General features: G+C 40.5%; 4 protein-coding genes and 2 long non-coding RNA genes across 7 annotated transcripts; 3 read left to right on the top strand and 3 right to left on the bottom strand.

Annotated features, from left to right (window-relative positions):
• Nucleotides 1-27,023: 27,023 nt before the first annotated feature.
• On the top strand, nucleotides 27,024-84,152 carry LOC133655535 (uncharacterized). Its single transcript, XM_062055779.1, is given in 53 exon segments — nucleotides 27,024-27,109; nucleotides 30,773-30,793; nucleotides 34,511-34,673; nucleotides 41,693-41,961; nucleotides 42,037-42,182; nucleotides 42,266-42,557; nucleotides 44,183-44,345; nucleotides 44,427-44,695; nucleotides 44,771-44,916; nucleotides 44,992-45,283; nucleotides 46,973-47,135; nucleotides 47,212-47,480; nucleotides 47,556-47,754; nucleotides 47,756-48,066; nucleotides 49,761-49,923; nucleotides 50,000-50,268; nucleotides 50,344-50,489; nucleotides 50,579-50,870; nucleotides 53,014-53,176; nucleotides 53,253-53,521; nucleotides 53,597-54,109; nucleotides 56,085-56,247; nucleotides 56,324-56,592; nucleotides 56,668-56,813; nucleotides 56,915-57,206; nucleotides 59,348-59,510; nucleotides 59,587-59,855; nucleotides 59,931-60,076; nucleotides 60,152-60,443; nucleotides 62,313-62,475; nucleotides 62,552-62,820; nucleotides 62,896-63,041; nucleotides 63,146-63,437; nucleotides 65,552-65,714; nucleotides 65,791-66,059; nucleotides 66,135-66,280; nucleotides 66,356-66,647; nucleotides 68,625-68,787; nucleotides 68,864-69,132; nucleotides 69,208-69,353; nucleotides 69,443-69,734; nucleotides 71,607-71,769; nucleotides 71,846-72,114; nucleotides 72,190-72,335; nucleotides 72,446-72,737; nucleotides 78,821-78,983; nucleotides 79,061-79,329; nucleotides 79,405-79,550; nucleotides 79,628-80,177; nucleotides 80,287-80,458; nucleotides 82,740-83,005; nucleotides 83,085-83,191; nucleotides 83,268-84,152. Coding segments are annotated over 53 exon segments (11,733 nt in total). The 5' UTR covers nucleotides 27,024-27,054; the 3' UTR covers nucleotides 83,535-84,152.
• LOC133655544 (uncharacterized) lies at nucleotides 43,634-47,747 on the bottom strand. 2 transcript variants are annotated; one of them, XR_009827009.1, is made up of 5 exons: nucleotides 47,221-47,747; nucleotides 46,963-47,144; nucleotides 44,986-45,122; nucleotides 44,436-44,469; nucleotides 43,634-44,354 (listed from the first exon to the last, which is right to left on the bottom strand). It is a non-coding gene; the product is annotated as an uncharacterized LOC133655544 (long non-coding RNA). The 2 variants fall into 2 exon arrangements; XR_009827008.1 differs by lacking the exons at nucleotides 43,634-44,354; nucleotides 44,436-44,469 and having other exon boundaries at nucleotides 44,618-45,122.
• On the bottom strand, nucleotides 60,766-70,474 carry LOC133655543 (uncharacterized). Its single transcript, XR_009827007.1, has 3 exons — nucleotides 68,873-70,474; nucleotides 62,561-68,796; nucleotides 60,766-62,484 (listed from the first exon to the last, which is right to left on the bottom strand). It is a non-coding gene; the product is annotated as an uncharacterized LOC133655543 (long non-coding RNA).
• Nucleotides 84,153-95,503: 11,351 nt separating the features above from the next.
• Nucleotides 95,504-97,250, top strand: LOC133655540 (uncharacterized). Its single transcript, XM_062055786.1, has 3 exons — nucleotides 95,504-95,952; nucleotides 96,337-96,555; nucleotides 96,860-97,250. The coding sequence occupies exons 1-3, from the start codon at nucleotides 95,687-95,689 to the stop codon at nucleotides 97,011-97,013; spliced, it is 639 nt and encodes a 212-aa protein (XP_061911770.1). The 5' UTR covers nucleotides 95,504-95,686; the 3' UTR covers nucleotides 97,014-97,250.
• LOC133655537 (uncharacterized) lies at nucleotides 96,600-99,417 on the bottom strand. The gene is made up of 7 exons (XM_062055782.1): nucleotides 99,234-99,417; nucleotides 98,870-99,118; nucleotides 98,580-98,704; nucleotides 98,165-98,211; nucleotides 97,932-98,080; nucleotides 97,643-97,804; nucleotides 96,600-97,468 (listed from the first exon to the last, which is right to left on the bottom strand). Exons 1-7 carry the CDS (start codon nucleotides 99,391-99,393, stop codon nucleotides 97,368-97,370), a joined length of 993 nt encoding a protein of 330 aa, XP_061911766.1. The 5' UTR covers nucleotides 99,394-99,417; the 3' UTR covers nucleotides 96,600-97,367.
• Nucleotides 99,418-122,441: 23,024 nt separating this feature from the next.
• Nucleotides 122,442-140,303, top strand: LOC133655542 (transmembrane protease serine 9-like). Its single transcript, XM_062055788.1, is given in 18 exon segments — nucleotides 122,442-122,477; nucleotides 131,064-131,084; nucleotides 131,391-131,553; nucleotides 131,630-131,898; nucleotides 131,973-132,118; nucleotides 132,202-132,472; nucleotides 133,074-133,236; nucleotides 133,313-133,611; nucleotides 133,656-133,801; nucleotides 133,885-134,155; nucleotides 135,893-136,055; nucleotides 136,132-136,400; nucleotides 136,475-136,620; nucleotides 136,704-136,974; nucleotides 138,636-138,798; nucleotides 138,875-139,143; nucleotides 139,218-139,363; nucleotides 139,447-140,303. Coding segments are annotated over 18 exon segments (3,507 nt in total). The 5' UTR covers nucleotides 122,442-122,458; the 3' UTR covers nucleotides 139,759-140,303.
• Nucleotides 140,304-144,179: the final 3,876 nt, after the last annotated feature.

The raw sequence follows: 144,179 nt of genomic DNA, 5'->3' as shown, positions 1-144,179 counted from the left end.
GTGATAACAATGTCACCCACTTTAATAGTGAAGTCTCTGACTTTTTTTTTAGATTGATTTGGGACCCAAATAGGATGGATTCCGTTTTACCTAAGTGTATGGATAGTCTATTGTCAGCGAGCCAGGTGCAAATACTAAGGAGTTCAGCACTGAGGATTTTTTCCACCTGTGACTTGTCCTTGCTGGATACCAGCAGGGCCGAGTCATCCACAAACAGGAACAATTCACAGTCGCATGCTGATGACATGTAATTTACGTATATTAGGATCAGTAAAGGCCCTAATATACTGCCTTGGGGGACTCCACAGCTTACTGAGAGGGGGGGGCACGGTGCCGTTCACCTTTACCACCTGTTTCCTCCCCTCCAAGTAAGATTGCATCCAGCTCGATGAGGTTTTATCAAATCCGATTGCTCTGAGCTTATCCAACAGTATAGCGTGGTTAACGGTGTCAAAGGCCTTCTGAAGGTCCAGCATGACCATGCCGCAGTATTTGCCCGCGTCCACCTCATGTTGATGTGGTCGGTCAGATAGAGGAGGCATGTGTCAGTGGAGTGGTTAGTTCTGAAGCCGGATTGAAATTTGTACATTAGTTTTTTACTAGCAAGGTAACTATCGACCTGTTCATAAACTATTGTTTCCATTACTTTCGAAATGGAACTGAGAATAGAAACAGGTCGGTAGTTACCAGGTTTTAATTTGCTTCCTTTTTTAAAAAGGGGGGTTACTCTTGCTATCTTTAAGTCTTTGGGTACTTGACCTTGTTTAATTGAGAGGTTAATTATGTGTGTGATTATAGGGGCAATGGTGGTGGCAGAGTCCCTGAGTTATCTGGAGGGAATATTGTCAAGGCCGGTGGCCTTGTTTAGGTGGAGCGCGCTCAATTTATTAAGCACCTCGTTAGCTGAGACCATTTGTAATTTGAAATTGTTGTTGATTACTCCTAGCTTTCTGTAGAAGGCTTTAATGTGTTCTACACCAAAACGACCAGAGTGATGGGACAGCTTGTTAACCAGAGTTGTGGCTATGCTGGTGAAAAAGGTGTAGAGTCTGCTTGCTACCTCCATTTTTTCTGTAATGAGGGAGTCACCCTCCTTGATGTTGATGTTGGTGAGTCTGGTTTTAAGTTTCTGGCTGCATCCAGGAAGCTGGTTGTTGAGAATTTTTCCAGAGCTCACATGGCTTATTTGTGTTTTCCTCTATTTTGTCGTTAATGTACATTTTTTTTAAGGATTTAGTCAGGTTGTTATTTCTTAATTTATTGCATTGCTTTTTGAGTGTTGAAAGGAGTGATTTGAGGTTATTATTATTGGGTTGTTTATCTACTTCGGTTTTACACTTTTGGTATTTGAAGTATTTTCTGTCTCTGTCTTTTATGGCAGCTAATAGGTCTGGATTCATCCATGGTTCAGAGCGGGCTTTGATCCTGACTGTTCTCACGGAAGCCATGTCATTTAGTATTGCTAGGAACGCTGTTTTGAAGCGATCCCAGGCATCTTTGACCAGGTTGCTCGTGAGCACAGGGGTCCAGTCCCACTCACCTAATTTAAGGTTGAAATTATCACTGGAGTATATATTAAGGGATCTGGATTGAGCTGTTATGTGGCCATTGGCTTTGGGTTTAGTTATTTTGTGGGTGCAGAAGGTAGATAGTGGTCGCTAAGACCACAGATCATGACCCCACTATTTTTTATTTTATGCCGGTCAGATGTGATAATGAGATCTATGGTTGATTGGGTGGAATCACACACCCTTGTGGGTAGTGTTATTAGCTGGGAGAGGCCGTGCAGATTACAAAGCTTGCTGTAAGATTTGAAGACAGGCGCATCTCTGCGTTGAATATCTGTGTTCAGATCTCCAGTTATAATTTTCTCCACATTGTCTACACCAGCTAAGCACTCCTCGAGAGCACCATAGAAATCACTCTGATGAGGGGGTCTGTATACAGTCTCTATCAGTACCGGCTTAGCGTTTGTGAATTTTATTTCTGCCCACACAGATTCAAGGTTATTGTGGTTAAGATCAGTGCGAGTTATGTATTTTATATCCTGGTGAATATACATACAAACACCCCCTCCATGTTTATTCCTGTCCTTTCTGATAACCGAGAAGTTATCTATCTCTATCTCTGAGTCTGAAACACTTTGATCTAATTTAGTTTCAGAGAAACACAAGATTTTTACCCTATTGTTGTTGAACATTTCTCTGATTTGGTCGAGTTTAGTTCCAGAGAGGCTGTTCACATGACGGCTAAAGATTCAAGGTTCTTTTTTGCCATACCAGCTCACATGAGACACCTGAGATGCCACAAAATGTAGTAATCGAGAGAGAGTTTATACTGCATTTCATTTGTACCGGCAAATTACTAGTTCAGACTGGTTTCAACTGGAGCACCTCCCAAGGTCAGATTTCCTACTCAGAAGGTTGGAAAGTCCTCACCTGGCTTTCAAAGATGGCTTCTCTGAGTGTAAACAACCATACAAGCTCCAGGATTTTTTTTCTCCTCTGGACTTGATCGATTCATCGGAGGGGGCTGAGAAAATAATCGATATCCATGATTTGAGTTCTCCTTTTTCCAAATAAAATCAGTTATGATACACAGCACAAGCATCCATCCATCCATCCATTCATCCATTTTCTACTGCTTATTCTCTTCGGGGTCGCGGGGGGCGCTGGAGCCTATCTCAGCTACAATCGGGTGGAAGGCGGTGTACACCTTGGACAAGTCGCCACCTCATCACAGGGCCAACACAGATAGACAGACAACATTCACACTCACATTCACACACTAGGGCCAATTTAGTGTTGCCAATCAACCTATCCCCAGGTGCATGTCTTTGGAAGTGGGAGGAAGCCGGAGTCATATTTGCCAACCTTGAGACCTTTGAATTCGGGAGATTTGGGGGGGGGTTTGGTGGTAGCGGGGGTGTGCAGGTATATTGTAGCCCGGAAGAGTTAGGGCTCCAAGGGATTCTGGGTATTTGTTCTGTTCTGTTTATGTTGTGTTACGGTGCGGATGTTCTCCCGAAATGTGTTTGTCTTTCTTGTTTGGTGTGGGTTCATAGTGTGGCGCATATTTGTAACAGTGTTAAAGTTGTTTATACGTCCACCCTCAGTGTGACCTGTATGGCTATTGATCAAGTATGTCTTGCAGTCACTTTCGTGTGTATGCAGAAGCCGCATACAACATGTGACTGTTGTATGGTGAAAAAGCGGACGCGTCGACAGGTTATAGAGGACGCTAAAGACAGTGCCATCACGGCACGCCCTTAATATTGTTGTTCGTGTGAAAATCGGGAGAAATTCGGGAGAATGGTTGCCCCGGGAGATTTTCGGGAGGGGCACTGAAATTCGGGAGTCTCCCGGAAAAATCGGGAGGGTTGACAAGTATGGCCGGAGTACCTGGAGGGAACCCACACAGTCACGGGGAGGACATGCAAACTCCACACAGAAAGATCCCGAGCGCTGGATCTAAAGCATGTTTTATGTAAAAGCAGCTTTAAATTAATTTGACCAAAGAATATTCAACAAAATAGTTAAACCTAACACATGCAACTTGAGTTTCACGTGCAAAGGGGAATGATGCAGCAACCGACAGCGCTCATGCGCCTGCTAAAAACTTTCACGTGGGGGTTGCATCTTTATGTGGGGTCGTTCTACCGGGATGCAGACGGACAACTCCGGACAAAGCATGAAAGTAGGAGATTATTTATTCTCCATAAATCATACACAGTCAATACAAACAGGAAACAAACAAAAGAAACGGGTGCCGATCGCACGAGAGGCTAAGGGAAAAAACTTAGCACAGGAATAAGCCAGGAAAAAAGACATGAACTTATGTGAATGTTGCATATAGCAAACAACGAAGCCAGACAGAGTGTGGCGAGCAACGTGAATAAACAGCTCTCTGATTAGTGCCCAGCAGCAGGTGAACGTGCTGAACACTAACCAGAGGCAGGTGAAACCAATCAGTACCCATGGTGACCAAAACAAACCCAGGAGTGCACAAAACAGGAACTGAGAGAGTCCAAAATTAACAGAACACGACTAAACAAAACATTATCCGGATCATGACAAAAACCAGACAATACATCCAAAATGCAACAGGTCACTTTATCTATATCCATAATTAATGAAAATAGACAACTATGTAAGTTGGGGAACAATCATCCATATCAGATGGGGAAGAAATGGTGGGGAGAGAGGGAGGAAGAAAGACGAAGAGAGCAGGATTGGAATCCCAGACACAGCCGAGTCATAATTAACATATTTTTCTTTTTGTTTTGTTTTTTCTTTTCCTGCAACCACTGTGGTGTGTTACAGTTGTTACATAGACTGTGGCTAGTTTAATCTGTTCTTACTGCTAATAATATAGTTTCAACTGGTAAAATATAGTATACGAATATACTGTATGTATACTGTATATCATTGAATACCATTTTATACTGTATGAGGACATATTTACCGGTTTTTATTTGATTTTCTATAACCAAACTCAAAAATATATATCAGCCCTCAAACTATGTACTACAAAGATTTTTTTATTTTTTTTTAAACTAGTGAAGTTGCATGTTCAATTACACATTCAACAAATAACACAAACACTACCTCTATACATTCATTTACAACATCCAGTAAGATATGTACAGTAAATATACAGTAGATATATACAGAGAGCAAGTTACATTATACACTATTTACACTGTATATAAACACAGAGCCAGCTAATTGGGCAAAGATGGAATACAGTGGGCTAAAGGGAAGTGACTTCTTCCCGGAAGTGGTCAACCAAGCTAAGATGGCTGTTGTACAGCAAGCAACGCGCAAACTATTCGAGTACAAAAGAGGCTTAAATCTTCCTGCAAAAAGCAGATACGAGCAAAAAATCAAACTATGCAATGGAATAGATCCCTATACTTTATCAAAAAAAGTCGCGTTCACAGACATATCTAATGATTGGGCTCCAGACATTATCCTACACTACAAAACAGATGAAAACTTGAAAACGCATGGAGGTCTACAACTTCTTTGTGTGTGACTGGGTCAAGGAAATTGGTAACAAGACTCTCCCGGATAAATATGCATAGTTTTTGCTGGGGTAAAGTTGCATTTCATGATTTAACTTCGTGTCTACTGGCATGTTGTTGCTGTTGGTGCCTTTGGTAAGAGCTTAACTCTTTCAGGTTTTGCTCAAATTTGCTTTCTTTTATTTAGACACGCCGATGAGGTGGCGACTTGTCCATGGTGTACCCCGCTTACCGCCTGAATGCAGCTAAGATAGGCTCTAGCACCCCCCGTGACCCCGAAAGGGACTGGCAGTACAAAATGGATGGATGAATGAAGTTGGTGCTTTTCGAAACACTTGTAGCAATAATAAGATGCTGAAACTGAAAAATGAATATAATTCTCTTCTTCACGGGGAAGTATCTAAACTCTTACTGAAAAATAAACAAAAACATTTTGAAATATCTGATAAACCACAAACACTTCTGTCTAGACAGCTCAAAGGGGATCAAGCTAAAGCTGCTATCCACAAAATATGCTCAAAAACAGGTGAAACATGTACAGATTTACAGGATATCAACAATGTCTTTAAAGACTTTTATTCAGAATTATATCAATCTAGTTCAGCTATATCGGTTAATGATTTAAATGATTTTTTTACTCCATTAAACCTACCTCAACTGAGTCCAAATCATCAGAATTCTTTAAACAATACTATTTCAACTGAAGAACTGCTAAAAGCACTGAAATCTTTCTCCGTGAATAAAAGCCCTGGTCCAGATGGATTTGGTGTGGAGTTTTATCAAGCTTTTAGTGAAATACTGTCCCCTATAATACTAAGAATGTTAAATGACTCTTTCGTAAACGATAAACTTCCAAGCTCCTTGTATGAAGCTCATATATGTATAATACCAAAAGAGGGAAAAAATCCACTCGATCCAGCCAATTATAGACCTATCTCCCTGCTCAATCTAGACCATAAGATTCTAACTAAGGTACTCGCAACAAGGTTAAGCAACCACATAACAGAAATTATCCATCCGGATCAGGTCGGTTTCATCCCCGACAGACCTTCTTTTGGCAACGTACAGAGATTATTGAACTTGTTGTACTCGGACTGCATAGGAAACAAAAAGGCAGCCGTCCTGACTCTGGATGCTCATAAAGCTTTTGATTCAATTGAGTGGGCTTATCTATTTCATGTTCTCAAGTTATTTGGGTTGGGAGAAAATTTTATAAAATGGGTTAAAATAATTTATTTTGCACCAAAATCATATGTCATAACTAATAATGTAATATCGGATTGTTTTGAATTGCATTGCGGCGTGAGACAGGGCGATTGCCTTTCACCCTTACTTTTCAATTTGGCCCTAGAACCACTGGCTATTGGTTTAAGAATGAACTCTAATATTAAAGGATTTTCAGTGGGCACAAAAGAGATTCTCATCTCACTTTATGCAGATGATGTACTTGTTACACTTATTGAGCCAAAAAATTGCATTACCACTTCTTTTAGAATATGTAGACTCTTTTGGTAGGATATCTGGTTATAAAATAAACTGGTCCAAAAGCGAGCTTATGTTCCTAGGAGATAATTTTAAGATCAGTCAAAACCCGGTTAAAGTTGCAGAAAACTATATATCCTATCTCGGCTTAAAAATATCTAAAAATTATGAATCATTACTAAAATTGAACTTTACTGAAGCTTTTGAGAAACTGAAAGTGTGTATAGAGTATTGGAAGACCCTACCTCTCTCTATGTTAGGTAGAGTGAATGCTATCAAAATGATTACCCTGCCAAAATGTACCTATCTTTTTCAAAATTTACCAATTCTAATTCCTGCAGATTTTTTCCAAAAACTTGAATCTTTAGTTCTAGATTTTGTGTGGGGATATAAAAAACGCAGAATATCTAAAAAGCACTTATTCAGATCTACAAAGGAAGGGGGACTGGGTCTTCCAATTTTCAAAAATTATTATTGGGCATCAAATCTGAACGCATTGACCTATTGGAAGATGGGGTTCCCAAAGAATGAATCACTTAATTCTGCTCCCTTGTGGCTGAAATTGGAACTGCAGTCATTAGTTAAACCTTACACATCATTGCTATCTCTACTTTTTACTAAACCAGTCTCTTCTGTTAAATCAACAAGCCATAGTGTAGTAGTAAGAAATTCTATCAAAATTATTTCTCAAATTAAAAAACAATTGAATATTTCCAATGTAACTATGTATTCACCGATGTGTCACAATTATGCATTTATTCCATCGATAACAGACATACATTTTTTTAACTGGTACTTAAATGGAATTAAATGCATAAAAGACATGTATGTCGAGGACAGTCTTGCCTCATTTGAGCAATTGCAAATCAAATTCAATTTGTCCCAATTCAGTTGGTTTTGCTATTTGCAGGCAAACAATTTTATTAAAGAAAACATTTTAAAGTCTCAGTTGGTAAATGAAAAACACCCTCTCTTAGAATTACTAAATTTATCACCCACAAGTAAAAAGCTTATCGCCAAATTTGCCAGCTGTTTCATTATGCCCATGACATCAGCAGACGGTGTTAAAAGAGCATGGGAACAGGAACTAAGAACAACAATACCCAAACAGCAATGGGAACGGACACTCTCTCAAATTCACAATTGCTCAATTAACAGCAGACTTAGGCTCATACAGTTTAAAGTGATTCAACGTTTTTACTACTCCAAAGTCTTATTACACAAATTTTATCCTGATACATCTCCACTTTGTGATAAATGTCAATCTGCTGAAGGATCATTGTCTCATTCGTTTTGGGAATGTCCAATTATTCAATCATTTTGGTCCAGCATTTTCTTTTTTTACTCGGGGGTATATCAGAGAAAACTTGTCCCTGACAGGGATATAATCCTGTTTGGGTGGTCTTCAGAAACACAAAAACTTCCAAAATATATTACAGCTGTGTTGCTGCTCGGGACGGTTTTGGCCAAAAGACTCATTCTCAAAGACTGGTAAAGCCCATCTGCACCCAACTTCAGGAACTGGCTAAATGAACTTGTGAATGTAATGACTCTTGAAAAAATAAGATTTATAAACTCTGCAAATATGAACAAATGGAAACTAACCTGGAAACCTTTACTGACATATATTGAATCATAACTTATAGACATTTAAGGAAAAAAGAAAAAAACAAGAAAAAAAAACGGGGAAAAAAACTGCCATCTTTTTTTAGTTGTATTCCTTTTTTATTATCTTTATTATTTTCTGTACTGATCCTACACTTTTTTTTTTTTTTTTTTTTTGATACTTCTGATATGGCTTTGCCACGGTTTACTTTGCTTTTTTTTTTTTTTTTTTTTTTTGTGACTTTTTATTTTGTATTGTTTTGCATCTGATCAACTTCTGTGACTTTTCTTTTTTAAGTGTGAACGGTGGAGAGGTCCTCGGGAGGTGATCTTGGGATCACTTCCTGAGGATCCTTGATGCTGAGGAATGTTCATCCATCTTGCTATGGTCTGGATAGCCTGCTGATCCTGAGCCAGAGCGGGATGGATGGATATATGTACAATATCTGGGTATTTTTTTTCTAATAATGTTTATACTGTAAACCTTGAGTTGTTAAAGTTTAAGTGCACCTCCCTCCTCAAGTGTGCATGTGAGTGTGTATGAGTGGATGTGTGATTGTATGAAGGCTTTGCGTGAGCAAAGTATGACTGTTAAATGTGATTTTAACTGTAAAATTCAATACCAATATTTGCAAAAAAAAGAAACACTTGTAGCAAACATGTTTAAGAAATACAAATGATATCAAGATAATATTTAAATGGGAATTAATAACCGTTAAAAGTATATGTTTTAATTTTCCTGAGGGAACTCTCCTTAAGGAATCAATAAAGTACTATCTATCTATCTATCTATCTATCTATCTATCTATCTATCTATCTATCTATCTATCTATCTATCTATCTATCTATCTATCTATCTATCTATCTATCTATCTATCTATCTATCTATCTATCTATCTATCTATCTATCTATCTATCCATCCATCCATCCATCCATCCATCCATCCATCCATCTATCTATCTATCTATCTATCTATCTATCTATCTATCTATCTATCTATCTATCTATCTATCTATCTATCTATCTATCTATCTATCTATCTATCTATCTATCTATATCAAACAAACCTTAAACAAAGTGATCACTGAAAACTCGTGCATTCTTCGACTCCGCTCCCTTGGACTGGAGTCTGAGCTGCTTTTCTTGTCGTTGTTTCCACAAATCTTGCACTTTTCCGCCGTTTTTGATTACCTCTCGAGGAACTCTGAAGAAACGTTTATTCTTTCCGCGATTTGAACGGTTCGTACAGCCGAAAAACAACACAAGCATAGGGCATGTTTTCTTCAAGAAAGGCTAAATGACGCCTAGTACTCATTGAGAACAGAGCTAGCTTGACCACCATCCATATTTATTCTGCGGGACGTGAGCCGGATATGACATCAGTAACATCCCAGCAATGGCAAGCCTGTGCTGTACTCATATGTTTGTGTAACTCTACATAAACAGCAGTATGTGATTCATTATTTGTATTGACATTCTACTAGCTATTTTTGATTAATTTGGTAATACCTGACAAACAACGTTCCCTCTAAGGTGCGCACCTGCGCAATTGCGCACTGCTCAAGCGTCCTCTGCGCACAGCAAATATATGCCGCGCACCAAATCAAATCCCATCTGAATTCTAAACAAAATAAACACATTTATTCTGTGTAATTTTGCAATGCAACTGTGAGTGACAGTGACAACAAGCGGCCCTATTGGTGTACGTCAACACCGTTCAATTGAACACCGTTCAATTATTGTAACGCCTATCGATGTCATATCTGTGTGATCATGTTTTGTTTTAGTCATGTTCGGTTTGTTTTTGGACTTTTTGTGCACTTTTGTTTGTCACCATAGCAACCATTAGTTTCACCTGGTTCACATCGTCATGTCACGCACCTGTTTCACGTTTTGAGTCAAGCACCTGTTTTCACTAATCATGTCACTATTATTTAAACCGATTGTTGCCAGGAAGTCTCCCTGGCGACATCACACTCCTGCCACTCTGTTTCATGCTCAGTTCACGCTGCTTGTTTCATAGCTTCCATGCCAATTAAGTTTTTGTTTATTAATGCCACAGTTAGTGTTTTTGTTTCATTGTTCATAGTTTCTGCAAGTTTTGTGTTTATAGCTAAGTTTTGTTCTGCCTTTGTGCGTGCCTTTTGTTTTCATAGTCAAGTGTTTACCTCCGCTGTGAGCGCCTTTTGTTTATACCCTTTTGAGCCTTTTGAGTTAAAATATTAAACATGTCCTCACCTGCACGCCATGTCCGGTCCAATTCATTTGCACCATGGGAGCACAAACCACTTCATAGTCCACGCCTTGACAGATGTCGCCAGCAAAAAAGTTCTCCCGCAAGATTGGACGAAGGATTGTTGGAGGTCCTGCGCCCCATGGAAGCTGAGACACTTCGCTATTCCCCCATGGAGCGCAAGGATCTCATGTGGGGTCCGACCGGCAAACTGGTGCCGATCAGCTCCTTTTGGCCCGGGGACATTGGCGCGTCATCCCTGTCCCGGAAGCGCCGCTCCAGACCGAGGACGTCAGGGAAGGTGAGCACACAGCACGCGGCGCTGCTGCAAGCTCCTCCCCCTCCGGGCGGAAATGGGCCACAGCCTGCCCGGCTTCCCCAGGATGAAATCACTGACCAGGATTTTTTTTTTCAACTCTTTTACTTTTGATCACCTGCCTCCAACCAAAGACTCTAAAACCATGATTGAACATAACCAAAACATGTTCTTGAAAAATAGGTCTTATCAATCCAAGCCACCCAAATTCCATGCCCCGCCCCCCAGGACTCAAGCCACGCCCAAGTTACAAAAAAATTTTTCACCCACAAAAGCCCAGGTGGGGGGGAAAGAAAGACTTTTTGGACAATTTAGAGGAGAGGATTTTGCCCCCCTCCTGACCTCCCTCCACCCACCCCAAAAAACAGTTCCAGACAGCGGGGAGCGCGTCTGGTATCCGCTCCTTGAGGGGGGGGCTAGGGCTGGGAACTGTTCAGGTGGGGTCGCTCATCGTCATGCCATGCCACAGCCTCTAGCACGACCGCCACCACCAGTTCTTCGGCCTGCCAAGCCACAGCCTCCAGCACGGCCACCACCACCAGTCTTTCGGCCTGCTAAGTCGCAGCTCCACGACGCCAAGTGCCGCCAGTCGCAGCTCCACAACGCCAAGCACCGCCAAGCCAAGCACCGCCAAACCAGGCACTGCCAAACCAGGCACCGCCATGCCAAGACCAAGACCCGCCATGCCAAGACCAAGACCCGCCATGCCAGGACGCGCCTCGCCAAGCTTCGCCGCCCAACGCGCCACGCTAGGCTTCGCCGCCTGCTTCGTCTGCTGCACCTGCACCTTTGTCTGCTGCTGCGTCCACGCCTGCCACGTCTGCTGCTGCGTCCAAGCCTGCCATGACACGCCGACGCGCCCACCTCCCCGTCGACCACGGATGTGGCCGCTCCCTGGTCGTCCGCCTCGCCAAGTGCGCCCACCTCCCAGTCGGCCACGAATGTGGCCCTTCCCGGGTCGCCCACCTCGCCTGCTGCAGCAGCGTTCCACTCGCCGCCGCCACATGACTATGCCTCGGTGGATTCGGGGCCACTTGGTCTGGCGACCCACCGCCATGTCCCCCTCCCCCCCTCCCATGGCTCTTGTTAATTTTTTTGTTTTGGACATCTAGGATCTGTCTGTAAGGGGGGGGGGCTCTGTCATGTCTGTGTGATCATGTTTTGTTTTAGTCATGTTCGGTTTGTTTTTGGACTTTTTGTGCACTTTTGTTTGTCACCATAGCAACCATTAGTTTCACCTGGTTCACATCGTCATGTCACGCACCTGTTTCACGTTTTGAGTCACGCACCTGTTTCACTAATCATGTCACTATTATTTTAACCGATTGTTGCCAGGAAGTCTCCCTGGCGACATCACACTCCTGCCACTCTGTTTCATGCTCAGTTCACGCTGCTTGTTTCATAGCTTCCATGCCAAGTAAGTTTTTGTTTATTAATGCCACAGTTAGTGTTTTTGTTTCTTTGTTCATAGTTTCTGCCTTTGTGCAAGTTTTGTGTTTATAGCCAAGTTTTGTACTTCCGCCTTTGTGCGCGCCTTTTGTTTTCATAGTCAAGTTTTTACCTGCGCTGTGAGCGCCTTTTGTTTATACCCTTTTGAGCCTTTTGAGTTAAAATATTAAACATGTCCTCACCTGCACGCCATGTCCGGTCAAATTCATTTGCACCACGGGGGAACAAACCACTTCATAGTCCACGCCTTGACAATCGAGATGCTTCGAGGACAGGAATTATATCGATCAATGTATTGAGCAAAACTGTTTATATTCGGCCATAACCACACCAAAAACATGAGGAAAAAACTTCTATCTCGAAAAACTAGTCATTTTCTGCCGTACAAACCAAGCCAAAACCAACTTGTCATCTGTCACCAACACGCATACCACTAAGCCACTGGTGCGTTAATGGCCACAGAAAAAGTCGGACAACTCAAACACCACACAAAGTTACACTATGACTCCTTAGTCATACGTGTGCTTATTCTACTGTCATTTATTATTAATGTTAATTTATTTATATTAATCATGGAAAGCTGTTACTAGAGAACGTTACAGGAATGCACACGTCATCCTTTGCTAACATTTTCCATTGTGCAACATGAGGATGTTTAAGAGGAACTAAATGCAGTGGCGTGCAGTCACTAGAGGCAGGGGAGGCGGGGCCTCACCTGCCATCATGGAAAGAAAAAAAATGTAAAAAGAAAAAAATAATAATTAAATTGTTATATGTATCCAGTGATTATACTAAAGTTATTTTCCGTTTAACTTCACCAGTTTTAGATTATTTTTAATTTTATTTTCACATTTGCCGTTCAAATACTGAGAAGAGACGGTGTGGTGATCAGCAGCCAGTTGAGGCACGTCACTGATTTGTGCCTCAACATGGATTGTGCACAATGACTCGGCTAACTGTTGAGCTGCTGTGCAGTGAGACTGTATTGCTATATGAATTATATCAGCTAAGTAAACTATGGCATAGTTTAGTTAGCTGAGGTATATAATGTACAGTGTATTTTGTCAACAACTGTATGTGTGTAACGTATTTCTTGTGCTGAGCATTCATAAAACTGCTGCAAAAAACGTACTGTCTGAGGCTCGCAGTAATCCGGCCTCCTGGTGGTAGAGGGCGATAGTGATCCCAGAGATCATTCCTCGCCGCAGAAGAAAAAAAAAGAAAAAAAAAAAAGTTTGCAAGTCAATTACCGGTAGTGCAGCGATTGTTTATTTCCTCTCGCCTGGACTTTTATTAAAAACATGGAGGATTACATATGTAAAATAAAACCGTTTTCTAAACTGGACTTTCAATCGAAGCAGGAGGTAATATTTAAAGGTAGACCAACGCCGGAGCTAAAAGGTTTGCTTTTGACTTCGGGACAGAAGACCCGTTCTTTTCAAACGGCGTGGTACACACGCAAAGGCTGGCTGGCTGTGTGGATGTCCAGCAAGAAAAGTAAGACCATAATAATGTTTTTTTTATTAAATGTGCTTTTTTGTGTGCTACAGTTGTGTAAAGAATGCTGGTATGAGCTTTTAAACATAACCCGTTAACTGCTGCCAATCACATGGTGTATAAGATACTATTTAGGGTTCATATGTTTGTAAATCTGACTGTGATGATGCAGTGCCTCACCAGACATTAACCTCACCGCACGCCACTGACTAAATGTGATCTGTGAAAGGGGTACAAATGATTGACCCCCACCCAGACATAGTGTACAATACTAATCCATAGCTTATGAAAAACAAGATTTCTTTTATTTTCATTACAAGTTGGCCAAATCACTAATATTACTAAATAATCTCATGAAAATGACTCCTCTCATTTGAGTGTTATTATAAAAGATTGGTTTGAGACAGGTGTGCTGCTGGTATTGCCACGTGTGATGTTGCTCACATGTGCTCCACTGAATGCTCAGGGAGTTTTTGTGTTTGCTCAGACACACAATTAGAGGGAACATTGCTGACAAAGTACTGTACAATATGTCTCTTATCAACTCAATGGGGAAGGATGGGGAGAGGTGTCCTTCAAACCTAGTGACGCTTTTGCTTCTTGCAATAGGGAAGAGCCTTATTCACTCAATTTTGATAGTTTTTGCCTTGTATAAATTTTCACCTAATTATGATCATTTTTGCCCCGCGATGACCCTTTATCACTACAATGGCCAAAGCTGTTCATTTGATTAATTTTTAAAAGCAGTATTTTGCCTCGTTATGCATCCTTCACAGCACTAGAGAGAGCTACAGTAAGTTAAGTTTATTTTGTTTGTAAATTAGATATGAAAGAGAAGCGAATACTTTGTTGACAATAAAAAAAATCATAATTTTATTTCCCAAATTGTCAATTATAGGACTTTATCTTGTAGAGATACCTATCTTTAGAGAGTGTCACGATGCTGCAGAGGTTCTCGTACACTGCAGAAACGCATACTTTTTTGCAAAATATGACAATGTTTGTGCACACGACACATCTTAGAGAGCAGTGTCATTGTTGAGCAACTACACTCAATAACAAATATGTTCAGTCTCTCTTTGGATTGTCGCTGTTGAAAAATGATTGAGGTCGTGGTCTGTATTGTAAGAGTGTGTGCATAAGTGGCTGTAAGCTAGCGTTATCCAATCGGATAATAGACGTTTTGAAATTCGACTTACCTATAAAAGGTAAGTCAAAGTTACACCGAACAAAAATGTAAAGGCAATACTTGTCTTTTTGCTCCCATTTTTCATGAAAGATCTAAAACTTTTACTATATACATGTAACGGAGTTAAAATACCCCTTTGTTTTTTATTATATTTTGTTTGTGAATTTTATCTTCAAATAGTTCTCTTTTCTGCTCGCCTGTGAGAGGGCGGTTTGATATCTTTGTGTCCCTCCTGAACTCCTGTAGTCCTCCAGAGTTGTGTAGCCCCTACATCAGGGGTGGGCAATTAATTTTTACCGGGGGCCGCATGAGCTACCCGAGCACTGCTGGAGGGCCACATCGACAATATTTCAATTAAATTTTGCTCAATATTATTTTTGATATATACCGTAAGATAACTAATAATAATAATAATAATAATAGTAATACTTCAACATAGTGTGTGTAACAGCATTCCATGACTAATATATATAAATTAACATGAATAATAAATGACAGTAAAATAAGCACACGTATGACTGAGGAGTGTTAGTGTAACTTTGTGTGGTGTTTGAGTTGTCCGACTTTTTGTGTGGCCTTAAACGCACCAGTGGTTTAGTGCTATGCGTGTTGGTGACAGATGACAAGTTGGTTTTGGCCTGGTTTGTACGGCAGAAAATGACTAGTTTTTCGAGATAGAATTGTTTTACTCATGTTTTTGGTGTGGTTATGTCCGAATATAAACAGTTTTGCTCAATAAAGTGATCGATATAATTCCTGTCCTCGAAGCATCTCGATAGACGTTACAATAATTGAACGGTGTTCAATTGAACGGTGTTGACGAACACCATTAGGGCCGCTTGTTGTCACTGTCACTCAAAGTTGCATTGCAAAATTCCATAGAATAAATATGTTTATTTTGTTTATAATTCAGATGGGATTTGATTTGGTGCGCGGCATATACTTGCTGCGCGCAGCGGACGCTTGAGCAGTGCGCAATTGCGCAGGCACGCACCTTAGAGGGGACGTTGCTTTGCAGTTCATGTCTTGTTGAAAACACGCCATTCCTCATCAACTTTTCTCTTTTTGGCGTCTCGGGTGTAAACCGTGCATCACTTGTCGCTGCATGTGCACCTTCACTCGCAGGTTACACACGGACACACGCCCATAAATAATACTTTTCAAAATCAAAGCAGCACAGTTGTATTGCGCGCAGGACATAGATGTTTTTTCAACTTTATTTTGTAATTGCAGTTGTTCACATTCACTCACAATCACGCACACGTCCACACGGAAGTAATACAAATAACGATTTTCAAAACAAAAGCAGCACCGTTGTATTGCACACTCGACATAGATACTTTTTAAAATGTATTTTGTAATTTATAATTGGCCTCACGCGGGCCGGACAGGGACGCACAAAGGGCCGGATGCGGCCCGCGGGCCGCAGAATGCCCAGGTCTGCCCTACATTCTTCCCCTCACAGAAAAGTTTTACATGGCTGAGGGTGAGTCTCGGTCGGACGATCCCACCGACATTTTGTTTGTTTTTCGGTAGAAATGAGGTCTTTAATTAATGAATGTGTGTACCAAGAATGTGAATATGTTTACCTGGGTTGTCCTCTAGTTTTATGTTCAGATTCCAGGTAATATTACATCGCTAACATTGGCGCCAACCGGCCGCTCTTTGTTGTATGAGACTTGTTCAGTGTGTGCGTGTGTGCGTGCGTGTGCGTGTGTGTGTGCTTACGTGCGTAGGTAACGAGTGTTATTCTGTGTGTTTAGGCGTAAGCCAGGGGTGTCCAAACTTTTTCCATAAAGGGCCGCACACTGACGAGTCAAAGCATGCGGGGGCCGTTTTGATATTTTATTTTGTAAAAAAACAAAAACAACTATCTAAAACAGACATAAATTTACAGACAAAACAATGTGTCTGCTTCGTATGAATTATTAGTATTAAAATTAGCTACCATATTTGCTTATTATCTCCCTCTCCCTCTCCATGCGAGACAGGCCCATTCTTTGGCTTTTTTTAAGACCCTTCTTAAAACCCATTTTTATTCACTGGCTTTTAACCCAGCATGAGACTTTAAACAGTTTTTCACTTTTAACTTTTTTAATGGTTTTTAACTTTTTAACTGCTTTTTATCTAACAAATTGTTCTTAGGGTAATTTGTATTTGCTTTTTAAATGTGTATTTTACTTCTGTTTTAAATGTTATTTTTTAGTCTGTCCTATGCCTCTATTTCTTTGTGGTGTACAGGCCTTTGTTCTTCAACTGTGGTTGTTTTTAAAGGGATTTATAAATAAAGTTGGTATGGTATGGTATTATGCTTACATTTTTACTGTTGTTTTTTTGTCTTATTTCATTTAAACAATATGCCGCGGGCCAAAAAACTTGAGTTGCGGGCCGCAAATGGCCCCCGGGCCACACTTTGGACACCCCTGGCGTAAGCCAAAGAAAGACGGGATACCGACATTGTCTGATTGTCGCCCGCAGGTTTGTGGTTTTATTTTATTTTCTAAGGTGTTAACTATAGCAAATGTTGCATGTTTTGTTCTGCCACGGAATGGCGCTTAGAATGTACATTTCAACATTTTACAGACTGTTTGTATCTGTCTTTTTCATTGTAAATTGTTAAAGATGTATATGTACACAGAAAAGTTTTACATGGCTGAGGGCGTAAGCCAAAGAAAGACGGGATACCGACATTGTCTGATTGTCGCCCGCAGGTTGGAAGGAAAAGAAATAAAGCTCAGAACAGTGGAAAAAGTTTCATCATTGTGCCGACCCAAATCAGTTACATACACAAAAGACCTATTCCTCTCAAATTGCTCAGACGTGTCCAAAACATCCACTGGTCCGAGCATGCTACCTTTGAGCACATATATTATGCCACTATCTTAGAAGGTGGCTAAGCAGAGGCTCTTGTTGGCTGGGCACTGCTATCGTGCCACTGGGGAAAACATTCAGCCGCTACTGCTATGGAAACCCAGCGGCCCTGTCTACTAAAGAGGCCTCGCCTTCCCAGATTTACTATCAAGGAATGCAGGGCCCGAGAAACAGGACCTCCCCATTGCCATGGCGAACCGCGAAGTGTGGCGGCGTGTAATCGAGTGCGCCCCGGCCTCCAGGGTCGCCCGATGATGATTCCTCTCTAATATTGTTCACAAATCTGTCTAAATCTGTGTTAGTGAGCATTTTTTCTTTGCCAAGATAATCCATCCCACCTCACAGGTGTGGCATATCAAGATGCTGATTAAACAGCATGATTATTGCACAGGTGTGCCTTAGGCTGGCCGCAAAAAAAGCCCTCTTTGAAATGTGCAGTTTTATCACACAGCACAATGCCACAGATGTTGCACGTTTTGAGGGAGCGTGCAGTTAGCATGCTCGTGAATTGAAGGTTCATTTCTCTACCATAAGCCAAAGGCATTTCAGAGCGTTTGGCAGTACATCCAACCGGCCTTAAAACCGCAGACCACGTGTAACAACACCAGCCTAGGACCTCCACATCCAGCAGGTGCACCTCCTTGATCGTCTGAGACCAGCCACCCGGACAGCTACTGCTATTGCATAACCAAATAATTTCTGCACAAACTGTGAGAAACCGTTTCAGGGAAGCTCATCTGCATGCTCGTCATCCTCATCGGAGTCTCGACCTGACTGCAGTTCGACGTCGTAACCGACTTGAGTGGGCAAATGCTCACAGCCGGTGGCGTCTGAGGGGTGTTCTCATCACGGATTAATCCCTGTTTTCACTGTTCATTTTGAACGCACGGAGATACAGTGACGAGATCCTGAAGCCCATTGTTGTGCCATTCACCCGAGACCATCGCCTCATGTTGCAGCATGACAATGCGCGGCCCTTTGTTGCAAGGATCTGTGCACAATTCCTGGAAACTGAAAACATCCCAGTTCTTGCACGGCCAGCATACTCACCAGACATGTCACCCATTGAGCATGTTTGGAATGCTGTGGATCGGTGTATACGACAGCGTGTTCCAGTTCCTGACAATATCCAGCCATTTTGTACAGCCATTGAAGAGGAGTGGACCAACATTCCACAGGCCACAATCAACAACCGGATCAACTCTATGCGAAGGAGATGTGTTGCCCTGTGTGAGGCAAACGCTGGCCACTGACTGCTTTATCTGACCCACCAGAACCCCAATAAAGGCAAAACTGCACATTTCAGTGTGGGCAGCTTAAGCCACACCTGTGCAATAATCATGCTATTTAGAAAGAAGAAATGCACAATAGGGTCTCGCATAATACTTTGTAAGAATATAAACACCCTCCGATGACAATCTGACATTCTAAACCAGCGTCTCCATTAAACATTTTTCTCCTAAAGGGCCTCTAATTCCGAGTAAAATAAGAAGCAGCCTTTCTGCATTTTTGCTCCAGTCATGTTTTCTTTTCTCACAAAACCAGTTGTTCCCATAGTAGGCCTACTAATTATTGAGAGGCTGCAGATGCTTTGTTTGCCGTGTTTTGGTTTATTCTGTCCGATCTCGACTCAACAAAGTGGATGATCAAGCATTACCTTTTGGTGCACAGAGATCCATACACTATCGGTATTGTAAATAATGTAAATAATCCAATGTGATTATCTTGTGTGATGACTGTATTATGATGACAGTATATATCTGATAGTATATATCTGTATCATGAATCAATTTAAGTGGACCCCGACTTAAACAAGTTGAAAAACTTATCCGGGTGTTACCATTTAGTGGTCAATTGTACGGAATATGTACTTCACTGTGCAACCTACTAATAAAAGTCTCAATCAATCAATCACTTGCTGTACAATCAGGTTCGTCACGCAAAGACGTCAGTGTGCAACTTAAACGATTTCCTAGTTCCTATTGTTACTCTCGAGAGAAAAGACACTTACAGTAAAACAAAAAAGTGCCCCCCTCCTCAAGGTAAATGCCGAACAGTATTACAACATTACTTCATAAAACTCCTGTACTTGTTTGTAGTATATGCTATTGTAATCTTTTTCACACCATATTTCATATCTAAGAGTTCAATTTTCTTTTTTTAAAGGCATGTTACATGTTAAGATTGTGGTGCTCTGGGAGGGCCAATCACTTCAATAAAGGTAAAAAAAAATGGTCATTTATACATTCCATTCATCATTAATATGTATTTCTCCATTGTTGATAAAATGTGTTTTTGTGTAAATATTGTTTTGGAATGGAACAACTTTTCTGCACGATTCGATTTTGGTCTGATCTTTTAGAATAGATTACTAAGAAATTAATAATTATTAATTGGAATTATAACAAAAACTAAGGTACCACTGTAGTTAAATACAAACAAATCTTTTTTTTTGAGGAGGAGTTGCCTGACCTTTCTGTAAAGAGGAAATGGAAAAAAACATGAATGACAATGGCATGTGTAAACACTTCTGGAAAGTACAGTAGTATGGGCGCATTCCATATGAGTTAAACAGCAACAGCATTAAATATTTCGTTACGTACCCGAAAAGACACACACAAGACTGCAGTACAGCGTTCCAAGTGATGATATGGAACACTCGGACTCAGGTGCCGTGAAGTGTTTCTGATGGGGGCAGATGCAGCTCATGGTTGAGCACCATTGATCCAAATCTGCTAGAATTAAAGTTTTATTCCGTTTTTGCAACAAAGTTTGCAAAATGGGCAAACATTTTTTAACCCTTTAAAGCCCAAACTTTTTCCACTGAGGACCACAGGCTTCAAAATCAAAGGATGCTGGGATCATTTTGGTATTTTTCACTTTCAAAACCATTAGACATTTTTTTGAAGAACTAGGAAATGTAATTTCAGCAGAAATTGAGTGTGAAGGCTGAAAAGCCAAAGCAGATCAGAAATGCTAACAATTAGCACACTGGCCAGATAGTGTCAGGTAACAAAAATATCAGACTCGCGCAAAGCTTATTCAGTAAACCCAGGGCTCGAATTTGACCGCAACCGATAGTGGTAGAGTGGCCGTGAGGGTTCCAGGTTCGATCCCCGCTTCCGCCATCCTAGTCACTGCCATTGTGTCCTTGGGCAAGACACTTTACCCACCAGCTCCCAGTGCCACCCACACTGGTTCAAATGTAACTTAAATATTGGGTTTCACTATGTAAAAGCGCTTTGAGTCACTAGAGAAAAGCGCTATATAAATATAATTCACTTCACTTTACTTCACTTGTCATACTAAAAATTGACCAACATTTAAAGCAACAACATGCCGTGATCGCCCTTGACTTTTTACTTGTTAATAGAGTAGGGATGTAACAATAAACGGTATAATGACAGACAGCGGTAAAATTCCAGACGGTTAGTAACGCCGTTTAAAGGCCTACTGAAATTAATTTTTTAAATTTAAACGGGGATAGCAGATCCATTCTATGTGTCATACTTGATCATTTCGCGATAGTGCCATATTTTTGCTGAAAGGATTTAGTAGAGAACATCGACGATAAAGTTTGCAACTTTTGGTCGCTGATAAAAAAAAGCCTTGCCTGTACCGGAAGTAGCGTGACGTCAAAGCTTGAAAGGCTCCTCACATTTCTCCATTGTTTACACCAGCAGCGAGAGCGATTCGGACCGAGAAAGCGACGATTACCCCATTAATTTGAGCCAGGATGAAAGATTTGTGGATGAGGAACGTCAGAGTGAAGGACTAGAGTGCAGTGCAGGACGCATCTTTTTTCGCTCTGACCGTAACTTAGGTACAAGTTGGCTCATTGGATTCCACACTCTCTCCTTTTTCTATTGTGGATCACGGATTTGTATTTTAAACCACCTCGGATACTATATCCTCTTGAAAATGAGAGTCGAGAACGCGAAATGGACATTCACAGTGACTTGTATCTCCACGACAATACATCGGCGAAGCACTTTAGCTACGAAGCTAACGTGATAGCATCGGGCTTAACTACAGATGGAAACAAAATAAATAAACCCCTGACTGGAAGGAAAGACAGAAAATCAACAATACTATTAAACCATGGACATGTAACTACACGGTTAATGCTTTCCAGCCTGGCGAAGCTTAACAATGCTGTTGCTAATGACGCCATTGAAGCTAACTTAGCAACGGGACCTCACAGAGCAATGCTAAAAACACTAGCTATCCACCTACGCCAGCCAGCCCTCATCTGCTCATCAACACCCGTGCTCACCTGCGTCCCAGCGATCGACGGAGCGACGGAGGACTTCACCCGATCATAGATGCGGTCGGCGGCTAGCGTCGGATAGCAGTCTGCTATCCAAGTCAAAGTCCTCCTGGTTGTGTTGCTGTAGTCCGCCGCTAATACACCGATCTCCGAGCTAATGGAGCCGATCGCTTCGTTTCAATCACTTCTACTTCTGTGGAGTCTCGGTGTGCGATTAAGAGCGCAAGGAGGAGAACAATATTTGATGTTGCAGTTCAATTTTGAACGTGCAGCTGGCATCCTTCGGTCAGCTGCTGGGACTGGGAGTTACCATGCTGCAGGCGATGTGTCGGGAACGTTGTCACAACTTGTTTATACAGTTTGTAGTGTTTACTGGGATGTTCACTCGTCCTTTATTTAACTGCTAACTTTGTTAGTGTTCCAATAACATCAATACTAGCTAAAACGTTTAGTCATCTCATCAAATTGAACGCTGGCTGAGTTGTCCGGGAGACACACAGATTGTGTGTTAGATTTGAGGTATCACTCCTCTTTATTTTTGTTGGCCAAACTGTTGCAGTATGTGGTTGTTGTTGAAGAACAAAGCTTGTTTATTTGACTTTATGTCATGTCTGTTGATCATGTTTTTGTTTTGGCCATGTGTTGTTTGTTTTTTGGACTCTTTTTAGTTCCTGGTTGCACTTCCTGGTTTGTTTGTTTCCATAGCAACTCATTAGTTTTCACCTGTCCTGTCACGCACCTGTTTCACGTTTTGAGTCACGCACCTGTTTTCACTGATCATGTCACTATTGAAATCTGTCTGTTTCTGTTGTTCGTCCTGGCGACCTCACACTTGTTCATCACTCTGCTTCATGTCATGTTCACAGTTCCTTGTCAAGTAAGTTTTGTTTATTAATGCCACAGTTAGTGTTTTTGTTTCATTGTTCATAGTAGTGATGGGTTGATGAGGCCTCATGAAGCGTTTCGACACATTGCAAAACTGTATTGATACTGTGTCGATACTGTGTCACTAAATACTGACATCTGCTGGACATTAAAAATCCCTACAGGCAACCTATGGACCGACTCAACTGACACTGATTTTATGACCTAGTACAGGGGTCGGCAACCTTTACCACTCAAAGAGCCATTTTGGCAAGTTTCACAAATTAAAGAAAGTAATGGGAGCCACAAAAAAAAATTTAAAATGAAAAACACTGCATACAAAGCTTAAATGCTTTGTGCTATGTTAACCAGGGGTCTCCGACACACGCACCGGCACGCACTTTAATGTGGAAATTTGATGTTAGTGCAGCCCGCGAGTTTTGAACTAATGGCGCTTGATAGCGTCATACTTGCCAACCCTCTCACTTTTCCCGGGAGACTCCCGAATATCAGAGCGTGATGACACTGCATTTGGCGCCCTCTACAGTCTACCCTAACAGTGTACCTGCTCGACCACACGTAGAATGCAATTTCAGCTTGCTCACATAAGTGACAGCAAGGCGTACTAACTCAGCAGCCACACATCTTACACTGACGGTACCAATACCCAGAATCCCATGCAGCCCTAACTCTTCCGCTCAACCAACGCACGGAGAGGGGGGGGGGGGTTGATGTGTGGGGGGATTTGGTGGTAGCGGGGGTGTATAATGTAGACCGGAAGAGTTAGGGCTGCATGGGATTCTGGGTAATGGTTGTGTTGTGTTTATGTTGTGTTACGGTGGGATGTTCTCCAGAAATGTGTTTTTCATTCTTTTTTGGTGTGGGTTCACAGTGTGGCGCATATTTGTAACGTAACAATGTTAAAGTTGTTTGATACGGCTACCGTCAGTGTAAGCTGTGTGGCTGATGAGTAAGTATGCTTTGCTGTCTCCTGTGTGTGCAAGTAATAACAACATGCAACATGTGGCTGGACTGGCACACTGTATGTAAATGCTATAGAGGACAATTACTGCAGTGCAATTAGGGCACGCCCTTTATTTAGTAATTAGAGTGTAAATAGGATTATTTTTACCCTGGGAGTAATTTATGAGAGACACTGACATCCATAAATCTCCTGGGAAAATCGGGGGGGTCGGCATGTATGTAGCTGAGCCGCATCAGAGTGGTCAAGGAGCCGCATGCGGCTCCGGAGCCGCGGGTTGCCGACCCCTGACCTAGTATATACAATAATATAAACCAAGTCATTGTATTTCATTTAGGATTATTTCATATCTTCATTTAAATAAAAATATATTTTTATCTTTTTTAGATACAGTCAAATAATGTGAACATGTATCGTGACTAGGATGGTAGAAGGTAGGGATTGAACCCCAGTAACCAGCAACCCTCCGATTGCTGGCACGGCCACTCTACCAACTTCGCCACGCCGTCATTCCTGTACCTTCTCTAGTAACAGTAGTGATGGGTCCGGCAACACAGATGCATCGGCGCATGCGTCGAGCTCATAGAGCGAAACCCTGTGTCGGTGCACGTACCCCTTTTAGAAAGTCACGTGACCGATTGTGAGCTGCTTTGGTCACGTGACCGATACTCGAACTGTATCGCACTGACGCCTCCTCTGTGCCCTGTGAGCAACGTTCCCTCTAGATGCGCGCCTGCGCAATTGCGCAGTGCTCAAGCGTCCTCCGCGCACAGCCAATATATGCCGCGCACCAAATCAAACCCATCTGAATTCTAAACAAAATAAACACATTTATTCTGTGTAATTTTGAAATGCAACTTTGAGTGACAGTGACAACAAGCGGCCCTAACGGTGTTTGTCAACAACACGCATTGCGCCGCTTCCTAATAAACACAGTTTGGCGCGCAGGCGTCAGTGCGATACAGTTGATGAGCGGTCACGTGACCAGAACAGCTCATGAGCGGTCACGTGACTTTCTAAAAGCGATACGCGCACCGACACAGGGTATCGCTCTATGAGCTCGACGCATGCGCCGATGCATCGGTGTTGCCGGACCCATCACTAGTTCATAGTTTCTGCCTTTGTGCAAGTTTTGTTTTCATAGTCAAGTTTTTACCTCCGCTGGGAGCGCCTTTTGTTTATACCCTTTTGAGTGTTAAAATTAAATAATGTATTTAAATTCACGTCTCGCACGCGCCAATTTTCCGTTGCCTTCCGGAGAAACGAAACCCCAGGACCAAGTCTTGACACTTTAAACTTCATTAGCCAAACTGCTTTGTGTTTTATATTGATATCAAAAAGTAAACACCGTGTTTTTTTTTTTTTACATTACTTGGTTTTTTTCCATTGCACAAAGTAATTACTTTAAAAACCATTCATGTGACATAGCAATTTCTTAATGTTTTATGGTGTACAGTCAATTCCTATATGAAATATTTCTACTCAAACTCTCAATAGAGCTGTCCCGATACAGCATGTACATGTACACACATTAGTACATGTAAATGTACATCATTTAAACAATACCTCTCTCTATGAAAATGTAAAACTAGAGATAAACCAAACATAGTGAATAATCATGATTAATAATCGTGATTTCAATATTGATAAAAGTAAACTTAATTGTTATTTTGTCCATAATCGTGCAGTCCTAGGTATAAGACTTGACCTCATATATTAACACTATTTTTATCTATATGGACAAAAAGTGCAGTTACGTCTTGTATCCATAAGATGCCATCTTGCGAATTTTTCACTTTTATTTTTATTTATTTATAGTATTTTGTTTCTGCCATGTTACTCTGTTTATATTGCTTGTGTTGCTTTCATATGCACATTCAGCTTTCTACTTGAGGTACATATATACATTTTGAATGTGTGTGTTTTACAAAAATTTTTTAATTTGGTTAAAGGATTTCAGTATATATGTAGTTTTTGAACATTTTGAGCACATTGAACGCATAATACCGTGATAATAATAACCGTGAAAAAAAATAAAAATAAAATTAAAAAAAATAACCGTGATAATTTTGGTCACAATAAATGTCACACCGTGACATCTATAAAGTTAAAATTAAAGGTCTGTAAACCTCTACCATATATGGAGATAATTGCTAACGTAACTATGGGAAAAAATGTCAATAAAGTCTCAAATTCCAAACGGCTTGTTTGGAGCAAGTTTCGAAGAAAGATAGATTGTTTTATAAATATTGCTGCAATGCCTCCATTGTTTGAGTTCAGATTTTGCATAACCAAGAAATGTTGGTTTTGCATATTGGGACCCCTTTAAGTATGCATGTTTTGTTTCTGACTACCTGAGTTTGGAATTTCAGTAGCTGTCCACACCCTGTTTAATTTCAGTACACTTAAAACCCAGGAAGTAGGAAGATACCTGATTCGTCCGATTATCTTTTGCTAGTTGTCTTTTTTTCCGATGTTTCGTTTTTGTAATGTTTTTCTTTTTCCTTTTTACTCAACTGTCAAATGTATTTAAAAAAGGAGAAGCTTAGAAGCAGTAGTAGAAGTACAAGTAGTAAGTACAGAGCTAATGGAGGTGGAGAAATGGAGAAGGTTTTGGCAGAAATTAAAAAAAAAAAGCAGCCATGACAGAAAAATAATTGAGAAGCATTGGGTTAGGTTATGTCAGGTTTGCTGTGTACTGTATGTCCCCTCCATTAGTAAACTAATCCCTAGGCCCTTGTCTAAGGGCGTTATGTAAAAGTAGTGGCGCCATAGAGCGTTTTTAGTTTCATCTATTTTGAGTGTCAAAACAAGAAGGAACCACGGCAAGAATTTGTTCCTCGTAAGCCAGGCCCAAGAGTATTATGCACCGCTCTCAAGTAAATGACTGGTGGTGCATAATTGCACTTGACAACTTTTGTCATAACTATAAAAAGACCGTTTTTCAACCATGGGATATATCAAGTATTTGGCATTTTTTCAGTTTGGCCAAGCAGAAAAAAGCTGACATGCAACCGTTAATACCGTTTCAATTCATCCATACTAATTACCGGTACAAGTAATCTGTCTTTCTGACCTTTTTCCAATGATAAAAGCTTTAAGGAAGTGATGTACCTTCTTTGCAAATATTGGAAGTTGTGAGAGGTGGTAAGGACACACCTCTAAGCACATTGGAAGGTGTGATGGGTGACAGGGACACACCTCTAAGAATGGTGAGATGATCATACAAGCTTAATAGATGGAGAGAGTCAGACTTGTGCATTCACACAATGGCTGGAAGGGAATACCTCAACAAACTGACTCTGCTCAGTATTTTAACTGCAAGTAAGTTGGACTTTTAAAACCTGTTTATGCTGTGTGTTACTTGAGACAAAATACCTGCACAATGGCTATGTTCATATTCTGGCTAATGTTGTGGGAATATTTGCCACCTTAAAAGCAGAGTGTAATGAACAGGGAGTCTCACTGCTTGTTTCCTTTGTTCTGTACAAGGACAAAACGCTAAAGGTTTGCTTGTACTAAAACGTGTGCAAACTTTATACCGAATGCAAAGCGGATCTACAACACTTGTGCGCTCTTACGTGAGAAGAATAAAGGCACTAGTGTGTCTGTACATACACTGCAAAAAAAAGAGCAGACGGAATATAAAATAAAAAGACTAGCATTTAGGCAAAAAAATTATAAAAACTAGTGAACATACACTACCGTTCAAAAGTTTGGGGTCACATTGAAATGTCCTTATTTTTTAAGTAAAAGCACTGTACTTTTCAATGAAGATAACTTTAAACTAGTCTTAACTTTAAAGAAATACACTCTATACATTGCTAATGTGGTAAATGACTATTCTAGCTGCAAATGTCTGGTTTTTGGTGCAATATCTACATAGGTGTATAGAGGCCCATTTCCAGCAACTATCACTCCAGTGTTCTAATGGTACAATGTGTTTGCTCATTGGCTCAGAAGGCTAATTGATGATTAGAAAACCCTTGTGCAATCATGTTCACACATCTGAAAACAGTTTAGCTCGTTACAGAAGCTACAAAACTGACCTTCCTTTGAGCAGATTGAGTTTCTGGAGCATCACATTTGTGAGGTCAATTAAACGCTCAAAATGGCCAGAAAAAGAGAACTTTCATCTGAAACTCGACAGTCTATTCTTGTTCTTAGAAATGAAGGCTATTCCACAAAATGTTTTGGGTGACCCCAAACTTTTGAACGGTAGTGTATCTGTCAATGCAGCAAATTAATTTTACTTGATCAGACATCCTAAAGTAATATTTGTGTATCTGGAAATTAGCAGGACATTTAGCTGGAAATAAGTATTTTGTTCTGAAAAAAAACAGTATTGAACTTGCGATTCCTATATTAAGCATCCTCGAGAATCTTTAAACAAGTATATCAAAAATATCGTATTTGAATTGTTATTTTCTCAGTTTTAACATTTTAAACTACAATAGACAAAATATAATTATTCAGGCTAAAATTAAGATTATGATGTAAAGTTAATGAATAAACGTAAGTAAATAGCTCTTAAAACTAGGGACATTTCTAGAAATAAATGGGCTGTTTGCAACATTTACACAGATGCCGAGAGGGCGCCAAACTTCCAATGTCTTTTACACAGTATATCATACCTAATGACATAATTATGTACATATGTAACACATGCATGCTCATTAGCTTTGGTTGTTGTTAGCTAAAAGTAGAAAATTATTTAGCGAGCGTTAGCTGTCATTGAATGTGTATTCTATCATATCAACAACATGACTGCAACTTGTTTGTTGCTTCTTTTGGACTGCTTTTGTATGTGTGAGTGTATGTTACGACATGATAGGGGGAGTGACTGCCGTAAACAATAATCATTTTATTCGGGCCAGTAAAAAAAAAAAAAAATTACATAAACTTTGTAATTGTGAAAAATATAAACAATTGTTAAACAAATGTGTTCTGTTAAACCACTAATAGTAACATAAGCTAGTTATAGTTATAGTTTTGAAAAATGTTACTGAGGAACATTTAAATCTTGGCAAGTGGCAAATAATTTGCAGCGCATGAATATGCAGAATATACGATGATCAACAGAACACCCACAATACTGGGAGGTGAAGATGCAAATATAATCATTCAGTGTGATTTATCAAAGCTGATCACTGTTCTGCGAGCGCTATTTTGTGTCTTTCTTTAACACGGTGCAAACTGCTGCGAAGGGAGACGATGGACAGAGAATCCTCCACCCTACGTGTGTGTCAATACGGAGCCCCTAAAGGGACATGGATACTTTTGCGAGATCTCGCAAAATGTTTTTTTCCTATGTCAGTGAACCGGAAGTACAACAGACACAGCGATGGCGAACCGGAAGTGAAACAGACACAGCGATGGTGAACCGGAAGTGAAACAGACACAGCGATGGAGGAGCGGGAACATGCGGGAGCCTATCCATCATCTGTGCTCTGTTGTGGGACCATAATACGATTTGATGTCTTTATATGTTAGGCCAATACTAAAATAGAAATCAATAAACTTCTCCCACGGATGATGGGTAGGCTCCTCCATCGCTTTGTCTGTTTCACTTCCGGTTCACCATCGCTGTGTCTGTTTCACTTCCGGTTCACCATCGCTGTGTCTGTTTTACTTCCGGTTCACTGACATAGGAAAAAAACCTTTTGCGAAATCTCGCAAAGAGTATTGCAAGATCTCGCAAAACATTTTTTTCCCTCCATGTCCTTTTAGGGGCTCCGTATGTCAACATACTGTATTTGGACTGTCAGGAATAAAAATATTAGACATATCTATTTCTCCTATCTTCTATATGTTGTATATCAGAGAAGGGAAGGAGGCGACAACCAGGGCAGGACTGCGGTTTACAAGGTTTATTGGAAACCTTAGATGAATACGTGGCGTGTGTATGCTACTCAAAGTGAGTGAGTGTTGACTATGTGTAAAATTAATAATGTAAAGGTTACCAAGGGTTGTTGTCTGTAAATGTTGGTTGTATCTTTCGTCGTATTCAAGGGGCAAAGGCGAAAAGGCAGTTCGTGGACAGGCAAGTGGTCGTGGGCAAGAGCAGGGAGATCGTGGATCGAGGTGGGCAGTTAGGAATCCGGATGGGTGTCGAGTGACAAGGCACGATCACGGAGGTCAGGGGAGTCACTGTGGAAATACAAAAGGTCATGAACCAGGGGGAAACACGGAGAGATAGAGCAAAACAAGGACGAGGAAATCACTGGGAAAAGGAATGCCAGACGTGATGCTTACTGGAAGGTTAGCGACGTTCTGGCAAATGTTCCTCGGGTCCGCTGGTCTTTATGCCGCTCCCCCTCGTCAAGTCCAGGTGTGCTGATCAGTGATTGCTTGCAGACTTGTTGCTGTGTGGGTATGTTGTGCTCAGTGTGAGCAGAGGTGTGTTTGAGCGTGCTGCCAGCAGAGGGGTTAGCAGAGGAAACCTGGGATCGACTCCGCGTCATGACACTATATCTTCTAATAGCTGTTGGATGACTTAAGTTGGGTCGTACTATGATTTTCTTCAACGTTTAAAACACTTCTTTGTGGCCTACATAACATGTAATGGTTGTTCTTTGGTCAAAACTTTGCATAGATTATGTTTTACAGACCGCCATTAAGCCACTCTGCGACCATCTCTTAAAGGGCAACTGCACTTTTTTCGGATCGGAAAAAAAATCAGTGGTATTGCGCATCACTTTTCTTAACAGGCTTGTTTTCAACAAGGAATGGAAATAATGACGATTTACTCTGTGGAAGTTAATTAGTGGTTAGTTGATATTTTCATTGTTACCAGTGTGCTTGTACACTGGAAAATAACTCAGAAAAATAACAGTTGAGATACAGTCCATTCATTGAATGAACAGCCTTAGCAAAGGTATGCACACTGTAGATTTTTTTTTATTAAACAAGATGAACCTCTGAGTTGGACTCTGTATTGTTGGTCTTTATTCCTGATTGACTCACTTGTGTATTGTTTTTCCACAGCTTCACATGCTCAGCTGGATGGTAAGTACCACTGGTGTACACAGACTCTATCTTTTGATACTCATGAACACCACAAATATTTACATATGTAGTAGTTCTAAGTGGGTGTGGGTACTAAAAGGAGCTAGAACTATAATACAGCTAAAACTGATAGCGAGAACAACATGGAGGGGGTTGAACTTTACTAAGGTACATTTATTTCACATAGAATACACAAGGCACTTAGTAGTTAAACAGCAATAATTTAACAGTAGCCCTGAATTAAAACCAGTACTATTATAAAAGACTTAAATTTAGTTCAACACAAATGTTCCCACACTAAAACACACAGACTGCAAATATAAGGGAATACACCAAAATAAAACCAAGCTTTAAAATAACAGCACCGGCCGGATACTAGGGCTGGACAATTTGGACAAAAAAGTATATCTCCGTCAGTCTACCCCAGGGCAGCTGTGGCTACGAAAGTAGCTTACCACCACCAGGTGTGAATGAATGATGGGTTTTTAACATGTAAAGCGACTTTGGGTACTTAGAAAAGCGCTATATAAATCCCAGGTATTATTATTATTATTATTATATCTCGATATATTTTTGCTTATACTCGATATTCGATATATATTTCGATATATTTTTCGGGGAAAGTATACATATAAAGATATTCATTTTTGAGCGATATTCACTGAAATTGTAGCGTGAAAGCAAGACAACTTCAAGTATCGTTTGACACACAAAGACGTGTGCGTCGTTTATACATCAAAGACGAGCATGAATGACTGCGTACATCCAGCGACTCAAAATGGCGGTCACAACAAACCCCCACCTTTGGGAAAATCACCTGACGGTCACTTGAAGGGGCTGCTCCGAATTACTCACTCTTAACTGCATATATGAATGCTAAACAACAACAACATTGTTATGTGCACAATCGAACAATGACAGTGAATAATAATGAGAAAGTCAAGTAAACAGGTGTGGTGAATTATGTCCTTAAAGCAACCGCTACACAGTGGCACTTTTATTAACCCAGTTAGTCAGGATGGGTATTACCAGCACAGAAAATAAATTGTTTAAGTAGCACAGAATTACATACAATAAATAAAATAGATACATCTTATATCTACATGAAATAAATAACATAGCTGTTCAAATAATACAATATGTATCAAACTCCGATAAAAAATTATTTGCAGGCAGACACTTTTTAATTCCCAGTCAACGATGTAATGGACTGTCACACACTTACGCTTCTGTGGTCCTACTAGAAGTGGTCAGCACAAAGTAAGTGACTTTACTTAATTGTGCACCTATGATCTTCCTCACTTCGGCGTACATTTCGCTTGAATGTTCTCTTTTCTCTTCTACGACTCTCTCGTTGTCATTTGGGATGTGCGCGTCTGTTGTGATTTGTCTTCCTGGTTCGATGACCCGCCCTATCTTGCCTCTGGTTGGCCTGTCCATAATGTTTTGCCCTAATCTCAACCAGTCGTGACTCATCATTTTAAACCAACCAACCAATCATGGATGTTCTTATACGTAATCCAACCATTCATCATTGATGTTTCCCGTACATTTTGTCCCCTGCCCGTGGAGTTGCACTAGTCCAGTTCTCTTTCTCTTCTTCCTCTCTCTTCTTTGGTAGCATGTAGTTTAGCTAACCGCTACATGGGTCTAAAAATAGCTAAGCTACGGAAATCGCTACTTGTTTAAAAAGTAGCGAAGCTAGTTAAGTTAAGTTAAAGTACCAATGATTGTCACACACATTAGGTGTGGTGAAATTTGTCCTCTGCATTTGACCGGGTAAGCAGCAAACTTTTTATCTCCATACATTGTGTGGAATAACTATTTGAAGTAGAGATAAATGCTTTAAAATGTAATATGGGAAATTATCGGTATCGTTTTTTTTATTATCGGTATGGTTTTTTTAATTTAATTTTATTTATTAAATCAACATAAAAAACACAAGATACACTTACAATTAGTGCACCAACCCAAAAAACCTCCCTTCCCCCATTTACACTCATTCACACTCATTCACACAAAAGGGTTGTTTCTTTCTGTTATTAATATTTCTGGTTCCTACATTATATATCAATATATATCAATACAGTCTGCAAGGGATACAGTCCGTAAGCACATGATTGTGCGTGCTGCTGGTCCACTAATAGTACTAACCTTTAACAGTTAATTTTACTCATTTTCATTAATTACTACTTTCTATGTAACTGTTTTTATATTGTTTTACTTTATTTTTTATTCAAGAAAATGTCTTTAATTTATTTATCTTATTTTATACTTTTTTAAAAAAAAGGACCTTATCTTCACCATACCTGGTTGTCCAAATTAGGCATAATAATGTGTTAATTCCACGACTGTATATATCGGTATCGGTTGATATCGGTATCAGTAATTAAGAGTTGGACAATATCGGAATATCGGATATCGGCAAAAAGCCATTATCGGACATCCCTAATTCTAAGTCAATTATCCTCCATTGTGGCAACTAACAAGTAACATTATCACTGGGGAACAAAGCTAAAGATGCTAGACACAAAGTAAGAGCAGGGAGGAGCAGGCAAGGTAATCGCCAGGCTAACCGCCAAGCTACCCAGTAAACTACTTGGTACTTTGTAAACTTTAAGAAGTGTATATGGAACCACGTTACAGCAGAAAGCAGGCAGCTACTAACCGGAAATGAATAAGTAGGTTTTAAGTTATAGTCACTTTCTTTCCTGTTTTTACCCAACCTCTTTTCTTATTGTCTGTTATGTTTTATATACAGTATGACATTGTTTGTATTTTAGTGCTGTCTGCCACCTGTGTTGGTGAGCCAAAGACAATTTTTCACCTCGGTGGACAATAAAGATTTATTCTATTCTATTCTTATTACTGTAAGAGTCTATAGTCTATAGCGAGGACAATATCACAACTGTTGGTCTCCTCTTTTGCTGTTTAGCAGCCACTACCAGGCATACACACAAAGTAAAAGATGGATTGATTGATACAGTAATTTGGTAGTGTTGATTTTAGAGTAGTCTCAGTATATGATAGATACTAGAGTGACCAGATTGTTATTATTTTCTTTATATTTTTTGCTGAAGTCATGTTTGTTAATGTTTGCAAATTCAGGAAATAAAGCCGCTGGACACAGGAGGACTTGGAACGTAAAAAGCAAAGGATTTAAATGAGCAATAGATATTAGTTTTTGTTTTGTTTAGCTATTGTGTACTATTGACTTTTGCTCAGACAAATGTATATACAAAAAAAAAGAAACTTATTAAAATTGGTTTTGATATTGTTTTTGTGGTTTTTCAAAAACAAAGCAAAAGTGTACTCCCGTGGAAAAATAACTTCATAACATAAATATTTAGGTTCAAAGGATTAACTTTTTGATCCAGCCTCTTAAATGAATAGTAATCAAGATTCCTTGACAACCAAAATCGAAACCAAGAGCCGGAATTGAAATTGGAATTGTCCAAATTCAAACTATGCCCAACCCTAAGTTGCAGTGTTCTAGCTCCAACCTTTTGGCTTGGTAACACTTTACCTCCTCTCCCAAGGATAATTTGCCAAGAAAATTGGTGCATGAGTGTTAGTTATTTCAGCATCCTTCACAACTCTTGACCTTGGGAACTCTGACAGTATGTATTCAGCAAAAATAAGACATTTGCGTAATTGTCCTTCTACGGCTATTATGTACCAGTTTCCTTGGATTCTAATAAGATTGCATGTTTGCAGTGTGTGGCATCCCACCAAAGAACACAAGGATAGTTGGAGGTGAAGACGCTCAAGAAGGAAATTGGCCGTGGCAGGCCAGTCTGCAGTTTTTTGACAGTCATGTTTGTGGTGGTTCTCTCATAAACAAAGACTGGGTGATGTCTGCTGCCCACTGCTTCTCCAGGTGGGTCACCTGAACATGATTTCATATATACAAACCCCGTTTCCATATGAGTTGGGAAATTGTGTTAGATGTAAATATAAACGGAATACAATGATTTGCAAATCCTTTTCAACCCATATTCAGTTGAATATGCTACAAAGACAACATATTTGATGTTCAAACTGATAAACTTTTTTTTTACTGATAAAGTTGAGGAATGCTCATCAAACACTTATTTGGAACATCCCACAGGTGAACCGGCAAATTGGGAACAAGTGGGTGCCATGATTGGGTATAAAAGTAAATTCCATGAAATGCTCAGTCATTCACAAACAAGGATGGGGCGAGGGTCACCACTTTGTCAACAAATGCGTGAGCAAATTGTTGAACAGTTTAAGAAAAACATTTCTCAACCAGCTATTGTTAGGAATTCAGGGATTTCACCATCTACGGTCCGTAATATCATCAAAGGGTTCTGAGAATCTGGAGAAATCACTGCACGTAAGCAGCTAAGCCCTTGACCTTCGATCCCTCAGGCTGTACTGCATCAACAAGCGACATCAGTGTGTAAAGGATATCACCAAATGGGCTCAGGAACACTTCAGAAACCCACTGTCAGTAACTACAGTTGGTCGCTACATCTGTAAGTGCAAGTTAAAACTCTCCTATGCAAGGCGAAAACCGTTTATCAACAACACCCAGAAACGCCGTCGGCTTCACTGGGCCTGAGCTCATCTAAGATGGACTGATACAAAGTGGAAAAGTGTTCTGTGGTCTGACGAGTCCACATTTCCAAATTGTTTTTGGAAACTGTGGACGTCGTGTCCTCCGGACCAAAGAGGAAAAGAACCATCCGGATTGTTATAGGCGCAAAGTTGAAAAGCCAGTATCTGTGATGGTATGGGGGTGTATTAGTGCCCAAGACATGGGTAACTTACACATCTGTGAAGGCGCCATTAATGCTGAAAGGTACATACAGGTTTTGGAGCAACATACGTTGCCATTCCAGCAACGTTACCATGGACGCACGCCCCTGCTTATTTCAGCAAGACAATGCCAAGCCACGTGGCTTCATAGTAAAAGAGTGCGGGTACTAGACTGGCCTGCCTGTAGTCCAGACCTGTCTCCCATTGAAAATGTGTGGCGCATTATGAAGCCTAAAATACCACAACGGAGACTGTTGAACAACTTAAGCTGTACATCAAGCAAGAATGGGAAATAATTCCACCTGAGAAGCTTAAAAAAATGTGTCTTCTCAGTTCCCAAACGTTTACTGAGTGTTGTTAAAAGGAAAGGCCATGTAACACAGTGGTGAACATGCCCTTTCCCAACTACTTTGGCACGTGTTGCAGTCACAAAATTCTAAGATAATTATTATTTGCAAAAAAATCAATCAATCAATCAATCAATGTTTATTTGTATAGCCCTAAATCACAAGTGTCTCAAAGGGCTGCACAAGCCACAACGACATCCTCGGTACAGAGCCCACATACGGCCAAAGAAAAACTCACCCCAGTGGGACGTCGGTGAATGACTATGAGAAACCTTGGAGAGGACCGCATATGTGGGTAACCCCCCCCCCCCCCCCCCCCCCCCTCTAGGGGAGACCGAAAGCAATGGATGTCGAGTGGGTCTGACATAATATTGTGAAATAATATTGTGAAAGTCCAGTCCACAGTGGATCCAACACATCAGCGAGAGTCCAGTCCATAGTGGGGCCAGCAGGAAACCGTCCCGAGCGGAGACGGGTCAGCAGCGCAGAGATGTCCCCAACTGATGCACAGGCTAGTGGTCCACCCTGGGTCCCGACTCTGGACAGCCAGCACTTCATCCATGGCCACCGGACCTATGCAACTCCCCCTCCCAAGGGACAGGGGAGAAGAGGAGAGAAGAAAAGAAACGGCAGATCAACTGGTCTAAAAAGGGGGGTCTATTTAAAGGCTTGATTATACAAATGAGTTTTAAGATGGGACTTAAATGCTTCTACTGAGGTAGCATCTCTAACTGTTACCGGGAGGGCATTCCAGAGTACTGGAGCCCGAATAGAAAACGCTCTATAGCCCGCAGACTTTTTTTTGGCTCTGGGAATCACTAATAAGCCGGAGTTCTTTGAACGCAGATTTCTTGTCGGGACATATGGTACAATACAGTCGGCGAGATAGGCTGGAGCTAAACCGTGTAGTATTTTATACGTAAGTAGTAAAACCTTAAAGTCGCATCTTAAGTGCACAGGAAGCCAGTGCAAGTGAGCCAGTATAGGCGTAATATGATCAAACTTTCTTGTTTTTGTCAAAAGTCTAGCAGCCGCATTTTGTACCAACTGTAATCTTTTAATGCTAGACATAGGGAGACCCGAAAATAATAAGTTACAGTAATCGAGACGAGACGTAACGAACGCATGAATAATGATCTCAGCGTCGCTAGTGGACAAGATGGAACGAATTTTAGCGATATTACGGAGATGAAAGAAGGCCGTTTTAGTAACACTCTTAATGTGTGACTCAAACGAGAGAGTTGGGTCGAAGATAATGCCCAGATTCTTTACCGAGTCGCCTTGTGTAATTGTTTGGTTGTCAAATGTTAAGGTGGTATTATTAAATAGATGTCGGTGTCTAGCAGGACCGATAATCAGCATTTCCGTTTTCTTAGCGTTGAGTTGCAAAAAGTTAGCGGACATCCATTGTTTAATTTCATTAAGACACGCCTCCAGCTGACTACAATCCGGCGTGTTGGTTAGCTTTAGGGGCATGTAGAGTTGAGTGTCATCAGCATAACAGTGAAAGCTAACACCGTATTTGCGTATGATGTCACCCAGCGGCAGCATGTAAATGCTAAAGAGTGCAGGGCCAAGAACCGAACCCTGGGGAACTCCGCACGTTACCTTGACATAGTCCGAGGTCACATTGTTATGGGAGACGCACTGCATCCTGTCAGTAAGATAAGAGTTAAACCAAGACAGGGCTAAGTCTGACATACCAATATGTGTTTGGATATGCTCTAATAAAATATTATGATCGACGGTATCGAAAGCGGCACTAAGATCAAGAAGCAGCAACATAGATGACGCATCAGAATCCATCGTTAGCAATAGATCATTAGTCATTTTTGCGAGGGCTGTCTCCGTAGAGTGATTTGCCCTGAAACCGGATTGAAAAGGTTCACAGAGAATGTTAGTCTCTAAGTGTTCATTTAGCTGATGTGCAACAATTTTTTCGATAATTTTGGAAATAAATGGAAGGTGGGAGACCGGTCGGTAGTTTACCATGAGGTCAGGATCGAGATTAGGTCTTTTGAGCAGAGGATGAATAACCGCTTTTTTGAATGCTAGGGGAACAGTGCCGGAGGAAAGTGATAAGTTTATAATATTTAACACTGATGGACCTAATAATACAAAAAGCTCCTTGATAAGTTTCCCAGGAAGTGGGTCAAGTAAACATGTTGTTTGTTTTATCCCACTTACACGCTGTAATAATTCCTCTAATGTTATTTCATCGAAAATAAAGAGATTATTTTGGAGGGCGGTATCCGTCGTATATACAGTCGTATTTGTGTTAATAGAACCCAGTTGTAGCTGGGATGCATTGTCTTTAATATCCTTTCTAATGAGTTAAATTTTCTTATTAAAGAAATTCATAAAGTCATCTGCCGAATGGGTGGAGCTACTGGGAGGAGTCCCTTGTTGGGTTAGCGATGCTACTGTACTAAACAGAAATTTAGGATCGTTTTTGTTGAGGCAGATGAGATTTGAGTAGTATTTAGCTTTAGCGAAGGTAAGCATGCGTTTATAAGTTATTAAACTATCACTCCATGCTTGATGGAAAACCTCAAGTTTAGTCGCGCGCCATTTGTGTTCCAGCTTTCTACATGATAATTTATGAGCTCTAATTTCTTCTGTAAACCATGGGGTGCGCCTTTTAGAGGCCCTTTTTTGCTTTAGCGGTGCTATACTATCAATAATTTCGCGCAAGGCATCATCAAAGTTGTTAGTGAGGTTATCAATAGAACCGACATAATTTGAGAATGGTGCCATTACCGAAGGCAATAGGTCAGCAAGAGTCATCGTTGTGGCAGCATTAATGTTGCGGCCGCTATAGCAGTTATTATTATTATTAGCTTGTTGACAATGAGTCAAAACTTCAAATTTTATAAAGGTAATGATCGGACATTACTTTAGTATATGGAAGTATCATAACTTTGGAGGTGGTGACACCCCTGACAAGCACTAGATCTATTGTATTACCGTTGCGATGCGTGGGTTCATGTATCATTTGTGTAAGATCACAGCTATGAATTATGGTTTGGAGCGCCACACACTGAGGGTCCGATGGGGTATTCATATGGATATTAAAGTCCCCCATTATGATTATATTGTCGGCGTGCGTCACTAGATCAGCAACATACTCTGAGAATTCACTGATAAAGTCCGAATAGGGCCCAGGGGGGCGGTAGATAACAGCCAGGTCGAGAGGTAGCGGTGTGACAGACCTCATAGTAAGCACCTCAAACGATTTATATTTATTATTTAGGTTAGGGGTAAGGTTGAAATTTTCATTGTATATTAGTGCGACACCCCCTCCCCTTTTAAGAGGACGGGCAACATGCGCATTCGTATAGTTAGGAGGAGATGCCTCATTGAGCGCAAAAAATTTGTCTGGTTTGAGCCAGGTTTCGCTAAGACCAATGACGTTAAGATTGTTGTCTCTAATGACCTCATTAACTAATAACGCCTTGGGAGACAATGATCTTATGTTTAAAAAGCCCATATTATAGGTATTGGGCTGTTTTGACGAATTTTTGTTAAAATTATCCGTAGTAGCAATATTAACAATGTTGCGTTTATTATGCGTAGTGCACTTTAAATAGTTTCGACCATATCTAGGAATTGATATGACGGGAATTTTCCGATTGTTTGCTTGGTGCTGCAATAGACTGGACATATCATAATTTGCCACCTCAGTAGAATGCATGTCCACCTCTGACACAGACACAACAGAAAAAACATTATGTGAATTGTGTATTATTCTAAGAGAATTGCTATGCGTACATGGATTATCCAGCCTGGCGCTGGCTAGTTCTAGCTTAACTGACTCCTCACCCGGACTAACAGACATTGTAATTGCCTGTGACCGGGCTTGCTCTAGTGTAGTCAGTCAAGTGAGACTTAAATAGTAGTCTATGTTTCTAGACAGGATGATGGCGCCTTCCTGGTTAGGGTGAAGGCCGTCTCTCATCAGCAAGCCTGGTTTGCCCCAGAAAGAGGGCCAGTTATCAATAAACGTTAGTCCCTGTTGCCTACAGAAGATAGCCGGCCACTTGTTAAGCGAGACTAATCTGCTATATCTCTCATCATTGCCTCTCGCAGGCAGGGGGCCAGAGACAATTACTCGATGCCTGGACATCTTTCTGGTGAGATCACAAGTCCTGGCTATGTTTCTTTTTGTAATCTCTGACTGTCTCATTCTAGTGCCATTGGAGCCAACGTGTACAACTATATTCGCATAATTAGTGGTGCGATTAGCCTGTTGTACGTGTTTACTAGGCCTGTTGCGAGTTAGCTCCCTAAGATTAGCTTCAATGTCAGTTGCTCTGGCCCCGGGGATACACTTTATTGTGGCTGGTTTGCTAAGCTTTATGTTTCGGGTGATGGAGTCCCCTATGACTAAGGTGTGGTGCCCGGTAGACTGGGGTGTAGGACTAGCTAAAGAGCTAAATCTATTATGCGTCTCTACCGGTACACCGTAGCTTGTAGGCCGCTTAGGACTGCTACAAACTGGGCTAGTTAGCTCGCTACAGCTAACGCTAGCAGATGTGTCCGCAACATCTAAAGTTACGACATTACTCTGCTCTAACTGGCGGACACGGCCCTCTAGCAGAGCCAACCTCTCCGTGAGTTTGGTGCAAGACGCACAGGAAGCCATTACTTACTGTGTTTTCTGTCACCGAGTGAAGTTCCTGATGTCCTCAGGGAAGTTGTCGCGGAGTGCGGGAGTAGCTTCCTACTTACCTTCTGACCGGCGCTGCCTTTCTCCGCGCTAGCTTAGCAGCTAGCTAGCTGAGGAAAGGGTGGTGGGACAGAGATCGGGTGATTTGCAAGTTAAATAGTACCACTAAATATGTTTGAGAAGTGATAAAGAGAGCTGTAGAACAATTAAAAGCACACAGATAGAGCGATACTTAGCCTTTTTCGCAACAGCGAACAGACGGCGAGCAGTCACGCACGGTGAACCGGAACCGGAAGACAGCAAATAAAATAAAATAAATAAAGTTTATGAGTTTGAACATCAAATATCTTGTCTTTGTAGTGCATTCAATTGAATATTGTCATGTCTGTGATTATGTTTAGTTTTAGTCATGTTCGGTTTGGTTTTTGGACTTTTTGTGCACTTTTATTTGTCACCATAGCAACCATTAGTTTCACCTGGTTCACATCGTCATGTCACGCACCTGTTTCACGTTTAAAGTCACGCACCTGTTTTCACTGATCATGTCACTATTTAAGCTTTTCATGTTCTGTTGGTTTTTCTGGCGACATCACATTCAAACTCCTGCCACTCTGTTCACCCTCACGCTGTTGATCCATGCTGCTCTCTTTCATGTTTTTTCGCGTTCCAAGTAAGTTTTCTTTATTCAGGCCATAGTTGTGCAAGTTTTTGTTTTATGTACATAGTTCTGCCTTTGTGCTAGTGTTTTATTTTCATAGCCACGTTTTGTACTTCCGCCTTTGGGCGCGCCTTTTGTTTTCATAGTCAAGTTTTTACCTCCGCTGTGAGCGCTTTTTGTTTATCCCCTTTTGAGCCTTTTTTGAGTTAAAATTTTAAACATGTCCTCACCTGCACGCCATGTCCAGTCCATTTCATTTGCACCACGGGAAAACAAACCGTGCCATAGACCAAGTCGTGACAAATATGGGTTCAAAAGGATTTGCAAATCGTTGTATTCCGTTTATATTTACATCTAACACAATTTCCCAACTCATATGGAAACGGGGTTTGTATTTTGAAACTACTTGAAACATCTAACCTTCGGCATTGTCTCTGTAGCACAAGTGCCTTTGGATGGTCAGTTTCCCTTGGTCGTCAGAACCTGCAGGGCAACAACCCAAACGAAGTGTCAAGAATTGTTGACACAATCATTTTGCATCCAAACTTTGACCGTTTTAGCTTTGACAACGACATCGCTCTGCTTAGACTTTCCTCACCGGTTACGTTCACAGCCTACATCAGACCTGTGTGTCTGGCAGCCAGTAGCAGTAACTTCATCAATGGTACTGATAGCTGGGTCACTGGTTGGGGAACAGTCCAGGAGGGAGGTAAGATAGTTAACTAGTAATGGAATATAATGTTTCATTTGACTACACCTAATGGATTTTCCCTCTACTGTTTAGTGTTACTCCCCTTCCCTCAAACGCTACAAGAAGTGGAGGTTCCGGTTGTGGGAAACAGACAGTGTACCTGCCTGAATGGTGAAGGTTCTATTACAAACAACATGATCTGTGCTGGTTTCCTTGAAGGAGGGAAAGATGCTTGTCAGGTAAATGAGTTCTTCTCATTTACCTCTTTGGCATAATATATTTCAAGTATGAGCTGACACACAATTCGTATACACATCGTTAGGGCGACTCAGGAGGTCCAATGATGAGCCAGCAGGATTCAATCTGGATCCAATCAGGAATTGTCAGTTTTGGTGTTGGCTGTGCTCGACCTAATCTGCCGGGAGTTTATGCCAGAGTGTCCAGCTACCAGTCCTGGATCAACTCACACATCAGTTCTGATAAACCAGGTTTTGTCCAGTTCAACTCCAGTGGGCTGGATGCTGACACCAACTACACATGCTCTGCACCTTCTCCTCCTGTTACTAGTATTATTCCTACGACAGGACCAGGGTCCAGCATCTCAAGTGCTGAACGTAAGTATCTCAATTATCACTGCACAGACTTAATCCTCTGCATTTACTGCAAATTCACAAGAAAATAATATGAAATTCAACTGGCATGACAATATATATATAGTATTTAAACCACATTTCCATCAAGTGTTGCGGTTTAACTAAGCCCCATGATATAGCTTGGAGGAGTACACCTTTATTCGGCTTTTGTTTCCACTGCTCACTGATCATTAGACAATTGTCTACTATGACAGAGCGAGTGACTTCAATTCAATAAGGAAATAAAATGAAGAATATAAAACAATCCAAGCGTTTTTTTTCCAAAAACAAACATGTAAGTCGGCTAATTTACACCTGTTGGCTGTTGGCAGTCATTGCAGCTCATTTAGAAGATTTGTTTAATTGTCGTACGCTAATAGTGTGTTAAGGTGTACAGGAATGTTGCAATTTTCTCTCTCTTCGTGCCATCATTGAGTCGATGCTTGATAAACCGTTTTGGCTCGATGATTGCAGTCACGTCAAGGCTCCAGATGTTCAAGCCTTTGAATTCTTTATAATGGTCCAGGAAGGTCTTTCTTTGACTTCTCATTGATCGCTTCCCTGTAACCAGTCTTGTGTAAAATACTTGAAAGCGATACTTGAGTAAAAGTACAAGTATCTGACCAGAGAATGACTTTGTCAGAAGTTGAAGTCATATTTAGAAAAGTTGTTTCAGTAAAAGTCAATAAGTACCTGATGCAAATTGCACTTACATATTAGAAGTACATTTATTTAAAAAAAGTGAGAAATTATAATGTTTACGTGTTATGTGGCTTTCTTATTTAAAAAAAAAAAAAAAAAAACATATTCAGGTACAGTATAATAGAAGAGGCTTTAACTTGTTAAACATTGATATTCAACTTCTACTGTCATTTATATCTCAACTTTCTGTATGTTATAAGAACAAACTCAACTTGTTTTTAACAGAAACCTTAAGGGTAACTGCACTTTTTTTTAATTTTTGTCTATCATTCACAATCAATATGTGAGACAAGCACTCATTAGTTTTGTTTTTATTATGCATTCTAACCTGTAAATAAATGCAAGTGAAACTGGAAAAAGTGTAGCTCAAACCACCAAGACTTTCTGAGTTATTCTTTGAGCAACACTGCGACATGTTACAGTTTAGCAGCAGACTTGCTAGCAGTTTCTGGGTGCGCCGCTCTGAGTTGAACATTGCATCGATTTACTTTACTTGTTTGCATTAAATATGACAAAATGATGGCAATACGTCTCAAAATAAACTTTTGTTTTAGAGTAAAGAGTTACAAAGATAATTCATGAAAATGTATTTCAGTAAAGGTAGTCATTTTTTTAAAAACATTTTGAAGAGTAAAAGCGAAAGTATTCAAAATAAGTGTAAATGTTAAAAAATTATACATTAAGTAATTGTACATTAAGTACAGTAACAAAGTATGTGTACTTTACAAAACTGCTACTGACTTAAAAAAAAAAAATTGATTAAGCCCTGGAGTTGGAAAAAACCTCATCATTCAATCATTGCTAACAGCTGTTCTGCCCTGTTGCAAAATACCATCCGTGCCCCTGACTAATTTTGAATACAGTTTGTGTTCATCAACTTGGATTCTAATGGGACCTGTTTGCAGTGTGTGGCACCTCTCCACTGAACACGAGGATAGTTGGAGGTGAAAACGCTCAAGAAGGAAGTTGGCCTTGGCAGGCCAGTTTGCAGGATCTTGGCAACCATGTTTGTGGTGGTTCTCTTATAAACAAAGAGTGGGTGATGTCAGCTGCCCACTGCTTCTTCAGGTGGGTCACCTGAACATGATATCATATACTGTATATTTTGAAACTACTTGAAGCATCTAAACATTGGCGTTGTCTCTGTAGCACAAATACCTTTGGATGGTCCGTTTCTCTTGGTCGTCAGAACCTGCAGGGCAACAACACAAATGAAGTGTCAAGAACTGTTGACACAATCATTTTGCATCCAAACTTCGACACTTTTAGTTTTGACAACGACATCGCTCTGCTTAGACTTTCCTCACCGGTCACTTTCACAGAATACATCAGACCTGTGTGTCTGGCAGCCAGTAGCAGTAACTTCATCAATGGTACTGATAGCTGGGTCACTGGTTGGGGAACAGTCCAGGAGGGAGGTAAGGTAGTTAACTAGTGATAGAATATAACGTTTCCTTTGACTACACCTAATAGACTTTCCCTCTACCGTTTAGTGTCACTCCCCTTCCCTCAAACGCTACAAGAAGTGGAGGTTCCAGTTGTGGGAAACAGACAGTGTACCTGCCTGAATGGTGAAGGTTCTATTACAGACAACATGATCTGTGCTGGTTTACTTGAAGGAGGGAAAGATGCTTGTCAGGTAAATTACTTCTTCTCATTTGGTTATATATAGTTCAAGTATGATTTGACACACAATTCGTATACACACCGTTAGGGCGACTCAGGAGGTCCAATGATGAGCCAGCAGGATTCAATCTGGATCCAATCAGGAATTGTCAGTTTTGGTGTTGGCTGTGCTCGACCTAATCTGCCGGGAGTTTATGCCAGAGTGTCCAGCTACCAGTCCTGGATCAACACACACATCAGTTCTGATAAGCCAGGCTTTGTCCAGTTCAACTCCAGTGGGCTAGATACTGACACCAACTTCACATGCTCTGGTCCTTCTCCTCCTGTTACTAGTATTATTCCTACGACAGAACCAGGGTCCAGCATCTCAAGTGCTGAACGTAAGTATCTCAATTATCACTGCACTGACTTAATACTCTGCATTTACTGCAAATTCACAAGAAAATAACATGAATTTCAACTGGCATGACAATATTTACATAGTAGTTCAACGACATTTCCATCAAGTGTTACGATTCAACTAAGCCCCCATGATATGGCTTGAAGGAGTACACCCTTATTCGGCTTTTGTTTCCACTGCTCACTGATCATCAGACAATTGTCTACTTATGACAGAGCGAGTGATTTCAATTCAATAAGGAAATAACATGAAAAAACACAAACAATCAAGCATTTTTCTTTCAAAAAACAAACATGTCAGTCGGCTAATTTACACCTGTTGCCTGTTGGCAGTCATTGCACCTCACGTAGAAGATTTTGTAATTGTCGTTTCTTCATAATTGTCCAGGAAAGTCTTTCTTTGACTTCTCATTGATTGCTTCCCTGTAACCAGTCTTGTATAAAATACTTGAAAGCGATTCTTGAGTAAAAGTACAAGTATCTGACCTGAGAATGACTTTGTCAGAAGTTGAAGTCATATTTAGAAAAGTTGTTTCAGTAAAAGTCAATAAGTACCTGATACGAAATGCAAGATAATAATATAAGTACATTTATTTAAACAAAGTGAGGAATTATAATGTTTACGTGTTATGTGGCTTTCTTATTTTAAAAAAAAAAACGTATTCAGGTACAGTAAAATAGAAGAGGCTTTAACTTGTTAAACATTGATATTAAACTTCTGCTGTCATTTATATCTCAACTTTTCTGTATGTTATAAGAACAAACTCAACTTGTTTTTAACAGAAACCTTAAGGGTAACCGCACTTTTTTTTGGATTTTTGTCTATCATTCACTATCAACATGTAAGACAAGCACTCATATGTTTTTCTTTTCTTATGCATTCTAACCCGTAAATAAATGCAAGTCAAAGTCAGATAACAATGGACCAAATATTATTATGCTCTAGGAAGCTCTCTAAAAACATCCAAATATTGACAGAATATAATTGATTTCCATTGATTCTTCCATCCATTTTCTACCGCTTGTCCCTTCCGGACCTGCCACGAGGCTTGAGGCTATCCCAGCTGCACTCTGGCAGAAGGCGGGGCACACCCAGGACAAGTCGCCAGCTGATTGCAAAGCCAATACAGATAGACAACAATTCACACTTACATTCACACACAAAGGCCAATTTAATCATGTATATCTGTATGCATTTCAAAACTAATAATTTACTTTTAAAAAACAAAGTTGAATCTATATTTACAGAACAAAGAATTTACAGCAGAAAGCAGCATTTTAAGGACACTGTAGTAGTACAATGAAATTGTAATTGCAAAGCTTTGCCAAGGCCAATTCATGAAAATGTATCTCAGTAAAGGTAGTCAATTTTTTTTAAACATTTTGAAGAGTAAAAGCGAAAGTATTCAAAATTACTGTAAATGTTAAAAATTATACATTAAGTAATTGTACATTAAGTACAGTAACAAAGTATGTGTAGTTTCCAAAACTGCCTCTGACTTAATTTTTTTTTTTTTTTTAATTAACGCCTGGAGTTGGGAAAAAAATCTCATCATTCAATCATTGCTGACAGCTGTTCTGCCCAGTTGCAAAATACCATCCGTGCCCCTGACTAATTTTGAATACAGTATGTGAACATCAACTTGGATTCTAATGAGACCTGTTTGCAGTGTGTGGCACCTCTCCACTGAACACGAGGATAGTTGGAGGTGAAGACGCTCAAGAAGGAAGTTGGCCTTGGCAGGCCAGTTTGCAGGATCTTGGCAGCCATGTTTGTGGTGGTTCTCTTATAAACAAAGAGTGGGTGATGTCAGCTGCCCACTGCTTCTTCAGGTGGGTCACCTGAACATAATATCATATATATTTTGAAACTACTTGAACCATCTAAACATTGGCGTTGTCCCTATAGCACAAATACATTTGGATGGTCCGTTTCTCTTGGTCGTCAGAACCTGCAGGGCAACAACACAAATGAAGTGTCCAGAACTGTTGACACAATCATTTTGCATCCAAACTTTGACACTTTTAGCTTTGACAACGACATCGCTCTGCTTAGACTTTCCTCACCGGTCACTTTCACAGAATACATCAGACCTGTGTGTCTGGCAGCCAGTAGCAGTAACTTCATCAATGGTACTGATAGCTGGGTCACTGGTTGGGGAACAGTCCAGGAAGGAGGTAAAGTAGTTAACTAGTGATGGAATATGATGTTTCCTTTGGCTACACCTAATAGACTTTCCCTCTACCGTTTAGTGTCACTCCCCTTCCCTCAAACGCTACAAGAAGTGGAGGTTCCAGTTGTGGGAAACAGACAGTGTACCTGCCTGAATGGTGAAGGTTCTATTACAGACAACATGATCTGTGCTGGTTTACTTGAAGGAGGGAAAGATGCTTGTCAGGTAAATTACTTCTTCTCATTTGGTTATATATAGTTCAATTATGATTTGACACAATTCGTATACACACCGTTAGGGCGACTCAGGAGGTCCAATGATGAGCCAGCAGGATTCAATCTGGATCCAATCAGGAATTGTCAGTTTTGGTGTTGGCTGTGCTCGACCTAATCTGCCGGGAGTTTATGCCAGAGTGTCCAGCTACCAGTCCTGGATCACCACACACATCAGTTCTGATAAGCCAGGCTTTGTCCAGTTCAACTCCAGTGGGCTAGATACTGACACCAACTTCACATGCTCTGGTCCTTCTCCTCCTGTTACTAGTATTATTCCTACGACAGAACCAGGGTCCAGCATCTCAAGTGCTGAACGTAAGTATCTCAATTATCACTGCACTGACTTAATACTCTGCATTTACTGCAAATTCACAAGAAAATAACATGAATTTCAACTGGCATGACAATATTTACATAGTAGTTCAACGACATTTCCATCAAGTGTTACGATTCAACTAAGCCCCCATGATATGGCTTGGAGGAGTACACCTTTATTCGGCTTTTGTTTCCACTGCTCACTGATCATCAGACAATTGTCTACTTACGACAGAGCGAGTGATTTCACTTCAATAAGGAAATAACATGAAGAAACACAAACAATCAAGCGTTTTTCTTTCAAAAAACAAACACGTCAGTCGGCTAATTTACACCTGTTGCCTGTTGGCAGTCATTGCACCTCACGTAGAAGATTTTGTAATTGTCGTTTCTTCATAAATGTTAGGAAGGTCTTTCTTTGACTTCTCATTGATCGCTTCCCTGTAACCAGTCTTGTATACAATACTTGAAAGTGATACTTGAGTAAAATTACAAGTATCTGACCAGAGAATGACTTTGTCAGAAGTTGAAGTCATATTTAGAAAAATTGTTTCAGTAAACGTCAATAAGTACCTGATACGAAATGCAAGATGATATTAGAAGTACATTTATTTAAACAAAGTGAGTAATTATAATGTTTACGTGTTATGTGGCTTTCTTATTTATAAAAAAAAAATACTTATTCAGGTACAGTAAAATAGAAGAGGCTTTAACTTGTTAAACATTGATATTAAACTTCTGCTGTCATTTATATCTCAACTTTTCTGTATGTTATAAGAACAAACTCAACTTGTTTTTAACAGAAACCTTAAGGGTAACCACACTTTTTTTGGATTTTTGTCTATCATTCACTATCAACATGTAAGACAAGCACTCATATGTTTTTCTTTTGTAATGCATTCTAACCCGTAAATAAATGCAAGTCAAAGTCAGATAACAATGGACCAAATATTATTATGCTCTATAAAGCTCTCTAAAAACATCCAAATATTGACAGAATATAATTGATTTCCATTGATCCTTCCATCCATTTTCTACCGCTTGTCCCTTTCGGGCCCGCCGTGAGGCTTGAGGCTATCCCAGCTGCACTCGGGCAGAAGGCAGGGCACACCCAGGACAAGTCGCCAGCTGATTGCAAAGCCAATACAGATAGACAACAATTCACACTTACATTCACACACAATGGCCAATTAAATCATGTATATCTGTATGCATTTCAAAACTAATAATTTACTTTTGAAAAACAAAGTTGAATCTATATTTACAGAATAAAGAATTTACAGCAGAAAGCAGCATTTTAAGGACACTGTAGTAGTACAATGAAATTGTAATTGCAAAGCTTTGCCAAGGCCAATTCATGAAAATGTATCTCAGTAAAGGTAGTCAATTTTTTTTTAAACATTTTGAAGAGTAAAAGCGAAAGTATTCAAAATTAGTGTAAATGTTAAAAATTATACATTAAGTAATTGTACATTAAGTACAGTAACAAAGTATGTGTAGTTTCCAAAACTGCCTCTGACTTAATTTTTTATTTTTTTTTAATTGATTAACGCCTGGAGTTGGGAAAAAAATCTCATCATTCAATCATTGCTGACAGCTGTTCTGCCCAGTTGCAAAATACCATCCGTGCCCCTGACTAATTTTGAATACAGTATGTGAACATCAACTTGGATTTTAATGAGACCTGTTTGCAGTGTGTGGCACCTCTCCACTGAACACGAGGATAGTTGGAGGTGAAGACGCTCAAGAAGGAAGTTGGCCTTGGCAGGCCAGTTTGCAGGATCTTGGCAGCCATGTTTGTGGTGGTTCTCTTATAAACAAAGAGTGGGTGATGTCAGCTGCCCACTGCTTCTTCAGGTGGGTCACCTGAACATGATATCATATATATTTTGAAACTACTTGAACCATCTAAACATTGGCGTTGTCCCTATAGCACAAATACATTTGGATGGTCCGTTTCTCTTGGTCGTCAGAACCTGCAGGGCAACAACACAAATGAAGTGTCCAGAACTGTTGACACAATCATTTTGCATCCAAACTTTGACACTTTTAGCTTTGACAACGACATCGCTCTGCTTAGACTTTCCTCACCGGTCACTTTCACAGAATACATCAGACCTGTGTGTCTGGCAGCCAGTAGCAGTAACTTCATCAATGGTACTGATAGCTGGGTCACTGGTTGGGGAACAGTCCAGGAAGGAGGTAAAGTAGTTAACTAGTGATGGAATATGATGTTTCCTTTGACTACACCTAATAGACTTTCCCTCTACCGTTTAGTGTCACTCCCCTTCCCTCAAACGCTACAAGAAGTGGAGGTTCCAGTTGTGGGAAACAGACAGTGTACCTGCCTGAATGGTGAAGGTTCTATTACAGACAACATGATCTGTGCTGGTTTACTTGAAGGAGGGAAAGATGCTTGTCAGGTAGATAACTTAATTTAATTTACCTCTTTGGCCTAAAATAATAATAATTGTAATATGATTTGACACACAATTTGTATTCACATCATTAGGGTGATTCAGGAGGTCCAATGTTGAGCCAGCAGGATTCAATCTGGATCCAATCAGGAATTGTCAGTTTTGGTGTTGGCTGTGCTAGACCTAATCTGCCGGGAGTTTATGCCAGAGTGTCCAGCTACCAGTCCTGGATCAACTCACACATCAGTTCTGATAAGCCAGGCTTTGTCCAGTTCAACTCCAGTGGGCTGGATGCTGACACCAACTTCACATGCTCTGGTCCGTCTCCTCCTGTTACTAGTATTATTCCTACGACAGGACCAGGGACCAGCATCTCAAGTGCTGAACGTAAGTATCTTAATTATCACTGCACTGACTTAATACTCTGTATTTACTGCAAATTCACAATAAATAATATGAATTTCAACTGGCATGGCAATATTTACATAGCATTTAAACCACATTTCCATCAAGTGTTACGGTTCAACTAAGCCCCAATGATATGGTTTGGAGGAGTACACCCTTATTTGGCTTTTGTTTCCTCTGCTCACTGATTATTAGACAATTGTCTACCATGACAGAGTGAGTGATTTCAATTCAATAGGAAATAAAATGAAGAAACAAAAAACAATCCAAGCGTTTAAAAAAAAACAAAAAAAAACATGCAAGTCGGCTAATTTACACCTGTAGGCTGTTGGCAGTCATTACAGCTCACGTAGAAGATTTGTTTAATTGCCGTACGCTAATAGTGTGTTAAGGTGTACAGGAATGTTGCAATTTTCTCTCTCTTCGTGCCATCATTGAGTCGATGCTTGATAAACCGTTTTGGCTCGATGATTGCTGTCACGTCAAGGCTCCAGATGTTCAAGCCTTTGAATTCTTCATAATTGTCCAGAGAGGTCTTTCTTTGACTTCTCATTGATCGCTTCCCTGTAACCAGTCTTGTATAAAATACTTGAAAGTGATACTTGAGTAAAAGTACGAGTATCTGGACAGAGAATGACTTTGTCAGAAGTTGAAGTCATATTTAGAAAAGTTGTTTCAGTAAAAGTCAATAAGTACCTGATACAAAATTCACTTAAATATTAGAAGTACATTTATTTAAACAAAGTGATAAATTATAATGTTTACGTGTTATGTGGCTTTCTTACTTAAAAAAAAAAACAACATATTCAGGTACAGTAAAATAGAAGAGACTTTAACATGTTAAACATTGATATTAAACTTTTACTGTCATTTAAATCTCAACCTTTCTGTATGTTATAAGAACAAACTCAATTTGTTTTTAACAGAAACCTTAAGGGGAACTGCACTTTTTTGGGATTTTTGTCTATCATTCACTATCAACATGTAAGACAAGCACTCATATGTTTTTCTTTTCTTATGCATTCTAACCCGTAAATAAATGCAAGCCAAAGTCAGATAACAATGGACCAAATAGTATTATGCTCTATAAAGCTCTCTAAAAACATCCAAATATTGACAGAATGTATTTGATTTCCATCGATCCCTCAATCCATTTTCTACCGACTGTCCCTTTTGGGCCCGCCGGGAGGCTTGAGGCTATCCCAGCTGCCCTCGGGCAAAAGGCAGGGCACACCCAGGACAAGTCGCCAGCTCATTGCAAAGCCAATACAGACGGACAACCATTCACACTAACATTCACACACAAAGGCCAATTTAATCATGTACTGTATATCTGTATGCATTTCAAAACCATATATTTACAGAATAAAGAATTTACAGCAGAAAGCAGCATTTTAAGGACACAGTAGTGGTACAATGACTTTGTAATTGCATAGCTTTGCAAGTCAGCACCTTCTTCAATCATTACATATGTGCAACAACAACAGGTAACTAACACGATTAAATAGTTTTACATACCTGTGACTCTTACAACTGGAAAAAGTGTAGCTCCAACCACCAAGACTTTCTGAGTTATTCTTTGAGCAACACTGCGACATGTTACAGTTTAGCAGCTGACTTGCTAGCGGTTTCTGGGTGCGCCGCTCTGAGTTGAACATTGCATCGCGTTACCTACGGTTTTGTGGTCCCGGTGCAAAATCAACTTGTTTGCACTTAATATGACAAAATGATGGCATTAAGTCTCAAAATCAACTTTTGTTTTAGAGTAAAGAGTTACGAAGATAATTCATGAAAATGTATCTTAGTAAAGGTAGTCAATTTTTTTCAAAAAATTTGAAGAGTATAAGCGAAAGCAGTTAAAATATGTGTAAATGTTTAACAATTATACAGTTAGTATTTGTACATTAAGTACGGTAACAAAGTATGTGTAGTTTCCAAAACTGCCTCTGACTTAATTATTTTTTTTTTTTAAATTGATTAACTCCTGGAGTTGGGAAAAAAATCTCATCATTCAATCATTGCTGACAGCTGTTCTGCCCAGTTGCAAAATACCATCCGTGCCCCTGACTAATTTTGAATACAGTATGTGAACATCAACTTGGATTCTAATGAGACCTGTTTGCAGTGTGTGGCACCTCTCCACTGAACACGAGGATAGTTGGAGGTGAAGACGCTCAAGAAGGAAGTTGGCCTTGGCAGGCCAGTTTGCAGGATCTTGGCAGCCATGTTTGTGGTGGTTCTCTTATAAACAAAGAGTGGGTGATGTCAGCTGCCCACTGCTTCTTCAGGTGGGTCACCTGAACATAATATCATATATATTTTGAAACTACTTGAACCATCTAAACATTGGCGTTGTCCCTATAGCACAAATACATTTGGATGGTCCGTTTCTCTTGGTCGTCAGAACCTGCAGGGCAACAACACAAATGAAGTGTCCAGAACTGTTGACACAATCATTTTGCATCCAAACTTTGACACTTTTAGCTTTGACAACGACATCGCTCTGCTTAGACTTTCCTCACCGGTCACTTTCACAGCCTACATCAGACCTGTGTGTCTGGCAGCCAGTAGCAGTAACTTCATCAATGGTACTGATAGCTGGGTCACTGGTTGGGGAACAGTCCAGGAAGGAGGTAAAGTAGTTAACTAGTGATGGAATATGATGTTTCCTTTGGCTACACCTAATAGACTTTCCCTCTACCGTTTAGTGTTACTCCCCTTCCCTCAAACGCTACAAGAAGTGGAGGTTCCAGTTGTGGGAAACAGACAGTGTACCTGCCTGAATGGTGAAGGTTCTATTACAGACAACATGATCTGTGCTGGTTTACTTGAAGGAGGGAAAGATGCTTGTCAGGTAAATTACTTCTTCTCATTTGGTTATACATAGTTCAAGTATGATTTGACACACAATTCGTATACACACCGTTAGGGCGACTCAGGAGGTCCAATGATGAGCCAGCAGGATTCAATCTGGATCCAATCAGGAATTGTCAGTTTTGGTGTTGGCTGTGCTCGACCTAATCTGCCGGGAGTTTATGCCAGAGTGTCCAGCTACCAGTCCTGGATCAACACACACATCAGTTCTGATAAGCCAGGCTTTGTCCAGTTCAACTCCAGTGGGCTGGATGCTGACACCAACTTCACATGCTCTGGTCCTTCTCCTCCTGTTACTAGTATTATTCCTACGACAGAACCAGGGTCCAGCATCTCAAGTGCTGAACGTAAGTATCTCAATTATCACTGCACTGACTTAATACTCTGCATTTACTGCAAATTCACAAGAAAATAACATGAATTTCAACTGGCATGACAATATTTACATAGTAGTTCAACGACATTTCCATCAAGTGTTACGATTCAACTAAGCCCCCATGATATGGCTTGGAGGAGTACACCCTTATTCGGCTTTTGTTTCCACTGCTCACTGATCATCAGACAATTGTCTACTTATGACAGAGCGAGTGATTTCACTTCAATAAGGAAATAACATGAAGAAACACAAACAATCAAGCGTTTTTCTTTCAAAAAACAAACACGTCAGTCGGCTAATTTACACCTGTTGCCTGTTGGCAGTCATTGCACCACACGTAGAAGATTTTGTAATTGTCGTTTCTTCATAAATGTTAGGAAGGTCTTTCTTTGACTTCTCATTGATCGCTTCCCTGTAACCAGTCTTGTATACAATACTTGAAAGTGATACTTGAGTAAAATTACAAGTATCTGACCAGAGAATGACTTTGTCAGAAGTTGAAGTCATATTTAGAAAAATTGTTTCAGTAAAAGTCAATAAGTACCTGATACAAAATTCACTTAAATATTAGAAGTACATTTATTTAAACAAAGTGATAAATTATAATGTTTACGTGTTATGTGGCTTTCTTACTTAAAAAAAAAAAACATATTCAGGTACAGTAAAATAGAAGAGAGTTTAACTTGTTAAACATTGATATTAAACTTTTACTGTCATTTAAATCTCAACCTTTCTGTATGTTATAAGAACAAACTCAATTTGTTTTTAACAGAAACCTTAAGGGGAACTGCACTTTTTTGGGATTGTTGTCTATCATTCACTATCAACATGTAAGACAAGCACTCATATGTTTTTCTTTTCTTATGCATTCTAACCCGTAAATAAATGCAAGCCAAAGTCAGATAACAATGGACCAAATATTATTATGCTCTATAAAGCTCTCTAAAAACATCCAAGTATTGACAGAATATATTTGATTTCCATCGATCCCTCAATCCATTTTCTACCGACTGTCCCTTTTGGGCCCGCCGGGAGGCTTGAGGCTATCCCAGCTGCCCTCGGGCAAAAGGCAGGGCACACCCAGGACAAGTCGCCAGCTCATTGCAAAGCCAATACAGACGGACAACCATTCACACTAACATTCACACACAAAGGCCAATGTAATCATGTATATCTGTATGCATTTCAAAACTAATAATTTACTTTTAAAAAAGAAAGTTAAATCTATATTTACAGAATAAAGAATTTACAGCAGAAAGCAGCAATTTAAGGACACAGTAGTAGTACAATGACTTTGTAATTGCATAGCTTTGCAAGTCAGCACCTTCTTCAATCATTAAATATGTGCAACAACAGGTAACTAACACAATTAAATAGTTTTACATACCTGTGACTCTTACAACTGGAAAAAGTGTAGCTCCAACCACCAAGACTTTCTGAGTTATTCTTTGAGCAACACTGCGACATGTTACAGTTTAGCAGCAGACTTGCTAGCGGTTTCTGGGTGCGCCGCTCTGAGTTGAACATTGCATCGATTTACTTTACTTGTTTGCATTTAATATGACAAAATGATGGCAATACGTCTCAAAATCAACTTTTGTTTTAGAGTAAAGAGTTACGAAGATAATTCATGAAAATGTATTTAAGTAAAGGTGGTCATTTTTTTTCAAACATTTTGAAGAGTAAAAGCGAAAGTATTCAAAATAAGTGTAAATGTTAAAAATTATACATTAAGTAATTGTACATTAAGTACAGTAACAAAGTATGTGTACTGCTACTGACTTAAAAAAAAAAAAAAGATTAAGCCATGGAGTTGGAAAAAACCTCATCATTCAATCATTGCTGACAGCTGTTCTGCCCTGTTGCAAAATACCATCCGTGCCCCTGACTAATTTTGAATACAGTATGTGTTCATCAACTTGGATTCTAATGAGACCTGTTTGCAGTGTGTGGCACCTCTCCACTGAACACAAGGATAGTTGGAGGTGAAGACGCACAAGAAGGAAGTTGGCCTTGGCAGGCCAGTTTGCAGGATCTTGGCAGCCATGTTTGTGGTGGTTCTCTTATAAACAAAGAGTGGGTGATGTCAGCTGCCCACTGCTTCTTCAGGTGGGTCACCTGAACATAATATCATATATATTTTGAAACTACTTGAACCATCTAAACATTGGCGTTGTCCCTGTAGCACAAATACCTTTGGATGGTCCGTTTCTCTTGGTCGTCAGAACCTGCAGGGCAACAACACAAATGAAGTGTCCAGAACTGTTGACACAATCATTTTGCATCCAAACTTTGACACTTTTAGCTTTGACAACGACATCGCTCTGCTTAGACTTTCCTCACCGGTCACTTTCACAGCCTACATCAGACCTGTGTGTCTGGCAGCCAGTAGCAGTAACTTCATCAATGGTACTGATAGCTGGGTCACTGGTTGGGGAACAGTCCAGGAGGGAGGTAAGGTAGTTAACTAGTGATAGAATATGATTTTTCCTTTGACTACACCTAATAGACTTTCCCTGTACCGTTTAGTGTCACTCCCCTTCCCTCAAACGCTACAAGAAGTGGAGGTTCCAGTTGTGGGAAACAGACAGTGTACCTGCCTGAATGGTGAAGGTTCTATTACAGACAACATGATCTGTGCTGGTTTACTTGAAGGAGGGAAAGATGCTTGTCAGGTAGATAACTTAATTTAATTTACCTCTTTGGCCTAAAATAATAATACAAATAATAATAATTAAAATATGATTTGACACACAATTTGTATTCACATCATTAGGGTGATTCAGGAGGTCCAATGTTGAGCCAGCAGGATTCAATCTGGATCCAATCAGGAATTGTCAGTTTTGGTGTTGGCTGTGCTAGACCTAATCTGCCGGGAGTTTATGCCAGAGTGTCCAGCTACCAGTCCTGGATCAACTCACACATCAGTTCTGATAAGCCAGGCTTTGTCCAGTTCAACTCCAGTGGGCTGGATGCTGACACCAACTTCACATGCTCTAGTCCATCTCCTCCTGTTACTAGTATTATTCCTACGACAGGACCAGGGCCCAGCATCTCAAGTGCTGAACGTAAGTATCTTAATTATCACTGCACTGACTTAATACTCTGTATTTACTGCAAATTCACAAGAAATAATATGAATTTCAACTGGCATGGCAATATTTACATAGCATTTAAACCACATTTCCATCAAGTGTTACGGTTCAACTAAGCCCCAATGATATGGTTTGGAGGAGTACACCCTTATTTGGCTTTTGTTTCCTCTGCTCACTGATCATTAGACAATTGTCTACTATGATAGCGCGAGTGATTTCAATTCAATAAGGAAATAAAATGAAGAAACAAAAAACAATCCAAGCGTTTTAAAAAAAAAACAAAAAAACATGTAAGTCGGCTAATTTACACCTGTAGGCTGTTGGCAGTCATTACAGCTCACGTAGAAGATTTGTTTAATTGCCGTACGCTAATAGTGTGTTAAGGTGTACAGGAATGTTGCAATTTTCTCTCTCTTCGTGCCATCATTGAGGCGATGCTTGATAAACCGTTTTGGCTCGATGATTGCAGTCACGTCAAGTCTCCAGATGTTCAAGCCTTTAAATGTTTCATAATTGTCCAGAGAGGTCTTTCTTTGACTTCTCATTGATCGCTTCCCTGTAACCAGTATTGTATAAAATACTTGAAAGTGATACTTGAGTAAAAGTACAAGTATCTGACCAGAGAATGACTTTGTCAGAAGTTGAAGTCATATTTAGAAAAGTTGTTTCAGTAAAAGTCAATAAGTACCTGATACAAAATGCACTTAAATATTAGAAGTACATTTATTTAAACAAAGTGATAAATTATAATGTTTACGTGTTATGTGGCTTTCTTACTTAAAAAAAAAAAAAAAAATTCAGGTACAGTAAAATAGAAGAGAGTTTAACTTGTTAAACATTGATATTAAACTTTTACTGTCATTTAAATCTCAACCTTTCTGTATGTTATAAGAACAAACTCAATTTGTTTTTAACAGAAACCTTAAGGGGAACTGCACTTTTTTGGGATTTTTGTCTATCATTCACTATCAACATGTAAGACAAGCACTCATATGTTTTTCTTTTCTTATGCATTCTAACCCGTAAATAAATGCAAGCCAAAGTCAGATAACAATGGACAAAATATTATTATGCTCTATAAAGCTCTCTAAAAACATCCAAATATTGACAGAATATATTTGATTTCCATCGATCCCTCAATCCATTTTCTACCGCTTGTCCCTTTCGGGCCCGCCGTGAGGCTTGAGGCTATCCCAGCTGCCCTCGGGCAAAAGGCAGGGCACACCCAGGACAAGTCGCCAGCTCATTGCAAAGCCAATACAGACGGACAACCATTCACACTAACATTCACACACAAAGGCCAATTTAATCATGTACTGTATATCTGTATGCATTTCAAAACCATATATTTACAGAATAAAGAATTTACAGCAGAAAGCAGCATTTTAAGGACACAGTAGTGGTACAATGACTTTGTAATTGCATAGCTTTGCAAGTCAGCACCTTCTTCAATCATTAAATATGTGCAACAACAACAGGTAACTAACACGATTAAATAGTTTTACATACCTGTGACTCTTACAACTGGAAAAAGTGTAGCTCCAACCACCAAGACTTTCTGAGTTATTCTTTGAGCAACACTGCGACATGTTACAGTTTAGCAGCTGACTTGCTAGCGGTTTCTGGGTGCGCCGCTCTGAGTTGAACATTGCATCGCGTTACTTACGGTTTTGTGGTCCCGGTGCAAAATCAACTTGTTTGCACTTAATATGACAAAATGATGGCATTACGTCTCAAAATCAACTTTTGTTTTAGAGTAAAGAGTTACGAAGATAATTCATGAAAATGTATCTCAGTAAAGGTAGTCAATTTTTTTCAAAAAATTTGAAGAGTATAAGCGAAAGCAGTTAAAATATGTGTAAATGTTTAACAATTATACAGTTAGTATTTGTACATTAAGTACGGTAACAAAGTATGTGTAGTTTCCAAAACTGCCTCTGACTTAATTTTTTTTTTTTTTAATTGATTAACGCCTGGAGTTGGGAAAAAAATCTCATCATTCAATCATTGCTGACAGCTGTTCTGCCCAGTTGCAAAATACCATCCGTGCCCCTGACTAATTTTGAATACAGTATGTGAACATCAACTTGGATTTTAATGAGACCTGTTTGCAGTGTGTGGCACCTCTCCACTGAACACGAGGATAGTTGGAGGTGAAGACGCTCAAGAAGGAAGTTGGCCTTGGCAGGCCAGTTTGCAGGATCTTGGCAGCCATGTTTGTGGTGGTTCTCTTATAAACAAAGAGTGGGTGATGTCAGCTGCCCACTGCTTCTTCAGGTGGGTCACCTGAACATGATATTATATATATTTTGAAACTACTTGAACCATCTAAACATTGGCGTTGTCCCTATAGCACAAATACATTTGGATGGTCCGTTTCTCTTGGTCGTCAGAACCTGCAGGGCAACAACACAAATGAAGTGTCCAGAACTGTTGACACAATCATTTTGCATCCAAACTTTGACACTTTTAGCTTTGACAACGACATCGCTCTGCTTAGACTTTCCTCACCGGTCACTTTCACAGCCTACATCAGACCTGTGTGTCTGGCAGCCAGTAGCAGTAACTTCATCAATGGTACTGATAGCTGGGTCACTGGTTGGGGAACAGTCCAGGAAGGAGGTAAAGTAGTTAACTAGTGATGGAATATGATGTTTCCTTTGGCTACACCTAATAGACTTTCCCTCTACCGTTTAGTGTTACTCCCCTTCCCTCAAACGCTACAAGAAGTGGAGGTTCCAGTTGTGGGAAACAGACAGTGTACCTGCCTGAATGGTGAAGGTTCTATTACAGACAACATGATCTGTGCTGGTTTACTTGAAGGAGGGAAAGATGCTTGTCAGGTAAATTACTTCTTCTCATTTGGTTATATATAGTTCAATTATGATTTGACACACAATTTGTATACACACCGTTAGGGCGACTCAGGAGGTCCAATGATGAGCCAGCAGGATTCAATCTGGATCCAATCAGGAATTGTCAGTTTTGGTGTTGGCTGTGCTCGACCTAATCTGCCGGGAGTTTATGCCAGAGTGTCCAGCTACCAGTCCTGGATCAACACACACATCAGTTCTGATCAGCCAGGCTTTGTCCAGTTCAACTCCAGTGGGCTGGATGCTGACACCAACTTCACATGCTCTGGTCCGTCTCCTCCTGTTACTAGTATTATTCCTACGACAGGACCAGAGCCCAGCATCTCAAGTGCTGAACGTAAGTATCTCAATTATCACTGCACTGACTTAATACTCTGTATTTACTGCAAATTCACAAGAAATAATATGAATTTCAACTGGCATGACAATATTTATATACTATTTAAACCACATTTCCATCAAGTGTTACGGTTCAACTAAGCCCCATGATATAGCTTGGAGGAGTACACCCTTATTTGGCTTTTGTTTCCACTGCTCACTGATCATTAGACAATTGTCTACTATGACAGAGCGAGTGATTTCAATTCAATAAGAAAATAACATGAAGAAAATAAAACAATCCAAGCGTTTTTTTCCCAAAAACAAACATGTAAGTCGGCTAATTTACACCTGTTGGCTGTTGGCAGTCATTGCAGCTCATGTAGAAGATTTGTTTAATTGTCGTACGCTAATAGTGTGTTAAGGTGTACAGGAATGTTGCAATTTTCTCTCTCTTCGTGCCATCATTGAGGCGATGCTTGATAAACCGTTTTGGCTCGATGATTGCAGTCACGTCAAGGCTCCAGATGTTCAAGCCTTTGAATTCTTCATAATTGTCCAGTAATGTCTTTCTTTGACTTCTCATTGATTGCTTCACTGTAACCAGTCTTGTGTAAAATACTTGAAAGCGATACTTGAGTAAAAGTACAAGTATCTGACCAGAGAATGACTTTGTCAGAAGTTGAAGTCATATTTAGAAAAGTTGTTTCAGTAAAAGTCAATAAGTACCTGATACAAATTGCACTTACATATTAGAAGTACATTTATTTAAACAAAGTGAGAAATTATAATGTTTACGTGTTATGTGGCTTTCTTATTTAAAAAAAAAAAAATACATATTCAGGTACAGTAAAATAGAAGAGGCTTTAACTTGTTAAACATTGATATTAAACTTCTACTGTCATTTATATCTCAACTTTCCTGTATGTTGTAAGAACAAACTCAACTTGTTTTTAACAGAAACCTTAAGGGGAACTGCACTTTTTTTGGATTTTTGTCTATCATTCACTATCAACATGTAAGACAAGCACTCATATGATTTTCTTTTCTTATGCATTCTAACCCGTAAATAAATGCAAGTCAAAGTCAGATAACAATGGACCAAATAGTATTATGCTCTATAAAGCTCTCTAAAAACATCCAAATATTGACAGAATATAATTGATTTCCATTGATCCTTCCATCCATTTTCTACCGCTTGTCCCTTTCGGGCCCGCCGTGAGGCTTGAGGCTATCCCAGCTGCACTCGGGCAGAAGGCGGGGCACACCCAGGACAAGTCGCCAGCTGATTGCAAAGCCAATACAGATAGACAACCAATACACACTTACATTCACACACAAAGGCCAATTTAATCATGTATATCTGTATGCATTTCAAAACTAATAATTTACTTTTAAAAAACAAAGTTAAATCTATATTTACAGATTAAATAATTTACAGCAGAAAGCAGCATTTTAAGGACACAGTAGTAGTACAATGACATTGTAATTGCATGAGTCAATTTTTTTCAAAACATTTTAAGCGAAAGTAGTCAAAATAAGTGTAAATGTTTAACAATTATACAGTTAGTATTTGTACATTAAGCACAGTAACAAAGTATGTGTACTTTCCAAAACTGCGTCTGACTTAAAAAATTGTTTTTAAAAATTGATTAACGGCTGGAGTTGGGAAAAAAACCTCATCATTCAATCATTGCTGACAGCTGTTCTGCCCAGTTGCAAAATACCATCCGTGAGCCTGACTAATTTTGAATACAGTATGTTAAAGTTAAAGTACCAATGATTGTCACACACACACTAGATGTGGCGAAATTTGTCCTCTGCATTTGTCCCATCCCCTTGGGGAGCAGTGAACATCAACTTGGATTTTGATGAGACCTGTTTGCAGTGTGTGGCACCTCTCCACTGAACACAAGGATAGTTGGAGGTGAAGACGCTCAAGAAGGAAGTTGGCCTTGGCAGGCCAGTTTGCAGGATCTTGGCAGCCATGTTTGTGGTGGTTCTCTTATAAACAAAGAGTGGGTGATGTCAGCTGCCCACTGCTTCTTCAGGTGAGTCACCTGAACATGATATAATATGTATTTTGAAACTACTTGAACCATCTAAACATTGGTGTTGTCTCTGTAGCACAAATACCTTTGGATGGTCCGTTTCTCTTGGTCGTCAGAACCTGCAGGGCAACAACACAAATGAAGTGTCCAGAACTGTTGACACAATCATTTTGCATCCAAACTTTGACACTTTTAGCTTTGACAACGACATCGCTCTGCTTAGACTTTCCTCACCGGTCACTTTCACAGAATACATCAGACCTGTGTGTCTGGCAGCCAGTAGCAGTAACTTCATCAATGGTACTGATAGCTGGGTCACTGGTTGGGGAACAGTCCAGGAAGGAGGTAAAGTAGTTAACTAGTGATGGAATATGATGTTTCCTTTGGCTACACCTAATAGACTTTCCCTCTACCGTTTAGTGTCACTCCCCTTCCCTCAAACGCTACAAGAAGTGGAGGTTCCAGTTGTGGGAAACAGACAGTGTACCTGCCTGAATGGTGAAGGTTCTATTACAGACAACATGATCTGTGCTGGTTTACTTGAAGGAGGGAAAGATGCTTGTCAGGTAGATAACTTATTTTAATTTATCTCCTTGGCCTAAAATAATAATAACAATAATAATAATAATTCAAATAGTATTTGACACACAATTTGTATTCACCTAATTAGGGCGACTCAGGTGGTCCAATGATGAGCCAGCAGGATTCAGTCTGGATCCAATCAGGAATTGTCAGTTTTGGTGTTGGCTGTGCTCGACCTAATCTGCCGGGAGTTTATGCCAGAGTGTCCAGCTACCAGTCCTGGATCAACTCACACATCAGTTCTGATAAGCCAGGCTTTGTCCAGTTCAACTCCAGTGGGCTGGATGCTGACACCAACTTCACATGCTCTGGTCCTTCTCCTCCTGTTACTAGTATTATTCCTACGACAGGACCAGAGCCCAGCATCTCAAGTGCTGAACGTAAGTATCTCAATTATCACTGCACTGACTTAATACTCTGTATTTACTGCAAATTCACAAGAAATAATATGAATTTCAACTGGCATGACAATATTTATATAGTATTTAAACCACATTTCCATCAAGTGTTACGGTTCAACTAAGCTCCCATGATAGGTTTGGATGAGTACAACCTCATTTGGCTTTTGTTTCCACTGCTCACTGATCATTAGACAATCGTCTACTATGACAGAGCGAGTGATTTCAATTCAATAAGGAAATAACATGAAGAAAATAAAACAATCCGAGCGTTTTTTTTCCAAAAACAAACATGTAAGTCGGCTAATTTACACCTGTTGGCTGTTGGCAGTCATTGCAGCTCATGTAGAAGATTTGTTTAATTGTCCTATGCTAATAGTGTGTTAAGGTGTACAGGAATGTTGCAATTTTCTCTCTCTTCGTGCCATCATTGAGGCGATGCTTGATAAACCGTTTTGGCTCGATGATTGCTGTCACGTCAAGGCTCCAGATGTTCAAGCCTTTGAATTCTTCATAATTGTCCAGTAATGTCTTTCTTTGACTTCTCATTGATTGCTTCACTGTAACCAGTCTTGTGTAAAATACTTGAAAGCGATACTTGAGTAAAAGTACAAGTATCTGACCAGAGAATGACTTTGGCAGAAGTTGAAGTGATAATTAGAAAAGTTGTTTCAGTAAAAGTCAATAAGTACCTGATACAAAATGTACTTAAATATTAGAACTAAATTTATTTAAACAAAGCGATAAATTATAATGTTTATGTGTTATGTGGCTTTCTTATTTAAAAAAAAAAAACATATTCAGGTACAGTAAAATAGAGACTTTAACTTGTTAAACATTGATATTAAACTTTTACTGTCATTTATATCTCAACCTTTCTGTATGTTATAAGAACAAACTCAACTTGTTTTTAACAGAAACCTTAAGGGGAACTGCACTTTTTTAAAATTTTTGTCTATCATTCACTATCAACATGTAAGATAAGCACTCATCTGTTTTTCTTTTTTTATGCATTTTAACCCATAAATAAATGCAAGCGAAAGTCAGATAACAATGGACCAAATAGTATTATGCTCTATAAAGCTCTCTAAAAACATCCAAATACTGACAGAATATAATTAATTTCCATCAATCCCTTCATCCATTTTCTACCGCTTGTCCATTTCGGGCCTGCCGGGATGCTTGAGGCTATCCAAGCTGCACTCGGGCAGAAGGCAGGGCACACCCAGGACAAGTCGCCAGCTCATTGCAAAGCCAATACAGATGGACAACCATTCACACTTACATTCACACATAACTTCCAATTTATCTGTGTGCATTTCAAAACTAATGATTAACTTTTAAAAAAGAAAGTTTAATCTATATATACAGAATAAAGAATTTACAGCAGAAAGCAGCATTTTAAGGACACAGTAGTAGTACAATGACATTGTAATTGCATAGCTTTGCAATTCAGCACCTTCTTCAATCATTAAATATGTGCAACAACAACAGGTAACTAACATGATTAAATAGTTTTACAAACCTGTGACTCTTACAACTGGAAAAAGTGTAGCTCCAACCACCAAGACTTTCTGAGTTATTCTTTGAGCAACACTGCGACATGTTACAGTTTAGCAGCAGACTTGCTAGCGGTTTCTGGGTGCGCCGCTCTGAGTTGAACATTGCATCGATTTACTTTACTTGTTTGCATTTAATATGACAAAATGATGGCATTACGTCTCAAAATCAACATTTGTTTTAGAGTAAAGAGTTACGAAGATAATTCATGAAAATGTATTTCGTAAAGGTAGTATTTTTTTTTTAAACATTTTGAAGAGTAAAAGCGAAAGTATTCAAAATAAGTGTAAATGTTTAAAATTATACATTAAGTAATTTTACATTAAGTACAATAACAAAGTATGTGTACTTTCCAAAACTGCTACTGACTCAAAAAAAAATAAAAATTGATTAAGCCCTGGAGTTGGAAAAAACCTCATCATTCAATCATTGCTGACAGCTGTTCTGCCCAGTTGCAAAATACCATCCGTGCCCCTGACTAATTTTGAATACAGTATGTGAACATCAACTTGGATTTTAATGAGACCTGTTTGCAGTGTGTGGCACCTCTCCACTGAACACGAGGATAGTTGGAGGTGAAGACGCTCAAGAAGGAAGTTGGCCTTGGCAGGCCAGTTTGCAGGATCTTGGCAGCCATGTTTGTGGTGGTTCTCTTATAAACAAAGAGTGGGTGATGTCAGCTGCCCACTGCTTCTTCAGGTGGGTCACCTGAACATGATAGCATATGTATTTTGAAACTACCTGAACCATCTAAACATTGGCGTTGTCCCTATAGCACAAATACATTTGGATGGTCCGTTTCTCTTGGTCGTCAGAACCTGCAGGGCAACAACACAAATGAAGTGTCCAGAACTGTTGACACAATCATTTTGCATCCAAACTTTGACACTTTTAGCTTTGACAACGACATCGCTCTGCTTAGACTTTCCTCACCGGTCACTTTCACAGCCTACATCAGACCTGTGTGTCTGGCAGCCAGTAGCAGTAACTTCATCAATGGTACTGATAGCTGGGTCACTGGTTGGGGAACAGTCCAGGAAGGAGGTAAAGTAGTTAACTAGTGATGGAATATGATGTTTCCTTTGGCTACACCTAATAGACTTTCCCTCTACCGTTTAGTGTCACTCCCCTTCCCTCAAACGCTACAAGAAGTGGAGGTTCCAGTTGTGGGAAACAGACAGTGTACCTGCCTGAATGGTGAAGGTTCTATTACAGACAACATGATCTGTGCTGGTTTACTTGAAGGAGGGAAAGATGCTTGTCAGGTAAATTACTTCTTCTCATTTGGTTATATATAGTTCAATTATGATTTGACACACAATTCGTATACACACCGTTAGGGCGACTCAGGAGGTCCAATGATGAGCCAGCAGGATTCAATCTGGATCCAATCAGGAATTGTCAGTTTTGGTGTTGGCTGTGCTCGACCTAATCTGCCGGGAGTTTATGCCAGAGTGTCCAGCTACCAGTCCTGGATCAACACACACATCAGTTCTGATAAGCCAGGCTTTGTCCAGTTCAACTCCAGTGGGCTGGATGCTGACACCAACTTCACATGCTCTGATCCGTCTCCTCCTGTTACTAGTATTATTCCTACGACAGGACCAGAGCCCAGCATCTCAAGTGCTGAACGTAAGTATCTCAATTATCACTGCACTGACTTAATACTCTGTATTTACTGCAAATTCACATGAAATAATATGAATTTCAACTGGCATGACAATATTTATATAGTATTTAAACCACATTTCCATCAAGTGTTGCAGTTTAACTAAGCCCCATGATATAGCTTGGAGGAGTACACCCTTATTTGGCTTTTGTTTCCACTGCTCACTGATCATTAGACAATCGTCTACTATGACAGAGCGAGTGATTTCAATTCAATAAGGAAATAACATGAAGAAAATAAAACAATCCGAGCGTTTTTTTTTCCAAAAACAAACATGTAAGTCGGCTAATTTACACCTGTTGGCTGTTGGCAGTCATTGCACCTCACGTAGAAGATTTTGTAATTGTCGTTTCTTCATAAATGTTAGGAAGGTCTTTCTTTGACTTCTCATTGATCGCTTCCCTGTAACCAGTCTTGTATAAAATACTTGAAAGTGATACTTGAGTAAAATTACAAGTATCTGACCAGAGAATGACTTTGTCAGAAGTTGAAGTCATATTTAGAAAAATTGTTTCAGTAAAAGTCAATAAGTACCTGATACGAAATGCAAGATGATATTAGAAGTACATTTATTTAAACAAAGTGAGTAATTATAATGTTTACGTGTTATGTGGCTTTCTTATTTATAAAAAAAACAAACTTATTCAGGTACAGTAAAATAGAAGAGGCTTTAACTTGTTAAACATTGATATTAAACTTCTACTGTCATTTATATCTCAACTTTTCTGTATATTATAAGAACAAACTCAACTTGTTTTTAACAGAAACCTTAAGGGTAACCGCACTTTTTTTGGATTTTTGTCTATCATTCACTATCAACATGTAAGACAAGCACTCATATGTTTTTCTTTTGTAATGCATTCTAACCCGTAAATAAATGCAAGCCAAAGTCAGATAACAATGGACCAAATATTATTATGCCTATAAAGCTCTCTAAAAACATCCAAATATTGACAGAATATAATTGATTTCCATTGATCCTTCCATACATTTTCTACCGTGTGTCCCTTTCGGGCCTGCCGGGAGGCTTGAGGCTATCCCAGCTGCACTCGGGCAGAAGGCAGGGCACACCCAGGACAAGTCGCCAGCTCATTGCAAAGCCAATACAGATAGACAACCATTCACACTTACATTCACACACAAAGGCCAATTTAATCATGTATATCTGTATGCATTTAAAAACTAATAATTTACTTTTAAAAAAGAAAGTTAAATCTATATTTACAGAATAAAGAATTTACAGCAGAAAGCAGCAATTTAAGGACACAGTAGTAGTACAATGACTTTGTAATTGCATAGTTTTGCAAGTCAGCACCTTCTTCAATCATTAAATATGTGCAACAACAACAGGTAATTAACACAATTAAATAGTTTTACATACCTGTGACTCTTACAACTGGAAAAAGTGTAGCTCCAACCACCAAGACTTTCTGAGTTATTCTTTGAGCAACACTGCGACATGTTACAGTTTAGCAGCAAACTTGCTAGCGGTTTCTGGGTGCGCCGCTCTGAGTAGAACATTGCATCGATTTACTTTACTTGTTTGCATTTAATATGACAAAATGATGGCATTACGTCTCAAAATCAACTTTTGTTTTAGAGTAAAGAGTTACGAAGATAATTCATGAAAATGGATTTCAGTAAAGGTAGTGATTTTTTTTTCAAACATTTTGAAGAGTAAAAGCGAAAGTATTCAAAATAAGTGTAAATGTTAAACATTATACATTAAGTAATTGTACATTAAGTACAGTAACAAAGTATGTGTACTGCTACTGACTTTAAAAAAATAATTGATTAAGCCATGGAGTTGGAAAAAACCTCATCATTCAATCATTGCTAACATTTGTTCTGCCCTGTTGCAAAATACCATCCGTGCCCCTGACTAATTTTGAATACAGTACGTGTTCATCAACTTGGATTCTAATGAGACCTGTTTGCAGTGTGTGGCACCTCTCCACTGAACACGAGGATAGTTGGAGGTGAAGACGCACAAGAAGGAAGTTGGCCTTGGCAGGCCAGTTTGCAGGATCTTGGCAGCCATGTTTGTGGTGGTTCTCTTATAAACAAAGAGTGGGTGATGTCAGCTGCCCACTGCTTCTTCAGGTGGGTCACCTGAACATGATATCATTTGTATTTTGAAACTACTTAAACCATCTAAACATTGGTGTTGTCTCTGTAGCACAAATACCTTTGGATGGTCCGTTTCTCTTGGTCGTCAGAACCTGCAGGGCAACAACACAAATGAAGTGTCCAGAACTGTTGACACAATCATTTTGCATCCAAACTTTGACACTTTTAGCTTTGACAACGACATCGCTCTGCTTAGACTTTCCTCACCGGTCACTTTCACAGAATACATCAGACCTGTGTGTCTGGCAGCCAGTAGCAGTAACTTCATCAATGGTACTGATAGCTGGGTCACTGGTTGGGGAACTGTCCAGGAAGGAGGTAAAGTAGTTAACTAGTGATAGAATATAACGTTTCCTTTGACTACACCTAATAGACTTTCCCTCTACCGTTTAGTGTCACTCCCCTTCCCTCAAACGCTACAAGAAGTGGAGGTTCCAGTTGTGGGAAACAGACAGTGTACCTGCCTGAATGGTGAAGGTTCTATTACAGACAACATGATCTGTGCTGGTTTACTTGAAGGAGGGAAAGATGCTTGTCAGGTAGATAACTTAATTTAATTTACCTCTTTGGCCTAAAATAATAATAATTCTAATATGATTTGACACACAATTTGTATTCACATCATTAGGGTGATTCAGGAGGTCCAATGTTGAGCCAGCAGGATTCAATCTGGATCCAATCAGGAATTGTCAGTTTTGGTGTTGGCTGTGCTAGACCTAATCTGCCGGGAGTTTATGCCAGAGTGTCCAGCTACCAGTCCTGGATCAACTCACACATCAGTTCTGATAAGCCAGGCTTTGTCCAGTTCAACTCCAGTGGGCTGGATGCTGACACCAACTTCACATGCTCTGGTCCGTCTCCTCCTGTTACTAGTATTATTCCTACGACAGGACCAGAGCCCAGCATCTCAAGTGCTGAACGTAAGTATCTCAATTATCACTGCACTGACTTAATACTCTGTATTTACTGCAAATTCACAAGAAATAATATGAATTTCAACTGGCATGACAATATTTATATAGTATTTAAACCACATTTCCATCAAGTGTTGCAGTTTAACTAAGCCCCATGATATAGCTTGGAGGAGTACACCCTTATTTGGCTTTTGTTTCCACTGCTCACTGATCATTAGACAATTGTCTACTATGACAGAGCGAGTGATTTCAATTCAATAAGGAAATAACATGAAGAAAATAAAACAATCCGAGCGTTTTTTTTCCAAAAACAAACATGTAAGTCGGCTAATTTACACCTGTTGGCTGTTGGCAGTCATTGCAGCTCATGTAGAAGATTTGTTTAATTGTCGTACGCTAATAGTGTGTTAAGGTGTACAGGAATGTTGCAATTTTCTCTCTCTTCGTGCCATCATTGAGGCGATGCTTGATAAACCGTTTTGGCTCGATGATTGCAGTCACGTCAAGGCTCCAGATGTTCAAGCCTTTGAATTCTTCATAATTGTCCAGTAATGTCTTTCTTTGACTTCTCATTGATTGCTTCACTGTAACCAGTCTTGTGTAAAATACTTGAAAGCGATACTTGAGTAAAAGTACAAGTATCTGGCCAGAGAATGACTTTGTCAGAAGTTGAAGTCATATTTAGAAAAGTTGTTTCAGTAAAAGTCAATAACTACCTGATACAAATTGCACTTACATATTAGAAGTACATTTATTTAAACAAAGTGAGAAATTATAATGTTTACGTGTTATGTGGCTTTCTTATTTAAAAAAAAAAAAAAAAAACATATTCAGGTACAGTAAAATAGATAAGGCTTTAACTTGTTAAACATTGATATTACACTTTTACTGTCATTTATATCTCAACTTTCCTGTATGTTGTAAGAACAAACTCAACTTGTTTTTAACAGAAACCTTAAGGGGAACTGCACTTTTTTTGGATTTTTGTCCATCATTCACTATCAATATGTAAGACAAGCACTCATATGATTTTCTTTTGTTATGCATTCTAACCCGTAAATAAATGCAAGTCAAAGTCAGATAACAATGGACCAAATAGTATTATGCTCTATAAAGCTCTCTAAAAACATCCAAATATTGACAGAATATAATTGATTTCCATTGATCCTTCCATCCATTTTCTACCGCTTGTCCCTTTCGGGCCCGCCGTGAGGCTTGAGGCTATCCCAGCTGCACTCGGGCAGAAGGCAGGGCACACCCAGGACAAGTCGCCAGCTGATTGCAAAGCCAATACAGATAGACAACCAATACACACTTACATTCACACACAAAGGCCAATTTAATCATGTATATCTGTATGCATTTCAAAACTAATAATTTACTTTTAAAAAACAAAGTTAAATCTATATTTACAGATTAAATAATTTACAGCAGAAAGCAGCATTTTAAGGACACAGTAGTAGTACAATGACATTGTAATTGCATGAGTCAATTTTTTTCAAAACATTTTAAGCGAAAGTAGTCAAAATAATTGTATATGTTTAACAATTATACAGTTAGTATTTGTACATTAAGCACAGTAACAAAGTATGTGTACTTTCCAAAACTGCGTCTGACTTAAAAAATTGTTTTTAAAAATTGATTAACGGCTGGAGTTGGGAAAAAAACCTCATCATTCAATCATTGCTGACAGCTGTTCTGCCCAGTTGCAAAATACCATCCGTGAGCCTGACTAATTTTGAATACAGTATGTTAAAGTTAAAGTACCAATGATTGTCACACACACACTAGATGTGGCGAAATTTGTCCTCTGCATTTGTCCTATCCCCTTGGGGAGCAGTGAACATCAACTTGGATTTTGATGAGACCTGTTTGCAGTGTGTGGCACCTCTCCACTGAACACAAGGATAGTTGGAGGTGAAGACGCTCAAGAAGGAAGTTGGCCTTGGCAGGCCAGTTTGCAGGATTTTGGCAGCCATGTTTGTGGTGGTTCTCTTATAAACAAAGAGTGGGTGATGTCAGCTGCCCACTGCTTCTTCAGGTGGGTCACCTGAACATGATATCATTTGTATTTTGAAACTACTTGAACCATCTAAACAATGGTGTTGTCTCTGTAGCACAAATACCTTTGGATGGTCCGTTTCTCTTGGTCGTCAGAACCTGCAGGGCAACAACACAAATGAAGTGTCCAGAACTGTTGACACAATCATTTTGCATCCAAACTTTGACACTTTTAGCTTTGACAACGACATCGCTCTGCTTAGACTTTCCTCACCGGTCACTTTCACAGAATACATCAGACCTGTGTGTCTGGCAGCCAGTAGCAGTAACTTCATCAATGGTACTGATAGCTGGGTCACTGGTTGGGGAACTGTCCAGGAAGGAGGTAAAGTAGTTAACTAGTGATAGAATATAACGTTTCCTTTGACTACACCTAATAGACTTTCCCTCTACCGTTTAGTGTTACTCCCCTTCCCTCAAACGCTACAAGAAGTGGAGGTTCCAGTTGTGGGAAACAGACAGTGTACCTGCCTGAATGGTGAAGGTTCTATTACAGACAACATGATCTGTGCTGGTTTACTTGAAGGAGGGAAAGATGCTTGTCAGGTAGATAACTTATTTTATTTTACCTCTTTGGCCTAAAATAATAATACAAATAATAACAATAATAATAATTCAAATATGATTTGACACACAATTTGTATTCACATCATTAGGGCGACTCAGGAGGTCCAATGATGAGCCAGCAGGATTCAATCTGGATCCAATCAGGAATTGTCAGTTTTGGTGTTGGCTGTGCTAGACCTAATCTGCCGGGAGTTTATGCCAGAGTGTCCAGCTACCAGTCCTGGATCAACTCACACATCAGTTCTGATAAGCCAGGCTTTGTCCAGTTCAACTCCAGTGGGCTGGATGCTGACACCAACTTCACATGCTCTGGTCCTTCTCCTCCTGTTACTAGTATTATTCCTACGACAGGACCAGGGACCAGCATCTCAAGTGCTGAACGTAAGTATCTCAATTATCACTGCACTGACTTAATACTCTGCATTTACTGCAAATTCACAAGAAAATAATATAAATTTCAACTGGTATGACAATGTTGACATGCCATTTAAGCCACATTTCCAACAAGTGTTACGGTTCAACTGAGCCCACATGATATGGCTTGTAGGAGTACACCCTTATTTGGCTTTTGTTTCTACTGCTGGATATCAAAAATTGCAGTAATTTCATGGGCATAGATGGCACTGAGTTCGGGGAGATTTCCCTATCAGGATTATAGTGATACAGATCTGTTCCCCACACTTTTTTTTTACATAATGTGACAAATATCGCCTGTGAAACAGAGGATCATATTTCAGTTATTTAGACAAATTTACATGGTCGTCCTGCGTTTGTATGCTCAGCTGATGGTGCGTTCATGTTGAATATGAATGTCAAATTTTTAAACGGTCTTAGTGACGACCTGGCAGCTGCTCCTGTAGTGCCTGTAGTGGTTATTAGACCATTGTCTACTATTAAAGAGCGAGTAATTTCAATTCAATTAGAAATAAACTGAAGAAACCAAAAAAAAACAATCCAAGCGTTTTTTTCAAAAAGCAAACACATAAGTAGACTATCTTATACCTGTTGCCTGTTGACAGTCTTTGCAGCACACGTATAAGATGTTTTTGTGTGTTAAGGTGTACAGGAATGACACAATTGCTGTCTTTGTGTGCCATCATTGAGTCAATGTTTAGCAAACCATTTTGTCCCAATGATTGCAGTCAAGTGCGAGGCTCCAGATGTTCCAGTCTTTGTAATTGTCTAAGAAGGTCTTTCGTTGACTTCCCCAAGATTGCTTCCCTAAAACCAGTCTTACAAGCAATACTTGAGTACAAGTACACGATTCGAAAATGACTTTGGTAGAAGTTGAAGTAATTTTTTGAAAAAGTACTTCAGTAAAAGTCATTAAGCACCTGATATGAAATGCACTTAAGTAGCCTATTTTAAGTAAAATAGTTTTAAACAAAGTGAGCAATTAGAATGTTGACATGTATTGTGGCTTTCTTGTAAAAAACCCAAACATAATATAATACATTTTCAGGTACAGTACAAAAAAGAGGCTTCAACTTGCTAAATATTTAAATGTAACTTCTACTGTCATTTAGATCTCTCTCTCTCTCTCTCAACCTGTCTGTATGTTATAAGAACAAACTCAACCTAAAGGGGAACTGCACTCTTAATGGAATTTTGTCTCATTTACAATCGTTATGTGAGACAAGCACACATTTTTTTCTTTTTTTTAATACATTCTAACTTGTATGCTAGCGAAAGTAAGATAATATTGGAGCAAATGGGATTTGCTCTATTCTGCCTACAAAGCCCTCTAAAACAACTTCATAACCACACAGAAACGTTCTATATACGCAATACATGTAGTAACAGACACGTTATTAACAATATGTAATATGTTCAATATTTACCGTATTTTGGTCATTTTAATCATTTCCGGGAATGATTTCTTCCGTGCATTGATTTCTGTTCCCATAGCAGCACATGTCTGACTTCTGGCAACATCTGTGTGTCATGATCTGTGGTCTGGATCATGTTTTTATTTTCTGTTAGTTGTAAGACTCCATAGTTCCTGTTTTCGTGCACCCTTGTTTGTTTTAGTTTCCATGGCGACTTATGATTTTCACCTACCGCTTGCGTTCGGGACACACCTGTTTCTAATCAGGAGACTATTATTTAAGCCTGTCTTCGCCAATTAGTTGTCCTGGCGTCATTGCTTGTGTCATGCGATAGTTTGCGTCATGCCTTGCCAAGTAAGTTTTGTTTGTTCATGCCACAGTTACTGATTTTTTGCCCTGTCCATAGTTTATGCTAAGTGTTAGCTTTTGTTTCCTGCCTTCGCCTTGTTCGCCTTTTTTGTCTGTACCTATTTAAGAGTCAAGATTAAATCATGTTCCTACCTTCAAGTCCTGTCCGGAATAGTCCGTTTGCTTCCTGGGAGAACAATCCTTGCAGTAAGTTGCGAAAATCCCCCCGTTATGACAGTGTGTTCCTACTTCCGGAATCAAACACAAGTGTTTGTTGTAATCATGGCAGACTTGGTGAGAGACAATGAAAATTATAATTTTGGACAAATGAAGATTTACAACCTTATACTTTTGAAGCTAAATGTACTGCTGCTTATAGAAGCAAGCAAGAAAGAAGAGTGAGAAGTTGGAGCAGCCGAAAGCCGGGAGAGTGAGGTGAAAGCGATTTTAAATATGGAACTTGAAGCCAAGCTATTTCGACATAAATGGAGTGCTTACCCAAAATCAACAGGAAACGTCCCTGGCCAGCTGGACCAGACAAACAACTGTCCATTGAGTGAGTCACTTTAATATCGATCATGATACACACAGCACGCCATGCGTGTTAGTACTACTACAGTACATACGCCGTCTGGCTAGCTCAGTTCTGTACAAACAATAGATGAAATGTGGGCTAACACTTTACAGATACTGTAATATGATAGTTAATGTTTTTCAGTCAGTACAGATTGGTGTTCTATCGCAGTGTTGTGCATTACAAACTCAAACGCGTTTCGTGTTGTTGTAGAAGCTAGCTTATCACTTGCCGTTGTTCGCTTTTACAGCTAATACTGTAGCTCGCCGATGTGTTACTACGATAGAAAAAAAAATCCTCAGTGTTTGCTCTTACAATCACAATGTCGCTATAACTTGGTTATTAAATGGATTCCGGAACGTAAATGAAGTATTGTTGACGGTTTTTGAATGCATTTTTAAAGTGATTTAGAAGTAGTATAGATTTCTCCCAATTACTAGCCACCCAGAATGAGTCGATTTTTATGTTATAATGAAGAAAGAAATACAACGTTTTGTCTTCTTGTCTCTCATAATGATCGTGAATGATAGAGAAGATTCCAAAAAAGTGTGGATACCCTTTTAAGGCTTTTCACAACCATTATTAACTTGGTACATTTTTCCTGAAAATTGCACTTCGCTATACAAGTATCAACTTACATCAACATTTCTGAGAACTTAAAGGGCAACTGAAATGAGATTTTCTTATTTAAACGGGGATAGCAGATCCACTCTGTGTCATACTTGATCATTTCGCGATATTGCCATATTTTTGCTGAAAGGATTTAGTAGAGAACATCGACGATAAAGTTCGCAACTTTTGGTCGCTGATTGAAAAAGCCTTGCCTGTACCGGAAGTAGGATGACGTCACAGGTTGAAGAGCTCCTCACATCTGCACATTGTTTTCAATCATGGACGCCAGCAGCGTGAGCGATTCGGACCGAGAAAGCGACGATTACCCCATTAATTTGAGCGAGGATGAAAGATTTGTGGATGAGGAAAGTGAAAGTGAAGGATTAGAGGGCAGTGGAAGCGATTCAGATAGGGAAGATGCTGTGAGGGGCGGGTGGGACCTGATATTCAGCTGGGAATGACTAAAACAGTAAATAAACACAAGACATATACTGTATATACTCTATTAGCCACAACACAACAAGGCTTATATTTAATATGCCACAAATTAATCGCGCATAACAAACACCTCCCCCCTCCCGTCCATATAACCCGCCAATACAACTCAAACACCCGCACAACACACTCAATCCCACAGCCCAAAGTACCGTTCACTTCCGCAAAGTTCATACGGCACATATATTTCCCCAAAGTTACGTACGTGACATGCACATAGCGGCACGCACGGACGGGCAAGCGATCAAATGTTTGGAAGAAAGCTGCGTACTCACGGTAGCGCGTCTGCTACCGTTAATATACCGATCCCACCTACAGCTTTCTTCTTTGCTGTCTTCATTGTCCATTAAACAAATTGCAAAAGATTCACCAACACAGATGTCTAGAATACTGTGGAATTTTGCGATGAAAACAGAGCTGTTTGTATTGGGACACAATGGTGTCCCAATACTTCCGCTCAATCCGTGACGTCACGCGCAAACGTCATCATACCGAGACGTTTTCAGCCGAATATTTCCCGGGAAATTTAAAATTGCACTTTATAAGTTAACCCGGCCGTATTGGCATGTGTTGCAATGTTAAGATTTCATCATTGATATATAAACTATCAGACTGCGTGGTCGGTAGTAGTGGGTTTCAGTAGGCCTTTAAGTGCAAGTTAAAACTTTTTAGTACAAATATTTTCAACTCTTCCCCTTTTCCCCCCAGAGTTATTGGTGTCACGCAGTTATTATCAGTGTTGGGACTAACGCGTTACTGTAACGCCGTTAGTTTCGGCTGTAACTAGTAATCTAACGCGTTATTTTTTTATATACTGTAACTCAGTTACCGTTACTGCATGATGCGTTACTGCGTTATTTTACGTTATTTTTATGTAGTATCGGCTAGAAACTGAAGATCTGAGTGTGTTTTATTGGAGCGCTCCGGTGGAAAAGAAGAGGCGTGCTTTCCCCCACCCACAGAAAGCACGCCTCCCAGCAGGGGAGACGTTCCTCCAGAGCCGTACTTCGGGTCTAACGAGCCCGGCGGTTTGTTGCAACTTTGTGACTTTATTGCACGCAGCCATCCACCCAGCTAGAGCACCTACACACACTCACTGTCGCCGCTCCCTCACCTCTCTCGCCCACTCACTCACTGACGTCACTCACCTCTCATGCTGTCATATCTTAAAGGGCCACACACACACACACACACACACACACACACACACATACGCTACTCTCATAACAACTAACAAGACATCATGGCGAAGCCAGAAGTCGAGTTTTTTAACATGGAGACATTCTCAATACTTTTCTTTTGTCGAGCACAAAGAAAATAACATTTTAGTTAAATGTAAGTTGTGTCTTGGATCAAAGATCCTATCTACTTAGAGTTAAAGTTAAAGTGCCATTATGTTGCAGCTATTTAAAATAGTTTTGTCAATTTTTTCTGGCCTGAAATAAATTGGCCCTTTGAAACATATCTTTGTCTTTGTGTGTTGTATGTAGACCACATTGCTTTCTGAGTTCAGTGATGCAAATGCATGTCAAGTTGATCAACAGATTGTATTATTCTCCAGTGCAATAACAGTACTGAAATGAAGGCTAAAAGGGCATTAATGGGAGCCTTAAAAAAGGGGGGGAAAAAGAAGTAACTAAATAGTTACTTTTCACAGTAACGCATTACTTTTTGGTGTAAGTAACTGAGTTAGTAACTGAGTTACTTTTGAAATAAAGTAACTAGTAATTGTAACTAGTTACTGGTTTTCAGTAACTAACCCAACACTGGTTATTATTTTCTTTAAGTCACAAGGTCCCTGAAGCATTGTGTCTTCACCAGTGTGCGACCTGTTCTGGTGGTTACAGACGCAACACTGTCGCCATTGACAATGGTTGTGCTTCTCTCAGAGGCACTTTGTGTAGGGGCTGACTCTGATTAGGGTCCTCAGTCTTACGTAATGTCCATGGACTCACTGGGAGCCCTTTCTAGAGCACGTCTGAGGTGTCTCCGGTTTCTCCTGAGAGTATTACCAGAAGACAACTGGACTTCGAGTCAAACTGCTTCAGCACTCTGCCTTTTCTCCAAGAAGTGTGAGGTGTGAGTGGCTGTATTCTCCACAGTCACTTGGTTTCAGTGTGTCAAGGTCTCTTGCTGACCTGTTGCACCTGGGTGGAAGGCAGGGTTCACCCAGGACAAGTCGCTAGCTCATTGTAAAGCCAACATAGATAGACGACCGTTCACATTTACATTCACACACTAAGAACAATTGTCTGTATGCATTTCCAATCTAATAATTTACTTTTAAAAAGGAAAGTTGAATCTATATTGAAAGAATAAAGAATTTACAAAGTTATTTTGTAGATTAAAAGCAAAAGAAGTCACAATAAGTGTAAATGTTTAACAATTATACAGTTAGTAATTGTACATTAAGTACAGGAACAACGCATGTGTACTTTCCAAAACTGCCTCTGACTTTAAAAAAAGTATATATATTGATTAAGGCCTGGAGTTGGAAAAAAACCTCATCATTCAATCATTGCTGACAGCTGTTCTGCCCAGTTGCAAAATACCATCCGTGCCCCTGACTAATTTTGAATACAGTATGTGTTCATCAACTTTTGCAGTGTGTGGCACCTCTCCATTGAACACGAGGATAGTTGGAGGTGAAGACGCTCAAGAAGGAAGTTGGCCTTGGCAGGCCAGTTTGCAGGATCTTGGCAGCCATGTTTGTGGTGGTTCTCTTATAAACAAAGAGTGGGTGATGTCGGCTGCCCACTGCTTCTTCAGGTGGGTCACCTGAACATGAAATCATATATATTTTGAAACTACTTGAACCATCTGACCTTTTGGCGTTGTCTCTGTAGCACAAATACCTTTGGATGGTCCGTTTCTCTTGGTCGTCAGAACCTGCAGGGCAACAACACAAATGAAGTGTCCAGAACTGTTGACACAATCATTTTGCATCCAAACTTCGACATTTTTAGCTTTGACAACGACATCGCTCTGCTTAGACTTTCCTCACCGGTCACTTTCACAGACTACATCAGACCTGTGTGTCTGGCAGCCAGTAGCAGTAACTTCATCAATGGTACTGATAGCTGGGTCACTGGTTGGGGAACAGTCCAGGAAGGAGGTAAGGTACTTTATTGGTAATGGATATATACAATTACTTTTACTACAATTAAAATATTTTCCCTGTACTTTTTAGTGTTACTCCCCTTCCCTCAAATGCTACAAGAAGTGGAGGTTCCAGTTGTGGGGAACAAACAGTGTAACTGCCTGAATGGTGAAGGTTCTATTACAGACAACATGATCTGTGCTGGTTTACTTGAAGGAGGGAAAGATGCTTGTCAGGTATAAAACTTCTTCTCATGTACTTATTTGGTTAAAAAAAAAAAAATTACACACACAATTGCTCTTCACACCGTTAGGGTGACTCAGGCGGTCCAATGGTGAACCAGCAAGACTCAATCTGGATCCAGTCAGGAATAGTCAGTTTTGGTGTTGGCTGTGCTAGGCCTAATTTGCCGGGAGTTTATGCCAGAGTGTCCACCTATCAGGCCTGGATCAACTCCCACATCAGTTCTGATAAACCAGGCTTTGTCCAGTTCAACTCCAGTGGGCTGGATGCTGACATCAACTTCATTTGTCCTGGTCCCTCTCCTCCTGTTACTAGTGCTACTACTGCTACTAGTACTACTGCTACGAGTGCTACTGCTACTAGCACTACCTCTACTGCTACTGCTACTAGTACTACTGCTACTAGCACTACCTCTACTGCTACTGCTACTAGCACTACCTCTACTGCTACTGCTACTAGTACTACTGCTACGAGTACTACTGCTACTGCTACGAGTACTACCTCTACTGCTACTAGTACTACTGATACTGCTACTAGTACTACTGCTACTGCTACTACTCCTACTACTATTACTACTACTACTTCAGCAAGTCCCCAACCAGAAATTCCAATTTCCACAGGTTAGTGTCTTTGTTCTGCTTCAGATTATATTATCAGTTCTAGTTTTTCTGAATCTTCGCTTTTTTTTTGTTTTTTTACCTTATTTTCCTATTTGCCTCCCCTTTGTAGAACGAGTGTGTGGCACAGCTCCATTAAACAATCGGGAAGAAGGCGACACTGGAGTTGTACCAGGGGGTACTTGGCCTTGGGCTGTTCGTCTCTACAAAAACAATGTTTTTACTTGTGCAGGAACTCTCATCACTTCCAGGTTCATCCTCACTTCCGGACAGTGTTTCTCTAGGTAAGTCCTGCATACTATCCCTCTACCTTGTGTCCGAATTAGGGCTGTCATCGATTGGGAATTTTCATAATCGAATCTGATTCGTTAGATTTTGCTAATAGTCCACTATCAGTCAAATCTATGGGGTTGTTGTTTATTTTAAACAGCGAAACAAACAAATTGTGATGATGGTAATGTATACTGACTGTTAAGTGTCAGTAACATCACTATCACATGATTTAGCAGAATCTCACAGACATAAGGTGATTCTTTTAGATACGTATTAAATACTTGGGAATGCAGTCTTTCATTAAAATGACAAAGCAAATATCTCATTTGTTAATTGTTCCACCTCAAAAAACATCTGAACGAACTCTGATACAAATAGTTTTTCAAGCAAGAGAGATATGTGAAAGATTTGTAGACACGGGACGTCACCGCTCTATGTGACAGACAAAATTGTATGGAGATATGAATTATCTCTTACGCTTTAAAAACTACTTGTCTACACACAGTAGTATTTCACTAATAATGAACTCGGTCGATCCATCCTCCCAACACACCTGCTGTACACAGGGGGCTTCAGTATATACTTTAATGTCTGACGATTCGACTGCGAGGTTGATAGTCTAATCCATGGGTGTCAAACGTACGGCCCACAGGACGTGTCAGGCCCTCGAACAGGTTTAAGCCAGCACGCGGCCCGCAAAATTAGTTTGCTAAGTATAAAGATGTGCTGTAATTCCTGTGCAACACACATCATATTGTTTAAAGATGACGTGTGTGCTGATTTTAAGCGCCCTCTGGATTGGTTGCCGCTACTCCAATCGGTGCAGGTGCAGGCAATCAGCTGCTCCTCTTGTGGCTGGCAGCAGACTAATGCTGTAGTGAAGTGAAGTGAAGTGAATTACATTTATATAGCGCTTTTTCTCAAGTGACTCAAAGCGCTTTACATTGTGAAACCCAATATCTAAGTTACATTTAAACCAGTGTGGGTGGCACTGGGAGCAGGTGGGTAAAGTGTCTTGCCCAAGGACACAACGGCAGTGACTAGGATGGCGGAAGCGGGGATCGAACCTGCAACCCTCAAGTTGCTGGCACGGCCGCTCTACCAACCGAGCTATACCGTCCCATGTAGCGATGCACAATACCACTTTTTTTATTGTAAAGTATCCACTCAGCAGATAAAATAACAAAACAGTAAGATTCAAAGACTTAATTCAACATGACCACCAACTTTGTCGTTAAAATTTTGGGCAGCGCTCACAATTTGTTGACGGCACGATGTGCATTCTGAAATCCTTTGTAAAAATGTGTGTTTCTACATTTGTTGTTTGTTCTATTTAATTTTATGCTTAAATCTACCCTGTTCACATTAGTTTGTAGTTCTGTTACCTTTAATTTGATAATTATGGTGTCATTTTGGGAACGGCGTGGCGGAGTTGGTAGAGTGGCCGTGCCAGCAATCAGAGGGTTGCTGGTTACTGGGGTTCAATCCCCACCTTCTACCATCCTAGTCACGTCCGTTGTGTCCTTGGGCAAGACACTTCACCCTTGCTCCTGATGGCTGCTGGTTAGCGCCTTGCATGGCAGCTCCCGCCATCAGTGTGTGAATGTGTGTGTGAATGGGTGAATGTGGAAATACTGTCAAAACGCTTTGAGTACCTTGAAGGTAGAAAAGCGCTATACAAGTATAACCCATTTATCATTTATTAATTTTGACAGTTGTTTTGGTTATATTATAATTGTAATATTTGAATGATGATATATGAATGTGTTGCGGATGTCACCAATGCGGCGGTTTGAGGAAACACTGTTGCTTTTCCAAACACATCTTTAATAGTGAACTGCCAACATGAGAATGCTAAACAGGAAGTGCTTAACGTTTAATGGCTTTGTAAATACACTGAGGCAAAGTCTAAGTTCATTGTGTTCTTCATGGTGTTGAAACTGCACCGATTTTTTTCCTTAGAATTGTCAACTAACTTGAAGTATTTTGCCAAGAGAATTATTTTGGAATGTGTACATTTTCAGAATGTGCTAGTTCTGTTTTTGGCCAAAGTAAGACAAAGAAAACAATTTTGAAGTTGTGTTTATTTAATTATTATGCCATGATTTTATCAGTGCAGCCCGCGCGGGAATAGATTTTCCTCCATGCGACCCCTGAGCTAATAGGAGTTTGACACCCCTGGTCTAATCCGACTCCTCCAAATGGAATCGTCCAATCTTTGACTATTTGAGGAAAGCCCCAGTTTGGAGTATGTATAAAGTTTAACTGATGAACATGTTTATGCCACTACAGCTCTAATCCTACTGCCAGCGACTGGATTGCATATTTGGGCCAGAAACTTGACAATGGCATAGAGGAATTTGAAATGATGATGGCCGTTGAACAAATTACAATCAGCGAAATGACAGGTTCCAACATTGCAGTGCTACAGCTAACAAATGCGGTCAGCTTCAGTGATTACCTCCAGTCTGTGTGCTTGGACATCAACGATGCAACAACCTTCCCTTTTGGAAGTCGCTGCTGGGTTGTCGGCTGGGGACAGGAAACAAATGATCAAAGTAAGACCTTTTGTAATTTGATTGGATCTGATATTGGTTAAAACATACTCAGTATAATCAGTATTTGGATTATCTACAGTCAATGCAAACCCTGGTGAAAGTCTAAGAGACATTGAAACTATAATCACAAGTTGTGAGAGTGATAATCAGGACAACATTTGCACTTCAAGCTTCAACATTCAACAGGTACATTCATATTTCCCGTATTCAAATATGAATTATTTGGTTCTCTTGGGGCTCATGACAGTTGTTTTCTTTGCAGATGGATGAGGGTGGTCCACTTGTTTGCAAGTCAGACTCATCTTGGTTCCAGGCTGCCGTTGTTACAACAGGTCAAAGTCGATCCCTTCGTGCTGACATTCAGGTCTTTACCAGAACCAAGAGTTTCGAAGCATTCTTAAGGGAAACAGTTGGCGACCTGCCGTCTCCTGCAGCTTCCTCATCGGCAGTTATGCCCGGTTGCTGTGGGTCCTTGTTTCTTTGTTTCTTTGTGACTTTGACATTTAGCTACCTGGTGATGTATCAATGAACAGCTTGAGAATATTAATTTCTGCCCCTACGCTGTTGCAGTTTCAGTGATTAAAACACAGTACAATCAAGCGTTACAGTTTCAAACCAATCTTGCTTGCTTTTACACAGATGGCATTAGCTGCCTGAGGTAAGTACTACAAATAGATGCTTCATTATAACACTATTCTATATTTAATTTGATCTGTGAACTTTAGCAGTTTGGACTGTTGAAACAATGAATGCATATGATCCCTTTAGCCTACTCTTAATGACCCTAACTGCACTACTGTGAAAAATGAATACCAATTGTAGAAAACACTTGAAAGTGTTACCACAAACCTTAGCACAAAACACAATGAAACAAGAGTACTGTACAGAATGTAAAGTGACTTATTATCCAGAAACTGTTTGGCTATTATGAACACTGCAATCGTTTTTGAGACTGAACTGTAAATCATTTAATTGGATTCTGCATCAATGATTACTCCAAGAAATGTGGTTTCTGTTACCCTTGCAATATCACCCAATCAATTTGAACCTTTGTCTGTCATTTTTCTGACATACCAAAAAAACATTATTTTTGTTTTGCTCAGGTGCAATGATAGTTAAGAAAAAAAATAAAAAGTATCCATTGAAATCAAAATCAGTTTCATTGGCCAAGTATGTTCAACACTCAAATAATTTGAGTTGGTAGGCTGTACTCTCTTTGTTCCAGTAAAAACAAGGAAAAACTAACAACTACAAGAGAGCACCGTCCCGTGGCGGCCATCTGTGGCGCCATTTTGGTATGAAACAATTTTAGTATGTGTTTTACACACACATACACAACAAAAAATGTAAATTAAAGCAAAAAATAATACACGTTATGCACATATAATTGCAACATGTATAGACAAACAACAAAACATAAATGCAATTTCAAAACCCACATACACCGTTGTGGCCTCTGCAGTGTTCCAAGCTATTGTCTGCTGGGGTGGGGAGCAGCATGGCCAGAGACAGGAACAGACCCAACAAGGCAAACAAGAGAACCTACTCCGTCCTATGCTAGCTCTCGGCCAATGACCTCAGAATATTGGTATTTGTGTCATCAGCAAACAAAACACATCTTATTACATCTGACACCCTGCATATATCATTAAAGTTTTTGAAAAAAAACAAAAACAGTTTGGGGCCCAACACTGATCCCTGGGGGGCACCACAGACATCATCCTGGCTAGACATATTCTTTTTTCCAAATAGCTGCTAACCCAGTCAAGAACTACCACCCGATTTTGTTTCGTCCAAGCATTCCTGTTTTATGATCTATAGCAGGGGTAGGCAACCCACCGCCCGTGGGCCACATTGGTCTTTTTGATCCGGCCTGCCAAAAACAAAAATGTAATTGAGCAAATTGTGTAATAATTAGGACTACATTACTTGTCCTGTAATACCAAGTAATTCCACAGAGTGACGCAATAGGACTGCAGTATTCTTGATTGATTGCACAGTCCAGGTACACTTTTTCTACTGCTACTGCTCTGACAGCAAAACCAATTTGCAACAATGAAAAAAGTTGACAGCAAATGTTTAATAAGGAATGGACTGCTAAATAATTTTTCACTGAAGTCCAGTCAAAGGCTGTATGTGTTATTTGCCAAGAAACCGTTGCGGTTTTGAAGGAATACAACATAAGTCGTCATTTCTCCACCAAGCACGCTAATTATGCAAACAACCAGTCAATGCAAGAATGGAACGCTAGTGCTCAGAAATTTGGAGCTAATTTGCAGCCTCAGCGAAACATCTTTATCCGACGAACTACATCCAAGAATCAAGCACAAAGGCAAGTTATCTCCTGGAGTTCAAATTAGCCAAGACCAGTAAGCCTTTTTCCGAAGGAGAGTTTCTAAAAGAGTGCATGGTGGAGACACCAGGTGTTTTGTGCCCTAGGAGCAAAAGCAAATTTGAAAAAAAATAACTTATCACGCAGGACAGTGACTCACCGTGTGGAGCTAATTGACAAAGACTTAGCTAGCACGCTCAACAACAAAACAGAGTCATTTACATCATATTCCTTGGCACTGGATGAAAGTAATGATATTCGGGACACCGGTCAGCTTTTGAATTTCATCAGAGGGATTAATGACAATTTTGAGATAACGGAGGACTTTTTGGCCATGGAATCCCTAAAAGGAAAAATGTGAAGAGAGGACTTATTTAACAGCGTGGCGGAAGTCATCATGAGGCACAAACTGCCTTTGAGTAAGCTAGCTAACCACAGATGGGTCGCCAAATCCCACAGGAAAAAACATCGGGCTACTAAAAAGCAGTGACAGGCCGTGCGTTTCCCACCTAGGCCTTCAGTGATGTTCGACTTCAATGTTAACCCCTCAAAATACCATAATTTATATCACCACATGACCATTGCTGGCAGGCCCGGCCCTAACCAATCTGGCGCCCTAGGCAAGATTTTAGGTGGCGCCCCCCCACATCGGCAGTGAAGTGTATATACTCACAAGAAACCGAATAGCTTTGTCTTTGACCTTTTTTTTTACTTAAAGAAAGCAAATTAACAATCAGAATAGTTAACAAGATAAAAAAAAATATGGATAAATAAATGAATACAAAAAATAAAAAATGAATATATGAAATACAATATTTTTTACATACATAAACACAAAATAAAACGTGTCAACAAGTTGCATAAAATAAATTAAAAATACAATATAAATAAGGCACTGCACAAAACAAGATATCAAACCAGTATGACTTTAACAACTATATTACAAAAAAAGGGGATCCTACAGAGTTCTCTATTTGTGCTTTTTAATATTGCATTAACCAAAATGACTTACAAATTACTGTACACCAGGGAGTACTGACGTTACATTATTATTTTCCATAACAATTTAGCCCCCTCCACAATATTAACCCGACGTTAAAACAGAACTAGCTATTTATTGATTAGCAATTGCCGAATCATGTAACATTAGCTTAATGCTAAAAAGACAGGTTACTATCACATTCTGTAACAGACAAATAATTTCATGTAGGCTAACGTTACCTACCTGCTACCTCTGTCTTTTTCTCGTTTCTCCCCTTCTTTTCTCCCCTGGGCACCTGACAGTTTTGGCCGTTTTGACATCTTGTGTTGATTTTTTTTATGTGGTGACGTCCAAAAAGAGTCATGATACGGGAAGGGAGGGGACGCACCGTGCCGGGGGAGGGGGGGCGTAATGTTGTAACAAATAATATTTATATTAAATAGGCTTTACTTAGCATTTTAATTAACGTGGGATTATTTTATGTATTTAGAAATAATAGTACCAACTTTTTTTCTTTCTTTTTTTTTTCCTCCAACATTTGTGGCACTGGCGTGGCGCCCCCTGATGGACGGCGCCCTTAGCATTTGCCTATAGGGCCTATGCCACGGGCCGGCCCTGATTGCTGGTGAAATACTATACAGAAACACATTTACTGCGCATTGAACCACAGCAACAGTGTACAAAAAGGGGCATCAAGGAGGCTAAACAGGACTATAAAAACAAAATAGAACAACATTTTACAGACAATGATCCAAAGTGGGCCTGGCAGAAAATTAGACTTAGACTTAGACTTAGACATCCTTTTTATTGTCATTCAAATTTGAACTTTACAGTACAGATAAGAACGAAATTTTGTTGCATTAGCTCATGGTAGTGCAGGATAAAAAAGCAATAAAGTGCAGATCTAAATAAATAGATTACTGTACAGATAAATATATTGCACTTTTGCATATGCATCCAGGTTTATCGATGTATGTTATATTGTCTTTATATTCCAGCGAGTTAATCCATTTTTGGGGGGAATTGAGGGGATAATTATGATGTGTTCAAGAGTCTTATGGCCTGAGGGAAGAAGCTGTTAGAGAAATTGGAGGTTCTGCTTCGGAGGCTGTGGAACCTCTTTCTATAGTCCAGCAGTGAAAACAATCCTTGGTGTTGGTGAGAGGAGTCTCTGCAGATTTTCTGAGCCCTGGTCAGGCAACGCCTTTTTGCGATCTCCTGGATAGGAGGAAGAGGAGTCCTGATGATCTTTTCCGCCGTCCTCACCACTCTCTGGAGAGACTTCCAGTCTGAATTAGACACATTAAGTACAGGAGCAGCACTTCCACTCTACCCAACACAGATGCCTCTCTGAGGAGCTGAACTGCTTTTTTCTTTGCAAGATTTGAGGTTAAGATACTATCCGGGGATGTGCTGTCCCCACTCCCTGATAGTCAACCATTTACAGTTCAGGAGTGCGATGTTAGGCGTGTGCTCATGTCAGCGGACCCAAAGAAGGCTGCTGTTTTCACCAACATTTTAACCTTTCCCTCAACACAGCCATCATCCCCTCCTGTCAGAAGACCTCCACCATCATCTTGGTCCCAAAATAGCCCTCACCCACCACATTAAATGAACCCCATTATTATGTAATGCTTGGAGAGGTTAGTATTAAACCACATCAATGCCAGCCTCCCACCAACATATCTGTTGCAGTTTGCATACAGGTCCAACAGGTCAACAGAGGACGCCATCACCATTGCTCTTCACATAACCCTGAACAACCTGGAGCACAGCGGGACATACAGGATACCGTGTGTGAATTACAGCTCTGCGTTTAACACCATTATCCTTGACATTCTCATCAGGAAGCTGTGTGATCTTGGCCTATCTCTCCAAATCTGCTTATGGAGCATGGATTTTCTCACCAACCGACCCCAGTCAGTGAAGCTTGGCCTCACCATGTCCTCCAGTCTCACCGGCTTAGTGTAGAGCGTGGTATATAATAGTATCGGACTGTCTGATTGTGACTGTCCGCTCCATGTGTGATCAGTGTCAGAGCTTGGTCCGCATTGCCGGCAGTAAATTGGACCAGTTTTCAGTGAGGGTTGGACTCTGCCAGGGCTGCCCTTTGTCACCGATTCTGTTCATAAGTTTTATGGATAACATTCTAGGCATAGTCAGGGCGTTGAGGGGATCCGGTTTGGTAGCTGCAGGATTAGGTCTCTGCTTTTTGCAAATTATGTGGTCCTGATGGCTTCATCTGGCCAGAATCTTCAGCTCTCACTGGATTGGTTCGCAGCTGAGTGTGAAGCGACTGGAATGAGAATCAGCACCTCCAAGTCCAAGTCCATGGTTCTCGCCCGGAAAAGGGTGGAGTTCCATCTCCGGGTTGGGGAAGAGATCTTTCCACAAGTGGAGGAGTTCAAGTACCTCTGAGTCTTGTTCACGAGTGAGGGAAGAGTGGATTGTGCTAATGTTAGCTTGCTAGCAGGCTAAAATTAGCATGCTAACTTTTTGCACTAGTTTTGCAACAGTTTACCCCAGAGTCATGTAACTTGGTACTTGGCACTTGTAAACTGTTAGCATGCAAACGTAAGCATGCTAACATTAAAGTGCTAACTATATTTGCTAAATGTACTATTTTTTCTCAAATATTCCAGCCATACACCTTAGAGTCATATAACTTGGTATGTGACACAAGCTAACTATTATCATGCGCACGTTAACTTGCTAGCATTCTAACATTAGCATGCTAACTTTTTTAGCTAGGTTTGCAACCGTTTCACCCAGAGTCATAAAGCTTTGTATGTGACACTTGTTACCTGTTAGCATGCAAACGATAGCATGCTAGCAAGCTAACTTAAGCATGCTAACTTTTTCTTCTAATTTTACTTTTTTTTTCATATTTCCGCAGCCATAAACCTTTGAGTTGTATAACTTGGTATATGAAACATGCTGACTGTTATCACGCTATCGTTAGCACACATGGTACGTGTTATCATTTTTGTGTAAACATGCTACTGTTTTAGGCTAGCTCTGTGGCTCTCTTATGTTACACCTAAAACTCACAAATTCAGACACTCCGCACCATCTAGTAAGTACGGCGGCTTCCGGCGACCCCCGGCCATAGGTCCAGGGCACAGATAGCAAGCCCATCAAAATTTCCGCAGGAATTTTCTAGTTGTATTCTATAATGTTTTATTATTGTTATGATGACACAAAATGTGTACGTTACATGAAAATATGTCCTTGTGTCATACTTGCCAACCTTGAGACCTCACAATTAGGGATATATTCAAAAGGGAGAGCGGGGGTCTCTCATCTATTCACACACACACATGTATATATATAATATTTTTTGTATTTAGGCTATTAAATGCCCCACTAATAACACCTTTTACAAAAGCAAATTGAACCCATCATGATAACACACCTGCCTTTTGTCAAATGTTCATAGTTTCTAATTAAGAGCATCTAACAAATGTTATTATTCAGTTATTCAGTAGTTATTAATAATAATGTTAATAATTACTCAGTAAATATCACTTACTGAGTAGAATTTGAATGTGTCATAATACAGAACGGTTGTCCGACTGTTTTTGTGGCTGTGAACGCATCACTGGCTGTGCAAGCGGCTGCTGTCAATACAACATTTGTTTGTTTTCAACTTGTTTAAGTCGGGGTCCACTTTAATCAATTCATGGTAAATTCATGATGTGATTGCGACATTAAGTGACCGGTTTTGTTAGCTGGTGGTTTTGTTGCGGATGATGTTTTGGTGTAGTTACGGCTGACAGTAATCAGTTTTACTCAATAAAATGATTGTTGATGCACTGGACCCCCTTAAAACATCTGGGCTGACATCGTCATTGTTTTATATGGTTGTGACAAGTTGTTGAAATGGTACAGAAAAATCTGATATGTGTTCATTTTGTTTAGAGTTTAAGTTGGATTTGGATTTTGTGCGCGGCACAGATTTTACGCTCGGGAAGGACAAGGAAACAGTGCGCAATTTCTCAAACGTTTTGCCTCCAAGGACCGAAGTGAAAGTGTGCTAATAGTCCTCAGGCCAAACAGCCAATTTGTACCATGCAACAGCTCCACGAGTGAGGAATTTAGCCTCATACTAACATATATGAATACAAGGTATTCAGGCCAGGGTCTTCTAAATATCCCAAAAACTTGTTTTAAAACCCGTGGAGACCTACCTGGCATTCCAGGCTATAGCTCCCAGACTCTGGAACAATTTGCACAAGTCCCTCTGTGACCTTGACTGTGTTGAAACTTTTAAAGAAACATTTGAAAACTTCTCTTTTTAGTAAAGCTTTTAGTTAACACACCTTTTAGCTCTCAATTTTAATCCACTGTGCATCCTTTTTATGATGTTGCCCCTGTTTTTTTTTAATTGAATTGTTGTTTTACTTCGCCTATGTTTTGTACAGCGCTTTGTGATTTTATCTGTGAAAAGTGCTTTATAAATAAAATGTGCTTACTTACTAGTACAGACTGTAACACAGTTCAGTTAACACACAACTCTTAATCTTTTATGTACATTTTCAACTTCAAAACATTCAAAGAGGGCATTTTCTGAAGATTTTCGCCATTTCCAGATGTTGTTCCATAATTAGTTTGTCTTAGATATTTCATCTGATCGCTTTCACACTTTACCCAGACAGATGAGACTATGGAGGACGTTACATTTTGAAGCGTTTAGGTTTTTGTTATAGGACGTGGGTGAAGCATGGCGACCAAGATTATCCTTTTCCATAGGACGTCAAAAAGTCTCAAATTCAAACGCAACTAGTTAGCCTGTAAAAAAAGAAATCTATACATTTTTATGGTAAAATTTGGTGACTGAGTTGGCCATTTTTTTACAGTGCATTACTGGAAATTGAAAAACAGTGTCACTGTTATTTTTACAGTAACATTTTGGCGACTGGGTTGCCGTTTGTTTTTGTTTTTTTACATAAAAATGTATGTAAATAAACATTTTTATTGCATATTACTATACATTAAAAAACAGTACCACTGTTATTTTTACCTTAAAACTCTGAAAACTGAGCTGCTACTTTTTACGATGCCATCAATGATTGTGTAGCTTGAAAGAGGTAAGTATGAATATGTATTAAATTCGGTAGCCACCCTTTAGCGGGCCGAACGAAATGACACGATGGGCCAAATTGGCACCCGGGCCCCACTTTGGGCATCCCTGCCTTAGAGGGCACATCGGACTGTGAATCTAAACAATCTTTTAGATGGGGTCAAAGGGGTTGTTGAAATTATTAAAATTATAATATGGTATGACTCATGTATTTGTTTTCAGTCAGATTCATTCATATGAATATAACCGTTACTATTGTCCAGCCGGAAACGGCACCCATTGAAGGATGGTGTAACAATATTGTTGTCCGTGTGAAAAATGGGCGAAATTTATGACAATAGTGGCCCTGGGAGATTTTCAGATGGGGCACTGAAATTCGGGACTCTCCCGGAAAAATCGGTAGGGTCGGCAAATAAGTTTTGTGTGGATCGGAGAAATGGAGGAGCAAAACCGTAGTAAGAGTTGAATTAATTAGATGTAATGAGTGAACTCAACATTTTGCAAGTGGATGTCCGCTAACTTTTTGCAACTCAACGCTAAGAAAACGGAAATGCTGATTATCGGTCCTGCTAGACACCAACATCTATTTAATAATACCACCTTAACATTTGACAACCAAACAATTAAACAAGGAGACTCGGTAAAGAATCTGGGTATTATCTTCGACCCAACTCTCTCGTTTGAGTCACACATTAAGAGTGTTACTAAAACGGCCTTCTTTCATCTCCGTAATATCGCTAAAATTCGTTCCATCTTGTCCACTAGCGACGCTGAGATCATTATTCATGCGTTCGTTACGTCTCGTCTCGATTACTGTAACGTATTATTTTCGGGCCTCCCTATGTCTAGCATTAAAAGATTACAGTTGGTACAAAATGCGGCTGCAAGGCTTTTGACAAAAACAAGAAAGTTTGATCATATTACGCCTATACTGGCTCACTTGCACTGGCTTCCTGTGCACTTAAGATGCGACTTTAAGGTTTTACTACTTACGTATAAAATATTACACGGTTTAGCTCCAGCCTATCTCGCCGATTGTATTGTACCATATGTCCCGACAAGAAATCTGCGTTCAAAGAACTCCGGCTTATTAGTGATTCCCAGAGCCAAAAAAAAGTCTGCGGGCTATAGAGCGTTTTCTATTCGGGCTCCAGTACTCTGGAATGCCCTCCCGGTAACAGTTAGAGATGCTACCTCAGTAGAAGCATTTAAGTCCCATCTTAAAACTCATTTGTATAATCTAGCCTTTAAATAGACCCCCCCTTTTTTAGACCAGTTGATCTGCCGTTTCTTTTCTTCTCTCCTCTTCTCCCCTGTCCCTTGCGAGGGGGAGTTGCATAGGTCCGGTGGCCATGGATGAAGTGCTGGCTGTCCAGAGCCGGGACCCCGGGTGGACCACTAGCCTGTGCATCGGTTGGGGACATCTCTGCGCTGCTGACCCGTCTCCGCTTGGGATGGTTTCCTGTTGGCCCCGCTGTGGACTGGACTCCCGCTGATGTGTTGGATCCACTGTGGACTGGACTTTCACAATGTTATGTTAGACCCACTCGACATCCGTTGCTTTCGGTCTCCCCTAGAGGGGGGGGGTTACCCACATATGCGGTCCTCTCCAAGGTTTCTCATAGTCATTCACCGACGTCCCACTGGGGTGAGTTTTTCCTTGCCCGTATGTGGGCTCTGTACCGAGGATGTCGTTGTGGCTTGTACAGCCCTTTGAGACACTTGTGATTTAGGGCTATATAAATAAACATTGATTGATTGATTGAAAGTGTTCACTTGACCTAAAATCATATTCTGCCCATATCATGCCGATATGGGCATCTACATCAACTATATGATTTGCCTGAGAAGCTGGACAGGACAAAAAAAAAAAAAAATCATATTCTTTGTCAACATATTGCTAGTTGTTTTTTTTTACAGAGTGTCGCTTTTTTCACTTCCCCGCCACACACACGCCTTTTTATTGTTATTTGCGCTTAATGGCAGAGTTGAAACTCAACTCCCGTGAGATTTTGCTGGTCTGGTGATTTGCCTGCTCGATATGGCCCTCCCCCTCCCCGATGATCATTATCAAAACCATGTCAATGCAATGAAGGGCATTTCAACATTGAAAAATCATCATCTGTACACTGATTCAACAACAGTCTTTCAATTGTTGAAATTCTACCTGTAATTAAACATTGACTCAACATTGATTTTTCAACCAAAAATAACCAATGTGACGAAAATACAACATTGAATCAATGTCTTTTGCTACGCTAACGTTCTTTTAATGTTATGTGTTATCTGGGAAGTAACAGACGAGAAAGTTCTGTGATTATGATTGTTTTTATTATGATTATATTTTATGATTTTATTTAGAATTATGATTATTTAACTTGTATGTATGCCTTTTTGTAATTTTCTGTAAAGCACTTTGAATTGCCTTCTGTACAAATGGTGCTCTATAAAAAGACTTGCCTTGACAACTTCCATTCATTCATCCATTTTCTACCGCTTGTCCCTTTCGGGGTCTCAGCTGCATTCGGGCGGTAGGCGAGGTACACCCTGGACAGGTCGCCAGCTCATTGCAGCCTTGACAACTTCCATCCATCCATTTTCTACCGCTTGTCTCTCTTGGGGTTGCGGGGGGGTGCTGGAGCCTGGACAGGTTGCCAGCTCATTGCAGTCTTGACAACTTGAATGTGTCAAATGATGAGCTGTCTTGGCTTGGTGTGACTCATTTGTTCTTTCTTGCTGTCTTTCTTTCATTCCTTTCTTCCTCACAAAACCAGTTGTTCCATTCAGCGTATTTGAACATCATCATTACTCTTTTCTTGGGAACCCTGCCTCCCTCCCTTAGTTAATGCACTCGCGGCTTTTGACTGATTGCACTTAGGTGCGCCAAAACCTGAGTGCAATCAGTGCGCATCTACAGTAAATGTCATTGGCTTCTTCCCCACAGTGCCACTCAGGCACCTGGGGACAATGGCTCCACCAGTATGCATACTTCAAATGTGCCAATTAAATGCCTGTAAAGTGCTAATTATAGCACATGTTAATTATGCCATCTGTCCACATCACTTTGTTGAAGAATGAACTTCCTCGTAACTGGAATCTCAGTCTGTGTGAAAACATCAACGTCAAATGCCATTGGCTTCTTCCCGACAGCGCCACTCAGGCACCTAGGAACAATGGCTCCACCACAACCGGCCCCTAATTGTTTATGACCATGGAAGACATAACAATTCATGTACTATTATCCTGGAGCCATACATAATAAATAATAATTAAAGAAACTCAAACAAAACCCCCTGATTTTAACACTGATTATCAGGCATCAGGCAAACATCTATTACCATACCAATAACATGTTACACATCATTTACCATTAACATACACAGTTTTGTTACAGGTCTTTCAATGACACTGGTTTTTGTCTGTAAGCGAACTGACCGGATCACACCAGCCTTATCAGGGAACACTTTGAGTATCCTTCCAATTACCCAAGTGTTCCGGGGAGCAGTGCGATCCACAATCAAAACGTCTCCTTTTCTCAGATTGCGTTTAGTCTCAATCCCCTTCTGTTTTTTCTGTAGTGTGGCAAGATATTCTTTTGACCACCTTTTCCAAAACAAGTCGGCGATGTATTGTGCTTGCTTCCACCTTCTTCTGTCATATTGGTCTTTGTGGTCAAACGGCCCAGGAGGAAAAACAGGTTCCCTTTTCAATGTGAGCAAATGGTTTGGTGTTAAAGGTTCCAAGTCATCTGCATCCTGTGAGACTTTGGTAATTGGCCAATCATTTAATATTGCTTCTGCTTCACACAAGACAGTGACCAGGACTTCATCAGTTAAGGTTTGTTGGTGCAGAATAGATGCAAGCAGTTTCCTGATTAGTTTGATCATGCGTTCCCAAGCACCACAATGATGGGAAGCGGAAGGCGGGTAAAACTCCATCTTATGTTGTCATGCATTAAAGCCTTTTCTATTGTGCCATTGTTTAAAGGCCTAATGAAACCCACTACTACCGACCACGCAGTCTGATAGTTTATATATCAATGATGAGATCTTAAAGGCCTACTGAAATGAAATTTTTTTATTTAAACGGGGATAGCAGATCTATTCTATGTGTCATACTTGATCATTTCGCGATATTGCCATATTTTTGCTGAAAGGATTTAGAATAGAAAAACGACGATAAAGATCGCAACTTTTGGTATCTGACAAAAAAAAGCCTTGCCCCTACCGGAAGTAGCGTGACGTAGACAATTGAACATATCCGCAAGGCTCCCTATTGTTTACAATGATGGCCGCCAGATCTGAGAGCGATTCTGACCGAGATAGCGACGATTTCTCCATTAATTTGAGCGAGGATGAAAGATTTGTGGATGAGGAAAGTGCAAGTGAAGGACTAGTGGGGAGTGGAAGCGATTCAGATAGGGAAGAAGCTGTGAGAGGGATAGAGCCATACCGCTTTGAACCCGACGCTGATGAAGACGGTCAGGAGGACGCTGCTGCTATTGATGCTGGAGGAGCACACGACATAGATCGCCTTGAGAATACAGAATGGTAATATGTTATTTATTTATAGACTAGTTTTAGTTTGTGGCCTAGTCTTGCACTGTTACTGTTAGTGTTACAACTTACACCCCAGGCCTATCTATACACTAAGTATCTATCATTGACACAATGTGTTACTGTTAGTGTTACAACTTACACCCCAGGCCTATCTATACACTAAGTATCTATCATTGACACAATGTCAAACCTAATTAATTACCCATTATTTCTATGGGCCACAGCTCCATATACCGGCAATACTAAAAATATGCATGCAGATTAATAAGATCCACAACAAGACAATGATAATATTAATTATTCCACATGTTTGCAGATTGCAGGTGTCAATAATATGAATTGATTTACAAATATTATGAACATTTCTATTTCCAGGTGTACATGTCAAAACTGTGTGAACATGGAGACAGTGGCTGAGTGTGTCTGCTGTAGTGAAATAGAGGCAGTGACCAGAACGATGGAGGAGGAGGGGGTGAAGACGTGCATCATAGACCACCATGGCTTTCCATCTGTGTGTCTGGATGAATGGGTGCTGCAGACAGCGTATAACGCCTACAAACAGCAATATGGCGTGCTGCAGCAACAGCAAAATGAGTGAGGCACTAATAAGTTTAAATAATTCTTTATTCTATCAACCTTTGGAAGATAAGTCAGAATGAGCACTTTCTTATCTTATTCTTATTCTGTGAAATGTACTGTGCTACAATGCACATGACATTATATATCATAGAAGTATTACATAGATGGACCGTAGATGTCAACAATATTTACAATTTACTGCAACAGTAAATGACAAATGAATAGAATGCATGACAATGTCTTTTGAATCTCAGAGAACAGTGAGTCACTGTGTATCCATGTCCGGATAATAACAGCTGCCATCATTTGCTACTTGCAGGCGGAGACGACACACAGCCTATCGACAGTTTGTCCGCTTCTGCTGGGGATATCTGGGAAAGGACATAAGGGTGGTACTACCAGCTTGTGTAGTACATAAGATTAGGACAACATTCCCATCGATGGACTACACGGGGTTCCAAGACGTGCAGTGACTGCAACAGAATCTACATGGCCACTGTACTTAATCAATAAAATCAATCAATCAATCAATCAGTCAATCAATCAATGTTTATTTATATAGCACTAAATCACAAATGTCTCAAAGGGCCGCACAAGCCACAACGACATCCTCGGTACAGAGCCCACACACGGGCAAGGAAAACTCACCCCAGTAGGACGTCGATGTGAATGACTATGAGAAACCTTGGAGAGGACCGCATATGTGGGTAACCCCCCCCCCCCCTCTAGGGGAGACCGAAAGCAATGGATGTCGAGTGGGTCTAACATATTAGTGAGGGTCCAGTCCATAGTGGGGCCAGCAGGAGGCCACCCCGAGCGGAGACGGGTCAGCAGCGCAGATGTCCCCAACCGATGCACAGGCGAGCGGTATACCCCGGGTCCCAACTCTGGACAGCCAGCACTTCATCCATGGTCACCGGAATAACCCCTCCACGTGGGGGGGGGGGGGCAGAGGAGAAAAGAAAAGAAACGGCAGATCAACTGGTCTAAAAAGGGGGTCTATTTAAAGGCTAGAGTATACAAATGAGTTTTAAGATGGGACTTAAATGCTTCTACTGAGGTAGCATCTCTAACTGGTACCGGGAGGGCATTTCACACTTACCGAAGCGACTCCTGTGCTTGGCGATGGCTTCCTCCTTGTCTGGCTTCTCCAGTTCATCGCAGAGGAAGGGAGGCACATCCACAGTGACGCTGAGTGGTGTTCTCTCGTCAGGGGTCTGTCTGCAGCCAGCAACAACCTCCCTGATCAAGTCATCTACGTAGCCTGCAAAATACAATTGTACATGTTCCTGCTCACAACATAATATACTCATGGAGAGTGAAACTTGACAGTATTATTATCATGATACAAAGTGTCAAGTGTTTACATGTTTTGTGTCCTCTACACTTACGGTATGTTGGCTCTGTCGCGATTTTCTTGACCACATGGCCCCCTGCTTTATACTTCGGGTAGCGTACTGCATAGCGCTCAGCACCCACTTGTGTAGTGGCTATAGGGCGGCTCGAATTTTCGTTCCAGTGCAGCCCAGCAAGCAGGTTCCTAGGTGTGGTAACCGAATAATGTAATAATTAGTACTAAAGTATGGCACACACTAGTGACACTTAGATTAGTGTGGAAACATACCTGCACAGCATTCCGATGTATGAGAAGACATACATTTTCGGTGCGAACTGTACAAGATAAAAGACACTTTATTCAGTCATGCGTCCATACAATGTGTGTGTAAATTTATAAATTGTTTGTAAATTTGAATACAAATGTTTGTGTATTAAACTGTTAATAGTCAGCTATTAAAGCTTGATCTCCTGCAGTAATGAAGCTGTTTTGTTTTCAATGTTAACACCACGCCAGAATTGTTTGCAATCTTTCTCACCAAGATGCCTAGCCACTATGTTGGACCTCCAACATTCTCTTGCTTACACTGACTGTATCAAGGCTTCATTTAGTATGCTCTAGTATTTTGCTCCCTGGCCACCAAAGTCCTAGTGGCAGGTGGTAACCACCGACACCACCTACAGGCGATCAGTCTAATTCTCACCTGTATGATAAGGCTATGGAACGCCTCCACCTTGGAAGTCTGGTGTTCACCCGACAGCATGGCGATATCTTTTAGCAGGGACTTGTTGTTGACCACCTCCTCCAGTTTCACTGCTGAGCGTGAACCTAAACATAAATTTAAAATAGAACAACGTTTCTACAAAAATGTTCCAGTCAACTTAAACTGGTTATTTACTTACAAGTTTATCTGAATTTTTTGACTTTCAAAAGATGTGCAGGAAAATACTGCTAGTCCCTCACTGCTTTCGGGCAACTTATTTGCCTACTCACTTTGTTTGAGCCATTTCTTTTGCCGTTGCAGTTGTCCATGAGTACAAATTGGGAAGAGGTCGCCATGGTCCTTGTGGATGTTCTGAATGTGTCGCTCCACAGACTTCCACTTGGCAACCAGAAGTTCCCCCTCTCCAGGCGGTGTAGACACTGCTGCCCAGTAGAGGTGGTTGATTATACTTTGCACCCAGGGCTTCAAGTCTTCACAGTCCTTATGCTTGACGATGGCCTTCAGTTTCTTTCCGATGGCTACAAACAGAAAAAAACAGAAATTTGTGGATTAAATACAATATCGCATTCATCTGATCACTGATATGTACACACTACTTCACAACTTGTCATGCATACAAATAATCCAACTAACATTTTGCAACATGCCAGATGTCATAGCAGTGCCGTGTATTGGGCATGTTTTCACGAATCCATTTAGCGATCTGTCTGTGTCGGTCTGTCACCAGCACCCCGACATCCAGGTCCCAGCTGATCAGCAGTTCCACCATCCTCTTCAGTCCTTCCATCTCCATATGGTAGCTGCCAAGACATTCGTTGCTCTGAAATATATATAACAGAAAAGGAAGGCAAGGCAAGGCAACTTTATTTGTATAGCGCTTTTCATACACAAGGCAGACTCAAAGTGCTTCACAGACAACAAAGTGAAATGAAAGAAAATAAAAGCAAAATTAAAATGCAGACAATAAAAATAAAAACAGTGCAGACGTTAAAAGTTAAAAGATTAAAAGATTTAGCTGAAAGCTAAGGTGAACATAAAAGTCTTCAGTCTAGTTTTAAAAGTAGTGAGAGTTGGGGAGAGTCTGACATCTTCAGGAAGTTTATTCCAGCTATTTGTTGCATAGTGACTGAATGATGATCTCCCTTGATTTGAGTTTACTCTTGGAACCGCTAACAGATTGCTCTCAGAAGATCTTAGTGATCTAGAGGGCGTATATAGTGGGAGCATATCAGTGATATACTTGGGCCCTAGACCATGTAGTGATTTATATGTGAGCAGGAGGATTTTGAAATCTATTCTCTGATGTACAGGGAGCCAATGTAAGGATTTAAGAATTGGTGTAATGTGCTCACATTTTTTGGTCTTTGTTAGAACTCTAGCAGCAGCGTTCTGAACAAGCTGTAGCTGCCTGACAGTTTTTTTGGGAAGACCTGCAAGGAGACCATTACAATAGTCTAGCCTACTGGTAATAAAGGCATGTACAAGTTTTTCTAAGTCTTGAGCTGACATGAGCCCTCTAAGTCTTTTTACATTTTTGAGGTGATAGTAGGCCGATTTTGTTACTGATTTGATGTGACTGTCGAAATGTAAATCAGAATCTAAAATAACCCCAAGATTTCTGGCTTTATTTGAGGTTTTCAGGGACAGTGATTGAAGGTGTTGGATGACTTTAAACCTTTCTTTTTTAGCACCAAAAACAATTATCTCAGTTTTATCTTCATTTAGTTGTAGGAAATTTTGGCACATCCAGTGTTTGACTTGCTCAATGCACTGGCACAGAAGATCTATGGGGCGATAGTCATTTGGTGATAGCGCTACATAGATTTGGGTGTCATCGGCATAGCAATGATGGTCAATGTTATTATTTTGCATGATTTGTCCTAGTGGGAGCATATAGATGTTAAATAAAGTCGGCCCCAAGATTGAACCTTGGGGGACTCCACACGTTACGTTGGTTGGTTCTGATACAAAGTCACCAATGGAAACAAAATAGTTCCTATCTTGTAGATATGACTTGAACCAGCTTAAAACTGTGCCTGAGATCCCCACCCAGTTTTCCAACCTGTCCAAAAGTATTGAGTGGTCGACAGTGTCAAATGCAGCACTGAGGTCCAAAAGCATTAATACTGAAGTTTTGCCAGAGTCTGTGTTTAGACGGATGTCATTTATAACTTTAAGAAGGGCCGTCTCTGTGCTATGAAGAGGTCGAAATCCTGACTGGAAGTTGTTGTGGCAGCCAGTAGAAGCCAAGAAGTGATTTAGTTGTTGGAGGACAACTTTCTCAATTATTTTACTTATGAATGGTAGATTTGAAATTGGTCTGTAGTTGTTGATAACAGAGGCATCTAGGCTCTGCTTTTTTAGAAGAGGTTTAATGACTGCAGTTTTGAAAGCCTTCGGGAAATTGCCCGATTTAATAGAATTATTAACTATTTGCAAGATGTCTGTTGATAGGCAGTCAAAAACATTCTTAAAGAAGTTGGTAGGTAAAACATCAAGGCAGCAGGTGGATGACTTTAGAGCTGTCACCGTTTCCACTAGAGTTTTAGAGTCTATGGCATTAAAGCTTGCCATCATTGCTGTGTTACTTTTGCCTAAATGGGGTGGTGATCCAACTTTTTTACTTGAGATATTGATGGTGCGTCTGATGCCTTCAATTTTATCAGTATAAAAGAATGCAAAGTCATTGCATTTCTGCGTGGAATGGAGTTCGGCTGGTATTTGTGTTGGGGGTTTAGTCAGTCTGTCAACGATTGTGAATAGGGTTTTGGCCTTATTTGTGTTGCTGTTTATGATATTGGAGAAGAATGTTTCTCTAGCACTTTTTAAGACTAAATTGTAGGCCTGGAGGCTCTCTTTATAGATGTCATGGTGAATATGAAGTTTTGTATTCCGGAATGAGCAAAGAAAAAAATGAAAAAGGGGCTTAGTATACATTGAAATGGTTAATGTTATTAGACAAATTTACTAGGATAATTCTGGAAAATCCCTTATCTGCTTATTGTGTTACTAGTGTTTTAGTGAGATTATATGGTCGTACCTGTACAACCTGAAGGTCGAGAACCACATTGGCCACAAGCTCCATTGTGGTGTAGGTACCGAACTTGGCGCTGTGTCCCGGACTGTCTGCTCGCCCATCACCACCAAGGACGAGGGGTCGGCCTTCCACCTGCAGCATGGTGAGGTGCGTCCGTTGCTGTTCCTCCCACACCTTTTTGATGGCTGGCTGCAGGATGAGCTCCTGGTGGTTGAAAAATGTCCTCTTCACATACGTGACCACTCCGATGCTGTTCAGCACTTGCAACACCTTGCCAGAAGATGCCCCAGCGAAGAGGATGCCAGCAGACAGCAGGATGTTGCCCGCGGCATAAGGGCCAATGTTTGGCTGGCTGCTCCAACTACTCCTCTGGTCACATGATGCACATTGAAGAGTCATGGTCAGCTGTGTACCGTTCGAATCCCAAGAAGGGCTTATGTCCTGGCTGCCACAGACTGGACAGTGACACCACTTGACGAGACTCTGGAGGCACGACTCAAAGATGATGTACTTCGGTTCCTTGTGGCAGCCCTCTTCACGCATCTGGTGAGTACATGGGCGATCTGGCGACCCGTCAGATTGACACGGATCCGATGTCGTTGACTCACTCGGCACATAGCTGTCATCGGAAGAACCACTAACAAAAGGCGCAGTGGGACTTGATGCTGGTCCTTCATCAAACAATGCAGGAGGTGGTCGTAGCTTGGCTTGCATTCCAGACGCACCTGGAGCTGCTATGTTAGTCTGCATCTCGGGGCTGTCAGATGGAGCTGCTACACTTGACAATGGGACTTCACTAACCCTGGCCGGCCGAGCTCTAACCCTCTCGAGGATATCTGGGGTCACCTGGTGTAAACTAGAATCACATAATAATTATTGTCTTTGAATCACCTAATTTATCTGTCTACTCTACTCTGCACAGGCAGCGTGCAATGTGTACTGTGATGTGCAGAATCATGTTCGTCACCGAAATAGACATACCCTTTGATCTATGATGTATTTTCCCTGTTTGGGTGCTCTTGCTACTGGTCATTGCGGTTGGTGCTGTCCCAATCGGTACCCAGTCCGTCTGGCATCCTTGTTCTCTTGTATTTCCCTGGAAATGGAGAAACAGCTACATGTAATATGGATACCTCATTTACATTAATTATGAATACTTTTGGATTGGGCTTGAACTGTAATCCATTTGAACATTGATTAGGAAAACAAATCGAACCTGATCTTGATCGCCCTCCTCATCAGGCAAATCTAGTGCCATTGCCATTGGTTCATCCACCGCATCCGCCACTGATGCCGTAGTCGTACTGTCCATGATCTGATCTATTGTCTGTAAATGTACAAATGTACAATACTTTATATTATTGTCTATTGTAATCTATTGACAGTATTGACACTATTGACAGTAATGTCAGTAAATGTACAATACTTTATACTGCAGAAGAACTTGACTAGAACTTGAAGCAATAATTATATGTAGACTATTTTATTGTTAATTTATTTCATTGTTCATGGAGTAGTCCAGTGGTTCTCAAATGGGGGTACGCGTACCCTTGGGGATACTTGAAGGTATGCCAAGGGGTACGAGAGATTTTTTTTAAATATTATAAAAATAGCAACAATTCAAAAATCCTTTATAAATATATTTATTGAATAATACTTCAACAAAATAAATGTTTACAATTAAGTTCATGAATCCAGATGGATCTCTATTACAATCCCCAAAGAGGGCACTTTAAGTTGATGATTACTTCTATGTGTAGAAAACTTTATTTATAATTGAATCACTTGTTTATTTTTCAACAAGTTTTTAGTTATTTTTATATCTTTTTTTCCAAATAGTTCAAGAAAGACCACTACAAATGAGCAATATCTTACACTGTTATACAATTTAATAAATCAGAAACTGATGACATAGTGCTGTATTTTTTTTCTTTTTTTCAAACAAAAATGCTTTGCTCTGATTAGGGGGTACTTGAATTAAAAAAATGTTCACAGGGGAAAATCACTGAAAAAAGGTTGAGAACCACTGGAGTAGTCTATGACTGTGTGTGTTAGTTTTGGTTGATTGATTGAGACTTTTATTAGTAGGTTGCACAGTGAAGTACATATTCCGTACAATTGACCACTAAATGGTAACACCCCAATAAGTTTTTCAACTTGTTTAAGTCGGAGTCCACTTAAATTGATTCATGATACAGATATATACTATCATATATATACTATCATCATAATACAGTCATCACACAAGATAATCACATTGAATTATTTACATTATTTACAATCCGGGGTGTGGAGGTGGGGGGGGTTTCAACAATTGAGAACAAAGAAATGGATATTGGAACAGTGTAGTCTGACTATGAAAACTGGAAATCAAGATTCTTACCCTCTTCCTTTCCCTTTTGGCAAATGCAGACCTCATGTGCACAGTCTGTCCGCTTGTGGAGGGGGTCGGGTGCTCCGGACTTGTCCGTGGTCTATCGAAAATAGTTGGCTTCGCACCTTTCTTCAGCACGAGTCGACGAGTGCTGATTCCCATTTCTGCCATTCGCAAGGGACCCTCTTCGAAACATGATCTTTCGAAATGTTCGCTGCATAATACACTGTACTTTGTATGTGTCGTCCAATCCAACCGTGTTCGCTTGACTTCTTTGTTCCATAGTAAAGCTTGGCCGCCATCTTTTGGGAAAAGAAACAATGAAACACCGGTTGTGTTTTGGTTTGTGTTGCTACATCCAGCAGCAACACACCGCTTCCCTACCACTCTCTTTTTTGCAGTCTCCATTGTTAATTGAACAAATTTCCAAAAGATTCACCAACACAGATGTCCTGAATACTGTGGAAATTAGCGATTAAAACAGAGCTGTTTAAATTGGGAGGGACCTATTCCAAGATGACGCGTTCAACTGCCTTCGTCACGCGCATACGTCATCATACCGCGACGTTTCAGCCGGATATTTCCCGGGAAATTTTAAATTTCACTTTATAAGTTAACCTGGCCGTATTGGCATGTGTTGCAATGTTAAGATTTCATCATTGATATATAAACTATCAGACTGCGTGGTCGGTAGTAGTGGGTTTCAGTAGGCCTTTAACATTGCAACACATGCCAATACGGCCGGGTTAACTTATAAAGTGCAATTTTAAATTTCCCGCTAAACTTCCGGTTCAAAACGCCTTTGGAGGATGACGTATGCGCGTGACGTCGAGAAAACCACGGAAGTGTTTGGACCATATTGGACACTATACACAGAGCTCTGTTTTCTTCGACAAAATTCTACAGTATTCTGGACATCTGTGTTGGTGAATCTTTTGCAATTTTAATGAACAATGGAGGCTGCAAAGAAGAACGTTGTAGGTGGGATCGGTGTATGCGGCTGGCTGACTTGGATAGCAGACGCGCTAGCGGCGAACTCACCTTGACTTCCTACGTCTCTGGGCCGCCGACCGCATCGTCAAACGCTGGAACGCAGGTGAACACGGGTGTTGATGAGCTGAGGAGGGCTGGCTGGCGTAGGTGGAGCGCTAATGTTTTTATCATAGCTCTGACGAGGTCCCGTTGTTAAGTTAGCATCGTTAGCAACAGCATTGCTAGGCTTCGACAGGCGTCGAATACACATTAACCGTGCATTTACATGTCCAGTGTTTGGTTCGGTGTCTCCTGATAGTAGTATTGTTGATCTTCTGTCTATCCTTCCAGTCAGGGATTTATTTATTTTGTTTCTATCTGCATTTGAGACAGATGCTATCACGTTAGCTCATGCTAAGAGCTTCGTCGATGATGGGTGAAGTCTTTCGTCGCGCCGCCGATCGCTGGAACGCAGGTGAGCACGGCTGTTGATGTAACCGTGTAGTTACATGTACATGGTTTAATAGTATTGTTGATCTTCTGTCTATCCTTCCAGTCAGGGGTTTATTTCTTTTGTTTCTATCTGCATTTGAGAACGATGCTATCACGTTAGCTCAGTAGCTAAGTGTGTCACCGATGTATTGTCGTGGAGATAAAAGTCACTCTGAATGTCCATTTCGCGTGCTCGACTCTCATTTTCAAGAGGATATAGTATCCGAGGTGGTTTAAAATACAAATCCGTGATCCACAATAGAAAAAGGAGAGAGTGTGGAATCCAATGAGCCAGCTTGTACCTAAGTTACGGTCAGAGCGAAAAAAGATACGTCCGGCACTGCCTCTAGTTCTTCACTCTAACGTGCCTCATCCACGAATCGTTCATCCTCGCTCAAATTAATGGGGTAATCGTCACTTTCTCGCTCCTAATATCTCTCGCTTCATTGTAAACAACGGGGAATTGTGAGCAGCACTACCGCTTGTGACGTCACGCTACTTCCAGTAGGGGCAAGGTTCTTTTTATCAGCGAGCAAAAGTTGCGAACTTTATCGTCGATTTTCTGTACTAAATCCTTTCAGCAAAAATATGGCAATATCGCGAAATGATCAAGTATGACACATAGAATGGATCTGCTATTCCTGTTTAAATAAAAAAAATCATTTCAGTAGGCCTTTAATGCAGCGATTGCTCGTGTCAGGTCCTTTTCAGCTCCTGTGAAGTTTGTGCCGTTATCTGAACGGAAATGAGATACTGGTCCTCTTCTACATATGAATCTACGTATGGCACTAATGCACGAATCCGTAACCAATGAGTGGGCCACTTCCAAGTGGACGGCTCTACTTGCCATACATGTGAAAACCATTCCATAACGTTTCACATTGGAACGTCCTTGTTTCACCTCAAAGTAACCAAAATGTGGGACGGTATAGCTCGGTTGGTAGAGTGGCCGTGCCAGCAACTTGAGGGTTCCAGGTTCGATCCCCGCTTCCGCCATCCCAGTCACTGCCGTTGTGTCCTTGGGCAAAACACTTTACCCACCTGCTCCCATTGCCACCCACACTGGTTTAAATGTAATTTAGATATTGGGTTTCACTATGTAAAAGCGTTTTGAGTCACTAGTGAAAAGCGCTATATAAATATACTTCACTTCAAAATAGTCTACTCCAATGTTGGTGAATGGAGGGAAGTCTGATGTTATTCTCTCATTAGGAAGGTCGGCCATTTTCTGCTCACACAACTTGGCTCTATGACGTTTGCAAAACAAACAACTTGCTAACACTCTCCTTGCAGCTGCATTTGCATAGGTAATCCAGAACCTTTCTCTGAGCTTGGAGAGGACATCATTTCTCCCACTATGTCCTGTATGTGTCTGAGAATCAACGTGGATACGTGTTGATCTTTTGATAGGATTGTTGGGTGTTTGCTCTGCTCTGGCATTGTTGTCCTGGACAGTCTTCCACCCATTCTTAACACTCCATCTTTTAGTGTGGGGTCAAGCTTGTATATTGAACTATTCCTCTTCACAGGAATCCCAGCCAGATTTCACTGGTAGACTTTTCCTTCTGACAAAACTTGACAATAGCATCCTCTGCCTTCAACAGGTCTTCAGCTGACAAACTTTGTTTCATCGAGTTGCTGTCTTTCATCATCTCTTCATTAATGCAGTGGGTGTCTACGCAGGAAAGCAATAAGAGACATTTTCTTCTGTGGCTGAGTTCCAATAGAGCCGTACGTACCTTTTAATATCCATGCAACTGCAGTTTTTAGTCTCTTCCAATCAGAGTTGTAAGGTATGAGCTGGAAAGTTGCGTTGCTGATTTTTACACTTACTGCATTTATCGAGAGCTGACCTTTGACCTCTGGGTTTCCTTCATCTACAACTGACTGCACTTTGCATGGTACCCATGTTTCTTATTCTTTCCACAGAAATTCCGTACCCGATAACCATGTTTTGTTGTTCAGAAGCTTTTGGACCGTTAATCCTCTTGATGCGCTGTCTGCGGGATTCTGGGAGGTTTGTATGTAATGCCATTGTGCTGTATCTGATGCTTCTGATCACAGATATCCTGTTGGCCACAAATGTTCTGAATCCCTTGGTTTTGTTGTTTATGTATTTCAGGACTGTGCTGCTGTCTGTCCAGATTTATGACATTTCCAATTGAAGCTGTAACTCAGATGTAATCATCTTGTCTACACGGACAGCCAAAACAGCAGCAGTAAGCTCAAGTCTAGGGATGGTTATGTGTTTGAGTGCTGTTACTCTAGCCTTTCCCAGAATGAATGATAAATGTATGCCATTTGATTCACTCTGTAATCCCAGGTAGGTACCCTGATTCGCTGGCGTCAGCAAAGTGGTGTAACCGGGCATGAACTGGTGGGCCAAAGTCATAAGGCTTTAAGCACCTGCTCACTTGAAATCTTGAAAGCGCTTTCAAATCAGTTAACCAGCTGACCCACTGTTGGTTGAATATTTCAGGAATGTCCTCATCCCAGGCACAGTTTCTTCGGCATAACTCCTGTAAAATGTGTTTTACTGGAAGAGTAACTGCTGCCAGATACCCTAAGTGATCATAAACCAAGCTCACAACTGATTAAATCCCTCGCCGAGTATGTGCACGTTCTTAGCCATGCATGCGGAAGTTGCAGATCTCCGTCAAAGTTGAGCTCACTCATATTTTTAGAGTGATCCTTTTCAGGAATAGCTTGCAGCACATTTCTGTTGTTGCTGATACATAAATCCTCCTATATGACACAGGTCCGTGAGGTCATGATCAGTCCCGATGTCTTTTTCCACTGACTTCAAGCTTTTTAAGCAGTCATCCACGTAAAGGTTTTTGTGAACCGTGTAAATCACCTGTAAAGCGAAACAGCGATTGTTTGGTAAATACACCTCATTGGTGTTTAATGGCAGCTTTAAACTGTAGCGTCCATCCCGCAACTTCACAGATTGCACCATGATTTTAATGAATCTTGCCTCCGCTCTTGACATTTCCACTTTGTCCTCTGTATCCTTTTCATTGAAGTCATGCTAATACGGCCTCTTCAGTAGCAGCTCCAATGACTCCACAGACACTCGGTTCACGGAAACAGAATCATTGTTACCTTCACAGAGTTTATCAGTGCCACTAACAACCCACCCCAGTAGGGCTTTGATGGCAAAAGGTCCATCTCCTTGGCTATTAACAACCTCCCATGGTTCCAACAGTTGAGAAGCGTTAGTTCCAATTAACAACTCTACCTCAGCAGGAATCTCTGGGATGTCAATGTGATCAAGGTAAGACCACTTCCTGAGAAAGTCTGTTTGGATTTTATTTGTTGCATTCACTGGCCTTGTTTTTTGAGTGTAAGCATCAGGAAGACTGTAATACCTTTCTCCTGTCATGTCTGTGTTCATGTTTTTGTTTGGCCATGTGCTGTTTTGTTTTTTGGACACTTCCTTAGTTCCTGGTTTCACTTCCTGGTTTTGTTTTGTTTCCATGGTTACTCATTAGTTTCACCGGTTCCACGTTTGGACTCACACACACCTGTCTCACGTTTTCACATTGTCATGTCACGCACCTGTTCACAGTTAGTCACGCACCTGTTTTCACTTATCATGTCACTATATAGGCTTTTCTGTTTCTGTTGTTCGTCCTGGCAACATCACACATTTATGCCATGTTCACAGTTCCTTGTCACGTTAGTTCTTGTTTCATCTCATGCCAAGTAAGTTTTGTTTATTGTTCATAGTTTTGTGCCCACGTGCATGTCTTTTGTTTCATAGTCTAGTTTTCTACTTCCGCCTTTGTGCACGCTTTTTGTTTTGTCATGGCCAAGCTTGTTACCTCCTCTGTGAGCGCCTTTTGTTTGCACCTTTTGTTTGAGTTAAAAGATTAAACATGTCCTCACCTGCACGCCACGTATGGTCCAATTCGTTTGCACCACGGGAGAGTAAACCACTTCAAGGACCAAGTCGTGACAGATGTCGCCAGCATAAGAGCTCTCCCGCAAGATTGGACAAAGGAACGTGGGAGGTCCTGCGCGCCATGGAAGCCGAGACACTCCGCCATTCCCCCATGGAGCGCAGGGATCTCATGTGGGGTCCGACCGGCAAACTGGTGCCGATCAGCTCCCTTTGGCCCGGGGACGTTGGCACGTCATCCCTGTCCCGGAAGCGGCGCTCCAGACCGAGGACGTCAGGGAAGGTGAGCGGACAGCACGCTGCGCTCCTGCAAGCTCCTCCCCCTCCGGGCGGAAATGGGCCACAGCCTGCCCGGCTTAGCCAGGATGACATCATAGACCAAGATTTTTTTTTCCTGAATTCCTTTTCTTTGGATCACCCGCCCCCCAGGACTAAAGTCACGCCCACGTCACAAGAAATAAATTTCTCACTCATAAATTCCCAGGTAGAAAAAGAGAGACTTTTTGGACAGTTTGGAGGGGAGGATTCTACCCTCCTCCCGACCTCCCTCCACCCACCCCAAAAGACGGTTCCAGAAAAGACGGATCCGCTCCTTGAGGGGGGGGCTAGGGCTGGGAATTGTTCAGGTGGGGCGGGTCAGCTTCGTCACGCCAAGCCACAGCCACCAGCACGACCCCCACCACCTGTCTTTCGACCTGCCAAGCCACAGCCACCAGCACGACCCCCACCACCAGTCTTTCGTCACGCCAAGCCACAGCCTCCAGCACGACCCCCACCACCTGTCTTTCGTCACGCCAAGCCACAGCCACCAGCACGGCCGCCACCACCAGTTTTTCGACCATGCCAAGATCCACCTGCTCCACGCCCGGCTCCACGCCAAGCGCCACCAGTACCTGCTCCACGCCAAGCGCCACCAGTACCTGCTCCACGCCAAGCGCCACCAGTACCTGCTCCACGCCAAGCGCCACCAGTACCTGCTCCACGCCAAGCGCCGCCAGTACCTGCTCCACGCCAAGCGCCGCCAGTCGCAGCTTCACGACGCCAAGTGCCGCCAGTCGCAGCTTCACGACGCCAAGTGCCGCCAGTCGCAGCTTCACGACGCCAAGTGCCGCCAGTCGCAGCTTCACGACGCCAAGTGCCGCCAGTCGCAGCTTCACGACGCCAAGTGCCGCAAGTCGCAGCTTCACGACGCCAAGTGCCGCCAGTCGCAGCTTCACGACGCCAAGTGCCGCCAGTCGCAGCTTCACGACGCCAAGTGCCGCCAGTCGCAGCTCCACGACGCCAAGTGCAGCCAGTCGCAGCTCCACGACGCCCAGTGCCGCCAGTCGCAGCTCCACGATGCCAAGACCCCTCAAGCCAAGACCAAGTCCAAGACCCCTCAAGCCAAGACCAAGTCCAAGACCCCTCAAGCCAAGACCAAGTCCAAGACCCCTCAAGCCAAGACCAAGTCCAAGACCCCTCAAGCCAAGACCAAGACCCCTCACGCCAAGTCCAAGACCCCTCACGCCAAGTCCAAGACCCCTCATGCCAAGTCCAAGACACACCACGCCAAGACCAAGACACACCACCCCAAGACACACCACCCAAAGACCAAGACTGCCAAGACCAACACCAAGACTGCCAAGACCAACACCAAGACTGCCAAGGCCAACACCAAGACCCACGCTGCCAAGACCAAGACCCACGCTGCCAGGACACGCCACGCCAAGCTTTTCCGCTCGACGCACCACGCCAAGCTTCGTCATCTGCGACTGCCACGTCGACGAAGCGCCTGCCTTCTCGTCGGCCATGGATGTGGCCAGTCCATGGGCGTCCGCCACGCCAGGTACGCCGACCTCCTCGTCGGCCACGGATGTGGCCACTACCTGGTCGCCCGCCACGCCAAGTGCGCCCACCTCCCCGTCGGCCATGGATATGGCCATTCCCGGGTCGCCCACCTCGTCAGGTACAGCGGCGGTCTACGCGTCGCCGCCACCTGATCCTGCCCCGGTGGATTCGGGGACACCTGGTCTGGCGACCCACCGCCATGTCCCCCTCCCGCCCTCCCATGACTCTCGATCCTGCCTTGTTTTGTTTGTTTTGGACATCTGGGATCTGTCCGTAAGGGGGGGGGGGTTCTGTCATGTCTGTGTTCATGTTTTTGTTTGGCCATGTGCTGTTTTGTTTTTTGGACACTTCCTTAGTTCCTGGTTTCACTTCCTGGTTTTGTTTTGTTTCCATGGTTACTCATTAGTTTCACCTGTTCCACGTTTGGACTCACACACACCTGTCTCACGTTTTCACATTGTCATGTCACGCACCTGTTCACAATTAGTCACGCACCTGTTTTCACTTATCATGTCACTATATAGGCTTTTCTGTTTCTGTTGTTCGTCCTGGCGACATCACACATTCATGCCATGTTCACAGTTCCTTGTCACGTTAGTTCTTGTTTCATCTCATGCCAAGTAAGTTTTGTTTATTGTTCATAGTTTTGTGCCCACGTGCATGTCTTTTGTTTCATAGTCTAGTTTTCTACTTCCGCCTTTGTGCGCGCTTTTTGTTTTGTCATAGCCAAGTTTGTTACCTCCTCTGTGAGCGCCTTTTGTTTGTACCTTTTGTTTGAGTTAAAAGATTACACATGTCCTCACCTGCACGCCACGTATGGTCCAATTCGTTTGCACCACGGGAGAGTAAACCACGTCAAGGACCGAGTCGTGACATCTCCATTAAGATTTGACACTTCCAGGCCACTTAGGTGGACACAGATGTTTTGGGCACCATTTTTAACAGGCATATTCTTGATATTTTTCCATTAAGGTCCAACTTTCTCATGAGACCTTCAGTACACAATTTAGATGTTGATCCATTGTCCAGAAATGCATGGGTTTTAATGATTGTATTGCCTTCTCTTGCTTTGAACTGGTAGGATTGATTGAAAGCAAACAACAAAATTAAAGCATGGTCTGCGATGTTGATTCTCACAAATGTCATATGTAACAATTCTGAATCGTTCTCTTAATTTAAAGCAAAGTTTTGACAGAATGAGCTTTAGATTAGCAGACATGTCCAGCTCTCTCATGTTCTGCAGGTCATTCATGGTGTTGTTGCAACCACAGAGAAACATGGCATAATCCTGGAGGGAAGAAACATTTTCTGCTTTAACAACATGAACCTTTTCCATGTAGACCGCTGTAATCTTTGTGTCATCTCCAAAATATTCCTCAGAAGAGCTTTAGCTTTCTCAAACCTTCTTTCTGCAGTAAGCAACTTTGGACAAGATCTCTTGGGCGCCCCGTGGTGTACGTTTCCAGATAGTACAGGCAATCTCCTTTTAATGCACTTTTATCCTCCACACACTGTTTGAATGCATGCATGGAAAGATTGAATTTCAAAGGATCACCATCAAAAACGGGTATTTCTCTCGGTGGAAGTTGACTTGCATTTTGTTGTTTTATTAGCAGTTCAGTTATTTCATTTTGTCTTTGCAGAATGTGAAAAGTAGATTTATTGTTAGTTGCATGTGCATGTATGACGGTTTCATTCCTCTGTTCCCTTGTAACAGGTAAAGTTTCCATTTGTGCTGGTGTGTCATTAAGTTGTGCATCTGAACGCTCCCTCCTTATAGCAGGTAAGTGTTCAGGTTCCACAGGTATGAAGGATGCGTGCCTTTCACCAGGAAGTTGAATCTTTTCTTTTGCTTTTTTACAATAAGACTCCATTCTATCTCACTCTGAATATGCCCGTAACACTAATATGTCGGCATCTAAAGCTTCGATCTGTGTTTTAAGTTGAATTTTCTCCATCCTTTTGCGCAATGACTCCGCCTCCTTTTCTATCGCATGTATCCTTTCCATCGCCGAAATGCGCGGCAGGAGCGCGGCTCGCTTGGCTTCCGCTTTGGCTTGTACAACACTAATGGATGCAGTAGATGTTTTACTTGCATTTGAACTGCTGCTTTTAGATGAGGCATTTGTTCCAACATTTGACACACTATCCTTACGGTTCATTTCGTCACCAGGATTGTCAACCATATTGTCTGCTACACATGCTTGATATTTTGCAACACTCTGAGAAAATTCATTCACACTCAGTTTTGCTTTGAACCAAATTTCATGTTTTTCTTTTTCTTCCACGGGCAACAACTCAAGCAATTCGTTATGTACCTTTTTTGCATCATTAATCAACACCTGATACACACCGATATGTTGGTGGATGTCGTCTTCATGACCAGGTTCACTCATCAACCTTTGTATTGTATCCTTTAAGTTGGCAGCCTTACTAAGCTTAGACTTCCTCCATGTCTCCAAGTCTGACACTTTGGCCAGCAGTGCCTTCATTGTAAGCTTAACTGTTCGTTTAACTCCACCAGTTCCATCATCAATAGGTACACCATTTAAATTGCCACCTTGTGCGGCTGCTTCACACAACTCAACTTCATCGCCTTGATTTTCATCCATTTTAAATCATTTTATATCACACAAATCCCAAATATTTTTCAAAAACACCAATAGTGTTACGGTTGGGTCGCATGTTTAAATGTGAGTCGTTCTCCCAGGATGCAATATGCAGGTAGGACAATGATTTAATGTCCAATAAATCAGACTGGATAAAAAAATAAACAAGACAAGCGTGCCTATAGCACGGGAAGCTAACTGAATAGCTAACAAGAAAGCTTAGCATGTAAATCAGAAAACAAATGGTAAAGCTTAGCTCAGGAATCAAGAATACTTAGACGTAATGTGTTGCAAGGAAGTAAACAAGGAAACCAGACGTGGTGAGAGTGGTGAACAGCGGGAATAAGTAGCTCTCTGATTAGTGCCCAGGAGCAGGTGAGCGTCCGGAACACTAATCAGAGGCAGGTGAAAACAATCTGCAGTCGTGGCGAAGTTGGTAGAGTGGCCGTGCCAGCAATCGGAGTGTTGCTGGTTACTGGGGTTCAATCCCCAACTTCTACCATCCTAGTCACGTCCGTTGTGTCCTTGGGCAAGACACTTCACCCTTGCTCCTGATGGCTGCTGGTTAGCGCCTTGCATGGCAGCTCCCGCCATCAGTGTGTGAATGTGTGGGTGAATGGGTGAATGTTGAAATACTGTCAAAGCGCTTTGAGTACCTTGAAGGTAGAAAAGCGCTATACAAGTATAACCCATTTATCATTTATTTATAACTAAAACACAAACCCAGGTTGCTCAAAACAGGAAGTGAGGGAATCGAAAACTATACAAAGCGGCAGCGGATCATGACAAATAGTTTTCCAACATAAAGAGTCGACTTTAACTGTCTTGTTTTAACACCAAAGCTTTGGGATTGAAACGCTCAGTTTAGTTTTTTGTTTTTTTTACTAGTGTGCACACTTTTTTTTGATTGGCCATGCATTGCTTACGGAGTTTACTCAATTTACTTTGTGGCTTCTATTAAACTTTATTGCTTCACCGCGTCGCTGCACCGGAGTCTCTAATCTCGGCTTGCTTCACGATCTGCGGCTCGACTCATCCTTACACTCTCCAATGCGTTGTCCACGTCCTCTGTCATCTGCACCGGCCCCGATTCGACCTCCAACACTCGCTCACAACTCCCCGTTGTTGCGCCCAATGCACCCACGGGTAGGGATGATACTCGAACCCGGTTTTCCCGGTTGTTCGATAAGAAAAGAACAGAGTCCTCAGCCTCGAATCCCTTTTTGAGAACCGGTACCCATTATTGAGACCACTATAGTAAAGAAAAAGACTTGATTCTTTATTCGAATCCCTGGGAACGAATTTCGTCCCGACAAGAAATGCCCCGTGTGACATCACAAGAAATGACGTCACGTAGCTCAGTCATTAGGCGTAGATAGGAAAAGCAGGAACAAAATGGAGCGCTCTAAGGCATGGCTTCATTTCACCCCAAAAAAAGGATGAAGCAGCAATATGCAATTATTGCCAGGCTTCGCTCTCGTGTAAGGGGGGGAGCACAACAAGCATGTTGAAACGTGTGCAGGCTGCGCATAACCTGAAGGTTCGAGAACCGTGTCGTGTCTTCGACACATGGAGAAGCAGCGGCAGAGACGACGAAGAACGCCCCTCTTCTTCTGCCAGCTGCCCAAGTCGCAGTTACAGTGGCGGTGACGCCGGTGAGTACTTAACGTTAACTGTTGCAGGTTAATTTCCATATCTGCTCACTTGTAGTAACGTTACCTCTTATGTCAACCAGAACTGCAGTAATGTTAGCTAGACTAACGTTACTTAAGCATAGTCAGTGGCTAACGGTAACGTTAACGTGAGCTTTTTTGTACGTGTCTGATAACGTTAACGTTATCTTGTAGCCTACACCACGACAGAGTTTGCAAGTCTGTCTAATAAACTAGTGCTTTCTTTATTTCCTTAGTTTATTTGGAACATGAACACAGTTACAGTATAATACATCACAGTTTAATATCATTTCACTTTACAGGAGTAGGAAGAAGTAAAGCTTATTTAATCCTACCCCTTTCCCACTTCTTAGCGTTTACAAATATATACATCATTTACTGACCTTTTTATAATAAAATATCTGTGAATTAGTATTTACAACAGTTTTGTAATATGTAATTAATTAATTCAGTCATTATTAATATACTGAGATGAAGAATATCTTATTTTCAATAAGGTTGAAAGTATTTCTCATAATTCTTCTTCTTTGTACTTTATAAGCACTATTCATTTGAACAACCTTACTGGATCATATCAGTACAATGTTTAACTTCTTTACTTAATCCATTCCATCATTTAATTCCAATTGCAATTTTACCAAATCATCGAACTTTAATATTTTTGACTCAATAAATAAAGTGTTTGTATGTTCTCTATATCCAACATTATGTGTCAGTCTAATTGATCTTTTTTGTAACACGGTTAACGAACGTAGCGCACATTTGTAGTTATTCCCCCACATGTCCGCACAATAACTCAGATATGGTAATACTATAGTAGCGAACAGTAGAGAATGTGAAGTGATTTGTTAAACCAAATATTGTGTTTTTTTTCCATATACAACAACCTATCTGGACTCGATAAGAGAATCGATAAGGAATCGGTTCGATAAGAGGATTCGATAATAAGCTCGAACTCGATAATTTCTTATCAAACATCATCCCTACCCGCGGGGTACCAACTGCCGTGGCCTTCTTCAGTCCTCCGCTTGGCCTCGCCATGCCGCTCAACTGGCTTGCATCCCGCTGCCCTCACGTTCTTGTCCTTAGTAGCTTACAACCAGTGACGTGCAGTGAGGCACTGACTTCATCACAGTCAGATTTACAAACATATGAACCCTAAAGAGTATATTATTCACCATTTGATTGGCAGCAGTTAACGCGTTATATTTAAAAGCTCATACCAGCATTCTTCCCTGCTTGGCAGTCAGCATCAAGGGTTGGGATTGGGGGTTAAATCACCAAAAATTATTCCGCGGCGCCGCTGCTGCTCACTGCTCCCCTCACCTCCCAGGGGGTGATCAAGGGAATGGGTCAAATGCAGAAGACAAATTTCATTACACCTAGTGTGTTTGTGACAATCATTAACTTTAACTTTACACATACAAACTGTAGCACACAAAAAAGCACATTTAATTAAAAAAACGTTATTATGGTCTTACCCATGCGCCGCTGTTGTGCTGGATTAATGCACCCCCGCCGTAGAATGCACCACCTGACGGGAGTGTTGTATCAACTAAAGCCCACACTTAAACTTTCCACGTGCAAGATTGAATCTATTTAAAAAAGTTATTTAATAAGAAGCCAAAAAGTGCAAAAACAATAATGTTCGTGTTGGAGGAGTTGTGAATGACAGCAGGGCCACAACATTAGGTACACCTGCAGACTGCAGCACGGATTTCATATTTCATTCATTCACAACTCCTCCAACACGAACATTATTGTTTTTGCACTTTTTGGCTTCTTATTAATAACTTTTTTAAATAGATTCAATCTTGCACGTGGAAAGTTTAAGTGTGGGCTTTAGTTGATATAACACTCCCGTCATGGGGTGCATTCTACGGCGGGGGTGCATTCTCTACCACCAGGAGGCGGGATTACTGCGAACCTCAGCCAGTGCGTCTTTTGCAGCCGTTTTATGATTGTTCTTTTAAAGACCAATACCGATATACGTCAAAATGCCAAATATCGGCCGATAATCGGTCGTTCTCTAGCGAGAAGCGATTTTAGCCTGCTTATCCATAAAACGAACCGCATCTGTGAACCTGACTATCATTCCTGACTTTTTCTCAATTTCACAAGCAATTCTCTTCCACTTTTCTCTTAACTAGAAGGAAAGCTTTGCGAAAACTGTCTGCATGTTTTTACGACTGTCCATTTCATCGATGTATTCCATGCTATCCACTGTATGTAGGAAACGGAAAAGCTATTACTGTATTATTTGAATTACTTTAAACAAAGCATATGTAAACATATGCAACATGTATTAATATGTCTGAAATGGCTCTAGAAATCCCCTTTTAAGGAAAAGAAAAGGCAATTCAACACAAAATGGCTTGCATATAAAATGAAGGGCACAAAATGCTTTCAGGATCTCTGAGTTGTTTAACCAGCATGAGTCACTGTATTGTTTTAATAATTAGTACCACTTGTAGTTTAATCCTTTGTGTATATAGCAGATTCAAAAACAACCCCGATTGGCCAAAGTGTTTTCACAACATGTTTCCACTGAGGCCACAGCAACAGGAAGGGACTAAGGTCTAATCGTGAAGATTTACCAGTAAGATACCAAATTATTATTTCCTATCAACCTTTGCCAGTGGCCTCTCTGCTAGGAATTTTGTCAGCGTCAAATAATTAAGTACAATTACTACCAGAGGGATACTATAATTAGTCCCTCCTATTATGATTTTTGAATGTTATGCAAATCATTCTCTTTATCTCAAATGTCAAAATAAATGTAATAGTTTTGCTGTATTTATTATTATTATTTAATTGTTGCTACTTTCGTTACTACTACATGTTTATTGAATGCCTCCACATCATAGACTGTAAAAGTAAGCACACAAAGGAAAGTGAAAAAAAGCAATGCAATCATACAGGATAAAGGTTGTCTGTAAAATGGTCCTGAAAGGCAGCAATGTTACTAATGGTGCGCAATTTCCACATTTTACATCCCCGTAGTTCTGCGGACATCATGTAAAACTAGTGGCACCAGCATGGCATAATCAGTTATTGGCCGGTGGTGCATCAAACACGTTTGTCACAACTTCAAAACAAATTACAGATTGTCAATGGTGGGATTTCTTTATTGGGAAATGACAGATCATATTAAGAAACATGCAAAACATTTCATTTCATTTCATTTCATTTTTATTTATCTCCTTCATTGATGTGCATCTTTGATAGACAATTGTACCACAATTATTCAGTTATACATTTACACATAAATGCCTGGGAAGGAGCAGGATGAAAAAAAATATTATATTTTCCTGCCCCCTGCAACATAATACGCAGTCTTACTTAATGATATATAAACCAACAATTACATCCAAATATAACGAAAACAAACAAAAAACACGCAAAAAAACACAAGTGCAAAACTTCATGAAGTACAAACCGAACAAAAAAACAAAATAAGTAATATACACCTCACAGGGTGATACAAAACAAAAACAAAAAAGGCAAAAAATAAGTAAAATAATAAATATAAAGCAAAATGTAAACACTTATGGCTGTCCATATGATTTTATTGTTCTGTCTTTATATTTTTTTTTTAATTGGAATATATTTTTACAATCTTTTATCTCATTGTAAAGAGAATTCCATAGTTTAACCCCCCCCCCCCCCCCCCCCCCACTGATATACACATTTGTTTTAAAGTTGTCCTTGAAAACTGATGTTTAAAATGACCTTTTCTTCTACGCTCCTCATTCTCAGAAGTGATGACAAACATTTTTTGTAAATTTGCTGGTAATGTTATACTTTTAGCCTTAAACATGACACATAATGTCTGTAACTTTACTAGCTCCTGTAATTTCAATAAACCCGAATTAATGAATAATATGTTAGTGTATTCTAAGTAATCTACTTTATGAATAATCCTTATAGCTCTTTTCTGTAGTTGATACAATGCCTTTGTTACTCTTATATGTGTTCCCCCACACTTCCACACAGTAGCTGATATATGGCAATATAAGTGCACAATACAATATACGCATTGCCCTATAATCTAACACATATTTTACCTTATTTAATATAAAAATACTCTTAGACATCTTTTTCCATACATGTGCAATATGAGATTTCCATGTCAGACCGTCATCCAGTATCACTCCTAAAAATCTAAGTTCAGAAACCCTTTCAATATCAATTCCATCTATTGACAGTTTGATCGTTTCCTCCCTTTTCCTCTTACAAAAAATCATGAACTTTGTTGTTTCTACATTTAATGATAATTTATTGGTATCAAACCATCTCTTAAGTTTAATCATTTCCTGTTCAATAATGTTTGATAATGCTTTTAAGTCATGTCCCGAACTATAAAAGTTGGTGTCGTCCGCAAATAATACAAATTTCAATAACTTTGATATCTCACATATATCATTAATATATAAAATAAACAATGTTGGTCCCAAAACCGAACCTTGTGGAATTCCACATTCAATCCTCATTTGTTCAGATGTATTACCCATAAAATCCACAAACCCTTGTCTATTATGTAAATAACTTCTTAGCCAGTCTAAAACTACTCCTCTCACACCAAATGAATACAACTTGGACAATAATATAGAATGATCTATAGTATCAAATGCTTTTTTAAGATCGATAAATACCCCTGGTGTATTTCTTATTATCAGTTGCTGTTGCTATATCCTCCATTATATTCATTACAGCTGAAGCAGTGGATCTATTGGCCCTGAATCCACACTGGCTCCTACTCAACAGCATGTTATTTTCAATAAAATGGTCTAATTTTTTTACAAATATTTTTTCAATTTATCATTTATTTATTTATAATTATTTTATTGCTGTAAATATGCCTGATTCAGCACAGTGCTAATTTCCATTCTTAGTCCCAGACATAAAAGGAAAGACGTAAAAATAATAAGACCACATCATACAATTTATTAAGAATTACAGTTTAAAAATATATGAATAAAACACAGTTTCAGTGGCACACAGTACATGCAGTTTTTGATGCACTCAGGCTCATTTGAGAACTTACCAGCTAGTACAGGGGTCGGCAACCCGCAGCTCCGGAGCCGCATGCGTCTCTTTGACCACTCTGATGCGGCTCAGCTACATACTTGCCGACCCCCCAGATTTTCCCAGGAGATTTATGGATCTCAGTGTCTCTCATAGATTACTCCCAGGGAAATAATAATCCTATTTACACTCTAATTACTAAAGTGAGGGCGTGGCCTAATTGCTCTACAGTAATTGTCCTCTATAGCATTTACATACAGCGTGCCAGTCCAGCCACATGTTGTATGTTGTAATTACTTGTACACGTGGGAGACAGCAAAGCATACTTACTCATCAGCCACACAGCTTACACTGATGGTAGCCGTATCAAACAACTTTAACACTGTTACGTTACAAATATGCGCCACACTGTGAAACCACACCAAAAAAGAATGAAAAACACATTTCTGGAGAACATCCCACCGTAACACAACATAAACACAACACAACCATTACCCAGAATCCCATGCAGCCCTAACTCTTCCGGTCTACATTATACACCCCCGCTACCACCAAATCCCCCCACACATCAACCCCCCCCCCCCCCCCTCTCCGTGCGTTGGTTGAGCGGAAGAGTTAGTGCTGCATGGGATTCTGGGTATTGGTACCGTCAGTGTAAGATGTGTGGCTGCTGAGTTAGTACGCCTTGCTGTCATTTACGTGAGCAAGCTGAGATTGCATTCTATGTATGGTTGAGCAGGTACACTGTTAGGGCAGACTGTAAAGGGCGCCAAATGCAGTGTCATCACGCTCTGATGCCCGGGAGTCTCCCGGGAAAAATGAGAGGTTTGGTAAGTATGACGCCATCAAGTGCCATTCATTCAAAACTTGCGGGCTGCATTAACATCAAATTTCCACATTAAAGTGCGTGCCGGTGCGTGTGTCGGAGACCCCTGGTTAACATAGCACACAGCATTTAAGCTTTGTATGCAGTGTTTTTCATTTTAAATTTTAAAAATTGTTTTGTGGCTCCCATTATTTTCTTTAATTTGTGAATCTTGCCAAAATGGCTCTTTGAGTGGTAAAGGTTGCCGACCCCTGAGCTAGTAGTAAACTTTGGTCATTGCAGCTGATAGTTCTTGAGCAGCTTTATGATTGTTTTTTGCATGGACATACACAACTGCATCATCAGAGAAATACACAGCAACCTGGGAGATCAGTAATTAAAAATGACATGTACCTATAATGCATTGCTGCGACTCTACTGGGTATTAGGGTATCAATGTTTTTGATTTCTAAAAAATATATCACTTGGAACTTTTACTTGCAGTCAAGGTTAGTTTTAGGGTAAAAAAAAAAAAAAGAAGTAAAAAACCATATGGAAGAATGGTGGACATAGTAAAAAATGTCCCCCCTGCGTTACAGAAAATCCGGAAATGCGTTAAAACTGCGAATTCTCAGAAACAACTGGCCCTATTGTCCTGAGGAGGAATGTTTCGATTGTGAAACAATTGGTTGGTTTGTTGAAAATGTGGGTGGAGGAGTCGAAAGAAAAATATCCAAATAAATATATCTTGGGCAAAGTAGAATTCTGACCTAACCGGAGAATTTTGGGAAAGGTTTGCGTGTCCTGAATGGCCTAAACATTTTGAAGTTTGAACGGGATGAATCAGATGAAAAATATGAAAGTTATAGGAGGACGAAAGCTACGTAAGAAGAAGAAATAAAATCGATTTTGGCACAGAACAATACATGTGCGGTATGCATTGGGTAATTCACATAATTGGCCCCCAGTAATTATTTGGAAGTGTTTTTAATTACTGAAGCTTCAAGGGGGTGATTAACTTTCGTGAAATGACAGGCACACACCTTAAAGCAGGTGGATTGAAGCTTAAATAGACGGACATGTCAGATGTGCATGCACACGATGGCTGGAATGGAATGGCTCAACATCCTGACTCTGATGAGTCTTTTAACTGCAAGTAAGTTGAACATTTAAGACCTGTTTATACTGCATTATATTTCAGCCCAAACACATTTATGTTATGGCTGTGGACGGGAAAATTGAGATGTTTATTGTTTGTTTTTATTAACTTGACTTTTTTTTTTTTTTTTTTCAAAACATGTATATAGTCCAAAACAAATATCCATGTTTGTGTGGATATAGCCACGATATCTGGCGTAACTCCTTATGGAAACAGACTTTACGTTGTGCTGCCATTTCCTTATAACGAGATACAAATAAATGTATTTCTAGCAGCGCAGTACAGAGTGTTTATGTTTCCTTTTTCAGATAAGATTGAACTTTGTCACTGCTACCTTTGTGATTCTAAATCCAATAAAGATATCGCATGACTAACACGGCCCTGAGCTACCTGCTGCCATCAAGAAAAAGATTATTTCAGTTCAATTTCAGTTTATTTCTAACATGCATACGATACAATGTAATGCATCACACATTTCCAGTTGTTTTATTATAGCACAACCGAAAAGGAGTGGGAAGAAGCAGAGCTTATTTAATCCTAACCCTTTTCATATCATAGCAATTTTATCCCATTTCCTTGTTCTCTGTTTGTAAGAGAACAGTGAATACATAAATAATATACCAAGTAAATAAGTAAACAAATATTAAATACATAAACAATGATTATCTCAAAAAAAAAGTTCAAGATGTTCATCATAATTGTTCTTTTTTGTACTTTGTGAACACTTGTAGTTTGAACAATCTCTTAAAGGCCTACTGAAACCCACTACTACGCAGTCTGATAGTTTATATATCAATGATGAAATCTTAACATTGCAACACATGCCAATACGGCCGGGTTAACTTATAAAGTGACATTTAAAATTTCCCGGGAAATATCCGGCTGAAACGTCGCGGTATGATGACGTATGCGCGTGACGTAGTCAGTTAAACGGAAGTTATGGTACCCCGTAGAATCCTATACAAAAAGCTCTGTTTTCATTTCATAATTCCACAGTATTCTGGACATCTTTTGCAATTTGTTTAATGAACAATGAAGGCTGCAAAGAAGACAGTTGTAGGTGGGATCGGTGTATTAGCAGCGGACTACAGCAACACAACCAGGAGGACTTTGTTGGAGAGCAGACGCGCTAGCCGGCGACCTCACCTTGGCCGAACGCATCGGGTGAAGTCCTTCGTCCTTCCGCCGATCGCTGGAACGCAAGTGAGCACGGGTGTTGATGAGCAGATGAAGGCTGGCTGGCGTAGGTGGATAGCTAATGTTTTTAGCATAGCTCTGTACGGTCCGGTTGCTAAGTAAGCTTCAATGGCGTCGTTAGCACAGCATTGTTAACCTTCGCCAGCCTGGAAAGCATTAACCGTGTATTTACATGTCCACGGTTTAATAGTATTGTTGATTTTCTATCTATCCTTCCAGTCAGGGACTTATTTCTTTTGTTTCTATATGCAGTTAAAGCATGATGCTATCACGTTAGCTCGTAGCTAAAGCGTTTCGCCGATGTATTGTCGTGGAGATAAAAGGCACTGAATGTCCATTTCGCGTTCTCGACTCTCATTTTCAAGAGGATATAGTATCCGAGGTGGTTTAAAATACAAATCCGTGATCCACAATAGAAAAAGGAGAGAGTGTGGAATCCAATGAGCCAGCTTGTACCTAAGTTACGGTCAGAGCGAAAAAAAATATGTCTTTCACTGCATTCTAGTCCGTCACTCTAACGTTCCTCGTCCACGAATCTTTCATCCTCGCTCAAATTAATGGGGTAATGGTCCGAATAGCTCTAGCTGCGTTGAAAACAATAGGAAAATATGAGGGAGTGAACAACTGACAACGTCACGCTACTTCCGGTAGGGGCAAGGTTTTTTTTTTATCAGAGACCAAAAGTTGCGAACTTTATCGACGTTGTTCTATACTAAATCCTTTCAGCAAAAATATGGCAATATCGCAAAATGATCAAGTACGACACATAGAATGGATCTGCTATTCCCGTTTAAATTAAAAAAAACTTCATTTCAGTAGGCCTTTAAAGTGAATCATATTGGTGCTTTGTTTGATTTCTTTGGTTAATCCATTCCATAAATTAAATTCCACATACGGGTATGCTAAAGGTTTTAAGTGTTGTACGCGCATACAAATGTTTGAAATTTGATTTTCCTCTAATGTTATATTTGTCCTCTTTTGTTGAGAATAATTGTACATTCTTGGGTAGCAGGTCATAGTTTGCTTTGTACATAATTAAATTCAATATAATGTAATTTTAAAAATTGCAAATGCACCAATATGGTTTGAATGTTCTCTATGTCCAACATTATGTATTATTCTAACTGTTTTTTTTTTGTAACACCATTAGCTAATGAAGCGCACATTTGTGTGACGATCGGTCACTTCATTTCCGTTTGTCTCCTGGTTTTTGTAGTACTTCCTGTCAGTGCTCTTATTTTGTTAAATTTCCTGTTTGTTCCGCGGAGCACTGTTTTCTCCTCACCTGCCGTTGATTGGCAGCCGGTCCACACCTGCTGCCAATCAGCGTATGTCTATTTAGGTTTTCTCTCGAGCACTCCTCAGTGCTCGATGATAGACTCTCTATGTTTGGAACTTTTAAGCAAGACTGCTTTATTTTCTGTTTATGATAATTAAAATCATCTTACCTGCTCATCCTCCTCCTGGTTCTTGCATCTTGGGGACACACAAACGGCAGCCATGCGAGTTCCTCACAGTTTGTAGTTGTTTCCCCATATTTCTACACAATAACTCAGATATGGTAACACTAGCGAGCAGTAGAGAAAATGAAGTGATATTTGGTCCAGAACAAATTTTACTTTATTCATTATTGACGTGTTTCTTGCTACTTTATGTTGTATATTTTTACATGAGGTTTCCAGTTTATTTTATCATCTATTATTACCCTTTCAATGTCTACTCCGCCTATTTGTGTTCTACTTTCTCTTCTACTGTTACCGAATAACATTATTTTAGTTTTACTGATATTCAAAGATAGTCTGTTTTTGTCAAACCATCTTTTGAATTTGTTCATTTCTTCTGTTATTTGTATAATGTGTGTTTTCCCCTGAACAAAATGCAGTTCTGTCGTCTGCAAATAATACTCACTTTAAGTCCTTTGTAACTTTAAAAATGTCCTTTATACAAAGATTGAACAATTTTGATCCCAATATTGGTCCCTGAGGTAGATATTCTAAGCTTTGTGTTAGCCTAGTTGCATGTATTGCTTCCTGTTGGTTAAGTAGCTTGTTACCCAGTTCAAGACCAACCCTCTTCCATACCTTTCTAATTTGTTTATTAACATGTACTCAGACCTGAATAATGAGGCGATGCACAAGTTTAAACACTTTATCTAGCGTACCTTGGGAGAACAGCATTACAGCGTACACGAGGGGTAACTGGATTCACTACCTGGGCAACAGGCATGCGGAGTAGGCACTTACAAATTACGGCAAGACTGAAAGGTCAAACAGTAAACAATAGCATTAATACACTACATAAGATATTATGATTGATTGTGTCATATGCTTTTGTTAAATCCATAAACACTGCAGCAGCACATTTTTTGCTAGCTATTGCGTTGTTAATTAAATGTTGGCTCTGTATCCGTATCGGTTCTCTGTAACTTTATTCAAAGTCACACGCAGTCAGCAGACTTATTTTCCAGTAACTGAGCATTTTACTTTCTTTTTTTTTTATCATTAAGATGGAATAGGCAAAATTCCCACATTACTATCTCTTACAAATCCTTTTCAACCTATATTCAATTGAATAGACTGCAAAGACAAGATACTTAATGTTCGAACTAGTAAACTATTAACTAGTATTTTTTGCAAATATTAGCTCATTTGGAATTTGATGCCTGCAACATGTTTCAAAAAAGCTGGCACAATTGGCAAAAAAGACTGAGAAAGTTGAGGAATGCTCATCAAACACTTATTTGGAACATCCCACAGATAAACAGGCTAATTGGGAACAGGTGGGTGCCATGATTGGGTATAAAAGCAGCTTCCATGAAATGCTCAGTCATTCGCAAACAAGAATGGGGCGAGGGTCACCACTTTGTGAACAAATGCTTGAGCAAATTGTCCAACAGTTTAAGAACAACATTTCTCAACAAGCTGTTGCAAGGAATTTAGGGATTTCACCATCTACGGTCCGTAATATCACCAAAAGGTTCAGAGAATCTGGAGAAATCACTGCAAGTAAGCGATGATATTACAGACCTTCAATCCCTCAGGCGGTACTGCATCAAAAACTAACATTGTGTAAAGGATCTCACCACATGGGCTCAGGAAAACTGCAGAAAACCACTTTCAGTAACTACAGTTGGTCGCTATATCTGTAAGTGCAAGTTAAAACTCTACTCTGCAAAGCCAAAGCCATTTATCAACAACACCCAGAAACGCCGCTGGCTTCGCTGGGCCCGAGCTCATCGAAGATGGACTGATGCAAAGTGTAAAAGTGTTCTGTGGTCTGACGAGTCCACATTTCAAATTGTTTTTGGAAACTGTGGACGTCATGCCCTCCGGACCAAAGAGGAAAAGAACCATCTGGATAGTTATAGGCGCAAAGTTCAAAAATCAGCATCTGTGATGGTTTGGGGGTGTATTAGTTCCCAAGGCATGGGTAACAACTTACACATCTGTGAAGGCACCATTAATGCTGAAAGGTACATACAGGTTTTGGAGCAACATATGTTGCCATCCAAGCAACGTTATATCATGGACGCCCCTGCTTATTTCAGCAAGACAATGCCAAGCCACGTGTTACAACAGCGTGGCTTCATAGTAAAAGAGTGTGGGTACTAGAGTGGCCTGCCTGCAGTCCAGACCTGTCTCCCATTGAAAATGTGTGGCGCATTATGAAGCCTAAAATACCACAACGGAGACCCCCGGACTGTTGAACAACTTAAGCTGTACATCAAGCAAGAATGGGAAATAATTCCCCCTGAAAAACGTCAAAAATTGGTCTCCTCAGTTCCCAAATGTTTACTGAGTGTTGTTCAAAGGAAAGGCCATGTAACACAGTGGTAAAAATGCCCCTGTGCCAACTTTTTTACAGTGTGTTGCTGTCATTAAATTGTAAGTGAATGATTATTTGCAAAAAAAAAAAAAGTTTCTCAGTTCAAACATTTAATATCTTGTCTTTGCGGTCTATTCAATTGAATATAAGTTGAAAGAGATTTGCAAATCATTGTATTCTGTTTTTATTTACGATTTACACAATGTGCCAACTTCGCTGGTTTTGGGTTTTGTAAAATGTCCTGTCTACAGTCGGAGTGAAATGGTGGGATTCTCTCAAGAACTGATGCTGAATCTGCGCATCTGTTTTTGTGATGTTATTTCCACCAACACTGCCACAATCTCCACTGTGTACAGACCCAACCAATCCCCAGTTCTTTCATGCATGCCCACACCCTTACCTGAAACTGTCACTCTAAATCCCATTACCACAGTTTACAGATTGTTTGCCCTGTCATGTGTACACCTGCACAAAGTCCATATACTGCTGCTGTATCTGTTTCCTGTCATTTTAACTTGTAGTAACGAAAGATCCTCAGTGGTACTTTAGTCTCCATGGGGCCTTTGTGGGATAAACTACTATTGGGCGTATTTGTCATCCTTCAATTGACACTTCCTGTGCTACCATATTACTTAGTTTAGAAAAATACTCAGTTGTGCTCCTCCCATTTTCCCAGCTTTCCTGTAAAGCGTCTCTGGTTGGATAATTGGTTCTACGTCCCTTTAAATGTACGCACTTTCCTACATTCACAAATGATAAATAAACAGCAGACACAGGTTAATTCAGTTCAAAGTTATACATAGGTTTCATTATTTTAAGGTTATGTTACATAAATTCTATCCTACTGTGTCCCCAACTTGTGACGGTACGTTGTTGCATTTATTTTGGAACTGTTCAGTCATCGGTACATTTTGGTCAAGGATTTTCTCTTTTTTTTTCTGAAGTTTTCCAAAGCCCATTCTTACCCGACAGAGACTTAGCCCTGTTTGGATGTTCAGTGGACTCATTAAGTCTTCCCCTCTACACCCAATCTGCACTCTTAATGGGTACAGTGCTGGCCAGGAAACTCATACTGGCAGAATGGAAGACACCAACTCCTCCATCCCTTCAAAATTGGCTTCATTAACTTGTTTCAGTTATACATATGGAGAAACTGTGATACAGTGGACAATCCATTCAAAGACAATGGGAGGACTCCTGGGGCCCTGTAATGAAATATCTTGACTGCAAAAGTCAATAGACTGGTTTGGTCAGATGGTTAATGTATGAATTATTGTTATTATTATTATTATTATCTTTTTTTTTTAAAATTATTATTTATCTTTTGTTATTATTATTTTAATTTTGTTTCATTTTGGATTTTCTCTAGTTCATGTAAGCGTCTCTCAATGGATGTGTGAATGTGTGTGTGAGTGGGGGGTGGGGGGGATTTTTGTTTCGTTGGGTTTTATTTGCTTTGTTTTGTGTGTTTTGTTTTTCCCCTTTTTGTTATATGTTTTGGCTGATGTTATTTTTGGAAAATAATTTATAAAAATATAAATTATAAATGTACGCAGTGGTTGGTCATCCGTTTCCTTCTCCTTATTTCTCCTGTTTCTACTTGCACGGTGGCAAGTGGTGATGTTTTAAAAGCCCCACTGCAGACTTGTAATGCTTGTGCTTGAACAGCATCCAGCTTCTTTAAATGGCTTTTCGCTGCTGCCCCATACACCACACACTCCCATAGTCCAATACAGATCTTATCATTGTGACATAAATTATTTGAAGTGAGTTGCAGCTTGCTCCCAATTCTCCAACAGTTGCAAAATTGACGTTGATATGCTATCTTGTGGGGCTCCTGAGAACAGCCTCTAAATCACATAAATTGGTTTAGTAACCATATTTTTCATATGTGTTAAAGTAGCGACTTATATGTGCAAGTGATCATTTTGTCATGGTTGCTGTAGGGTCACATAGAGATGTCAATGTGTTGAAGATATACTATGTCTATGAATGTTCTCATTCATCCAGGTCATTGTAATCTCAGGACATTCAATCGATCGCAATTGGACGGTTTGGTTTGTCTTAGAAGACGTTTCGCCTCTCATCCAAGTAGGCTTCATCAGTTCTTGCTCATCTACATCTGACCAATCTAAGTCTATGAGCACGAACTGATGAAGCCTACTTTGATGAGAGGCGAAATGTCTTCTTTTCTTGTTTTCAGGCAAATCCTACTGTTGATGTAGATGCCCATATTTGCTGTACAGATTTACTTTACAAAAGAGAAGTGTGGGATACTTCTCTTGTTGCCTTATTTGTATTTGACTTGATTAAATGAATTTATATTGTTGTTTTGCGCAGCTGGACCAGAGCAGCAGTGGAAAGGAAAAACGAGAAAAATAAGAAAGACAGATGGGGAAATTGCAGGGACAAAAGGGGTATAAGACAGAGAGACAACAACAATAACAATAACAACAACAGGACAGCATCAGCAAATACGATATGTACAAATATGATACGAAAAGTGATAGCAAAGAAGCAGTTAGTGAAGTAAATATTAGTAACACATAAATGACAATGAACATTATTACACTACAAATGGAGCAATACAAATACCAATACAAATAATGAATAATATTAATAATTACTTCTATTGTGCAGCTGAGATGGGCTCCAGCAACCCCCGCGACCCCGAAGGGGACAAGCGGTAGAAAATTGATGTATGGATGAACAAAATAATTCAATCAATCAATCAATCAATGTTTATTTGTTTTAAATGTAACAATACTTATATGTAACGATAACTTGAATTACCAAAAAAAAGCAGATAAATGGAGCGGATGAAAAAGACTTAAACTATATTAACTTTGTAGATTGTTAGCTTAAGCTTTGTCAGTGTGCCGTGTTTTACCCAGTCTCCCCTAGAGTAACAACATTAATATACGTTTTATAAAACTTTGTATTATTATATGCATGAGTGTATGTACGCAAATGTGCTTGTATAGAGGAGAAGAAAGCGAAATGTCTTCAAAGACAAACCAAACAGTCCAGTTGTGATCGATTGAATGCCCTGAGAATGTTGAAGATATAGTTTACTGGCATTGCTTACGCCGCACACATACGCTACTAAGGAGCTGTGATTAGATATATTCTGAACTTGTTCCACCCATCTACAAGACGAAATCAAGTACAATTGGATTTCGTTTCTTTTGACATTTATGGGTCGTTTTAATTCAATGACTAAGCCGTCAGTTGATTTCGTCATCGTCTTAATCGATTTGTTTTGTTACAGTGACTAAGATGAAAATTATTCGTCGATAGAATTAACACAGGATTTCAACTATGGGAATGAAAAATATGTTAACATACTCTGTCAGCGTTGGCTGGTGGTTAGGAGTTGATAGTTTTTTTGTTATCAAAGTGTGTTTGCACACTGGAAGGATTTAAGTTGACACAGTCCAATCACTGATTGAATAGCCTTTGTAAAGGTTTGGGCAAAAATGGTAATAAACTGTATAAACCTGTATTGTATTGCTTGTATCTGACCCTAATTGACTCCTTTTTTGCATTGTATTTCCACAGACTCACATGCTCAGCTGGATGGTGAGTACCACTTGTTTACACAGGCTTATCGAGTGATACTTATGAACACAACACATGTTTCCATATATAAAATCATATTTACCTTTGCTGAAACATTAATATTCAATTTAGCTCTTAAGTCACAAGAAAATTACCTAAGGACCACCAACATGTTCAAAGCTTCACTGTGACAGTAAGAAAAACAGTAGCAATTACAAAGAAACATTTTTCTGAGGTGGCATTTGGTTTAAAAAATGTATGAACAATCAGTCTGATTAAATCAACATTCTTTCCTGATGATTACAACAAAAGTTTTTCTGTTTTTAGTATGTGGGACCAGTCCAGTGAGAACGAGAATTGTTGGAGGTGAAGACGCTCAAGAAGGAAGTTGGCCTTGGCAGGCCAGTCTGCAGTTTTTTGGAAGCCATAGTTGTGGTGGTTCTCTCATAAACAAAGAGTGGGTGATGTCGGCTGCCCACTGCTTCTTCAGGTGGGTCACCTGAACATGATGTCATATATATTTTGAAACTACTTGCACCATCTAACCCTTGGCATTGTCTCTGTAGCACAAGTACCTCTGGATGGTCAATTTCTCTTGGTCTTCAGAACCTGGAGGGCATCAACCCTAACGAAGTGTCCAGAACTGTTGACACAATCATTTTGCATCCAGACTTTAACATTGATACCTTTGACAACGACATCGCTCTGCTTAAACTTACCACACCGGTCACGTTCACAGACTACATCAGACCTGTGTGTCTGGCAGCCAGTAGCAGTAACTTCATCAGTGGTACTGATAGCTGGGTCACTGGTTGGGGAGCAGTCCAGGAGGGAGGTATTGTACTTTACTAATAATGTAATATAAGTTTATTTTGACTACAACTAAAATACTTTTCCTGTACTGTTCAGTGTTACTCCCCTTCCCTCAAACTCTACAAGAAGTGGAGGTTCCAGTTGTGGGAAACAGACAGTGTAACTGCCAGTATGGTGTAGGTTCTATTACAGACAACATGATCTGTGCTGGTTTACTTGAAGGAGGAAAAGATGCGTGTCAGGTAGATAACTTCTTTTCATTTACCTCTTTGGTTTGAAATAATTCATGTATGATTTGACACACAATTCCTCTCCACACACTCAGGGCGACTCAGGAGGTCCAATGATGAGCGAGCAGAATTTAATCTGGATCCAGTCTGGAATTGTCAGTTTTGGTATTGGCTGTGCCAGACCTGATCTGCCGGGAGTTTATACCAGAGTGTCCCGCTATAAGTCCTGGATCAACTCACACATCAGTTCTGATCAGCCAGGCTTTGTCCAGTTCAGCTCCGATGGGCTGGATACTGACAGCAGCTTCACATGCCCTAGTCCTCCTCTTCCTGTTATTCCTCCTGAAGACTCATCTACAACCTCAGGTACTGGTTTCTCAAGCGCTGAAGGTTCGTCCCCGGAGTAACATTCCATTTATTTATTACATTGCTTGTGTAATAATATTATTACAGCAGGAGTCTTAACTGATTTGAACGACAATAAAGTGTTCTTCGAGTGCCATATTTTACCTAGGGCCCATTGTATAGCATGGAATGATGAATCCTGAAAGAACTTGCATTTCCCCTGCAAGAAATCTAACAGTGCAGTGTTTTTCTTCAACCATTGGGCTTGGTAACTCTGTTATTCCTTCCTTTAGGTAGTTCTCCAAAAAAACTGGTGCATGAGCATCAGGTATTTTAGTATAATTCATAAATCTTGACTTTAGAAACTTGTGTGTATTCAGCAAAGATGAACTGTGCTGCTTGATGGACACTGGATTGTATTAGTGTTAGCTCTTAAGTCACAAGAAAATTACTTAAGGACAACCAACATGTTCAAAGCTTCACTGTGACAGTAAACAAATGTGGCAATTACAAAGACATTTATTTTTGAGGTGGCATTTGGTTTAAAGAATTTATGAACAATCAGTCTGATTAAATCAACATTCTTTCCAGATGATTACAACAAAAGTTTATTTCTTTTTAGTATGTGGGACCACTCCAGTGAGAACGAGGATTGTTGGAGGTGAAGATGCTCAAGAAGGAAGTTGGCCTTGGCAGGCCAGTCTGCAGTTTTTTGGCAGCCATGTTTGTGGTGGTTCTCTCATAAACAAAGAGTGGGTGATGTCTGCTGCCCACTGCATCTTCAGGTGGGTCACCTGAACAATATATCATATATATTTTGAAAGTACTTGCACCATTTAACCTTTGACATTGTCTCTGTAGCACCAATACCTCTGAATGGTCAGTTTCTCTTGGTCGTCAGAACCTGGAGGGCATCAACCCTAACGAAGTGTCCAGAACTGTTGACACAATAATTTTGCATCCAGACTATGACAGTTCTACCTTGGACAACGACATCACTCTGCTTAGACTTTCCTCACCGGTCACATTCACAGACTACATCAGACCTGTGTGTCTGGCAGCCAGTAGCAGTAACTTCATCAGTGGTACTGATAGCTGGGTCACTGGTTGGGGAAGAATCCAGGAGGGAGGTATTGTACTTTACTAATAAAGTAATATAAGTTTATTTTGACTACAACTAAAATACTTTTCCTGTACTGTTCAGTGTTACTCCCCTTCCCTCAAACGCTACAAGAAGTGGAGGTTCCAGTTGTGGGAAACAGACAGTGTAACTGCCAGTATGGTGTAGGTTCTATTACAGACAACATGATCTGTGCTGGTTTACTTGAAGGAGGAAAAGATGCGTGTCAGGTAGATAACATCTTTACATTTACCTCTTTGGTTTGAAATAATTAATGTATGATTTGACACACGATTCCTCTCCACATATTCAGGGCGACTCAGGAGGTCCAATGATGAGCGAGCAGAATTTAATCTGGATCCAGTCTGGAATTGTCAGTTTTGGTATTGGCTGTGCCAGACCTGATCTGCCGGGAGGTTATACCAGAGTGTCCCGCTACCAGTCCTGGATCAACTCACACATCAGTTCTGATCAGCCAGGCTTTGTCCAGTTCAGCTCTGATGGGCTGGATACTGACAGCAGCTTCACATGCCCTGGTCTTCCTCTTCCTGTTATTCCTCCTGAAGACTCATCTACAACCTCAGGTACTGGTTTCTCAAGCGCTGAAGGTTCGTCCCCAGAGTAACATTCCATTTATTTATTACATTGCTTGTGTAATAATATTATTACAGCAGGAGTCTTAACTGATTTGAACGACAATGAAGTGTTCTTCAAGTGCCATATTTTACCTAGGGCCCATTGTATAGCATGGAATGATGAATCCTGAAAGAACTTGCATTTCCCCTGCAAGAAATCTAACAGTGCAGTGTTTTTCAATCAATCAATCAATCAATGTTTATTTATATAGCCCTAAATCACAAGTGTCTCAAAGGGCTGTACAAGCCACAACGACATCCTCGGTACAGAGCCCACATACGGGCAAGGAAAAACTCACCCCAGTGGGACGTCGGTGAATGACTATGAGAAACCTTGGAGAGGACCGCATATGTGGGTAACCCCCCCCCCCCCCCCCCCCCCCCCCTCTAGGGGAGACCGAAAGCAATGGATGTCGAGTGGGTCTGACATAACATTGTGAAAGTCCAGTCCACAGTGGATCCAACACATCAGCGGGAGTCCAGTCTACAGCGGGGCCAACAGGAAACCATCCCGAGCGGAGACGGGTCAGCAGCGCAGAGATGTCCCCAACCGATGCACAGGCTAGTGGTCCACCCGGGGTCCCGACTCTGGACAGCCAGCACTTCATCCATGGCCACCGGACCTATGCAACTCCCCCTCGCAAGGGACAGGGGAGAAGAGGAGAGAAGAAAAGAAACGGCAGATCAACTGGTCTAAAAAAAAAAGGGGGGTCTATTTAAAGGCTAGATTATACAAATGAGTTTTAAGATGGGACTTAAATGCTTCTACTGAGGTAGCATCTCTAACTGTTACCGGGAGGGCATTCCAGAGTACTGGAGCCCGAATAGAAAACGCTCTATAGCCCGCAGACTTTTTTTTGGCTCTGGGAATCACTAATAAGCCGGAGTTCTTTGAACGCAGATTTCTTGCCGGGACATATGGTACAATACAATCGGCGAGATAGGCTGGAGCTAAACCGTGTAGTATTTTATACGTAAGTAGTAAAATCTTAAAGTCGCATCTTAAGTGCACAGGAAGCCAGTGCAGGTGAGCCAGTATAGGCGTAATATGATCAAACTTTCTTGTTTTTGTCAAAAGCCTTGCAGCCGCATTTTGTACCAACTGTAATCTTTTAATGCTAGACATAGGGAGACCCGAAAATAATACGTTACAGTAATCGAGACGAGACGTAACGAACGCATGAATAATGATCTCAGCGTCGCTAGTGGACAAGATGGAACGAATTTTAGCGATATTATGGAGATGAAAGAAGGCCTTTCTTCAACCATTGGGCTTGGTAACTCTGTTATTCCTTCCTTTAGGTAGTTCTCCAAAAAAACTGGTGCATGAGCATCAGGTATTTTAGTATAATTCATAGATCTTGACTTTAGAAACTTCTGTGTATTCAGCAAAGATGAACTGTGCTGCTTGATGGACACTGGATTGTATTAGTGTTAGCTCTTAAGTCACAAGAAAATTACTTAAGGACAACCAACATGTACACTGGATTGTATTAGTTTTAGCTCTTAAGTCACAAGAAAATTACTTAAGGACAACCAACATGTTCAAAGCTTCACTGTGACAGTAAACAAATGTGGCAATTACAAAGACATTTATTTTTGAGGTGGCATTTTGGTTTAAAGAATCAGTCTGATTAAATCAACATTATTTCCAGATGATTACAACAAAAGTGTATTTCTTTTTAGTATGTGGGACCACTCCAGTGAGAACGAGGATTGTTGGAGGTGAAGATGCTCAAGAAGGAAGTTGGCCTTGGCAGGCCAGTCTGCAGTTTTTTGGCAGCCATGTTTGTGGTGGTTCTCTCATAAACAAAGAGTGGGTGATGTCTGCTGCCCACTGCATCTTCAGGTGGGTCACCTGAACAATATATCATATATATTTTGAAAGTACTTGCACCATTTAACCTTTGACATTGTCTCTGTAGCACCAATACCTCTGAATGGTCAGTTTCTCTTGGTCGTCAGAACCTGCAGGGCAACAACCCAAACGAAGTGTCCAGAACTGTTGACACAATCATTTTGCATCCGGACTATGACAGTTCTACCTTGGACAACGACATCACTCTGCTTAGACTTTCCTCACCGGTCACATTCACAGACTACATCAGACCTGTGTGTCTGGCAGCCAGTAGCAGTAACTTAATCAGTGGTACTGATAGCTGGGTCACTGGTTGGGGAGCAGTCCAGGAGGGAGGTAATGTCCTTTACTAATAAAGTAATATAAGTTTATTTTGACTACAACTAAAATATTTTTCCTGTACTGTTTAGTGTTACTCCCCTTCCCTCAAGCTCTACAAGAAGTGGAGGTTCCAGTTGTGGGAAACAGACAGTGTAACTGCCAGTATGGTGTAGGTTCTATTACAGACAACATGATCTGTGCTGGTTTACTTGAAGGAGGAAAAGATGCGTGTCAGGTAGATAACATCTTTACATTTACCTCTTTGGTTTGAAATAATTAATGTATGATTTGACACACGATTCCTCTCCACATATTCAGGGCGACTCAGGAGGTCCAATGATGAGCGAGCAGAATTTAATCTGGATCCAGTCTGGAATTGTCAGTTTTGGTATTGGCTGTGCCAGACCTGATCTGCCGGGAGGTTATACCAGAGTGTCCCGCTACCAGTCCTGGATCAACTCACACATCAGTTCTGATCAGCCAGGCTTTGTCCAGTTCAGCTCTGATGGGCTGGATACTGACAGCAGCTTCACATGCCCTGGTCTTCCTCTTCCTGTTATTCCTCCTGAAGACTCATCTACAACCTCAGGTACTGGTTTCTCAAGCGCTGAAGGTTCGTCCCCAGAGTAACATTCCATTTATTTATTACATTGCTTGTGTAATAATATTATTACAGCAGGAGTCTTAACTGATTTGAACGACAATGAAGTGTTCTTCAAGTGCCATATTTTACCTAGGGCCCATTGTATAGCATGGAATGATGAATCCTGAAAGAACTTGCATTTCCCCTGCAAGAAATCTAACAGTGCAGTGTTTTTCAATCAATCAATCAATCAATGTTTATTTATATAGCCCTAAATCACAAGTGTCTCAAAGGGCTGTACAAGCCACAACGACATCCTCGGTACAGAGCCCACATACGGGCAAGGAAAAACTCACCCCAGTGGGACGTCGGTGAATGACTATGAGAAACCTTGGAGAGGACCGCATATGTGGGTAACCCTCCCCCCCCCCCCCTCTAGGGGAGACCGAAAGCAATGGATGTCGAGTGGGTCTGACATAACATTGTGAAAGTCCAGTCCACAGTGGATCCAACACATCAGCGGGAGTCCAGTCTACAGCGGGGCCAACAGGAAACCATCCCGAGCGGAGACGGGTCAGCAGCGCAGAGATGTCCCCAACCGATGCACAGGCTAGTGGTCCACCCGGGGTCCCGACTCTGGACAGCCAGCACTTCATCCATGGCCACCGGACCTATGCAACTCCCCCTCGCAAGGGACAGGGGAGAAGAGGAGAGAAGAAAAGAAACGGCAGATCAACTGGTCTAAAAAAAAGGGGGGTCTATTTAAAGGCTAGATTATACAAATGAGTTTTAAGATGGGACTTAAATGCTTCTACTGAGGTAGCATCTCTAACTGTTACCGGGAGGGCATTCCAGAGTACTGGAGCCCGAATAGAAAACGCTCTATAGCCCGCAGACTTTTTTTTGGCTCTGGGAATCACTAATAAGCCGGAGTTCTTTGAACGCAGATTTCTTGTCGGGACATATGGTACAATACAATCGGCGAGATAGGCTGGAGCTAAACCGTGTAGTATTTTATACGTAAGTAGTAAAATCTTAAAGTCGCATCTTAAGTGCACAGGAAGCCAGTGCAGGTGAGCCAGTATAGGCGTAATATGATCAAACTTTCTTGTTTTTGTCAAAAGCCTTGCAGCCGCATTTTGTACCAACTGTAATCTTTTAATGCTAGACATAGGGAGACCCGAAAATAATACGTTACAGTAATCGAGACGAGACGTAACGAACGCATGAATAATGATCTCAGCATCGCTTGTGGACAAGATGGAACGAATTTTAGCGATATTACGGAGATGAAAGAAGGCCTTTCTTCAACCATTGGGCTTGGTAACTCTGTTATTCCTTCCTTTAGGTAGTTCTCCAAAAAAACTGGTGCATGAGCATCAGGTATTTTAGTATAATTCATAGATCTTGACTTTAGAAACTTCTGTGTATTCAGCAAAGATGAACTGTGCTGCTTGATGGACACTGGATTGTATTAGTGTTAGCTCTTAAGTCACAAGAAAATTACTTAAGGACAACCAACATGTTCAAAGCTTCACTGTGACAGTAAACAAATGTGGCAATTACAAAGACATTTATTTTTGAGGTGGCATTTTGGTTTAAAGAATCAGTCTGATTAAATCAACATTCTTTCCAGATGATTACAACAAAAGTGTATTTCTTTTTAGTATGTGGGACCACTCCAGTGAGAACGAGGATTGTTGGAGGTGAAGATGCTCAAGAAGGAAGTTGGCCTTGGCAGGCCAGTCTGCAGTTTCTTGGCAGCCATGTTTGTGGTGGTTCTCTCATAAACAAAGAGTGGGTGATGTCTGCTGCCCACTGCATCTTCAGGTGGGTCACCTGAACAATATATCATATATATTTTGAAAGTACTTGCACCATTTAACCTTTGACATTGTCTCTGTAGCACCAATACCTCTGAATGGTCAGTTTCTCTTGGTCGTCAGAACCTGCAGGGCAACAACCCAAACGAAGTGTCCAGAACTGTTGACACAATCATTTTGCATCCGGACTATGACAGTTCTACCTTGGACAACGACATCACTCTGCTTAGACTTTCCTCACCGGTCACATTCACAGACTACATCAGACCTGTGTGTCTGGCAGCCAGTAGCAGTAACTTCATCAGTGGTACTGATAGCTGGGTCACTGGTTGGGGAGCAGTCCAGGAGGGAGGTAATGTCCTTTACTAATAAAGTAATATAAGTTTATTTTGACTACAACTAAAATATTTTTCCTGTACTGTTTAGTGTTACTCCCCTTCCCTCAAACGCTACAAGAAGTGGAGGTTCCAGTTGTGGGAAACAGACAGTGTAACTGCCAGTATGGTGTAGGTTCTATTACAGACAACATGATCTGTGCTGGTTTACTTGAAGGAGGAAAAGATGCGTGTCAGGTAGATAACATCTTTACATTTACCATTTTGGTTTGAAATAATTAATGTATGATTTGACACACGATTCCTCTCCACATATTCAGGGCGACTCAGGAGGTCCAATGATGAGCGAGCAGAATTTAATCTGGATCCAGTCTGGAATTGTCAGTTTTGGTATTGGCTGTGCCAGACCTGATCTGCCGGGAGGTTATACCAGAGTGTCCCGCTACCAGTCCTGGATCAACTCACACATCAGTTCTGATCAGCCAGGCTTTGTCCAGTTCAGCTCTGATGGGCTGGATACTGACAGCAGCTTCACATGCCCTGGTCTTCCTCTTCCTGTTATTCCTCCTGAAGGCTCATCTACGACCTCAGGTTCTGGTTTCTCAAGCGGTGAAGGTTCATCCCCTGAGTAACATTCCATTTATTTATTACATTGCTTGTGTAAACAATATAATTACAGCAGGAGTCTTAACTGATTTGCACGACGATAAAGTGTTCTTCAAGTGTCACAGTTTACCTAAGGCCCATGGTATAGCATGAAATGATACATCCTGAAAGAACTTGCATTTCCCCTGCAAGAGATCTTACAGTGCAGTGTTTTCTTCACCCTTTGGGCTTGGTAACACCGTTATTCCTTCTTGTAGGTAGTTCTCCAAAAAAATTGGTGCATGAGTATCAGGTATTTTGGTATATTTCATGAATCTTGACTTTGGAAACTTGTGTATTCAGCAAAGAGGAACTGTGCTGCTTGATGGACATTGGATTGTATTTTTGTTATTAAAGATAAGGCCAGGGAAGAATTTGGATTACATTTAAATTTGCTTCATTTTCCAAAAAACATTCAAACAATTTAAAAATAAATGTAAAGATAATACAAAAAGGTACCTGGACCAGAACAGGGTTCTAAAAAAAGAACAATCACAACTTAAAATTCCAGTCTAAAATTGAGATATTTATGAAAAAAATTATAGAGAAAATTATTTGTATAATTTATAATAATTTAATAATCGACCCTACTTTGGCTAAACAACTACCAAAAATCAAAGTTCAGAATGAAATTGGAGAAACTATAATAGATAATATTAATAGTTTTTTTCTTGATGAAGTAGACAAGATTGAATTATTACAACTTGTGCAGCGATGTCCAAATAAGACTTTTAATGATTGTGTAGACAGGTCATTCATTAAGAGCATCATAGATGCAGTTATTAAACCATTTTCATATATGTATAATGTATCATTCATGAAATGAGTATTCCCGGATCACATGAATATTGCTAAATAATACCACTTCACAAAGGGGGAAATTACACACCAATATCGCCGCTTCCACAGTTTAAAAAGTCCAAGATAAATTGTTTGCTGTTGGGTTGCCGCAAAAATCTATTTAAAAGCAAGTATAATATTTTAAGTAATATTCAACATTTGGTTGCGTCCTAATCACTCAGCCACAACAGCAATAATTGATTTGGTGGAAGCAATGTCAACAGCAATGGATAAAAAAATATATATATATATATATTTAGTAAGTATTTTTGTAGCTCTTCCAAAGGTGTTTGATACGCTTGATCATAAATTATTATATTACAAATTGTACAAATATGGAATAAGAGTGGCACATGAGTGGCTTAGAAGTTACTTGAAGGACAGAAAGAAGTTTGTGGAAGTTAACTATAGTAAATCTGCATTACATAATATTAGTTGTGGAGTCCTACAAGGGTCGGTCTCTGGGCCTATAGTGTTTCTTATGTATGTAAATGATATGACTATGGTTTCCAAACTGTTTAGGTCTATTTTATTTGCAGACGACACAAATGTATTTTATTTGGGACAAAATATTGAAGGTGTGTCAGAGGTGGTTGAAAATCAAAAACTTAAAGATGATTTGATGTAAATAGGTTATCCTTGAATTGTAGTAAAACTAAGTTTATTATTTATTTTGTAGTAGTAGGAAATGTGTAGATGCTCTTTATATGTTGAAGGAGTTGAGATTCAAATAACCAAAAAGATTAAGTTTTGGGGTGTTATGATTGACAAAATAATATCATTGAAATCACAAACTACATCAAGGTTAAAATATCCAAAACGAATTATATTTAACACAAGGTGAAATAATTTCTAAATAAAAAAGAGTTGTATATTTTGTATAATTCACTGATTGTTCCATTTCTGACATAATGTGTTGAGGTGTGGGGTAGTAAAACATATTTAAAACCAACTCTTACTTTTACAGAAAAGAGCTATAAGAGTCATTAGTGGAAATGCATACAGGAAAACCCCAAATCCAATACTCAAAGAGTTAAACTTACTGAAATGTTATGAACTGGTTGAATACAATACCCTAAAAAACCTTGGGGTTATATTAGACCCAGATCTCAAGTTTGACAAGCAAGTGAAATCTGTGGTGAAATCATGTTTTTTCTAACTGCGCACGGAGGGTCGTGATAATGCTCATCTTCTCCAGACTGGACTATTGCAATGCCCTCTATGCTGGGGTCACCGACAAGACCATCCATAGCATGCAGCTAGTACACAATGCAGCTGCCAGGCTGGTGACAGGCACAAAAAGGAGGGAACACATTTCTCCCATCCTCTTCTCCCTTCACTGGTTCCCAGTGAAGCGCAGAGTGAAATTTAAGATCCTCACGTATGTCTTCAAAGCGTCCGGTCTCGCTCCAGCTTACATCAAAGATCTCCTGGACCAACCTACCAGCTCCAGGCTTGGTCGTTGCCTTAGATCTGACAACCAGAAGACCCTGAAGGTCCCACGGTCTAACCTGGTGACAAAGGGAGACCGTGCTTTCTCAGTGATGGCACCTAAGCTATTGAATAAGCTCCCTCTGAATGTCAAGTCCGCCACCACTCTGGACTCTTTTAGAGCACAGCTTAAAACTCACCTCTTTGCCGCAGATGACTTTTGATTTGTGTTCATTGTGTGTCTTAAATGATTGTTCTAGATTCCTTTGTGTGTCTCAATCTGTTTCTGTTTTTTTGTTTCTCCACTCGGGCTGCGCCCCGCGCTGATGTAACAGTTGGTTGGGGGGGCGCATAATAAATGAAAATAACATAACATAACATCACGGCACAGATGTCAGCTTTGTCACTGACGTGTTTGTTTTCAATTTCATCCTAGTATCAGCTTGTTATTACGGTAAGAAAAAAAGGGTAGCCAGAAATGTTCGGTGCCACAGGAAGAGGCTGCATTGTGTGCGTCACCGAAGCCCAAACAAGCCTTTTGAACGTTAGATCCAATGCGTTTACTATTAGCGTTCCAGCCACGCTAGCATTCTTTAGCTTTGCCCAAAATTAGTGCGTTCTATTGTCCACCCTACAACAAGACAGCAAAACGGTTTGCACAGGGGTAAAATATTTACTCACCAAATCAGTGTGACAAGCACAAGAATCCCAATAATGAAAGCTGCCGTTGAAGCGACGTTGAGATGCACCCGGGCTTGTTCAGGCATGTTCCAGAATGAAAGTGCCTGGATTAGGCGCAAAATAGATGAAGACTGATCTGCCCATGTCTATCTTAAAATTATTGTTGCCTAAACTCAAGTACATTTAGTTGGTTAGCTTTTTCGATCCCAAAGTACAAGCAACTTATTTAAAATGAGCGTTAATAAAAGGTTGATCAAAACTGAGCTAGGTCCACTAATTATTTTTGATTAAATCCAGTGTTTGTATTTGCAGTGCATGGCCAATATTCATAATTAATAAAGATCAGCTTACAATGTATTTAAATAATCCCTTCTTATAATGATGCTTATAGACTATTCATGGTTAAAATGATTAGTGTGGAAAAGTATTGTGCATGTAAGGAATTCCATGACCTGTTGACTTATGCGGAAGTGTGGTTGAACAGAATGTACAAAACTGCCTCTAAGTCAAGTGAGTGACATTCTGATCTGTTCAACAAGAACATAACAAGGCGTAAGGGGAAAGAGCGGAGGGCCAATACCTCATAGCAAAGGTACTGTTTCCCCTAAATCTTGTTTCACACCTTGCAACCACAAGAACTGTAACATTTATATAAGGCAGACCAAAATGAGAAACCTAATGAAGGGTACATGCACACCTCTTTATGTAACTTCCCCTCTTTTTAGCATAGAAAGCTATCGATTTTGAATGAAGACCCGCTGGCCTCTACATGATCCAACAAGTGTGGTGACGTGTGTAGCCGGTTGTCCTGAGATCTCTGGAAGTATTTTTTGTTGATAGAATTACTGTAAATGTAACTGATTGAACAGTGAAATAAGTGTCTGACAAGCTTTATTCTCCCTTTGATTCAAAATGAACACGTGGCAAGGTGGGATGGAGTCGAGGTCTGTGGGAGTCCCTCGCCGAACACGCTCCATAAGAGAGTAAAACAACTTGCACTGAGCCTAGTCTATAAAATCCGCTACACCTCCCTGATACCGAAGTACATGTCAAACTACTTCCTTAACGTAAATGACCGCCATAACCATAACACTAGGGGGAGCTCCACTAACCACGTTAAACCCAGATTCCAATCTAACAAAGGTCTTAACTCATTCTCTTTCTATGCCACATCAATATGGAATGCGCTCCCTACAGGTGTAAAAGAAAGGGCATCTCTATCCTCCTTCAAAACCGCACTAAAAGAACACCTCCAGGCAACTTCAACCCTAAGCTAACACCCTCCCCGGATTGTTAATAATCAACTGTAAACAATCAAAGGTAGATACTTTTTCTTATGCTTGCTGATCTCTCTCTCTCTCTCTCTCTCTCTCTCTCTCTCTCTCTCTCTCTCTCTCTCTCTCTCTCTCTCTCTCTCTCTCTCTCTCTCTCTCTCTCTTCTGTCCACTTCTTGCTG

This window comes from Entelurus aequoreus, linkage group LG08 (genome assembly GCF_033978785.1).
Source record: "Entelurus aequoreus isolate RoL-2023_Sb linkage group LG08, RoL_Eaeq_v1.1, whole genome shotgun sequence".
Taxonomy (NCBI): domain Eukaryota; kingdom Metazoa; phylum Chordata; class Actinopteri; order Syngnathiformes; family Syngnathidae; genus Entelurus; species Entelurus aequoreus.
The sequence above is the reverse complement of the archived record's forward strand: the minus strand, read 5'-3'. Positions and strand labels throughout refer to the sequence as shown.

Excerpts from the sequence above, each read along its gene's own strand:
- LOC133655540 (XM_062055786.1), top strand. The coding sequence starts at position 95,687 with ATGATGGCCGCCAGATCTGAGAGCGATTCTGACCGAGATAGCGACGAT. Across the intron at positions 95,953-96,336 it reads CGCCTTGAGAATACAGAATG|GTGTACATGTCAAAACTGTG; the intron begins GTAATATGTTAT and ends TTCTATTTCCAG. Across the intron at positions 96,556-96,859 it reads CTGCAGCAACAGCAAAATGA|GCGGAGACGACACACAGCCT; the intron begins GTGAGGCACTAA and ends TGCTACTTGCAG.
- LOC133655537 (XM_062055782.1), bottom strand. The coding sequence starts at position 99,393 with ATGGAGATGGAAGGACTGAAGAGGATGGTGGAACTGCTGATCAGCTGG. Across the intron at positions 98,081-98,164 it reads TACATCGGAATGCTGTGCAG|GAACCTGCTTGCTGGGCTGC; the intron begins GTATGTTTCCAC and ends TACCACACCTAG. Across the intron at positions 97,469-97,642 it reads CAAGCACAGGAGTCGCTTCG|GGGTTATTCCGGTGACCATG; the intron begins GTAAGTGTGAAA and ends CCCCACGTGGAG.